The sequence below is a fragment of the Zosterops lateralis genome (genome assembly GCF_965231275.1).
Source record: "Zosterops lateralis genome assembly, chromosome: 2".
Classification (NCBI taxonomy): Eukaryota; Metazoa; Chordata; class Aves; order Passeriformes; family Zosteropidae; genus Zosterops; species Zosterops lateralis.
This window is the reverse complement of record NC_139763.1, coordinates 33,774,710-33,881,970: the sequence shown is the minus strand read 5'-3', so window position 1 is coordinate 33,881,970 and position 107,261 is coordinate 33,774,710. Positions and strand designations below refer to the sequence as shown.

Here is a 107,261-nt window from a genome sequence, read left to right as displayed (position 1 = left end):
TCTGCCAGGTAAGACAAGAGTAAAGTATTTCCCATCTTGGTGCACTAACATTGTAGGCATTTGGGAGGGTTTTTCAAAGGAAACTACTTTTGATTTGGAAAGATCATATTTTAAAATTTCTATAAGTAACTTGAGGCAATTGAGTATTTCTATATTTTTATATAATTTTTGAGGTATTTCAGAAATTTTGTAGAGTATTTTATTTCAAGTGCCTACTTTATCTTGATCCAAGAGAGGTATACAATAAATGACAGGCTAACTAGTTAGGTCACAGTTGCATTTTTATTTTGAAAATGAAGCCCGGAGAATCAAATTCCCTGCTTTATTACAATGCTTCTTACATAATAACAACTAAATGTTGTGTACCTTTGCCTGAATGCCAGCAAATAGTCTCAGTTCTGTTCACATTTCATTGACATTTAGTCTGTGGCTTCATGTTGGCCAAAGCCAACAATAGTCCCATCTGCCAAGTCCTGCTCTACATTCCTAATCCCTTAGCTGCCAGGGAACAGGGGTCTAAGTATTGTGAGAAACTTGACTTTTGGTTAATTTGAATTTCAAACTACTAATATACATCCCCAACAAACTTATGCTGAAGGATGATCATTTGCCCCAGAGCAGTTTCTCCCTTGAGGGGTCAGTCAACCTTTGCCTCCAGACTCCTGTCATTGCATTAGCAATTTCACATGTAATTCCCCAGCATCTTTATTCCTTCCTGTGTAGTGGCATCACTTTACTGTTCCCAGCCTCTGTTTCTTCCCTGGTTACTGAAGATGCAGAGGAGGCAGAGTTACTGATGTCTTTGCATTGGTCTTTACTCACAAGACCAGCAATGGCCAGAAACTGATGCACAGGAAGGTTTGCCTGAATATGACTGTCTTTACTGTGTGGATGACATTGCACTGAACAGACTGTGTTGTGCAGTCCCCCTCATTGGAGACAGCCAGGAAGCATCAGGACACAGTATCAGAGGCACGGTATTATTGGGGCTGGCAAAGACTTTGGAGGTCATCCAGGCCAACACCTCTGCCACGGCAGGGGCCCCTGGAGCAGGTTACACAGGCTGATGCAGCAGGGTGGGCTCTGAATGTCCCCAGAGAGAGGCAATCCTGAGCCCCGTGCTCTAGGACGACCCGGCCCGAGCAGGGAGAGGGAGCCTGGACCAGATACCCCAGTGCGGTCCCGTCCAACCTCACCCACCCCGAGGTTCTGTTCGCCTCCGAGCTACACGTTACAATCCTTTCTCGTCTCAAACATTTAAAAGCTACTTTTTTTTAGAAATCAACAGTACAGCTGCAGACGGCCCCTCAATGGCTTAAACAACCCTTTTTTTTTTTTTTTTCTCTCTCCGCCTGCCGGCCGTGAGGATGCTCTGGGGCCCCGCCCGCCCCGCCCGCCCCGCTGCGGACAGGATGTCCCGCCTCCCGCCGCCTCCCGATTGGCAGAGCGCGCCCATGGCGTGCGGGGGGCCGAGCTCTGCCCGTCGCCAGTAGCGGAGGAGCGGGGGAGGGATCGGCCAGCGGCTCCGCCGGCGGAGGGGTGGGGGGTGGGCGGGCGAGGGAAGGAGGGGCGAGGATTACCCGGGGCCGAGCGGGCGGCGGTGGAGCGGGAGCAGAGAGCAGGAGCCGCCGCCGTCGCTCCGCGGCCGCCCGGTGAGTGTGAGAGCCCCGGCAGCCCCGCCGGGTCGGGGGAGCGGGAGGCAGGGGCGGGAGCGCCGCGGGGCGGGGGCGGCCTCCGCATCCCGGGAGCCCCGCGGGAGGGGGAGGAGGGCAGGGTTGGGCTGGGCAGGGCAGGGGCGGCCCCCCCGGGTGCGGCGACCCCTGTCCGGGCGGGGCTCCGCCCGCTCCCCGCGCCCCCCGCCTGTCCCCGGGCGGGCGGGAGCCGCGGCTGGCGGCCTCAGGGCGGGGACAGCGGGGGTGGGATGGGGTGGGATGCTCCCGGGGAGGGGGAGCCCCGGGCCCGGCCGCCGGGAGGAGGGGGTGCGGGTGACCCTGATAATCGCTTTATGTTGGCCTGCGGCTTGCGTAATCTGCGATCAATTATTTATTTCATGCACCACTTACGGGGCTGAGGGGCAGCGTCCAGGCCTTTGGTGTGGTCGGTGCAGCAGAAGGAGGGCTGCCTGCCCACGGGCCTGGTAGGGAAGGGATGTGGAGGCTTTTTTCTGGGTCCAGGTAGTATTCCCAATGCCTGTTCCTCTCCCCGGGCGTATTCAGGGGATGTGAACGAGGGAGCTCCTTCTTCATGATATATTTTTAAACATCAAGTGTAAGCCGTCCTAGCCTGAACAAAAATAACCTTGTGTGGTTTACTTCACGTGCTAGATTGTCTTTTTTAATTTATTTTTTTTTTTTCTCCGCTGATTCCATAGCAGGTTGGGCTGCTCAGCCAGCCTGGAGAGAAGGCTGAAGAAGGAAACATGTCTTCTGATTCTTTTTGTCTGTCTGCTCAAGCAAGGTTTGACTCCAAATGGTTGAAGACAGACTTGCAGGTAAGGAGTTTGATGGTCATGTTGCATTGTGACCTTTCAGGTGCAGATCGAGGATGTTTTCAGTCCAAAAAACTGACAAGTAGAGGACTGCAGCTCTTGAGGTAGTGTATAGGTTTTCCCAAGTATGCTGATTTATAAGTGGTTTTGAAGAAGCACAAAGTTATTTTGAGCTGCAAATAGATCTGCATTTTCAGTCTAGTCCTTTCTGCTTTGAAAAAAGCAGGGCTACATATGTATGTTATCCTTGCTGAGTGCCAAAGCCCGTGGCTGAGTATGTGGCATTTCTGCTAGAACTATAAATTCTTATTTAGGCTGTTGCTAAATGTCTTGCCTGCATATGAGCTAGCAGTTTCATTGCACAGGAGAACTGAAGCAAAAGGCAATGGAAATGTAATTTATAGTTTGAAGAATTCAAATTAGATTTTGCTGTAGTTGTTTGCATTATGGGTAGAGGGCTCCTTTAAATTTTGTCCTTTTTGAAGGGAGTTAATTTTTTGTCAAAGGTACAAGGTTGAAATGGAAGTGGTCTTCATTGACATATGCCAGTGTTTGGTGAAAGTTTTCTTTTGTCTTAGAAAATTTCATTTAGCCAAGTTGTGTGATAGGAGGAGGATACTAACATGTTTTCTCAATTCAGGTTGTAGGGTTAAGTGGAAAAAGTAGAGAAATAGAGTAGTTTGGGTCAGTGACATTTGTTTTAAATGAAATGAGTAACTAGATTAAGTCCTTGTCTCCTTGCCTTCCTTTACCCAGATGCAGCATATAGATCCCTTACTTTGAATAACCTTTCCAAGTTTCAACTCAGAACTGTGAAACTCTTTTTGGGATGGGGCAGCCAGTGTAATTCTTTTGTTACTGTTAATAATAGTGCTGCTGAAAAACTCTTAAAAATTCCATTGTTGTGACTTTATCCCAGATTACCTGCTGATAGTCTACATGCTTGAGTTGAGTTGTTTTTATGGTTAGACAAGGATTTTCCCCCATGCAGTTGTGGTTTGAAAGCAGCCTTTCTCCAGTATTTTACATCAAACAAGATAAATTGGAATCAGGAGTGACAGATGTAGCCTAAGAGGTTCCATTATTCAGTAGATCTTGAATGTAAATGCTATGAAATGACAAGACTTGCTCTTGATTTGGCCAGATTAATTCTATTTTCATCTTTTGTTCCTACCAAAGTAAAAGTTTCAATGTAAAGCCAGACGTTTTCTCTAATGTAGTAAATAAAGATGCTATGCAATATTTTGGAGATAAGCATATTAAGAAATATAGAAATATTTTTTTGTTTCCAGGAGGGTGGCTTTTAGATTGTAAGTATGTTGCTTCAATGATTGTTGAATACAGGAAAATTTATCTGAAAAAGTGACAACTTCTGTTTGTAACACCTGCTGACTATGCATTGCCTTTTTTTTTCTTCTGTATTATCTGGAATGAAAAATGTGACTGTTAATGTGATTTATCAAATTTTTCCTTTTTTGTAGTGCCTTTTTTCTACATCCTTTTTTCCCCTATTTATTTAAACTTTTGATAGGAGGGTTTCAGTTGTCATTCAAAGTTTTAAGGGTTACATTCAGTTGTGTGTATAAATGCAATGAAATATTTGAGATGTATGAGACTGTAGTTTAGTTAATGAAGAATTCCTTTTAATAATAAAAATCTTCATTTGCAGTATGTTTCTATGAATAAATGCTTACTTATACAAGTTTTTCATGAGTAATAACAAGTTAGACTCTAATTGCAGAGTACTCCTTTTGTTTTTTTTTCCTCTTCCAATCAAGCTGTAGTCAAAATAATGAAATAAGAGAACAGTAATGATTTGTGATTTCTGGACACAAACATCACTTCTCTGGAATCTGAAGACAAGCCAGGTCTCCTGGGTATAATATAATTTTCTTATTAGGTTACCTGTTTTTGGTATTACACAGGTCCTCATCACAGGACTCTTAATTGGATGCGTGTGTTCAGTATTTTGAAAAATTGAGCACGTGAATCTTGAGTAGCATCTTTTAGTGTATTAAATGGCAGATGTCTGCTCTAAAGGAAAGGAGTTTTCAGCTCTGGAGAATTTTTCTATTACTATTACTATTTCTATTATTAATGGTTATTTTAGCTACTGGTTGACAAGCATGACCTAGCTGTGTGTGGTTATTTTTTTTAATAGGTATTAATCCTGTGCCTTAATCCTTTAAGTTCTATGTGTACTGAATGTGTAGATTTCTTACTGTGCATGTTTCTACTGGCTCAGCTGTAGAAGAGCCCTATTGATGTTCAAGAGACTGTCAGCAGGAATTGAAAAGGTGAACACAGGGGGTTGAAGAAGACGCACTAAATTTATGTAAAGGGATTAGGATGGCTACAAATTTTTTGGAATTGGACCCTGGAACTCTTCACTTTGCAGCTACATTTTTAACTTCTCAGTGTACAATAGTTTAAGAAATGAGTAGGTGACAGTCCTTGGAGAAACAGAATTATTCTGGGGAATTACCTTAGGAGACATACAGAGACTGATTATTTTTTAAAATAAATTCTGCTGCTGCAAAATTTGGGGTGTATAGCTAGGATTAGAATTAAAATGGCTTCATTTGATGGCCTAGTTTTCTCTGAAGTACTCTTTTTTTTTTTTACTTTTTTCCTTTTGTCAGAGATTTTGTTCTTAAGACTTGATAACTGGCAGTTATTGTAGATTAGGCCAATGAAATCTCTCTGAAAATTATCATGTTTTTTTTTGTTTTAGCTCAGGAGGATGTTGCATGAATAATGTAATACACAGTATTCTAGTACTATTTGCATTAATAAGTATTATATCATGGTATTAATACAGTTAGAAAAGAATGACACGTGGATTGTAGCATGGCTTGTGTTTAATCACCTGTGTGCATCACTGTTGCAGCTGGTGTCCAGGCCAAATGTAAATGTTTTTACTCAGTTTTGGGATGTTACTGCTGTGAGACAAAAGCAGTGTGATGTGCTGTGTTATTACTGTTCCTAAGTGAATATCAAAGGCACAAGTCCTTTTGTAGTAGCAGTGAGCCTCTGGCCTGTGAGATTACCTGACGTGGTGTGAAATGTTAATGGAACTGTAGCTTCACAATGTTTTTTGCTTACATTAATTTCTCTGAAACTGATCTCACGGAAAAGTTCTACAATGAACAATACTGTTTTAGGAAGCTGAAGTGCTCTACAAAGATCCGAATACAACCTCTAACTGTTCCATGTCTTTTTACAAACTTTGTAATTATTTGTATGATTTATGGCTGCTACTTTAATTTTTAAATGCTTAGAAACATTTATTTTACTTTAAAAAAATCTAAATTTCCTGGTGGAGCAAAATAAGATGGTATGTGTTATCTGAAAATAACAAACTGTTACAGCAGCTGAAAATTCAGGGTAGTTCAGCTGAATATGAGAACATCAGTATACAATATGTAGTATGTTCTCATCACATATGTCAATAGGATGTGCATGACATAACCATTAATAAAGTAGTCCTCTGAAGTTATAGAATAGGTGGATTTTAGTGCAGGCCACTTTTTCATAAGTCATTCTTAATACAGTCACTTAAAAAGTTAGTGAATTATTTCAATTTCTAAGATATTTATTTAGGTTTGAATTAATACATTGAAAACACCTACCTATTGATGACTATTACTTGTAGAAACCATCACATTTATAGCAAACACTGTGTGTAATGGGAAATTGTGTTTCAATGACAGTTCCTAAGGAAGACATCTTTTTTTATAAAAAGGGAAGATTAAAATTGTTTACTTAAACCTAGGTACCCAGTTTGTGGAATCAAACTGTGATTAAAATAATTCTGATTAAATAGATGTACTGTACAACTAAATTAGAATCTTATGCAGAGACCTTTAATTAGTGATGGATGAATAACTAAAAACTAGAATTGCTGTGAGCTAATGGGATGCATGCGTGTGTTCAAATGGAGTTTAATTAGGCTGCTTATTCTGGATCCTGTGGAGAGCTGTTGTGCTTAATAGCAGGAGTTAGAAGGAAAAACTTTCATTTTCCTTCAGTGTGAAGAAAAACTTTAGGCAACAGTCAAGGTGCAAGAGCTGTCTGCAAGAGGAGTATGAGGCATTTTCATCAGTTCTCATTGAGTTCATGGTTGGCAGACTATTTCTGTCATTATCTTTTGTCACAGAGATGAAAATTAGTTTTTAAAATGCAATAGCGACCTTTAAGAGTTACATTGGTTGGAAATCTTTGCCCTTACTTCAAAGTTACATTTGTCATTTTGATTTTCTTGAAAATCGCACTCTTCCAACATTTAGATCAGTGTCTTTACTTGTGAGAAGATGATGTGAAGAAATGATATCTTGGCTATTAAAAGCAAGAAATCCGTGAAAGTTGCCTTCTCTATTTTGTTGCTTTCATGTTAATCTTTGTTTTGGTTTTCTGATCAAAAAAATGAAGGGCTTTTTTTGGTAGTTCTTGCAGCAAACTGCAAATGAGGACTCCTTTGTATTTAAAGGATACAAACTTTGCAATAGCAATTTTCAAAAAGTTATTTTAAAAATGAAATAATGCTGTCTCTCTGAAATAAGTGATTTCCAGATGGAGGGACACACACTATATGTGGTGTGATAGGTTAGAGAAATTAGATTTAACACCTTGGTTCAACTATTTGGGCTCAGACAGACCTATTCTTCAGATACATAGTTTCTAGGTTTGAGGGAATTTGCATTTTTTCTTTGTGTGTGACTATTAACTGGTAACTTTTCCAGCAAGTGGAAGACCAGCACCCTGGTATTATGGGGACACTTCCAGTTTAACCCCAAATCTGTTGAAGTAATGTGGGGCTGCTGAATTTTTTTGACTTTGCTCTCTGAGCTTTTGAGCCCTGTGTTCAGGTCTGGTGATGTTGCACTGTGCTCTGCATAGGTGTGATAAGCAGCTGTGGTTTCAGGGCATGCTTCATTCAGCAGGGAAGGAAGGAAGCTAGGACAAAATACTAACACAACAATGAAAAAAGGAAACACAAATTGAATGGATTCAAAAAAGCAAAAACAAAAGAGAGACTTAGGAAAGGACTTATTGTTCTGTGATTTTTTTCATTACTACTAGGCTGAAAGTGTTTTTCGCTTAAATACTGTTCTAACAAGAAAAGTTTTTTGTAGTGTTTAAATGTAGTCTTTAAATTATGGCCAGTGGCTAATACATAAATAATTTAATAGAAGAACAGATTCTTCACTACCCTTGGCAATTCTGAGGTGAAGATTATTTAAGTAGCTTATATTTTAAATCCATCTTGATGTTCTGTGGTTATGAAGTCAGTTTCTTAAGTTTCCAGTGCAATTATATAATCAAGAATCCCACCTGAGTCAATCCTCGTCCTTTTATGTCATTTTGTTTTCCTGGCTTCATTTTTCTTGAGTTCAAGTTAACTTTTATGAAGGCTTCTATGCTTTCTGCAGGGAAGTTTATGAAACAGCATTGAGAACACAACCTAATATACTACATAGAGTTTGTCTAATTAAAATAGTTGACTTCAAAACAAAATCAGAGCTGCTGATTATTCTTAAAATAACTTACTGAAAGCAAAATCTTAGCAGGGCTTTGAGAATTCTCAGGAGCTTACCCAGTTATGGTTGCAAGATTTAATTTTCTTGAAATGGAAGGAAATGTTAACGCCAGTGTGTTATTGCCTAGAGTTGATGGGGATGGATGGGAATTTCACGGCCAGCCCTGTTGGAGGTTGGCAGCAGCATATGTCAGTAACCAAACTAGATACCCCTTGAACTTAATCAGATGTTGTACCAGACAAAATAAATTACAGTTCTACTGCAGGGATAAGATTAGCAAAAGATTAGAGTGGAGGCAGCCCAGTTTACAGTAGAAGTTCACTTTAAAGTCTCCTTAGGCCCTTGTGTTTTTAGTTTAGGCTAAGTGAGCAAGGCTGAGCCTTAGATCTGCATGGGAAATATGGATTTGTTGAGACACATGGCTTTCAAGTGCAGCGATCAAGACATGGTCTGGGGATGAGAAAGTGTGACAAATCATGGAAGAGGCTTGCGGTTTCTGAAGGTGAGATGTGTAGGAGATGGGTTGAGAAGAGGGCAGTAGATGTCATAGATGTCATGGGAAAGGACAGGGGAGATTTTTAGCATAGGGAGTGAGTAGGAGGATTAAGAACATGGGCCAGAGTTGCAAGGCAGTGGATAGTAGTGATGGAATATAGAGCTGCTGTTGTCCTGGTCTTTGGAAGGAAGCATGTAAGTGGTGAGGCAAAGCAAGGCCTTGAGGGGGAGATTTACAGAGAGTACATCACTGGTACTCCTGTCAGTTGCAAAAGTTCAGTGAAAGCTTCATTATTCTTAATTTGTTTACTGAGTTTAAGTTCATCCCTTTAAACATCTGCAAATGAAGTTACTAAGTTATTAGAGGGAAAGATGTTCATATGAATCAAGCAATCTGGTGAGAGAGACTTTACAAAACACAAGTAGCTGCTCTTGTGTTTGGATCTCTAGTATGTCAGGAGCAATGAAGACACCAAGTGTGTTTTTCTGCTCTTGCACTGTACCACCAATTGCCTTGTGAACATTCTTCAAATAACTTAGTGGGAGAAGTACCTTTTTTCTTGTCTTTTTTTTTTTTCTTTTTTTTTTTTGAGAACAGAAACCAGAGAAATCTTTTCAGATTTGTTCTGAACAAAGTTTTAGTTCTCTAGTTTGAACACTGAGATGTGTTGATAGATTCTTTATGAATGACTGAATGTGAGAGGTATTGGTGGGAGCAAAGAAAGAAAGTGATAAAATACTGTAGGAAGAAAAAAATGCAGGACTGGGCAGTTAAAGCAGAGACTTGACTTTTCTGCTACGCAGATGAATGTTATCTTCAGCTGCAAGTTTCACAAGGTCACAAATGTTTGAGATCGGAAGGGACCTCTGGAGGTCATTTGGTCCAATTCCCCTGTTCAAGCAGGGCCACCTTGAGACCAGTGCCTTGGTTTATGTTTGGATGTCTTCTGATTATCTCCAAGAATTGGTAATCTACAACCTCTCTGGGCACCTTGTGCCAGTGCTTGGTCACTCTCTCACAGAGGAAATGTATTTCCTGGTGGTCAGAGGGAAGCTCCTGTGTTTCAGTTTACACTCACTTCCTCTGATCCTGTCACTGGGTACCACTGAGGAAAGCGTGGTTCCATGTTCTTTATACCTTCCCTTCAGATTTTTATATATATATATATATATGTGTGTGTGTGTGTGTGTAGATGAGCTTTCCTCCCAAGCCCTTTTTCTCTGCCTTTCCTCATAAAAAAGGTGTTCCAGTCCCTTAATCATTTTCATGCTCTTTGCGGGGCTCTCTCCTTTTTGTCTGTGTCTCTTACACTGAGCCTGGCACTGGACCTGTACTGATGCCTGAGGCTGTTCCTCCTCAGCTGTAGGACTTTGCACTTCTTGTTTAGCTTCATGAGGTTTCTGTCAACCCATTTCTCCAGCTTGTCAACATGACCCTCTTTTGTATTAACCACTCCTCCTCATTTCTGTTGGCTAAAAGAAATATTTCTCTTAAGGGAGCTGTAAATTCTCTATTATGATTATGTAATTTTGAGATCATGAAAACAAAATTCCTTAAATAATTTATCACTTAAAAACTGAGACTTTTCTTTCACTTTTGGCTAATATATGTAGCAAATACTCGATACCTGCTGAATGTTGAGTAGATTAATAGTAATTTTGTTACAGCTGAAGTTGCCCTCTGTTACGACAGATGAATTGGTTGTAAATACTATTTCTTAATTATCCATTCAGTTGGTTTCTTTAATTATTGCTGTAAAGTCAGTCCACTGTTTCTTTACTTCCAAACTTGTTTCCTTTTTCCCTTCCCCCAACACAGCTACTGCTGACAAAATGTTAACTACAACTTGAGTAGTAGGCAAAATTGTTTATCTGAAGGCTGCTTGCGGTATTTGGAGAAGGAGGTGGAACTCTGTGACCTCTAGTCTTGGTGGTTCCTCTATCTTTTTGCAACATACCAAGAAAATTACTTTGATAAGACTTTGAACCAAACCCAAGGCCGAAGAAATTTTGTTTACTTTTTCAGTTTTTAGTTGCATGAAAAAGTTGAGTGAACTTTGTGCCATGTAAAAGGATTAGAGGTTGAAGTGGAGAATACAGTTCCTGATTCTGCTTTATATGAGTGCTTTCAAAAGTAATAAGTAAGTTTTCTGAAAAAGAGCAGTGCTACATTATGAAGAATCTGGCATTTAAAGCCTGGAGACATTTAGATTCTGTGGGCTGTAAGAATAATTTTCTATACCAAGGTGTTCTGAGAATGTAAAGTAAAATGTGTGAATGTAAAGAAATGTGTGAAAAGACAGTTTATTAGAGAAAGATCTTTAGTTTATGAAAACTGAAATTTATTATGAAACCCATCTGGAGGGTTGCCCCACTTGCAATTTTTCAAGCTTGTATTTTATCATAGGTTAGCATTTAACAGGTGAGAGTTAAAAAAAAAATCTATCACCACTAAATGAACCATAATCAGTGAAACAGCTGTTTGGCTATTTTACACAAGAAAAAAACTATGAAAAGTAAATCTCCTAGGTGCCCACTAAAGTATATGACCACATCTAAAGAAGGAAAAAGTGAACAGCACTTATTATTGAAATATTCATACACTGGGAACAACCAAGAAAAACAGTTAATGGCAAATGATTTTTTCATTGTTGAAATGCAACTTCAGATTATTCAAATTTTTAAAAAATGAAGCCAAATGTAAAGCTCTTAGCGAAACACAAATACATCCAAAAGATCTTTGTGCTGTTTAACACTGAAGAGCAGGGACTGTACCTTTCAGTATAGCATGGTCAGAGTTTGATTCTGGTGCTGTGCAATTGATAAATCACAGATAAGATGAATAATGTCTAGTTCACACTGCATGATTCGGCCCTTGATCAGGCAATAGTAAGTGACAGACGTACAATGTGTCAACTCATATTTTATGCTGCAAGAAGAATTACTGATATCATTAATACGTGTTGGAATGTATTTCTGAAGTATGCCATATGAAATCAAGGAATTACTATGGTCATTTAGTGTGTTACAGTGGTGTGAAAGCATGCAACTTGTATTTTAATTCATGTTAACTGAGATGAGCTGGATCAACAAATGTCTTCCCTGCTGCTGGGTGTGTCTCTTAAAACCTGTAATCCTTAATCATTACAATGTATTTTATTTGGAGCTATTTCCTTGGACAAGTGGACTTCTGTATAGTGGTAAATATTTATGGCACTTGTTGTGAGCCACATCTTTGTATTACTTCTCAGCTAAAACACTTTGAATTTGAATGCTAGTTACATAACACAAAAGATGCTTCTGAATATGCCTTGAGGAGGTGGTGGGTTTTTAAATTTTTTTAAATTTGTTTTTGTGGTGTTTTTTGTGTGTGGTTTTTTTTTGTGTTTTTTTTTGGTGTTTTTTTAGTGGGGTCCACTCCACCACTTTGGTGTGCAGAAAGTATTCTGTTTTTCAATTTCATGTTCTTCCCTCCTCCCTTACACTTTACAGTTGTGAGTTACAGCCTGGTTATTACGGAATTCACTTGGGATGTAGCTACCTGTTTTGTGGCGTTTTATAGAGCAAAAAAACAGCATCTGTAGGAGAGGAGTTATCCTGGTCATTAGGATTCTCCAAGGGAGATCAAAATTCCTAAATCATTAGGAGACTTGTGTTACAGCCAGTGCTTTTGTGAGTGGTTCCAGCTAGCAGAGTCTGTGTTCTGTTGCCAGTATTTGTCCTCTTGAACACAGAGTGTATTGGGAACTGACCTGGGCTGAGGCAGCCCTTTGCCCTTCCTCTGGGTGTCGTTGGTTTTAGGCTTTATCCTTTCCATGGTTCATCATGGGAGAGGAGGCATTGTAGCAGTTGGAAAGACGAGGGAGGGTTGTTAGAGATGCTTTTGCACAGCAGGACCAGATTGAACTGGCTGAATTCATTTACAAATCTGTGCCTTGATGTCATCATTCTGGTAAAGATGCCCAGCTCTTCAGTTGCTGGTTGGCGAGAGGACTGTGTGCTTCTGTCTTGAGATTTTATGCAGCTTGACTTTGTTTGAATAGTTTTTCCTGAAGAGAAAAAGGACACCTCACACCCTCTCCCTGCCCCCCAGCCCCCAGCTGATGTCATCTTGAATGAATGGATAGTTCTGAGGTGACCAAACCCATGCTTTTGATGAGAATTTGTCTCCAAAAAAAAGTTCAGTTTGCTGGACTTGAACCTCTCTAAAATTTACCATTTTGCACTTTTAACCTGAAAGTAGCACAGCTAGACAATCAAAGATTCTGAATATTATTAAGTCCTTGTCACACACACACGCGCACAGTCTCATTTCTGATGAGATGGTACATGTGCTTTCTTTCTTCTGGGGTGATGTATAAAATTAATGTATTTTAAGTGTTAGCTTGAGTTGCCTTGAGAGAAAAGTGTATGTAACTATATATATTTTATTATTTTTAACAGCTTGCTTTTACACGAGATGGACTATGTGGCTTGTGGAATGAAATGGTAAAAGATGGAGAGATTGTATATCCTGGAACAGAATTAATACAGAGTGGTGAACTACCTCCAAGAAAAGGTATGAATTCTAAATTTATTTTAATTTGTTCATTTTTTTTCTTTCATTGTGGAAAATGGACTTCAGCTTCCATACTGTCACAAAACTTTCGTTTATCATCTATACAATTTGCAGGTATTAATGTTTTGAATTAAGAAATCACTTTCAATTGTATTTAAAAGTGTACGGAAAGGTAATGTCCAAGCCTCCAAATGAAGGCTTAAGTCTGTTCCAGCCTTGTGAAATTTAACTTCATAACTAGGCATGTTATTATGAGAGAGGCTTGGCAGTGTCTTTTTGTTTGGTATGCTTGCTGTGTTTACAGCTGAAGCCTTTGTTTAAAGGAAGTGGACTGAGGAATGGGGTAAATCTGATGCTGCTATTTCTAATTTTATTTACGATCTTCAGAAAGTAACTGAAAGGTCAGCTTAAAAACTGTCCACAATCTGCCTGAAAATGTTGTGCATGGTTTTTTTTTTTTTTGTTTTTTGGTTTTTTTTAAAGTTTTCCAGTGTACTTGAGAGCAGTTCTAATACTGCAAATGGCTAAGTAATATGTTTACTTAGAGAGATTACTTTGGTGGGGGTAGATTTTGTTTTGTGATGGGCAATGCTGGAATGGGGTGATTCTGCTCTTGCCTTTTTTTCGTCTTCACCACAGAAGTGGTGCTCTTTTGACTCCTTACTGAACAGAAAATGAAACTGGTCAAAAAGGAAAGTACTTGTTTCCTGATATGGCTGAAATGGACTTACCAAATGGTCAGATAAGTTTTGTCAGTGAGATTCCCAGAGAAATGCAGAGATGGGTAGAAATACTGCCTTTGGTAACAGTGAGCTATTATTTTAGCATTTTAGCCTCTCTTCTTCCTGAACTGTACTGTGTGATAGATGAGATATTTCAAACCAATAATGCTCAATTACTCATGTAGACAATTTTTTCATACCTGTAGTATGCCTCCTTTAAAAACAGGAGGAATGGATGTGTTTTTGACTAGAGGAGGTAATTTCTACAAGAAGTAAGATACAATAAAAATTTTATGAAAGAAGAATGAATTATACATTTACTTATCAAGAGTATAAGCTTTGTAGGTTATTAGTGGCTGCATGCTGTAGCAAAAATCAGGTTATGCTGCTAACTGTTTCAGAGTTAGAAAACTTTTGTCATCTCTATGCTTCTGGCCCTTTGGAATATTATTGTTGACACTGGGTGAAAATACAGCTGATCTTACCAGAAAGGCTGCTACAAAGCTCATGAAATGAGTGGGGGTAGTGTAATATTTGGATTGGCTAGTTCCATGTATATTAATAAAAGGCATTATAAACGTGATGCAATAAAGGGAAGGATTGCCTCCTCAAGGAATTGTAGGAAATGCTTTCCCATTCACTGACAGCTCATGATAGAGGTGGTGTGGTGGTTGTGATATGAGCATTCAAGACACTGTGCTTTCATGTTGAAGAAGGATAACAAACATCTGTAATACTGTAGGGTATAATGAAGTAAATACCTGCTTTGCAAATGAAATTGATGAATTGATCTTTTTGTGCTGGATACTTACACATTGTTTTTAGAGTTGTATTTGTACTAGCCTTTGACAGAAAAATGTTCTTCCAATATCTTAATAGCTAAGTAGCTACAGAGAGTTGAGATTTTTAGTTAGTTATGGTGCTGTAGTGCTTTTAGTAATTCTGAGAGTGGTTATAGAAAGATGTCATAGTATAATTCTTTTTAGTTTTCAGGGTAATCCTTGAAATATCAGCTAGGAAAATGCAATCTGTCACTTCTGATGCAAAATATAGACAGCAGTATAAAGTAAAAATCCAGAAGTATTTGGTCAATCGTCTGTGACTTCATGTTTGTCTACACTTATGATATTCATTCTGAACAATGATGAGAATTTTTTTTATGCCAGGTGTATGTATGTACATGTCTTAGAAGGTTCAAAAAGTGAAGGTTTAAAATATAAAGTGTTAAAGACTGTAGAACACTGTTTTTTCAAAATACAGAGTTTCTGACACTTTACTGTATAAATAAGGCTTTTATGTTACTCTAAAATGTCCAAGCTGTGATGAGGCTTTTGAAAGTTTTCTCATATGCATAGTGTGGTGGTGGTGAATGCAGACTGCCACTTGTTGTTTCCAGTACTGTATTGTGGTGGGTTGACCTTAGTCAGATGCTCACCCTTCCAGCTCCTCCAGCTCCTTGCTTGCTGCCCCTCCACTGTAGGACAGAGGGACAAAATAAAATGGAAAAGCTTGGGATAGTTGAGATAAAGCCAGGGAGATCGCTTACCAGTTACTGTCATGAGCAAAATAGTCTTGGGGAAAAATAATTTGGTTTATTTTAGTGCCAATTAAGATAGAATTGAATGGTGAGTAACAAAGGTAGAAACTAAAATGCCAACGTCCACTTGTCTTTGCTTCTGGAGGAGTTAAGTGTAGGTGTTGCATAGCACAGATCATACCTGTTCCTTTCCATAGCTGGAGAGTGTATGTTCTTCTGTGTATTTCTTGAAACACTGCAGTAGTTTTGAAATTTAAGGAACAGCTTTTTCAGGCTCTTAGCTCTTAGGATTAATGTATGAACTGTGTTTCAGTGAAGTTAGCTTTCATATATGATACTGTGTTGGCCTACAGGATTCTAAAATGCAGATATCTGGCTTACCAGGCTTGAGTTTTGAGGAAAAAAAAGGCTAATCAAGGGTATTTTTGGTCACTGTCAAATCATGTTGTATGTTTGCTTCTGTTAGGCGGTGGTGAATCATGGAACCAGAAAAATTGGTGGTCAGTTTGCACCTCTGAACTTGGATCAAATTGAGTTTCATGAAATTAAAATCTAAAGTATTTACATCTGTTTAGTTGGTACTTACTTTTTTGCATAAATCATCTGCAAATATAATTCAAGAGAAGAGGTAAAAGTACATACAAGTAATGAGATTTATATAAATCCCAACGGTTTCATATGGAAAGCAATATAGGTTGATATCAATATTCAGAGTTTGCTGCTAAATTGACTAGTTGGAGATAAACAAGAGAGGTTGCTCCATGTAGTCCCTTTTATTCAGTCTTTTTAAAGAGATTTTAATTTAAGACCATCCACTATAAGTCTATTTCTTCCCTACTGCTATAGCTGTCGATGCTGACTGGACTGTTCAGAAGAGGCACTTCATCCTGTCAGTGGATATTAGCAGTGGCAATAGACTGGAAGAACATGCTATTGGTAGCAAAAAACATTCCTTTTCTCTCTAGGAAGAATATAGAACTAGTGCATTATTTCTCTCCTGTTAGCAAGGAGGTTTGGTTAGGAATAAGGTCTTTGTTTTGAATTCATGGCACTTTAAGAAAAACATGTTTGATAAATGTGTTCAACAGAATGTGTTTGTATGTTTCCAAGTATCATCTGAGGACACAGCTGTGACAGTAGTGATGTCCAAATACAGGTGCACTTGTAGCATTGCATGTATTTCAAAGACAATCAGGCTGCCCTCAGGAAATTTGGATTAGATTAATACCCTGTATATGGGAAGCTGTGTTCTGAAAATAATAAAAAGTATTAAATAATAGTATTCTTACTAAATTTTCAAGTTAGAGAACTGTTACTGTTAAATTTTAGCACATATCAGTCTCTTTAAGACACACAGGTCTCATTTGTGGGTTGCTATTTCTTATTTATTTTTGATTCCCCAAACTTCATAGGTGGAAAATTCTGTTTCATTTAGCTATTTTAAGTTCCAGGATAAAAATATGAAATCATCAGCTTCATACCTCTGTCCTGCCTTTGGTAAACACTGTGGGCTTTCTCTTCTGTTCTCCCTTTCCTGAAAGTTGGACCTTTCTCAGCCTGGTGCCTCTGAATACACAAACCTCATTTAGCGTTGCACCTGCAAGCAGGTTAATTGAAGCCCAAATGACACCAGTAATTCCAGAGAGGCTGGCAGAAACAAAATATTTATGACAAGAATAACAGTATGTGGGAATTAGTTATGGTGGCTGCTGTTCAGACCACATTATAAATCAAACTGTAGTAGTGTGTAGGCATGTAGGCTGGTCCTCCTTTGAGCCTCCTTTTTTGTGTAAGGGAGAACTTGTTAAAAGTAAGAAGTGCAACTTTTGTCTTCTGCTTTCCCTAACCCAGCTGTGGTCTGTACCCAGTGGCTCAAGAGTTCGGTGCTCAGCTGTGGATCATCATACTCTCTCTGCAGGATGGGGAAGTCTGTAGTCACTCTGTTGGACAGTTTGATTTCATAAGTTTATAATGCTCTATTGTAAATTCAAAATATAATTTAATGCATTTTAAAAAGCCAGTATACCAGGGAAGAAAATAAACTTTATTTCTGATTAGGGTTAGGAGATCAGTGTCTTATCATCTAACCTAGAAGGTTGCATAAATACGGTTTGCAAATGGTAAGGCGTGTATCTTTCTCTCACAAATAACTATCAATTTTGTGTATGTAGGTGTATATATATATGTGTGTGTGTATGTGTGTGTGTAAAAAATGAAGAATTTTTGACAGAAAACATATTGTAGTTGAAATATTTCCTGGATCTGGGACTACCAAATACTGGTTTAGGATGGTTATAAGATACAGCCCTTGTATAAGCACACTGTGTGACTTTTTGCCCTGTCAGTGGCAACATCTGTAGGGAAACTGTTGCAGGCTTTCTCTCTGTGGAGGGATTCCCAACTACGTGAGTTCATTGGCATTTCAGAGCAGCACAAGACCATACTAGAACAGGTGGTGGAGGCGACTATGCAGTGTCAGGGTTTTTCTTCATTGATTATGAAATCTAAGTTCCATTTTTAGTGCTTCCTTTTTGTCCTCTGTTCATACCAGATTAGGCTGTGGCTGTGCAAGATAGTGTACACATGGTGAGCTGCTGTTCTTTGATTTAGGAGTTAATTTCTAGTTGAGAATGGCTACTTCAGTTGCTCAGTTTTGACTGTTGGCTGTGTATACCTGTCTCAGTGTAGAGATCTAAGGCTATAAGAAACATAATAAAGAGAAAGGTCTTTCAGGGGGATGTTATGCATTTGTTTCCTCCACCACAATACTCACAAAATTAAGTTGAATCATGCTGACACACTGCATTGTATTTTTGCATACATTGTTTTGAAAACTATCTTACTACTTGTTACTTTGTTCAGTTCTGGCTTTGCTCAAGGTAGTTCTCCTCCCTGACCCTCTTTCTGGAAAATCTTTGGGTCTTCCAGTTTAAAAATCTTTCATGAAGCATAACAGAACTTCTGATGACTGTGTTGCTGCTTTCAATCTAGACTGGTACCAGCTTTGTCTGTTATGTGGCAAGTGGTATTTTGCAAGTTTAGTGAACTGTCTTTATGGAACAATTTGACATGGTCTTTTGACGTGATTTTTAGCTCATTTCCTTCCCACTTTTTCTTTCATTGCTTCTCTTCTTGGTTCATACAGACAATTAAAAAAAAATCCTCTGGTGGATTTATATGCCAGAATTGTTTTTATTCCATACAAAGCTCAAGTTCCCACCTGGATTGGGATCTTCTCTATTTGCAGTGAAGAGCTTGATAAAATGACTAACTTTGTAGCCCATGGTTGTCATCCTTTGCCAAGGATCTGTTAAAAAGCGTAACAAGTTCTCCCACAGCTGCCTGCAAAACGGTGTCTTGGCACAGCACCCTTCTACCCACTAACTAATGCTCCAGACCCTGCAAAGTGTGTCTCTAGACGTGTGGGTGTGTGGAGAAACAGTGAGATTATGGTGTTACTGTGGAAGTATTCTGGACCACTGGGGCTGAACAGGGTCTATAATGGGTTCTTTACTTTTAATGTTATTTGCTTGTGCCTTTGAAAAGCAACAGCTGGATTGAATTGCATTTTGGAATTGTTATCAAACTGGTGACTCACAGGCTGTTCCTCAGTGTTTGAGGGACATAGTCTGCTTCCCTGTTTGCCGCTTGCAAGAGGCATAGCCAAATGGCATTTTCCTGTTCTTGAATGACTTTGCTCCCTCTTCCTTGTCCCACAATCTCAGCTCCATCATGGATACTGTAATTATGCCTCCTTTCCTTTTTTTCGTGCCCTTCAGTCTTTACTTCCTGAGCACTAGTGTCAGTTATGGGTTAGGAAACAGTGATTAAATTTAAAATTTGTGTAATTAAAGCTCCCCAAAAAAGCTTTATTTTGAGAGGTGTTACCAGTTAAAAAAACTTAAAGAGAGAATCACAGATCCAGTCTCAACAAGATTAAACATTAATTTTCTGTTAGGCCAGATGGAAAGAATAGTTGAATGTTTTTGTATATTGTGATAGGTGTGTTTTGTACATTCTGAGGTCATGAGAGCCTTTGATCTCACTCTGAGTGAGCCAGGCTGCAGTCAGGTGTTCTATGTCTGGCTACTGATGTAAACCTCTTGCTTATTATTTTCTTCTGATTTATGCTGGTACAAATGCTGTCTTTTTTGTTTTGTTTTTTTGTTTTTTGTTTTTTGGTGGGGTATGTGCGGTGAGAGAGGAAAAAAGAGAAAATAATGGTGCTTATCTGTCATGTTGTGACTGGGACATTTAGGGAGGGGAGTCTCTGGACTAGATCGGCAGGTGGGAATGTAGGATTGTTCAGTTGTAGGAGCCAGCTAAAAAAGGCTGGAACTGAACTCTTCATGGATAAATTTCAAATGCTGGTCTTGAGGAATTTTGAGTGGTATGGTTTGAAAAGAAGGTGAGGGTGAGGAAAGTAGTTGACCATGCGTCCCTCAATTCCAAGGGAATTTTATCCATTCAGCTGACTGGAGATATGGGTATGGAAATCCATAGTCCCAATATAAATAAAGAGCAACTTCCAGCTGTCTAGTTTTCCTGTATTTAGAAAATTGAGACTTTCAGGCAGCCTTTAATTACAGAGGTAAGTGACTGATGTCTGTGTTCTGACTTTGAAAGTAGTCTCAAATGGATTGTATGTGCTGCTTTGTTGCTTGGGCAGAAAATGGTGGCATTATATTTTCGTTACTTGCTAGTAATTGCTAAGATGCTAGATGTTTTATAGATGTTGACATAATGTTGCATCAAATTAGTGTAAATGACAATATATAGCACTACTTGATTTTGCAATTAAGGCTATTGCTGTCCTTTTTTTTTTTTTTTTTTTGTTCTGTTGGAAATGGAATGTGAAACCAAGTAAATGCTACAGCAATATGGATAATTGGGAGCACAACTTGACTTCGAGTGCTTCCTTTGCAGTACTGTGTATTGCAAATCTTTTGCAGTTCTTACATGATGGTATCTATATTAAATGTTCATCCTCCTGAGGAGGTTACATAGGTGATTTCTGGATTGTAAGGTCACTGTCTTACGAAATGTAACATGAGACCCAGCACCTGTGACAGCTAATGTGGTAAAATACTACTTCCCCCACACTGTGTTCTCTTAATGATTGACAATATTTTTGTAAGCTTGTGGACTGGGGATTTCACCCTTACATCTCTAATCTAGACTTGAATTCAGCCTGAATTGAAGGTGGCTTAACTGGTCTCTTTTTTTCCCCTCCCTTTTGTTTTCTTTAGATGAAAGCACTGATTGCCAAACTACATCAAAGAAAGAAGAGCAAAACGACAAAGAAAAGAAAGATGAAGAAGAGACTCCACTGCCCACCTACAGGGCCAAATCCATTGTTGAGAGTTGGGTGTGGGGTAAACAACCAGGTATTACAGCTGTTTTGGTCATTGTCACTGACATTACGAATTCTATAGTGATCCCTACTTTTGTAGCATCAGGAAGTATTTGTACCAAATGTACTTGCTGACCTATGCATCTGTTAGGTTAATGAAATTGGTTGCATAAGTGGTGAACTGTGATTGAAATCAAACATTTGCTGTAATTAATTTGAGGTTTAATTAGACTCTTGACTTGAAGAGTCAATTTGCCCCTTTCAGGCTGCTTAAAGGAATGATAGACTGATTTGGAAGAAGTGAAGTTACCCAGTGAAAAATTCCAGTGTCTTCAGAATATTTCTTTTCAATTGCTGACATTATAAAGAAATTGCTTAGTTTCTGAAGCCTGAATTTTCTGCAGGCAATAATGGTTTAATAGGTGATTTTTCTCTTTAGTTTCATGGTCTGGTAGATAGGTTTGTGTGGGTCATGGGAGTAAGGCTGAAATAGTTAGTTCAGTTAACTGTTTTTCCTGACCTTTGCTGACAGTAATTGCACCTGTAGTGGCAGTGGAAAAGCAGTTTGTGTGTTCACATCTTTGTGTAGGGGGTCTATAAAATACTTCTTTTGATACTGAAGCCAGTTGAAGTTCCTGGCTGGTTGTTACTGTAGAGCAGCAGTTCATTGTCTAAAATTGCCCATGTTTAAAAATAGCAGATCAGAAGAAGCCTCAGTTCAGTAATTTATTTTACAGTTCCTGGTACATGATGTTGCCTGATTCAGATGTTGGCATGTACAACCTTCAGGGACATCTGTTGTGCCACTTGTCCTTTCCCCTCACCCAGAAGCACTTGAAGATCCCTGGGAAAAGTATTATCTATTCAGTGCCAGAATCTGCATCTGTGTAGCTGTGTTTGCTAGGGGAGATTCTTGTTTCTGTTGAGCCACAGGTCAGCTGCCAGCCTGCTGTCCTCTGCTCTGTGCCAGCCTGCTTGCTCCCTTTCCTTAAGGACAGGAGGACAGATGGATTTGCTGTCACTCTGGTAGTGGGACAGAATCTTGCAGTATATTGGGAATGATAAGAATTGCCACTACAGTGGAAGAGGGAGCGAGAATTGAATGTGTTGGAGAGATGTGATCTGAAAGTCACATTATTTATGTCTTTTATGTTCTTATTTAATGTTCATTGCTGAAAAGTAAAATAAAACTATTTCACAGAATGGTAATCTGAATGTCAAAAATCTTACCAAATTTATTCCAGCTGACCAAAGTGTTTGGGGAAAAACTTGGTCTTTTAAACTCACCCTTCAATTATTTTTTAAAAAATTGAAAAGAGTAGTTTTTCAGAATAAAAAGGATATATGTGTTTTTTGAGTTTTCAGAAAGAAATAGCTTTCTATCTTGTAGTTGCTTTTAGTGCTTATATATATATTACGGTTATTGCCACGTGTATGGATTCTTATTTTAGAAATCATCTGTGAAGACTTTATAATTTGTCAGAAATAAATGTTTATTCCTTGGTCCCTGTTACCATTTGTGCTTGAAGTTTGTATCACCTAGCTGTGACAAAAATCCTTCAACAGTACTATGAACACATTTGTGGTTTATTTATACAGTAAATACATTTATTGTATAAATAAACTGCAAGTGTGGCTTTTGTTCATGATTGTAGGTTACCTTGTTTTGCATTTGCCAGAAATGTAGCTTAACAGCTGCCTTTTAGATCATCCTAGTTTTTGTGTCTTGATAGTTAATTTTGAAAACACTATATAGCATCACTTCCATTTTGATACTTTCTGTTAATGTTTCATAAAATGAGAACTGTTTTAGGTGTTTCTTCTGTTATCCTTCAAAAAGTAAACTTTTAAACATTTCCTTGTCAAAACCAGGAAGGAACTTTTAAAAAGGAGAATTGTTTTTTAAATATAGCATTGCTGATCAAGTAAGAATTAAACACTTACTACTATGTCTTCATTTATGGTTTATATTCCCTTACAAGTAAGCTATAATTTGGAGATGGAGATTTGAAGTTATGTTACAAAAAGAACTGAAGAGGCATTTAAAGGCAGTGTTTCAGGTCAATACACTGAAGTATTTCTACTGAGTTTAATGATTTACAGCCTTACATTATGAAAATAGTAACTGGATATTGGACACTGTATGTTTTAGAAGTGCTGTAATACAATCTTATTTTGCCAAGTGTTGAGGATCTTGGTGTTGAACTTCAAGTAATCTAGGTCAGTGGGCCTTGTGACACCCCTCCCCCATGAGAGCTAAGAGATTGTGAGAGCACAGAGAAAAACCTGCTCATTAAATGTGTTGAGAAACAGTACTTCATGTGCCCCTCAACTCCGTGCTTGTTCTGTCATCCTGGCACAAGTTCAGAGAAACAAAATGCTTTCTGCAGATCTCATTTATGCTGATATCACTGTGCTGTCAGAACAGGGCAAAGACATCACAGGGTTTTTTTCCTTTTTTTTTCTTGTTTTGTAATGGTCTTACTGTTCCAAGTACTGTAAGAATACGTAAGATAATAAATAGATGTGTGTAAGTCATTATTTGACTTAAAGATTTTTTTTTCTTTCTCTTTTGCATCTTAGTGGTCTTCCATTTCATGCTCAGCTCTTTTGTGATACCACTGTTAAACTATTCATGTTTTACATGAATGCTCCCTTAAAATATCTTCTGCCTATTGTATTCATACCAGATTGGGTATAAAGCTGTTCCTCTGATTCTTTCTAAAAATTCTGGTTTACTACCTTCATCAGTTTTCTTTTCTGAAGATATCTAGGTATTAACATCTTACCTGATCTAGGTGTTCAGCCCTAGGTATGGGGGAAAAAAAGAGGAAACTCTTGAAGTGGTTGTTCAAAGCCTACAGAAAATAGAGCTTCTTTTTCTTAGTCATAATATGCTTAAGATTGGCTGTATTGAATCAAACTTTTTACAAATAGTGGTGCATCTTATTTTTCAGATATTCTTAGTACAATATCACCAAGATTGCACCAAAGAAATGCTTTATAGGCAGTACTGAAGAGGCGAGGTTAAAATTAACCATGTGACTTCAGTGATCTTGCTGAGATCCTTGTTATTACCCAAGTGCACTTGTATTCCTGCATTCGTGTTGTGAGAGGAGGAGATAGGCAGAACTTCCATCCTGTAAGGGACTTTCAGTTACATGTTGAAATCTAAATTTACTCTGTGTACAGAAGTAACTAAAAAGTAGTCATGGCACTGAAATGCTCTTCTTTTAGCCTTCTCTATTGAGATATTTTTGACTTTTATCAAATTTCTTGATTCATACTTTCAAGTTTGGATTTAGAATGCTGAGTCAAAGGATGAAATTTGACCCTCCCTGTTTTAGATTTCTCAGAGCTCCTTCATCCCTGTATTTTCTTTTACATTTTGCCTTTGCATCATCATCCCATCCTGTTCCCTCTACCTCAGTTTGAAACCACTTGTCCAGCTCCAAATATCTGTTTTGTTGCTGTTGATGCCCTTAAGGAGTGTATGTGTTAGTGTGTGGTTTTACACACAGACAAGAATTTAAATTCTTGCTATTTTTTTCTGTGCGTGAATATTAGAATGTCAGGTTAAACAAGTTGAGATGTTGATGATCTAAAACCTTTCAAAATTATAGAATCTTAGAATATGCTGAGTTGGAAGAGACCCATGAGGATCATGGAATCCAGCTCTGCTCAGGACAGCCCCAAGGGTCACACCATGTACCTGAGAGCATTGTCCAAATGCTTCTTGAACTCTGTCAGGCTGGTGCTGTGACCACTGCCCTGGGGAGCCTGTTCAGTGCCCAAACACCCTCTGGGTGAAAAAACATTTTCCTGACATCCAACCTAAACCTGCCCTCTCTCAGCATTATGCCATATCCTTGAGTCCTGTCACTGGTCACAAGAGTGAAGGGCAGGTACTTGCCCCTCCACTTCCCCTCACAAAGATGTTGAAGAGATGTCCCCTCAGTCTCCTGCAGGCTGAACAAACCAAATGTTCTCAGCTGCTTCTCATAAGGCTTCCCCTCCAGACCCTTCACTGTCCTGCACCAGCCACAAAATGAGAGGCATTTGGAATGCACATGCAGCTGATCAATATTTCTCCTGCTGAATACTAATAAAGTGAAGTCTGATGTTGTTCATTTTTCGAACAGGGGAGCAGAAAGCTAAAAACTAAATGCCCTTTAGGCATTATATTCTTTCTTGGTATAAAATATCATTGAAAGCTGATTTTGGTTTTGTTTCTGAAGGAAATTATGTATATGTGATGGTATTTTTGTCCTTCCCTCTAACTTTTCAATTTGCTCATTCTAGAGGATTTGAAGGGTCATTAAAAGCCTGTTATGACAAGCCAGCTGCATCCTTTATCTCTTCTTTGTCCCCTGAAAATAGTGTATAGTGGAAGAGGAAAGAGAAGACAAAATATGAAATTCTCTAGGAAATTAGAGCACATTAGTTCTGCTGGTGACAGGAATGTGTACTCATTATAACAGTAGATTCATGCCAGATTCTGCTTGAAACGTGTTTCCAAGTCTGAAATCTCCACCCTGTAACATCTATCTTAGTGGTTACTAAAGTTTAAGTCAACCTTGTTTCTGTGTTTGCTGTTACTAAAGTTTGAGTCAACCTTCTTTCGGTCTGATATTGGCATTTTTAAGGTGCCCAGTTAAATTTACCTGTCAGAAGTATGTAGTGTTCCCTAAAAGAGCTAATGAAAAGAGCATTAAGGAACCACAAATCATGTTAATTTATTTCTTTGTGCTGCTAAAACAGGAGTAAATTGCTTTTGGACATGATACCGATCTTAGGTTTGTGTAGGGTTAGTGTTCTGGCTGTGGCTGAGACGATTTAAGAAGCTGCTGTCTTCACCTGTTTGTTTTGAAATACCTGAATAATGCCATTTCTTAACGCTGTTCTATCAAATAGGCGGGGTTAAACAATTCCAGTGGAATTAAGAAGTGAAGATGTGTAGTTGTGCTCTTTGCTAAGAGGAGGGAGAGATGTGATAAATTTTAACAGAAGAGGTTAAAACCCTTACCTGTCTCTACTGCAGCCGGCAACATACCTGACTGTTGCTGCCAGTTAACAAGTATTCTGCTAATGGTGGTTTGAGAATTTAAACTGGTGTGATGTGGCTCCAACTCTTACAGTGCAGGTGCAGATTAGGAAAATGAAGTGTCTCCACCCTTCACAAAATAACTGGCAAAGCGTAGCATTGCAAAAGATGGTTAGCATCAAGGCTGGTGTAGTGACATATGAACAGTTTTGTTTAAAGAGTTCCCTGTAACCTTCTCAGATGAAATTTGAATCGTTACTATTAATAAGCTATTCTCTCATTAGACTGTTCAGTTCATCAGTAACAAGTGTTGCTCAGATTTGAGGGTTTATTGAAATGAATTTCACTGCATTGATTCCCAGATGTATTTAAATCTTTTGAAAGATTAACTAAATTTTTTGTAAAGATAAATTTACTTGTGGAATAAGAGAAGATTTAAAGTGAGGAAGTATATAGATATAATTCATTTAAAAATAGTGTTACTTTTAATAAAACAAGACAGTTCTTGGTTCAGTTTTCAGATGTCTGAGTTATAGAGATACTGGTACCTGTTGCAGCCTTTACTACACTTTGTAGATGAACTTTGTTTTGCATTCTTGAAATACTAAGGAAGCCTATATGAAATATTTATGAGCAGAATATTTTAGTTTTGCTAGAAAGCCTTCTTAAAATTGCAGCCATTTTTACTTGTGGAGGCACATCCTTCTCCCCCAGCTTTCTTAACCTCCCTCTAGGTCTGAGATCATTGAAACATGTCAAACCCTAAACCTTAACAAGGCAATTCTGCTGACAAGAAATGCATCTCTCAATTTATGTAACACCTGGATGTCATTGTGGCTGGTTGAAAGTGGTTTGAAAGGTATGCAGTTGCAGACTTTGAGGGAAAGTTCCTTCTGAAGTAATAGCTAGAGGATTGGTGAGTAGGTGGTATCTGCTTGTCCCAAGTGTTTCTTTTTAGTAGTCCCCACAATGGATTTTCTGTAAGTATGTTGTTTTGGAACAAAGGGCTTTTTCACCTAAGTCTTCAAGTCTCAAGAAACGATTTTTAAGGGTTTTCACGATTAGGTAACTTGCCAGGCAGGAATGAAGGATGGATGCTGTAGCTCTGTATTACTTGACAGACTCTGCTGAATCTATCACCCAGTCCTTGTTTTCTGTAGCACCAAACACGGAGTCTCTTCCCCAAACATTAAAACTTTGAAATTCCCCAAACATGTTAAAGTGCCTTCTTTTTTCATCACTATTTCTTTACTTTTCCTACAGATATGAGACCATAGTTTGGGAAATGAATCTGCTGGAGAAAATTATTTGTCAAAACAAAGGGTGATAAGCAAAGTCTCTTTGTGAAGAAGAGAGCATGGTCATTTTGTACTTCTGTGTTGTAGCCTGGTGGTTATTTAGAGGTTGATAGGACTTGAGTTTTTAGGAAGGGGGGAAAAATGTGATTTTTATGTCTTTAAATGGTTTTCTTAAAGGGATCATGGAACTGGGATGTCAGTATTGACTATGTTCTGTTGTGGTACTCTGAAGTATGCACTGCGAGATGGAGGGGGTTTTTGTGTTTTTGCTTTGTGCTACAGAGTTCTTTGGGAAATTTTGTAGAGCTAAAATTAGAGATGGCGTGGCTTTTTGTCAAATTTCTTGTTGGTTTTGCCATATTTCTTGTTGTTTGAGTCAGCCTGTATAAGTGCTGCCATTGCTTTCTTCTGAGAGGTCTAGATGGCAAGGAATATTTTCTAATCTATTCTCTCTTGTTGAAAAAATAAGTCCCTCATAGTGAGGTGGAAAGATGTGAATTGCGTAGGGAAAGGAGTCTAACACATTATGAAAGGGTGAAATGTGAGTAGCAATATTGAAAACAGGCTGGGGTGATGGCTGACAGCAAACCATAAATGACTGTGCAATGTGATCCAGTGGCAGAGAGGGCTGCTTGAATTCTTTCCTGGGTACACGAAGATGGGGGACAAAACTCTGCTGCAGTTGCAAAGGAAGTTCTATGCCTCCTTAGATAAAACCTTTAACCATAGAGACTACCATAAATCTGTTTAAATTTCTACAGTTTGGAGGCACTTGTTTCCAAAAAATATGTTGGCTTTGTATGGTTATGGGCTTGGCTTTTTATAATTACTTTGAAGTGTGTCCATCTTCTCACAAGCTGTTGTTACATATATGCAGACATATGGTTTTTTTCATACCCCTTAGTCAGGTGTCATTTAAAACAAAGATACTTCTGTGTAGCTGCCAGGCAACAAACAGGGCTGGCTTAGGGACGAGTATAGTAATGCAGTGTAAAGAGGAGTGGGGTGACTCAGTGATCAGACTGTTAATGAAGGGACAGAAAAGAAGCCCGTTAGGAATGTACTTTGTTGATACTTGTCCTAGGAATTAAAGCTACAGAGTATATAAAAATACGGTTTCCAAGTTTTTGTTTTAGAATGGCTTTTTGTTGTTGTTTTTGACAATGTGCTTGCTACCAGCTGTTATTAAATTATTAGGACTTTGGGTTGTTGCTCTGGTGTTGTTACTCTGGTGAAGAGAAAAGAGAATTAATATTCTGGTGTTGGTACAGAAGTCTGATCTTTTATTTATTAATAGTGCTTGAAAGCATCTTAAATTTTGGACATTATTTGTTTCAGAAGCATAGCAGCTCTTGGCAGTGATCCTAGAGCTTCTGAGAATAGTTTTATAACTTCTGAGAAACTTAAGATAATGTGTATCAGGTGCAAAATGAAAGTATATTCTTGTGGGGACTTGCAAGGGACTTGCCTGCAGTTAAGACATGTCTGACTCTAAGGTTGGATGATGATACAAGTTCGTTGTCTAACTTGTTTTTTTGGAAGGCATAAATATTTCCTGTGATGTTTTAATTTCAGACATAAAATGCAAAGGTTTAGATATGTTTAGACAAAACCAGTTTTGATGATAAACTTGGTCTAAAGACCTGTTAAATATGATTGTATTGATGTCATACCATGTGCATTAAATATGGAAGCAGGGAGTTTCACTGGGTTCAGACTTCTGGTCAATTTACAGTTTTCAATTTGTCATCTCGATACAAAGATGAATATCCATAAAATGATATCTCTCTCTGATTCTCAGACGTGAATGAATTGAAGGAGTGCCTTCATGTACTAGTGAAGGAACAGCAGACTCTGGCCACACAAACTGCAACGACAGCTCTCTCAGCTATGAGGCTAAAGCAGAGGCTGGTTATCCTGGAACGATATTTCATTGCTTTGAACAGAGCAGTTCTTCAGGAGAATGTCAAAGTGAAGTGGAAAAGCAGTAGTGTTCCTCTGCCTGCTGTGGATAAGAAAAGGTAATAACACATGCATGAACAAATTAATCCATTAGAAAAGTTAAAGAAAGGTTATCAGCCTTTCTGTGGGAGATTAATCTGATTTATTCCTCCTTGCGAAACATTAATTATAAAGAAATTTCTTATTTCTTAAGATGGCTTTACCATATTAAGTGGTGTTACCTGCCATCAGTTCTCCTTCTTGCATGGTGATTTCTTATAGTATCTCTGTTTGTACTAGGAGGTTTTTATTTAATATGTTGTTGTAGGTATTAAACTTTGAGCTATAAGTATACATTTATTGAAGTATTTCTTTTGTTCTGCTCAGTTAGAAAGTATGGAAAAATCTGAATCAGAAATGGTGTTAATGGAAATTCCATTGTTTGAGTGACAATATATTTTTGTCAATAGTTGCCCAGTTAAATAGTTCCTCAGCTCACATAAAATAAAAAATGCAAATACATGAAAGCAGAACATAGAACCTTGGCTTGGGTGAGAAGTGATGTAATTGTGCATTTTATATGAAACTATTTAATACAAATACAAAAAAAGCTGAATATACTTTTCCTTAGTTTGAGTGAGAAATGATGTAATTATGCACTTTATATGCAATTATTTCAAGAGAAGTAACTGAGTAAGAACTCATCTGATAACTTTTCATGTCTGGATAACTATCTAGACCTAAAAATAGAAAAATCTATCAGATAAGGCATTAAATGAAGTGTTCAGTAGCTGTCTGACAGAACAAGCTATTTGGCTAGGGAAATTTTTGTTAGATTGTCTCTAGCTTCAGATATGAAAGGAGAATGTAAGTAGATGTCGCAACTAGTTATTATGGAATTGGAGTTCTGACAAGGATATCTTTCTCTGAATAGACTGTTCTCTTGAAATTTTTTTTTCAGCTCTGATTAAATAGAGCACTGATATGTTTAAGCTACCAGTTTGATAAAAAGTTTGCAAGTGTAATTTCTTGAAAAAGTCCTAAGCTATTCACTTTCTTTGTAGTCTCACAACAAAACAAAATAGTCTTGGTGATTCAGTGTTGGAAGTGGTAGGAAATCTCTTGATGCTGTCTACAAATGGGAGTTTACTTAAATTAATTTGATTGTCTGTATGAGAAGAGAAATTAACAGAAATGATTGTGAGTCCAGGGGATATTACCAAAAGTTGAAGCTATCTCTCTTCCTTACAAACAAAAGTACAGAAACTGCAAAGAGAGATGTTTTTAGCATTGACACTTGAATAGAAAGATAAGTAATGACAAAATGGGCAGAATTAATTATCAATAATTAAAGGTGATTTTTAAAAAGTCTGGAAGCTTAACTTATGCTGTCCAAACTAACTAAAAGTACAGACTTCCCAAGTAAATAATTAGTACATGAAGTACCTTATGTTTGTGTATTTTGAGTAAAGTGTCATAATTTCACTAGGAGTAAATGTGGGCATTTTTTTTGTCCATTATGGTGGTCTGGTTTCTATTTTTCTATGTGAAGCTTTTTGCTATTGGACATTGAATTGTTTCTTTGAAGTGTTTGAGGTTGAATTTTGGTTGCCGACGTTTTGATGTTGTTCGCTTTGTTTGTCAAGGCACAGCTATGATTCTTTACAAATAAAAATTGTGTATGCATGCATATGGCTGAATTATAAAATCATCAAATATATGTTATACAAAATAGTCATAACATAAATATATATTATTGTAATACAAATTTATTGAAAATTTTCATGCATAATTTGATTTAGCTCAAGACCTGTTGGCAAAGGTGTGGAAGGACTTGCACGTGTTGGATCCCGAGCAGCACTTTCATTTGCGTTTGCTTTCCTTCGTAGAGCCTGGAGATCAGGTATGTCTACTGTTGAGCATATTGCATATGTATTTCATTTGAAGCCAGGTGACTCATTAAAGTGTCCGTGTTTTAAATATTGGCATAGAACTATAAATTTATGAATGATAGATTTGCATAATTGCACTTACGTGATACTATGCCAAACTGTGTTGTTGCTGATCAAAGCCACCCAAGCCAGTACCAATAGTGGGTTTTTCTGGGATATTTTAGGCTGAGGAAGGTAAGCTGGGATTTCACAAAAAGCATGTATTTTTAATGCTAGATTTCAGAAAAGTTAGATTTATTCTTCAGACAAGGTCAAGCCACTATGTTATTACATGGTAGTAGCAGCTTAGAAAAGGTTTGAGTGTGAAGCTTGTGTTTAGTTTGCGTACTTGTCAGCTATTGTCAAATTGCAGAGGTTGGCAGAATTGTCACCTGTGCCCTAAACCTGCCTGTCTCAGTCTGCACCATTTGGTCAGTTGGCAGGTGTGTTACTGGAAGGTGACTTACTCCAGCCAGTCCTAGCTCTCCTCTTTTGTCAGAGTGTGCCTAGTGAAGTGAGCTGGTTTGGGTTTTCAGCTTTCTGATTTTTCTCTTTTTGGTGAAGATTTCTTCATAATCTTGCAGTCATATGTTCATGTGGAAATTGAGAACTTTGTCTGTAGGAAGTAACTTGTATCGTGTGTTGGATAAAAGCTCCACATGATAAAATATTGTGTACAACAATTTCTCTAACTTCTATAAAGGTGGGAATGTAACTGCTGTTGCTGTGTTCCTTAGGTGAAGATGCAGACTTGTGCAGTGAATTGTTACAGGAATCACTTGATGCACTGCGAGCTCTACCAGAGGCATCCCTTTTTGATGAAGGGACTGTATCTTCTGTGTGGCTGGAAGTGGTAGAAAGAGCTACTAAATTCCTAAGGTCTGTTGTGACTGGGTAAGTTTCTTTTTTTGAGCTGTTAAATGGCAAGCTTGGATCTCTCAGAAGGTGGTGGTATAAACATAGTGATTTATAGAAAATTTGTAAGATTTCCTTCCTTTTCTGATGTTATACAAGCAAGCAAAAAATCAATGAACTATTGAAATGCTGCTCTTTAAATATGATTTAATGATTTTAGCTGCTTAAGAAAAATCTGAATTGGAATATTCTGAATGACTGCATGAAGACCTAGCAAAGGAATTGTGTTTTACTAATGTAAACATATCCACAGAAGAATGCTTTGGTAGTGCTATATATGTGCACTCTTAATTGTGCCCTTCAAATGTAGTAAAATAATACAGGTTTTTGTGCATGAGGGAAAATATACTCATGTTGGACTTGGAACAGTCTCCTGCTTTCCCCTGTTAGGTAGGCTTCAAGTTGTTACCTTTTTACAGTAGTTACTAGAAATGTCTTTTCAATACTGGAACTACATCCTTAAGGTGAATATCATAAAACATACTTGAATTGCACCTGTGAAAAATGTTTTTCATGTTCTTAGCATGTTCAGTAGAACTGTAGATAGATAGTGAAGCTTGTGGTGTTTTTAAAGCTTAGCTGTTCCTCTAAAACTTGATCTAGCTTGGAATGTGTGGGCTTTTCTTATCAGAAGGGTGATGAAAGCAACTGAGATTTTTCTGTAAGTTTAGTGGTTCTTGGGGTGCTATAGATGCTTTTGGTAAGCTATTGTGTGTTATTTCTCCTTAGTTAATGTATATTGTTTGACTTTTAAATAGAGATGTGCATGGAGCTCCCAGTACCAAAGGGCCAGGAAACATTCCTTTGCAAGACCAGCACTTGGCACTTGCCATATTGCTCGAACTGGCAGTGCAGAGGGGTACACTAAGGTGAGAAGCACAAGCACCATGATTTTTAAAAATCACTGTTGGAACGGGCTGGCAGTCTTCAGTTTTCGTGGATTTGGGTTTAATGTAGTAATTGTGGTTCAAAGCATATGCACCTTTTCACTCGGGCAGTGATTGAGACCTAATACTATCTAGATTGCAAAATACATATCATTTTGAAAATCTGTTTAAAACAGAAAGCCCTGACATCCAGTTTTGCTAAACTTCAAAATGCACAGATTGTATGGATAACCTAACCCAATGATTTTAGGAATACTTATTAATAGAAGATGTTCATTTCCTCTTTCAGCCAAATGTTGTCTGCAGTTATGTTGCTGCTTCAACTTTGGGATAATGGAACCAGGGAAACGGATAATGAGCGATCTGCACAGGGAACAAGTGCACCCCTTCTACCTTTGCTGCAAAGATTTCAGAGTATAATATGTAATAAAGACATGCCCAATACTGAGGAAGAGATTCAGGTACTTATTCTTGGATTATTTGAAAGGGGCATTGTGTTGGAATCAAATTTCATTTGCCTAGCTAAAAAAAAATCATAAAATTATTAAAACAAAATTGGTGGTGGAGTTTTCCATGTAAGATGTTTGGTTTTTATGTGAACATTTGAGTTTCTTTGAGGTAGGGGAAAGAGTGTCACAGCATGATTAAGGGTAAGCGTCGTGTTTTATAGTTAATGCTGATGTGTTAATGAACTTAGACAAACTTTTCTGTATATTTGGATTGGTTTTGTGTTTAAAATTAATTGAACTATGACTTTTAGTCAATATTACTGAGGTTAATAAAACATAATAAATCAATTTTATTATGCCTGTAACTTTGTTATATACACAATCTCTCTGTTTTTTCAACATTCATGTTTAAAATTTTTCTCTAATGCAAAAAAAGGGATGTGCAAAGTTAATTAATTTTCTCTTACTCTTGTGCAGGTAGTCATCTTGTCTAAACTTTATTTTGTATCTATGTGTGCAGTCTCATAGATGTACCTCAGATGTTTTCCTGACTGCTCTTTTCCAGCTCCTGACTTACCCTCTAAGTCCAAATGAAAGTTTTCTGAGGTATCTGACTTTGCCACAGGACAATGAGCTGGCGATTGATTTGAGACAAACAGCTGTGGTGATCATGGCCCATTTAGACCGCCTTGCCACCCCATGTATGCCTCCACAGTGTAGCTCTCCTACATCTCATAAGGTAATTGTTTGCAGTATCAAATACAGTAGGATGTTTTCCCTAAAAGTATAACTGAATTTCAGAATGCAAAGAAAACAGCTTCTAAGAATCTTCAAATCCCTTTCTGATTTTCACAACATAACCCTGAGTTCCAAAATTTGTCTTACTTGTGTAACATTACATCAGCCCTTTTTCAATGAAGCTTGGGGTGTAATTTTATGGTTTATGAACCATTCTTTCTTACCACACTATGGCTAATTCTGCCATATTTTGAGCTGTTCCTTGTGTTTCTCAGAGTAAACTCCCAACACCAGAGGTTATAAAAGTTGGGAGTGTGAGGTACTAAAACAATAAAAGAAAGAAAAAAGTAAATGCCAAACTTTCCAATCTGAAAAATCTCTGAATCTCTTACATACTTACTGCTCATTTAGCACCAGACTGAACTGAATATGATGCATGCAAGTCTTTATTTTTGGTATCTTCTAATTAGATAGGTTTTTTTGGCTATTGGAAAGAAGGACGGTCTCAGATTTGAATATTTTTGGCGTAGAAAGGTTTTAAAAATAATTTGGTCTGTGGATTTTCTTAAGCTGTGTGTTTCAAAATTTAGTACTTAAAGAATTTCTTATTTCCTAGGGATCATTGCAAGAAGTCATTGCTTGGGGATTAATAGGTTGGAAGTATTACGCTAATGTGAGTGGTCCAATTCAGTGTGAAGGACTGGCCACCCTCGGTGTTGTACAGGTTGCTTGTGCAGAGAAACGTTTTCTGATATTATCTAGAAATGGAAGAGTTTATACTCAAGCATATAACAGCGATACTCTGGTGAGAGTTTTTTATGTGTCTTTAAAAGTTTGCTCTGTATTACTTTGTAAGTTTCCTCTTGTAAACATTTACAATTTCTTAGGAGAGTAGATGAGTGAGCTTTCTGTACTGTTGTATTTTTGTGAGCTTTCTGTACTGTTGTATTTGAACTTGCAGCAATAGTTGGGTTTGTCTCTTGGGTTGATTTGATGAAAAGCATATGGATTTTGTAATTTCTATCAGGCTAGAGGTTATGGATACCATGATAATTGCTTTTATTGATATGCTGGCCTTGGTGACTTCAGAAGTTGGCAGATATTAAATGGATTTTACTTTAACTGTGTCCAAGCTGTGTAGCTTCTCAAACAAAAAGATACTGTAAGTAGAAGCCTTTGTCACTAAGGTAGCCTGTAATGTTAAGATAAACACCATTTTCATATGTACTGAAGACCTAGAATAATGGGAAAAATAACTTCAAAGCATTGCTTTTGTCATATTTGACCATATTTTTCTTCATACCTTCACCTCGTTAATTTGAGAGCAAAGTTTTGATAGAAATGGAAATAGGAAAACTGTGCTTAGCTATGTGATGGAAAACGTCAGCAGATTTTGTAAGCATTTTGCTTTTGTTTGGTTTACAGGGACCACAGCTGGTGCAGAGTCTAGCTTCCAGAAATATTGTGAAGATAGCAGCACATTCAGATGGGCATCACTATCTGGCTTTGTCAGCAAATGGTGAAGTTTTCTCTTGGGGCTGTGGAGATGGTGGAAGACTAGGTCATGGGGATACAGTGTATGTATTGAAAATAATCATAACATTTACTTGCAAGTGTTCTGAATTCATAGCAAAAAATATTTTGTTGTGTATGTAAGCAATGTTCAGCATTTGACATTTGGCTCTATTACTGAATAGAACTTGCATTCTCCCTGTGTATTTTCTCTGTCTAGAATATTCTCAGATCTCTATTATTGATACTTTCTGAAACACTTATCGGTGAAGGGTGTATTAGTGAGCAGTGTTATTAGGCCTTTTTATTAATGGTTTTATGAATCTAGAGCACATTTTCTCTGAAATGTTGACTCACATGTTGGAGCAGGCTCATTACCTTTTATGCAGTTGTGTTGTACATTATTCCATTTTTACTGGACATAACCCTCCTGCTTTTGTGTAGAAGCAGTCTCCTACAACATTATTATACAGGGTGTGTACATCAATACATTTTAGAGATAAAGTGCGTTCCTCCAGTGCAGAATTCCCTCTAAAGCAAGAGAGGGACTACACAAGGGTTATCAGTGTCATGAAATTATTGGTGAGATACAGTAATTAAAGGTAATAATTTTAACAATAGACAAATTAAAGGTAGTGTTTTTAACAGTAGACAAACATTTCTAAAAAATGTTGCACAAACTCGGTTGAAAACAAGTTGCAGTTGTTAGACATTCCTTCAGTGGTTTGTATGTTGAACAATTTGGATTTAATTTTGGCTTCTAGTTATATTTTGCTGCTTCAGACTAATAATAAGCTTTGCAGGTAGAATTGTAGCAATTCTAGTAAGTATGTCACACCTTTTATCAACTACTCATCAAATCACCTTTTGTGAAATATGTCACCTTCTCTTTAAATAGGCCTCTGGAGGAACCTAAGATGATATCTGCTTTATCTGGGAAGCAAGCTGGGAAACATGTTGTTCATATTGCATGTGGAAGCACCTACAGTGCAGCCATTACTGCTGAGGGAGAGCTCTATACATGGGGACGAGGAAACTATGGCAGGCTTGGTCATGGTGAGTTAGTTGTTATCTTCAAAGAAGTTGTTGAAGAATTTAGTGCCTGTTGCAAGTTATCTTTCATCCCACCTAAAGCTGATTTGAGAACCTTATGTGGGTTCATGTGAACTGAAATAATTATGGGAAGGATTGTTTCAAACCCATTAAATTGCCTTTGTGATCTGGAAATGAGCAATTGAATGGAGAAGAAAATTTTGTGGTATTCTCTGTTCCTTTCCTTGTGAAGCTAAGAATATTTCATGGGTTAAATCTTTGTTGGATGTCACAGAAATCATAAGGGAGCTTAGTCCTCATACACAAATCTAAAAACAAAACTAAACAACAACATCCTACACCCACAAAATGAAACACCTAAAAGCAAACAAGCAAAAAAAGCCAAGCAAGAGAACCTGTATGGGTTTTGCTTCTCACAGAACTACTTTGTTTTAAAGGTTCCAGTGAAGATCAGACCATCCCAATGCTGGTCACGGGGCTGAAAGGACTCAAAGTTATTGATGTGTCGTGTGGGAGTGGAGATGCTCAGACTCTTGCAGTTACTGAGAATGGTTAGTAGTAAAACAAAACTCAAAATTTTAAATAAGGTTACCTGTCCTTCCTTTTACCCTGAAGATATTTATACTGCAGATATGCTTATTTCTAGCAGCTTGACTTCTGTAAGAATTTGAAGCTGAAATTCCTTCTGGGGAAATAAGTATGTACATTTATACATTTGCAGAGATATGCAGTATATTCCTTAAGAATATGCAAATATATTGAGTTGTGATATATATATTTCATGTGAATGTATAATGGAAGCACAAAATAAGACATATGTGTGCATGTGTCTAAATTTTATTACTATATAAGTGCAACTATCTCATGTTGTCGTAAGAGCCAGAATTCAGAGTAGGAGACCTGTCTCTGTTAGCCCCTTGGAAGTGTCAAAGAGACGCTGCATGGAAGTTCATCTTTCCAACGTCCCTGACCAAGGTGCCTAGATTTGAAACCTGTATTTCATTATTGCGTAAGGTTAAGCCCCAAAGTCATCTCTTAAAAAGCAGATAGTTCTAAAAAAGCTAGTTTTTGCTTTGAAATATGATGCGCATTATTTAAAAACTGAAATGTTTACTCATACAGGAAATGGAAACCCAGATTTTATCAAATTTTTTTTTTCTCTCTAGTCTCTGCCTTGCATGCTTCCATTGTTTATCAGACAGAATACCATGGGGATTCTGCTTATGCAAGTAGAGAACACAAAAACATCAGAATTTAAAATGAGACTTTCGTTTTGGACATGCATGGGTTTACCCTTCTTGAACCAAAATTTTATTTACTGCAGATGCAGAATGACTTGACTGTTTCTAAGTTCCTACATCAAGACTAAGAGTTAGTAGTGTATTTCAAAAGAACATGATAAATGTGGCGATCTCATTTCATTTTGAGAAATGCTTGAATGATATAAACTGAAAATAGAAATGGGTTTAACAGACAATTTGGCCATTTGATATGGAAAACATTCTATAGGTTCTTATAAATAATAAAAGAAAGCAGTTCTAAACTTGCTTGATTTATTAAAGTAAATCCTATGCTTCGTATATTTTTAAGAAGGACTTTCTGTACACTGATAGATTTTCAGTGCAGGTTATATGTTGCACTTCATATGTTTAGGTTTTTTTCAGCATGAACACTTTTCAAATATTATTCTTTCTTATTGTCACAATCAATTAGAAATTAATTTCTAACTGCTTTTCTTAAAATACAGTTTAAAATTTGTGCTTGTTACAGAATCTTGGATTTTTAAGTACTTAATTGTTAAAACAGATGACTTGATTACGTGAAAAAGGAGTACAATTTTTTTGTTTTCTTTCTCCTGATTTAAAGGCCAGGTGTGGTCTTGGGGTGATGGAGACTATGGAAAACTGGGAAGAGGAGGTAGTGATGGTTGCAAAACTCCAAAGTTGATAGAAAAGCTTCAAGATCTGGACATTGTGAAAGTACGCTGTGGGAGTCAGTTCTCTATTGCTTTAACCAAAGATGGCCAGGTCTACACCTGGGGGAAAGGGGACAATCAGAGACTTGGGCATGGGACAGAAGAGCATGTTCGATATCCCAAACTGCTGGAAGGCTTGAAAGGTAATTATCAGAGTTGGAAATATTCCAGAGCTCTTTCTGTTGTTGGAGCTTTTTACCTGACACAAATGAACTCTACTTTGATGATACCATGTATGTACTCTTGCATATTTTATGCTGGTAGCATTGATAAAGCTAATAACGTGCATTTCCCATCACTTCCGCATTTACACCTACAAGATTTTAGCAGCTTTCAAGACACTATGTTATGACTACTTTAAATGCTGCATGCCTTGTGTTCTCTTTATTCTTATTGCTTTTCTTTTATTAGGTTCACAGAAATGCTTATTTAAAGCAAGTATATTTGCATTGTCAGGCAAATATATATATTATATGCTTAGATTAAGGCAGGTGAATGGAGTAAATGAAAATAACAGACAACAAATAATGTCATTAAGGTTTTGTTTGACTTTTGACTAGTTTGTAATGGAGTGAAAATTACTTCCTTCATTTGTGAGAAACCTGAGGTTCTGGAGGAGGAGATGAGGAAGAAACCTTTTTTATTGCTCTGTCTTTCCTTTAAATTGTTATTCATATATGTTGAATGATCAAAGTGAGAATAACTTTACAGTCTCTCATCATAGATGAGGAGATCTTTAAATAACTCTTTTCCAAAAAAGTTTCTAAGTAGAAGAGTCACAATGTAGAAGATTTTTTTTTAACTTGTAAACTTCTGTACTTGTACTTCTGTCTCTTGATTTGTGCTTTGCTGTACTCTTCAAATCCACTACTGAGGCAGAAATGAGACTCATGACATCCATACGATATGTTCCTAGTTAAACATGGTTGTAATTAGCATAGTTTTCCTTACCTCTGCTATTTTTCTGTCAATGATTGTAATACCTAAATTGTATTTTCAATATCTTAACTTTCCTATCAGGAAAGAAAGTGATAGATGTGGCAGCTGGATCTACCCATTGTTTAGCACTGACTGAAGACAGTGAAGTGCACAGCTGGGGAAGCAATGATCAGTGTCAGCATTTCGATACTTTGCGTGTCACTAAACCAGAGCCTGCAGCTCTCCCGGGATTAGACACAAAGCATATTGTTGGAATTGCTTGTGGACCTGCTCAGGTAGGTTTTATTTCTGAACTATTTGGTTTTACTTCCCACTGAGGTTAGTTCTGTATTCTAATCCAGATCCTTCGCTATGCCATTGCATAACTTTCTGTGTTTTTATTTCTCATTCTGAATAAATGAAGTCTTTGGGGGGAAAAAAAATCTTTTGCAGTTGTTCTGCCAGAAAGAGGTGATTAGCTTTCCCTCTTGGGTGTTCTCAGAAGTAGCTATTACCTGTTTTCTTTTGTCTAGTACAGCAATTGAGGAGATGTCACAGAATGTTTTCTGTGGCAAATTATTGAGGTATCTGGACTGGGTATGACAGCATTGGAAAATGTATTAAAAGAGTTCTGGATCAGTAGGATTTTATTTATGTTTACAACAATGCAAGTAGAGCATTCTTTTCAACAGTTGTGCTGCTATTATTTCCACATCATCTATTACTGGTTGAAGGCAGATTTAGCTTTACACTCTTATCTGTGTCATAGTTAGAAATTAGCTAACTGTGGAACTTTGTATATTGTTTCCATTTATAGAGTTTTGCTTGGTCATCATGTTCAGAGTGGTCAATAGGCTTGCGGGTACCTTTTGTGGTGGATATTTGCCCTATGACATTTGAGCAGCTGGATCTGTTACTGAGACAAGTGACCGAGGGAATGGATGGATCCTCTGACTGGCCCCCTCCTCAGGAAAAGGAGTGTATGGCTGTGGCAACGTTAAATCTTCTAAGACTTCAGGTGCCTTCAATTTCTTACACTTTGAGCAGTCGTTGAGCTGAATGTTTTCACTAAATTGCTTGGATGGAAACTATGATCTGTAATGTTCCTTAAAACACTTTTATTGATTTTTAAAAAGTGAAATAACTACGCTATCATTTTATACTCGTTGAAATTTGACATCTAGTGGTTATTTTTTGTTTTCGACAGCTTCTGGGTTTCATTAAGAATGATCTATAAAAGTGGTATCTTAATGGATTAAGCTTTGTATACTCAGAAATTTTGAGCATTTTAATGAATTTTAAATAGCATTTTTAAAAGTGAATGACCTTTTTAATTGTTATTTGACAGTCACTGAAAATGCGCTATTTTTTCTAGCATAATGTAATGATGCAGAAACAGTTTAGATTTTTCTTTAGGTTTACTTCAGAACTTTGGGGCTTATAGCTACCATTTATAATCTTTGATTATTGGTTTAAATTCAGGATGTAGGCAAGCCAGCATTTCCCTTTAATTTTACAGATTTGCTGGTGAAAGTTTGTATCTTGGTCACTGTGCTTATTCACTTGTTCCGGAAATTACTTTTCCCCATCTCCACCGTGTTGATATCACGTCTTAATTATAATTTGCCTTTTTTTCCCTCTACCTCTTTTTTTTTTTTTTTTTTTTTTTTTTTTCCAGCTTCATGCTGCCATTAGTCATCAGGTGGATCCAGAATGCCTTGGCTTGGGTTTGGGCAGTATCCTGCTCAACAGCCTGAAGCAGACAGTGGTGACACTGGCCAGCAATGCTGGGGTTCTCAACACGGTGCAGTCGGCGGCGCAGGCGGTGCTGCAGAGCGGCTGGTCTGTGCTGCTGCCCACGGCTGAGGAGCGTGCCAGGGCGCTCTCCGCGCTCCTGCCCAGTGCAGGTCGGTCCTCACACTGAACCCTCTTGGTTTGGCCCTTGTGTTTTGACTTCATTCATAGCTTCTTCCATTCTTAGTTTCAGGAAATGAAATGAATGTAAGCCCAGGACGTAGATTTATGATTGACCTCTTGGTGGGCAGCTTGATGGCTGATGGAGGCTTAGAGTCTGCACTGAATGCTGCTATTACTGCAGAAATTCAGGTATGGTTCATCAGCTTTGCACTTCAGGTTCTTCTGCAGGGCACTGGATTTCTTACTTTTATAAATGTAAGAGTAAATGTGCCTTCAGTTGTGAACTGTGTAGGAGCTTCTGGCATGTGTCCACCATGGTTTTGTGGAGTTTCTCTACTCTTTTTTACCTTCACCACCCTCATCCCTCCCTTTGTGTTTCTTTTTACATTATAATTGTTTATAAAAACTGTGCCCATGTGGTTGTTACAGAATATACAATAGACCTTTTTTTTCTTTGGTAGGAATTGCTTCAGTTTTGGTGTAAGTAAAAATAACTTGATCTTATTACCATAAATACTTGTTAGCAAAATATATCATAATCGTAGTTGAAGTTTGTGTGTTTTTTCAACTTGGTTTACTCTTTTAGGATATTGAAGCAAAAAAAGAAGCACAGAAAGAAAAAGAAATTGATGAACAAGAAGCAAATGCATCAACACTTCATAGGAGCAGAACTCCATTGGACAAAGACCTTATTAACACTGGAATCTATGAATCTGCAGGAAAACAAAGTTTACCATTAGTTCAGTTAATTCAGCAGTTACTAAGGTAATCACTTTGAATTTGCCTTTTACTTTTGTACAGAATATGTATTTAGACATTTTATGAACTAGTCAGCTAAACAATGGTTAATTTTGGTTAGCAAATAAAGTCTCTTGCTGGCATTATTAGCTCCTCAGAATTCAAAATATTGAACATTCTTGTAGCTTATCTGTAGTTCTGCTCTGTTATGTTTGCTAAGGAACAATGTTCTATACTAAATGACCCAATTTTTTAAAGACTGCCTTCCTTTTATCGATTCTGATACCTCTCTGAAAGAAGTATCTGAAAGATTTTGTACCAAATATAGGACAAGTGTTTAAAAGATTGTCCTTACAAAGTGTAAAAATAACTGCAAATTTGTTTAGAACTGAGTACTTTGTCCTATTTATTTGGAACTGCCTCAAGGAGACTGCAAGTGTGGAAGAAACCTCAGTTTTATATTCTTGACTGAGAGTTGTGAATGCATGACCAATTAGGGTGCTGAGAACAAAGCTGCTTTATATCAGCCAGAGGAGCTACAGGAGTGCTTAGCATATAGGATGTATAGCAGGAAATAATTATGAGTTTATCAAAAGATTTATTATACTTTTTCACTTAATTGTGATGCCAACCATGTAATTTAATCAATACTGAGACTCTTTTGAGCTATGTAGTGTCATGGCTTTCACTGCGGCCTCTCAGTGAAGATTGTCAGTTTGTGTTTTGTAGTGAGTGATGACAAAAAGCACAAACCTGAGGTATTCTACAAATCCTGTCAACTAAAATGTATCCACAAAACCATTAACTTTTTGAGCACTACAATGCAAAGGAGTGAAGGAAACAGTTTTCTGCATAGAAACATTGCAGACATTTCTTAAATACTTATGCAAAATTGTAGCAAAAGCTTAACCCATGGACTGTGGACTGTCTTCACTCTGAGCTCCCCTTAAGTGATACTTTTAAACCACTCAGGAACATCGCTTCACAGACCATAGCCAAACTGAAAGATGTTGCTCGTCGCATTTCTTCCTGCATGGAGCAAGAACTTTATAGCAAGGAAAGATCTGCTTCACTGGACCTGTTGCTCCGTTTTCAGCGTCTGCTTGTTAGCAAACTTTACCCAGCAGATTGTGTCGGCCAGGTCCCTAATGCATACAGTAAGTTGTGATTTAAAAAATAAAAACAAACAACCTCTGACCCCCTCTCCAATGGCTTTTACAGGATAGCAGTTTCTTTCTTTAGTTTATCTTGTCTCATTTACTGATCTAGTTGGTGTCTCAACAGTGTTTGAAAGTAGTTTATTTATGTTGTTTTCTGTAAGTAAAATTTTTTTGGGGGGTAGGTAATAGGACCTAGAAATAAACTTTAAAAAAATTTTAGAAACGTGTGGTTTCTTAGTGCTAATATCGAGTGGCATAATTTCAGAAGAGCTTGTCAGCTTTTGGAGTTTGTTTCTTAAATATGACTATGTGATGGTTTTCTGTGCTCTTCCTTTATTTTTATACAGGTCCTGATCTCTTAGGTGTTGGTTCTTTACTGAAGAAATACACTGCTCTCTTGTGCACACACATTAGTGATATACTTCCTGTGGCAACCAGCATTGCTTGTACTAGTCATAGGCACTTTGCAGAAGTATCTTGTGTCGTGGATGGAGATTTAACAGGTAGGTTTTTACTTGTTGTCCTCTTTTCTTCCCCTTCCATGGCATTTTAAGACTTTCTTGAAAGTTTTAAATGACTAAGGAGTCAGTTTAATTTTTTGGTTAATGGGAGAGAAGGAGGGAAAATTCAATGAGGAAAGCAAGAACTTTGTACCTGAACCCTAGTTAAAGGCAGAACATATTAATGGTGATTTACTTCTGCAATGCAATGAATGTAGAACCTGAACTAAATGTGAGTATCTTCTGTGGTTGTTTTTTGTTTTAGGCATTCTTCTTCCAGAACTGGTGGTTTCTATAGTGCTACTCCTCAGTAAAAATGCTGGATTAATGCAGGAAGCTGGTGCTATCCCTCTGTTGGCTGGCTTGCTGGAACATCTAGACAGATTTAACCACTTAGCCCCTGGAAAGGAAAGGGATGACAATGAGGATTTAGCATGGCCAGGAATAATGGGTATGAACTTAGCAGCATCTGGGCTCTTTCATAAAGTAACTGTATAAAAATGGTGGCTGTTCATGAACAACTCTCAGGAAGGAAATCCTACTTCACAGTACAAAGTTTCATTAACCAATTTATATGCAAGTCATAAGGCAGTATTTATTTCTGTCAGTATTTTCTTAGGGAAGTTACCTATGGAGGTAGCATTAAGCAGAGTACAGATGCAGGTTTTTTCAAGAAGTAGTTCACATCATTTTGCATTTTGAGTGAGCAAAAGCTGTAGCGAAAACCTGAGCAGTCCATCTAGGCATTTTGTTACTAAATTCTGTCTGTAATACAAGGATGAATAATGTGAAAGCTTTGAAATCAGGAATTTTTATTTTCTCAGGGCACTTCGTAATAGGAGCTGTGTCTGTGGTCAAAAGGGAGCCTTCTTTTATATTAAAATAATCTGAATTTAAGCTGAAATGAAATACACAGCAAATTCCTTGCAGGCAAGTGAGTAATAAAACCAAAGTAATTTGGAGGAGGAAGCGATTAGAGCAGTGGTTTGCCAGAAATCTGATTGTTCTGCTCCACCTCCACACAAAACAGCCATATAGCTGGGCAGTGCTAGGTGACATTAAAGATTAGTGCATAGAAGAACACAGTATTCGGGCAATTTAATTGCACAATGTGTAGACAGGAACATATTAATAGCCACTTTTGCTTCTAAGCGTATAAAATAAGAAGCACCTTTTGAACAGATGTGAAGAATTGGATTAGGCAACCACTAAAAGAATGTTCAGGAAAAAACCCCTTACTTTCTGATTTTCTGTCGATAAGTTCTCTTTTCTATTTTATATGGATAGGTTCATTTTTTACTGGCCAGAGTTGCAGAAATAATGAGGAGGTGACACTTATACGTAAGGCTGATCTGGAGAATCACAACAAAGATGGAGGATTTTGGACAGTGATTGATGGGAAAGTGTATGATATAAAGGACTTCCAAACCCAGTCTTTAACTGGCAGTAGCATACTCGGTGAGAATTTTCATCTGACTTAAAGACACAAATTGCTTTTGTTTCAAAACCAGGTGGAATTAACAGATTTTTAGATACTATATTGACTGCTTCATTCTTTCATTAGCTCAGTTTGCTGGTGAGGACCCAGTGGTTGCTTTGGAAGCTGCTTTGCAATTTGAGGACACACGGGAGTCAATGCACGCCTTCTGTGTTGGCCAATACATAGAGGTAAAAACGTTATTAATGGGTAAATGCTTGCTAAAGTCAAGCACTGCTTTGCTGTCAGATTTCTTGCTGGAGCTCAGTTCTAGCTTAAAATGGCTATTTCTTTTGTGCAGCCTGACCAGGAAGTGATTACAACGCCAGATCTCAGCACTTTGTCATCGCCTCTGATAGACACAGAACGGAATTTGGGTCTTCTCCTCGGGCTGCACGCTTCCTACCTGGCAATGAGCACACCACTTTCACCTATGGAAATTGAATGTGCCAGTAAGCAGGATGTTCTTTTCAGCTTTAATAAGTGATAAATACTTGTCAAAGCATACAAGGAAAAGACAAAGGACAAATAAGTTAACTGAAAATTTAGCACTTCTTTAGTCTTGATATCTTCTGTAAGAGTTCTTTATTCTTAATGTTAACTACCACGCTTACCAAGATCCCAGTAATTTAGGAAGATTTAAATAAGGATTAGGTAATTTTGAGAAATTGAATTTGACATTTCATAGTATGCAACATAAAATAGAAAACGATGCTACACAGTTTCCTATCTCACCAATTAGTTATCAGTTAAGAGTGCCTGGATCATGTGGTGTTGGATGTTTTCTTATTGGGTGTCTTGGTTTGGTGAATAGAAGGTGTAATTCAATATAAATAGCAGGAAAATTGCTAAGGCCCTATATCCCTAAACATATGATGGCTGCCCTGTTAGTTAATTGTTTCTTGGTTACAGAACCCTTTCTTTTCCTGTGAAAAAAGTTTCAGCAAATGAGAAACTTCGTAAATGTTGTTGAAGCCTGTGAATGCATTTTATTAGAGGAAATTGAGTCTTGGTAGCTTAGTCTTTGATCAGAATATTCACTCATGTTTTCTTTATTTTAGAATGGTTGAAGTCATCGATCTTTTCTGGAGGCTTGCAGACTAGTCAGATTCATTACAGTTACAATGAGGAAAAAGATGAAGACCATTGCAGTTCACCTGGTAACACTACCCCAAATAAATCAAAGCTATACACACATCGATTAACTTTGAGTGACCATTCACAGCCCTTTCTCCAAGCTATTGCGGATAATAATATTCAGGATCACACTGTGAAGGTAAGCCCTCAAGTAATTCTGTGCACAGACACTGTTTCTGAAAGGTGGTGGTGGTGGTGTTGAAAATTCTCCAAAGGTTATAACAAAACAATTGAAAAAGCTATTTCAGAATTACTTCTTGTGAAAGGAATGTTTGAGTACTACTAATGGATAAAATGTGTGTATTTTACTTAATAGCACAACAGTATGTTATTTCTTCAGAATTTTTGAGTGGGAGAACTAAAAAATTTGAATATTCTTACAAAAAAAATTAGTAATGCATTACTTCTCCTGTCAGGTTTCAGTAGCATTGGGAGATCCTGCTCACCTCTAGTTGAACTAAGATGGAGTTTTTTTTCAAGATGCAAATGTATTTTATGTTTCAGATTCACGTATGCCTTTATCTTAAAATCCCTTTGGGCCTTGAGGTTCAGGTTGCAGTTGTGGATATTATGAAAAAACCCTGTGATTTACACTGATCACTATCTTCTGTAAAACATTCAGATTTTCTAACCCTCTAAGTTCAGCTCCTTTATGAAAAAAACCCCAAATAGGTCTTTGGGAATTTTGATAATGATGAATGATGATTTATCAGAAGACAATTTAAAATTGTGTTAGGTGACCTGACTATCTCATGAAGTGATCAAAACAGTAGCAGCTTTATTCCTTGAGTCATGTTGCTCTTCATACAGGAGGAAGGATTTAGGGTATTTATAGTATTGGGTTCTAGTTGCTGTGTGTTAAATTGCACATACTGTGTATTGTATCACAGGAACGTTAGTTCAGATTGTGGAGATGATTCAGTGTTATTTAAGTGCTGCCTGTGGTATTTTGAATCCTTGCATTGTATTTTAAAACCGAAGTTAAACAGAGGCTGTTGTGTGTTTTCTTAGGACTTCTTGTGTCAAATAGAGAGATACTGTAAACAGTGTCACTTAACAACACCGATCACATTCCCTCCTGAGCATCCTGTGGAAGAAGTAGGACGTCTGTTATTGTGTTGTCTTCTAAAGCATGAAGATTTGGGTAGGTAGGCTTGTGGTGTGTTTGTTTTGACCAGTTTAAACTCTGCTACGGATGGTTTTGGAAATGCATATTCAAACATTGTCTTTTCCCATTAAGGTCATGTAGCACTGTCTCTTGTTCATCCTGGTACCCTTGGAGTTGACCAGGTAAAGCACAAAACCTTACCAAAATCTGTAGTGGATGTGTGTCGTGTTGTCTACCAAGCAAAATGCTCACTGATTAAGGTAAGCCTCTTAGCTGCTGATGTTAAGATTAATTTTCATTTGAAGTGTTTTATTGAGAAGTTATATATTGTTCATTTTATCGTGTATTATACAATAATTTGATCTTTTAATGTCTTTTGTAGACACATCAGGAACAGGGGCGTTCTTACAAGGAAGTTTGTGCTCCTGTCATTGAGCGTTTGAGATTCTTATTCAATGAGCTACGTCCTGCAGTTTGCAATGATCTCTCTATAATGTCCAAGTTCAAACTCCTTAGTTCCTTGCCCCGATGGCGAAGGGTAGCTCAGAAAATCATTAGAGAAAAAAGGAAAAAAAGAGGTAAGGCAGAATTAATGTTGTATTCTCTTTCAAACAGAGAAAATCTGTCTTATTTCAAGGTTTGCTGCTATATGAGACTCTCCTTAGATAAAGCATCAAAGCAATTTGCTTTCTGCTGCTTTTTCATAAGATTTCCTAAACCAGTGGTTGCATGTTAGATCTTACAGCAAGAACTGGCAAACAAAAGCGTCAAGTTTAGTTGAGGAGTGTTTCTTCATGTTCCAGTGTATTAAAAATGATCCTTCAATATCAGACCCTCTGAACTGGTTTTAGTAACATTCCGCTGGAAGTGACATCTTTTTAGAAATCATATTTTATGCAAGTGTAGTCAAACAGTGATTTAACTGGAACTAAATTAATGTTGTGAACAGACACCAAAGGACTTTTCCAGTTTGTCCTTAAAGATAAAAGCATATTGCAGGTAATACCAGAGTTAATTTGGTAATAGTTGGACATAAAGTCCACCAAGAATACATTTCCATTTTATTATAGACAGATCTTAAGTATTCTGTGTGCTTAGGTTATCATGCAAACCTTTTTAAAAATGCTGTAAAACCTAATCAGACTGCATGAAAAAATAATACTTTTTTTTATAGTGCCAAAAAAATCTGAATCTGCTGATGTAGAAGAATCCAAAATAGGAAATGAAGAGAGTGATTTAGAAGAATCTTGTGTGGTACCTCACAGTCCTGTACCTATAGATAAGAAGCCCATACCAATCAAATCACCCAAGGTAGGATATCAGATTTTGAATCAACCTTGTCAATAAAAATAACAAGAGAAAAAAGAGTAAGCTAAAGCATGATTGCTGAACTTAACATTTAATATTCTGATAATGGTGTTTAGGATGTATAATTAAGTGTGACATGTTGTTTCAGTGAAGCCTGGAATGATTTTTAAAAATAAGGTTATACTATGTATTTAGCATATGTAAAGATACCGTCTCTAATATTTAAATTATTGATGATCTTGGGTAATGCTTAATTTTAAAATAAAATGTTGTGATGGCTTACTTCCACCTTTTTTGAACATTAACTCATTTGAAATTTTATGTAGCAATAATAAAAAAGATAATGGGTTAAAATAATACTGAGCTCTTGCCTGACTTTGAATAAGTTTTCATTTCCCCCCCAACACCCCCAGTATTTTAAATTTGGAATTTTTTTTTGCATGAAATAACTTTTCAATAATTTAAAAATTGTTTTAAAAAGTTTTAACATGCTACCTACTTGTTCTGCAGGATAAGTGGCAGCCAATTTTGAGTACAGTTACAGGTGTCCACAAATATAAATGGCTGAAGCAAAATGTTCAAGGCTTGTATCCACAGTCTGCCCTCCTTAACACCATTGTTGAATTTGCACTTAAAGAAGAGCCAGTAGATGTAGAAAAAATGAGAAAATGTTTATTAAAACAGGTAACATGAACGAAAATGTGCCACTTACATAATTATGACAGTTATTAGCAGTTTACATAAGTATGACAATTTGTTTTTTCTCTTTGACAGTTGGAAAGAGCAGAAGTTCGTCTGGAGGGAATAGACACTATTCTGAAATTATCAGCTAAAAATTTTTTGCTCCCATCTGTGCAGTATGCTGTGTTCTGTGGATGGCAGAGGCTTATTCCAGAAGGAGCCAATATAGGGTAAAACTTCTTGTTCCTTTTGCTTCCACAATTCCTTAATGAGTAAACAATACTTACTTTTGTTGTTGCTGTTTTTCTTTGAAGAGAGCCTCTTACAGACTGCTTGAAGGATGTCGACCTGATCCCACCATTTAACAGAATGCTGCTGGAAGTAACTTTTGGAAAGTTGTATGCTTGGGCTATTCAGAATGTCCGGAACATCTTGCTAGATGCTAATGCAAAGTTTAAAGAACTAGGTGAATCTCATCTTGTTGCTGTTTTCTGTGGAGAAAACTGTTTTACATCAATATTATTGCTTTTTTCTTTTTTTTTTAAGTTCCCTATAATTAGGATGTTGGAATCTGTTCCCTTGATTTGTGTTGAGAATTACTTTGTTTCTGTGTGTTGTTCTAATCTTCCCACCTTGACCCCCCATTAATTTACTTTTCAATATTAGAGTGTATTGCTGATTTCTCAGCAACAGATGATTGATTACTTATTAGTAACATTTTAGCATTAAAATACAAACTATAATCAGTTTCTTGGAACTTCTCCTTGTAAGTTCTCAAAGCCAAGCAGGGAATAAAAATGTTTTAAACCATCATTCAAACAAATGTATCACCTATTCTATTGAAGCTCCTAAATGTCAGCTGACTTTGTTATTTATTTTATGTTTGAACTAGGTCTGCAGCCTGTTCCTCTTCAAACAATTACTAATGAGAATCCGGCAGGACCGAGTCTTGGAACTATTCCACAGGCACGTTTTCTGCTGGTCATGCTGAACATGTTGACGCTGCAGCATGGTGCGAATACCTTGAGCCTCCTCCTCAATTCTGGCATGCTGGCCTTGACACAAACCACACTGCGGCTGATAGGTACAGTTCTTCTTTCTCACTTGGAAGAAAGCACTTGTTTTACAAATCTCCTGTGTTTTTTACCTGTTGCTGTACCCAAATTACAGAATCACTTTGCTGCTTGAAGATACAGTGCTTAATGCTATTTATCTTCACCCTGATACAAAAAAACAGATCTGCAAGGATGATTGAGAAGGAGGTTAATTTAATTGCAGTCTTTATTCAGTTATTTTTTATTATTATTAAATGTTTGCTTTGGCCATCCTTTGCTAAAATTTCAGTTAATGTGTAGTTTTGGTGGAACTGTTGCAAATAAAATAAAAATGGACAATTTAAAATTAAAGTAGTAAAAACTGCCTACCCTCTACTCTCCATTTAATTTGTTCTACATATGAAAAATTTTCCCAGCCTGCATATTTAAGCTCAAAGCTTTCTTTGTCATGTTATAGAAGTTCTCTAATGTGTTTTGCTATGATTCAAATTGCCATGGTTTTTCTCTGTTTTCTCAGATAATAGCAAACATTTGTTCCTGTAATTTAACTGGAGCATGCACTGAAAGTTTTAAAAAAAAATTGTTTGTAGAACCACTAAGCCAATTGAGTCATCATTATTAATATCTCTTTATTTGTCACTTGTTTTTTCATTCAAAATTAAGTATTTCAAATCTTGTGCATTCAAAACCATTACACCCCAGCTTTCCAAAAGGTCATTTGACTTACCACCTGCTAGTCAGCTTCCCTGTTTGTTACTGCTTTTATATTACGAAGTTTGTATGCCTGTAAGTTTGCATGTAACAAAGGTACGTATATACATGTGTAGCTGGATTTAATCTGTTTCATGTTTTTTCCTTGTTAGGACCCAGTTCTGATAACATTGAAGAAGATATGATTGCCTCTTCTCATGGGGCTTCTGCAACAGTCCTAGAAGAGTCAAGAAAGGAAACTACACCTGTTCAGCTCCCTGTTTCTGGACCAGAGCTGGCAGCCATGATGAAAATTGGTACCAGAGTGGTGAGAGGGGTAGACTGGAAATGGGGTGATCAGGTACAACTTCTTTTATACACGTTTTGAGTGTGTTATTATCTAAAGTGTCTGTTCAGTAGACTGACTGCGAAGTTTCTGGTCAATCAAACTTAAGGGCATTTTACATTACAGAAAAGTTGAGTTAAGGATATGGGAATTTAACAGAAAATAAACCTTGTATTCCAGCTGATCCTCAGAGATCAGAGGGACTGGTTGCAGGGGCTTAATTTCTGATTGTAGCCCAGTTTAGTTTAGTAAGTATGTCTGAGTTTGGAAGAGAACTTCCATGAGCACGGAAGTACAAATAATGCAGTTTACCAGTGTAGTTCTGTAGGTCTGCCCCTGAAGCCACTCTTTTATGCTGTAAATTTTAGCCTGTCCCAGTGCGGTGGAACAATCATGTTATAGGTGGGGTTTGGTGACTTCGGCCACGCATGTGTTATTACACGTCCTATGTTTTCCTTCATCTGCATCCTGAGGAGTGCCTAAGTTAATAATAGAGCTTATATGGGGGTCTCAGTTACCTTTTGTCAGAATTTATAGTTGACAAAAGAGGTAGAATAAACACTTTGGTCCTCCTCCATGTACTGAGGCAGCAGGAGGGGCTCTCTGACATTGATCAGAAGGTCTTTGTGTGCATCCTTATCTCCTGAATGAACTGGATTTATAACAAAGCTTGTTTCTCAGGGTGAAGGGAGTGTGGCAGTTGGTTGGGCCCAGGTGCCCTTCTGTGCCTCACTGAAACATGAGAGCTCTGTGTCAGTCCAGATGTCACTCAGTTGTTGGGCCTTGCTGGAGCCAGGTGCAAGATTAGCAAGAGGCCCAGCTCGTGTTTTTCACAATCAGCTTTATCAATCCTTCTTACAGCAACGCTGTGCAATTCTGACCATTTGCCACAAAAGCCTTGGACAATTAACATAAAATATGTTAATTATTTGTTCAGCTTCATTTTTGGAGATGTTTAAAATTCTCTTTTAGTGAGGCTCTGCTAGTTTACCATTTAACAGCAAACTGAATAACTTATTTGCTATACTAGTAATCATTTCCAACTATGTAGGACATAACTTCTACTTCTGTAAGACATAGAAAAAAAAGATATAATCGTGAGTGTCCAAATATGCAGCGTACTGGGGTGATTCTTTTGAAAGTTGTGAAATGTTTTTTAACTTCATGCTTGGCTTTTGAAACCCCATTGAATGTTTACTGCCTAATCATTAGATTGGCAGCAAAAAGGAGCAATTACATTATTATTTTATGAGCTTTGGGTATGAATTAGTGTTGTTGATTGAGTAATTTGAATCTCTCTCTTGTCAGGATGGACCCACACCAGGTTTGGGTCGTGTGATTGGAGAACTGGGAGAAGATGGCTGGATCAGAGTGCAGTGGGACACTGGAAGTACAAATTCTTACAGAATGGGAAAGGAGGGAAAATATGATCTCAAACTAGCTGAGCCACCACCTGCAACGCAGCCCACAACAGAGGATTCAGACACTGAGGATGATTCTGGTAAAAAAAAAAAAAAAAATAAATGGAGGCAGTTTTAGCTGAATTTTAAAATTGTTATCTTGTAATATAAAATAGTTTTTTTACAGGAGCGAGTGCTTCATCAAAGAAGAGTCATTTAATAGGTGGACACTTCTGACCAGAATCTATCTTAATATAACTTTACTGTGAGAAAGGAAGATAGACAAGATGGTGTCACATTTGTTGCATATTCATGGGTCAGAGAAAATGGTATTACTCAGTTGAAATAGTTTCGGTTACAGATAACTGGAGGTATACATTTTAACATATGTTAATAACATTCTGAAGTGGGATTTTTATATGGCCCAATTATGCATCTAGTCAGTGTTTCCCTGTTCTTGGCAATACTTTGGAATTCCTTTCAGCTGGGTACTGCTAGAGGAAAAACTTGAAAATACATGTGCAAAGTACCTGGCATATATTCTGCTCTTGGAGCTGGCAATAAAGAATCTTCATGTCGTATAATCTCAGAGAAAGTATTTATGACAAATCATTTACATAATGTTTGTTTGAGAACCTTTGTGAAATAAAATAACTCAGTATTAATGTATTCCTTTGCCTTTTGTATCTCCCTTCAGAAGGAGAACAAGTTGAGAGGAATCTCCACCCTACCTCCATGATGCTGACAAGTACTGTGAACCTGCTGCAGACGCTGTGTCTCTCTGCTGGTGTCCATGCTGAAGTCATGCAAAGCGATGCTACTCGGACCTTGTGTGGTCTGCTCCGTATGCTTGTGGAGAGTGGAACAATAGATAAATCAGGTATATTGCGCAGCAGCAGTCTGGTTGAGCCGTATGCTTCTGTTTTGTGCTTTGTTGTCTTGTAAGTTTGTAGATCTTTTCTTACTAGTTTTTAATCCTTTCAAGGCTAAAGGCTGGAAAATGTGTTTTCAGAGCTGTTAAAATCTTAATTTTTAAAGTAATGTAAGTGATCCTGTGCATTCTTAGAATATAAACAGTAAAAGCAGAAGAAATGCCTAAGATGTGAATTGTTGACTTAGACAATTAATTTATTAGCAGCCTTTTTCTGTTTGGCAACAACAGTATGACTGGGTGTCATACTTCTTTTTGTAGATTTTTTGTAATTTCAGAAGTAGTGCTGTTAACTACTTTGAAATGAGGGAACAGTGTAATGATGAGAATTGTTTTAAAGGCACGTTTAATAAAATTAATTACAGGCTCTAAAATTGAAATTATAAGTTCATGTAAAGACAGTGAAATAGCTTGGTGTTCTGATTTGTCCAGAAAAGCCCCATGTAGCATATAGAGAATTACATAGCTGGTGAAAAAGTTAACTGTTACATGTATGTATCTTTTTGTTTTTAGCTTCCTTGCCAAATAAATTAGTTTATAAAGAACAGCATAGGAGTTGGTGTACCTTGGGATTCATTCGAAGCATAGCACTCATGCCTCAGATGTGCAGCACTCTTAGTACATCTCAGTGGATAACTTTGCTAATGAAAATTGTTGAGGGGCATGAATCTTTCACTGCTGCTTCACTACAGAGACAGGTAATGTGTGTATTTCCAAATTACTTCAATAGGCAATAAAATTAGTAGACTTTAGTTGTCTTAAAAACAAAGGTGTATTTTACAAAACAGGTGGGAGATGTCCATAAATCAGTTTTTAGTTAGTTGGGAAAAAGATAACATTTTCTTTATATTAGGAATTACTGTTTTAAATTTACATCTCTTGAATTTTGAGCCTTCAGGATACTATGACCTCCCTTGTTCTATTGAAAGAAAGGTCAAAATAGCGTTCCAAAATTGTGCTTCAGAGACTCCCATATACTATTTCCTATAAGTTGAATAAACAAAAGAATAACAAATATGTGGTTAGGAAGAAGTTAAATTTTATTTAAAGTTACCAGATGATGTATTGTCTACTGTCCCTCTTTCCATAGGAAACTGTTAATATTATTTTAATTACAGTCTCTCTTAAGAAGCAACATATTTGCATCCTATTTTGGTATTGTATTTCCCTTTATGTTATCTTTCCCCTTTTCTCCTTTCTTCCTTTCTTTTTAATTTTTTCTCTTTTTTTTTTTTTCTTTCTCTTTTGCTGTTCTTTAGCATCTTGTTAGTGCCTTTTACATGATTGAAAAGAAAATATATTATGGAATAACTGCCAAATTTTAAGGCTTGGGGGAAAATATCATCTTATTCTTTTCCTTAATAAGCCATCTGCATTTGTTATCTAAAAGCCTTCATTTTTGTGTGATCATCCATTAAATTCTTGCCAGTATTTTTAATATGCTGAGACTTCTATTATCATCCAGGACTTAGTGCAGTAGAGTCGTCTGTGCTGTTCAGTGAATACTCAAGAGAAATGATCATTCCTCATGTATCAGCACCTAACTTAAAGACAATGAAAAGATGAGACCTTGAAATTCTATAAAGACATGTTATTGGTAGAAGTTTGCAAGAGGAGAGTTCTCTTTGCTGTTAGTCACTTTTATTGGTCTGCTGGGTAGAAGATAAGGAAGCTCAAAACCTGGAAGAAAATGCTCCTACTCAAAATATGCAACTCCTTCTGCTCTTTGATACTGCAGTGCTGCACCTTCCCCTGTTCCTTGTCAGTCCTGCACTGAGTGTTTGGGTTCAGAGATGCCAGCCTGTTCCTTCTGTACTGTGTTGGAGGCCCTGGTTTCACTGTGGCTACTTTTGAGTGTCACTGCGGCTGCTGGCGGCTGCTGTTGCCTGCCATTCAGCCTGTTGCCTCCACCATTCAGCTCTCTGTCTCATGAATTTTAACTATTATGGCTTCTTTGCAGAGCACTTGGAAGTTTTCATTCTGAAATGTATCTTAATATTAATTTCTGAGTCTGCAATCTGAACAGACCTTCCCATTCTGTGTTCCTGTTTTTCCTATTTGTTTTTGTTTCTCATTGTGCATGTGTGTCTCACGTCCTAAGTATTGAAGAGATTGGTTCACTAATGTAATGTGCCAGTAGAATCGTTACTGACTCTGAACTGTGTCCACTTCTTTTAAAATATCCCTTAGCAAACTCAAGATCAGTAGCTCTGTAATTTCCACAGCCGGAAAGAAATCAGCATTGTAGAAAGAGCTATGAAAGAAAGCAAACTTTAAAAATATCCTTCTTCTGTACTTTATGTGTTTGAGAGTTTCTTTAGTATTTGGTGACATAGACTAGAATAACACTAATTTTGTTCTCTTTTTAGATCCTAGCTGTACATTTATTGAAAGCAGTACTTCCATCCTGGGATAAAAATGAAAGGTCAAGAGACATGAAATTTCTTGTTGAAAAGCTGTTTGGATTTTTAGGGAGCCTGCTTAGTACTTGTTCTTCAGATATCCCACTACTCAGAGGTAGAGGAATTTTTCCCTCAGTGGCTTGTTTTTATGTATGGGAAATGTATACATTAAAATCATAACCGTTGTGCCACTGTTTTGTCTTTTAGAATCTACTCTGAGGAGGAGAAAGGCCAGGCCCCAAGCATCTCTAACTGCCACTCATAGTAGTACTTTAGCAGAAGAGATAGTGGCACTGCTGAGGACGCTGCATTCGCTCAGCCAGTGGAATGGACTCATAAACAAGTACATCAACTCTCAGCTAACCTCCATCACCCACATCTTTGCAGGAAAACAGTCAGAAGGGGTAGTTTCCACGTTTTAAAATAAGCTCATTTTTATAGCAATATTTATTTTGAAATTATAAATACTAAATCTTTGTAAACAATATTAAGCTTAATATTGAAACCATTTTTCTATTTTTATATATGTTTGTGTTGTAATTTTTAAGTTGCAATTTGTTTGATTAACTTTGTATTTTAAAGCAGATAGAAGGGTGTGTTTTCTCCCTACAGTTAAATTTTATTGTTCTTTGTTAGGCTGTGTTGGATGACTACTTCCCTGACACTGAGAATCCAGAGGTGGGAGCTCTCATGGCAGTCTTGGCTGTGATTGGTGGCATAGACAGTCGCTTGAGACTGGGTGGACAAGTAGTTCATGATGAATTTGGAGAGGGCACGGTGACACGCATCACCCCGAAAGGGAAAATCACTGTGCAGTTCTACGACATGAGGACATGCAGAGTGTGCCCTCTGAACCAACTGAAACCAGTAAGTTTGTTTTATTAAGGCTTTAGTACTGGAAAGGTTTAAAACTCTAATATAGACCAAAGAAAACATTTGCTCCTCATTGGCTAAATACACTGACATTCAACACACAATGCTCTGAATGCACATCTAAGGTGGTCCTCAAGCAAACCTCTTTAGAACATTTAAATCCCATCCTCATTTGCTGGGGAGGTGAAAGGAAGAGGGATTTAAGCCAGAGTTGTTTGACTTGAGGTAAAATCCCCAGTTACTGTAATGTCATGTATAGCTCTTAGATGAGAGGAGCTTTCTGTTTAACTTGATTTGCTAATTAATGTAGAAAGTCTTGGGTATTTCAGCTGAATATTGATTTAGTTGATACAACTTCAGTGAAAGCATAGGCCGAGTGTTTGGTCTGCTTCAGAGTCTGGAGTTCTTTCTTGTTCTGACTCAGTTCTGCTTTTTCACCAAGAAGAGCTGCAATTGTGTGGTACAAATACAGGCTTAAGAGCTATGTAGGGAATTGAAACCTTCTCTAGCTGTTCCTGTTGAGCAGAAAGACAAATACGACTTTTCTTCTTCTGCAGTTAATAACCATTGAAACTTTTTAATGACTTCATGAGATTTTAGGAAAATGCTTACATGGATTTTTTGTTAGTTTTTTTTGTCTGATTCTTCCCCCACTGTCTAGCTTCCAGTTGTGGCTTTTAATGTGAACAACTTGCCTTTCACTGAACCTATGCTATCCATTTGGGCTCAACTAGTAAATCTGGCTGGAAGTAAAATAGAAAAACAAAGAATGAAGTCTCCCAATCAAGGTCTTTCAGGTACAGTTGGGGACGTTTTGCTGTTTGTTTTCTTTGGAAGTAGATGAATATGCTCTGAGAAAAATAGCAGTATCAGCAAACATAGATAAGGAAAAGGGTCTGCTTGAACCTTACCTGTTTTTTTATTCAAAACTGGATAATAGGCACTTAAGAGACAAGTTTAGCTAGATGGTGAATTGCTCTGCACTGTAAATGAAGTATCTTTGATGGGAAAACGTAAATGTTTGGGGCGGATCTTACTCTACTGAGTTGTTTAGAATACTGGATCCAAGTAACATCTCAGCTGCACTTACTGTGTTATAAATCAGCTGTATGACAGTCCAAGGTGTAAAAAGTAGGAAGGCAGTATTTTTAATACTATGAGTCATACAGTGTGTGCAGACTTTTGATCCGTGTGCTGTTTAAACTGACTCATGTGAGCAGTACACAGCAAGTTAAGATGTAAACTGATGTTTGGGCTGAGGTTGTATGAATGATAATCTTTCTTCTCTAATACAACAGATTCCTAGCACTAATGGCTGCTTAATATTTCTAATAGGTCAAGTTGATCTGGATCTGCTGCGGTGCCAGCAGTTAAAGCTGTACATACTAAAAGCAGGACGGGCTCTTCTTTCTCACCAGGATACGCTAAGGCAGATCTTATCTCAGCCGGCTGTTCAGGAGTCTGCATTAAATCCTGCAGGTATTCTGAAGTGCTACCTGACTCTGCTGGTCTTTGTTTGAATGGTAGATAGAGTATGGGAACATAACCCTTGCTAGTGGCAGTTGGACAGTAGAAATTCAGTTTGCTCTCTAGAAGATTAAAAATTAAAATTCATGCATGTTTTAACCCTCTATGTTAAAAAGGTTTTGACTTTTTAACTTAAGTTTTATAAACTAAGAACGTCAAATGTTTGAAGCTTGAAATACTGGAGCTAGTTAAATTTGTAGGTCTTCTATAGTTAGTAAGCTTTGTAAGTAATTTTAAAGTACGTAATACTTTTTGCAGTTATTTAATTTTTCTGCTTCAAAAGTTAAAATTTGCTATTGATTTTACTTCAAATGTCTTGCAGTTTCCAGTCAAACAAGCATAGAAATACAATTTCTTAAGCATAATATTAAAGGAGCTGAAGGAGTTGTAGTTCTAATAATATGAATTGTTTCTTCTGCCTGCATTCTGCATATAAAAGTAAATACAATAACTGTCAGCTTTCAGGATGGCTATCAATGCCTTTTGGAGTATGTATTAATTCCTTGGGTATTCGTGAAGCATGCAATATCTTTAAATATAGTAATATATTTGTCCTATATGAATATTTCTGTGGGACTTCTTGTCAATTTCCAGATTTTAAGTCAACAGGGTTTTTTAGGAGTGGTGCATGGTTTCACTCTGACCATCATTTTTAAAAGGGGGAAAAAAAAGTACCAATTTTTTTTTTACCATAACAACATCTGTTAAGGACTATTAACTGTTTTATTATTGTTTTATGAGGAGAGAACATTTTCATGCTATAGTCACGGTAAAGATTTAGGGAACCCAAATATTTATGGCAACAGGAATACAAAATTAAATATGAAAGGTGCAGAATTGTGAGCAAGTTCGTTCAATAGAAGTATGCTGTTTTGAAGGGACAGTGAATACCTAAAGGGAGCTCTTCCCAAGAGGTACATTATAGGGAAAATAACTCCTATAATTATTGCCTTATATTTTGAAGGAAATACTGAAAGCATGCACCATGGTTTTGGGATCACTAAAATTCTTGGTTGTCTATATCAGGTGGTTTATCCTGGAAGTAACCTCAGACTAATAGTCTTATTGCAAAAAAGATGGACTCAAAAGACACAAGATGCAAATTCACTGTCTACTGAGTAGTTTCAGTTAGACATGTCTTAGGTGTATATTAATAAATATATTGTTTATCTACAAATTTTATGCTTGCTTTTTTGAATGGAGATTGTGGTACATATGGCTTAATCTTAAATGCATTGTATCTCTGGAGAAGAAACGTGAAAAATAAAAGGACCTAGAATAAGTCTCTTGATTGGCTGTGTTGTTACATGGTTTTGGTTAAAAGTTTGTTTTTCTTTAAGAGGATGGAGCAGTTGCCTCTCCTGACATAGGAGATATGTCTCCTGAAGGACCTCAGCCTCCCATGATCCTTTTGCAGCAACTTTTGTCAGCTGCTACACAACCATCACCTGTGAAAGCCATATTTGACAAACAGGAGCTTGAGGTAGAGTCTGTGTTTTCTGCTAAGTACCCTAAGGAATAACTTTATAATTCCCATTTCAGTTGAAGTCTGTTAAACTATAGGTTTAAAAAAGAAGTGACACAGGACCCTTTTGGACATTTAATGTTTAATTTAAGGCATGCATGTTCACACACACAAATGTACTAAAGATTCTTGTTTTGCTTGTACTGATTTATTTGTTCTCCTCTAGGCTGCTGCTTTGGCAGTGTGCCAGTATCTGGCTGTAGAGTCTACACATCCTTCAACTCCACTGTTTGAAGACTGCAGCTCTAGTGAAGCTACAACACCCATCACAGTGCAACATATCCGACCCACAAAAGTGAAGAAACGCAAGCAGTCTCCAATTCCACCCCTCCCCATTGTAGTTCAACTTATGGAAATGGGATTTCCTAGGAAAAACATAGAATTTGCACTAAAATCTCTGTCGGGAACATCTGGAAGTGCTTCTGGATTACCAGGTATTTTGTTTAGTAAAATTAATAATATTCAAAGGAGAAGAAGAGTTATAAGCTGATTAAAACAGTACTTAGGAGGGAGCAGTTGTTATCCTCTTTTTGGATACAAGCTTAAGAATGTTAGAGAATCCCTTGGAGACAAACTGAGTTTGTTTTCTGTGTCAGGAGTGGAAGCCTTAGTTGGCTGGTTGTTGGATCACCCTGATGTTCAAATTACGGATCTTTCTGATGCTGATACTATCTCTGATGAATATTCAGATGAGGAAATAGCAGAAGAAGTGGAAGAAGCTGAAGCTGCTTGTCCTGTTGTGAGTATTAACTTAGTAAGCTTAAGTTATGCTAGCTAGCTGCAAATTTTGTAATTCTTCCCTTTTTGGGAAAATGATGAGAGTACAAGGACAACCTGCTGTCCCAAGCTTTCAAAACAGTAACAAGGCTCATGTTTGCCCTGCATTTCTAGGACAGTACATAAAACAACTGAGAATAATTCATAAATATTTTGTGAGTTGGCACAGGGGAGAGTAGAATGCTGGTAGATGTTTCACAGATGGTAGCTCCAGGTAGGTATCCTTGATAGATGCTCTTAGTTTCTTCAAAAATAGTTGATGTTATAGTGTAATACGGTAAAAAAGTTCTCCCTTCTCCTTTTCTTTGGTCTGAAAAACAAACATGTTACCTACAAGGAAGGACTTAAGAACTAGTGAATAAATAGCAAAAAAGTCTATTAAATAACTTAGCCTTTTCCATATAAAAGCTTTTTCCACTTACTGATGATAAAATTACGTTACAGTGCCTATTGAGTGTGATAGCTTTAATGTGAATTTATATTAGTCTTTTGTTGACTTTCAAGAACTGTTTCAAAAAAGGACTTGTCAAAAAAATTAAATGGGTTTTATATTTCTATTTATCCTTGAAGGACTTAGGTTTTCTTGCACATGTGGGATTTTCTAATTTAAATTAATGCTTTATATTTTGAAGGAAATTAACTTGACAGCTTTTGGTATGTTTATCAGTATTGCAGTGAAAAACTGCTATATAGTTCCTTTAATGAAAAAAAATTAATACTTAGAACAGAACGAAGTTTTCTGAAAATTCTCCTTACAGTTGGAATGCAGTTCTCTTAAAAAAAATTCAATCTAATAAAATGTTAAAAGGAATAATTTTTAATAACTAGAGTTTTATTTTTTTAGTTTTTTTTTTAAAGGAGTACTTTAAATCTCACTGTACTATCTAAAGACAAGTTAGTAAGCTTTAGGTTAGAGATTATCATTCACCAATTCTTTTTTTTTCCCTCTCCCAACAAATGTCCTAAGAAATGGAATGTATATCTTCAAGGCTAATTAGAGTAGTGATAAATCCCCTCTCTTCTGATTTTCCTTGGCAATCAGGTTTCATAGAAGCAACTTGCAACTTCTTTCAAACATTTTGAAAATTGGCATCTATGCTCATTGATCAGTAATTTTGGAAAGTAAATTTTAATTTAAAATCAAGTAGATCATAAATGTTATCCTTATAATGAGTTGAACCTGTTGAAGTTTTTTTCCTGTTTTGGCATGCAGCTGGGATATTGTATAGATTTATTTTTGTTGGGTTTTTTTCATACTATGCCAACAGTCTTATTTAGCTGACTTCAAAATGAATTTTGTAATTGTTTCACATTTATTTTGGTCTTTTTTTCCAGTCAAGTGGTGCTGTTGTAACAGAGAGCCAGACCTATAAGAAACGAGCTGATTTCTTAAGCAATGATGACTATGCTGTCTATGTTAGGGAGAATATTCAGGTATGTATGATGATCAAAAGCAACATAGACACTGCTTTCCTTTTGGTACTAAAGCCTTTACAGAGCTATTTCATTCTATTGTCCTTTTTTCCCTAGGTGGGGATGATGGTTAGGTGCTGCAGAACCTATGAGGAGGTTTGTGAAGGAGATGTAGGCAAAGTTATTAAATTGGATCGAGATGGATTGCATGACCTGAACGTGCAGTGTGATTGGCAACAAAAGGGTGGTACTTACTGGGTCAGATATATCCATGTCGAGCTTTTAGGTGAGTTCTATTTTGACTGCTTTTTAACTAAAAAAGTGAATGGTAGACTAAGGGAGATGCATTTTTGGGAGGGAAACCCCACTCACTATACATTTATTGTTGCACCTGCTAGGATTCCCACCGCAGAGTTCTGCCTCTCATATCAAGATCGGTGACAAAGTGCGTGTGAAGAGCTCTGTCACCACACCCAAATACAAATGGGGATCAGTCACTCACCGGAGCGTGGGCATCGTCAAAGGTAATGTGTGTTCAGAATGGGGCACAGGCAGGAAATAAACTCAAAATCATGCAGACTTTCTTCTAGACACTCAAAAATCACACTTTTTTGTGGAGTATTGTATGATGGTAGAGAATGCATTTGAATTCATAGACGTGTACTCTGTGGCAGCCTATTTTGTTAGTGTGTCCTTTTGAGGACACAAAGACTTTGACACAAAATCTGCTTTTGAGACACTTCATTTGCACACAGTAAAAGTCTTTAAGCATCTGTGTAGCTTCCTGTTGTAGTTCTCTTTTACACTTTGAACCATAAATGGTTTTCCTTTAAGAAGCAATTGTAACTTGAAGAGTTCATAAGGAAGTGAGGAGAAGTGCATTGGTGTCAGGCTGTAAGGGATATTATTGAGGCAATCTTTGGCACACAAGCTCTTTGAAGGGGTACAGATTTTGGTCATACTGTATTTGTGCTTAGAAGTTGTGCTTGCTTGGGAACTGCTTCTAAATAAAATTAAGAAAAAATCAGAGGAGAGGAATTAAAATGAAATCCTACTCTAAGGGCTTTCAGCTTCATTTTATAGAGATTTGCAACACTTCGTATTTTCTCCATGTTTTTGTCACAGCATTTAGCGCCAATGGAAAAGATGTTATTGTAGACTTTCCTCAACAGTCACATTGGACTGGCTTGTTGTCAGAAATGGAATTGGTCCCCAGCATTCATCCTGGAGTCACGTAAGTGATGATTTGTTACTTTGTCTCATGTTAATGATTGACTTCTACTGTGTATATATTGACTTGTTCTTTTCTTGTCAAATCAGGTGTGATGGCTGTCAGATGTTTCCTATCAATGGGCCTAGATTCAAATGCAGAAACTGTGATGATTTTGACTTCTGTGAAACGTGCTTTAAAACCAGGAAACATAACACCCGACATACTTTTGGCAGAATAAATGAACCAGGTAAGTTTTGCAGTCTTAAGTGTTTCTTAGATTAATTTAAAATGCATTCAGGTGGTTTTAAAGAAAACAATTTTAAATTTCATCTCCTTAATTATGATGAAATTAGTGTTCAGATTGACCTCCTAGACAATAAAACATTTATAGCACTGCTACAATTGCATGTGATAGACTACAGCGAAACATTAACCCCTAAGCCCTTTTTGTTGTGTTAAAAAGTTTAAAAAATACCTGTGACAGTAACTCTGCACATCAGAATGGCATTTTTACCTACACCAAGAGTAAAATGTGTAATTTTCTAATCCTCCTGCCTTTTGCGGTCAGCCTGATATACATCATATGTAGATGAATGAAATCCTCATGATGCCAGGGGCAGCTGGAAATACCCAAGATGCCTTCTTATGCCTCAGTTGCTCTTCAGCTGTTTCGCTTGTCAGTGTGTGATGGCTGTTGCCTCATTTCCTCTGTGATGTGGAAGCTCCAGAGGATTGTGTTGGGAAAGGGAAGCCTTTTAAAAGACTCATAATCAGACTTTTTTTTTCCTAGGGCAAGAACAGGTACAGCCATTTTAGCTCTCAGAATTTTGGGTTTTGCATTGTTATGCAAAACTTACCTGACATTTCCTTTTGTTTCTTTTACATTCACCTGTCTAACAACTAATCTCATCCTTAGTATTTGCAGGATGATGCTGACTTCTGGACTAAATTTCTTTGTATTTACACATTACCAGTGTTATTGTTTTGGAAAATGAATAAACCTGATTCCCCCCTAGAGACTGAACATGGACTGCTTGTGCAGTTTGATGGTTTGTCTAACGGGCAAGAAAGACATTCATTTAATAAGTCAGTTGACATGGCTGTGCAGCTAGAATGGTGTGAATCTGTAATCCTTCCCCTTGCCCTGTGTAGGGCAGAGGAGTTACAATATTCTTTTTGTCAAGATTTCTAGATGCTACAAAATCAGTGAAGGGAAGTGGAAATAAGGTTTTTGCAAGGGGGAAATCTACATCTCACTAAACCACCTTCTTCTGGAACGAGATTTGAATTTTTCAGTGTTCCAACTTTTCTATTTCTTTTCTTCGGTAGGGGATTTTTGTTGAGGTTTAGTTGTGTGTTTTTCATATGCTGTATGGTGTAAAAAATTCATGTGCTGTGGGCCTGTATCTTTAATTACGTATCATCATAAGTTTTGACCTGAATTTTAAAGGGAAGGACCTTTTAAAGTAGGTGTCTAGTCAAGAACTTGTAAAGTTGAAACTCCTTTAGAAAAAGGAGCTTCAAACTTGAGTGTTGTATACTATGTACTATCACCATGCCAATGTGACATGCGCCTGTGTTATAAATGCAGCCGGCATATCCTAAATGTTGGATTCGTTAATTTCCTTTCACCCTGCCTGTGGGTTTCAAAGAAGCAGTTTTCTTTGAGAGATGCATGCTTAATGTGTCACTTAACCACGCAGGTCAGTCCCCCGTGTTCAGTGGGCGTTCTGGCAAGCAGCTGAAGAGACGGCACAGCAGCCAGCGGGGAATGTTACTGGATGATTGGTCAAGGATAGTCAAGAATTTGAATGTCTCGTCCTCTGTGAATCAGGCTTCCCGTCTTATCGATGGTAGTGAGCAGTGCTGGCAGTCTTCTGGTTCACAAGGAAAGGTAACTTTAAGCCCTAAATGCTTTATTCTGGCATACTGCATGCTTAAAAGGATCTCTCCAGAGCCTTGCCTTCTCCAGGCTGAACAACCCCAGCTGTCTCAGCCTGTCTTTGTAGGAGAGGTGATCCATCTCTCTGATTGCTTTGGTGGCCCTCTTCTGACCCACTCTGCCAGGTCCATGAGGGTTTTTTGTGCTGAGGACCCCAAAGCAGCACTCCAGGTGGATCTCACAGGAACAGAGTAGAGAGGGAGAATCCCCTCCCTTGACCTGGATGCAGTTAGCTTTCTGTGCTGTGAGTGAACTGGTGACCCATGTTCAGCTGTTCACCCACTAGAACCCTCAGCTCTCTCTCTGTGGGGCTGCTCTCCAGCCTCTCATCCCCCAGTTTGTAAGTACAAGCAGGATTACCCCATCCCAGATGGAAAATGCCACACTTGCCCTGCTTAAATTTCACAGTTGATAATTACTCAGCCCTCTAGTCTTTCAAGGCTTCTCTGCCTTGGATGGTCAACAGCTTCTCCTGGTTTAGTGTCATTGCGAAAGTTGCTTAATGTTGCTTCCTGCAGCCAGATAATTTATAAAATACATTAAAAAGATGTTGTTCCTTAGTTTATGGTTTACCAGTTTCATTGGCCTGCAGCAGTGCTTTGTGACCAGCCTTGGCACCAGGACTTGCCGCTGGGTGTTTGTCCAGTGCGTTTTGATGATCTGTTGATGGCCATGCTGAGAATATCCCCAGGTACCCTTACTCCAGGTTTCCTACAGGCTGTAACCTAATGGGACATTATGTCCCATTACTTAGCCTCCAGTGATACTGTGCTTTCTGTGTTCTCAGTAGTGTAGTCTTGGCTGAAATAAATTGTTTCCTACAACTGTTTCTCTCGTAATTGGAGATAGGACAAGCAAGAAGTTCACAGGGTCGCTTCCCTTTGGCCAGTTGCCTTATATTGCAGCTGTTCTGTACCATTTAGAGATGTTTTCCATTCTTTCTTTGAAAACATCCCTTATATATTCTTGTTAATCATATGGTGGTTATAACAATACTATCTAAAAATGAAATTCTCTGTTTCCACTAGCACTGGATTCGCTTGGAGATTTTTCCAGATGTTCTTGTTCACAGACTAAAGATGATAGTGGACCCTGCAGACAGCAGCTACATGCCCTCCTTAGTTGTAGTTTCAGGTATGTGTATGTTCTCCAAAATGTCAAAAAAGAAAATTTTTTTGCATCCAACAGCAGGTATTTATCTGGTTTTTGTTAACATAGTCATCTGTTTAATATGGCCAGTGCATGTTTGTGAAACAAACACCATATCCTAAAATGTTTTTTATTCTGTGTTTTGTTTTCTAGGCGGTAATTCCTTAAATAACCTTATAGAGCTAAAGACAATCAATATAAATCCTACAGACACCACAGTGCCTCTACTCAGTGATTGTACTGAAGTAAGTGAAGTTTGTGTGAGAATTACTCTTGTGTGCAACAGAAAAATATTGTGCTGCAAGAAGTGAATGAAAAGCGTTGTTGTGATCATTAAAGCCTGGTATTTTATTTTTCCTCTTAACTTACCAGTATTTTTGGCAAGTTAGTAAAGTTAATTACCAGTATTTCTGGCAAGTTAGTAAAGTTAATAACTTACCATAATCACACGGTAACACTATAATGGACTTAGATATTTTCAGAGTTTTATGTAAATCAATATACCTGTGAACCAGTAAGACATTCCAATAAACTTGAATTTTGGGCATAATTTTGGATAGCAGTTCTGATTTTTTCTAGCAACAGCAAGGAGAAATTCATAATGATTTCTTTGGGATTGGGAATGAAATTTCATATGAATGAGGCCATATGCTAATGATAAAGCATGATTTATTTAGAGCTGATATGACAGGCATTTGAAGTGACAAATTCATTTTTTTAAAGTGACAAAGTCAAGCAAAAGTTCTAATTCTTTCCTATGCTTTATGTAGTTATATAGAACCCAAAAGATGTCAATAGAGTATTTTTCTTCCTAGTACCACAGATATATTGAGATTGCAATCAAGCAGTGCAGAAGCTCTGGCATTGATTGCAAAATACATGGCCTCAGCATACTGGGACGTATACGTGCTGAGGATGAAGATTTGGCTGCAGTCCCTTTCCTGGCTTCTGATAATGAGGAAGAGGATGATGATAAAGCTAACACTGGGAGGTAGGTAACTGCAGTGGTGAAGGAAGAGGGAAATGGTAAAGAACCTTAGTGTCTGTATATTCCTATAACTCTGGAGATAATTGGAGGAAGAACACATCAATTAGGTTGAATGGTAGTAAAGAGAGATCAATATCTTAGTTTATTGGAATTGTAAGTAGATCCTTCGTCAATAAATACATACTCTGAGATGATCACACTGGTGAGGTGTAACATTTTGTATGACTTGTGCCCTTTTGCAGTATACTTGAGTTTGAAAACTGAGCTAAAAACTTCATGTGCTTATATTTGATATGTGACATGTGGTTTGGTTTTCTTTCTCTTTTTTTTTTTCCAACTGTGGTAGTGTAGTTTGAGTCCTGAAACTGTTCCAAATTGTAAAAATCAATAAATACAGTAAAAAGGTGCCTATGCTACAGCATACTGTTTGCTAAACTGATCATGTTTTCTTTTCTCAATATGTTCAGTCTTGTTAGAAAAAAGGCAGCTGGGCTTGAATCAGCAGCTACAATAAGAACCAAAGTTTTTGTTTGGGGACTGAATGACAAAGACCAATTGGGAGGGCTAAAAGGTTCCAAGGTATGTTGTTTTCACACTTAAGTACAAAAGAGAAAGAATGAAAAATAAAATGTATGAGTTACACAACTTAAAATCAATTCAGACTTCATCAGAATTTTACTGTTTATTGCTGAAAGCTACAAAGACTATGTTTTGGAGGCTTTTTAGTGTTAAGACATGTAGATGTCTGCTGGGTGGGAAATTGGAGAAAATTTGCATTTTTGGTTGTTACTCTGAAATCTGGCTTGATTTTTAGCAGCCACTCAATAATTTCTTTTAGATGATAATGAACTAATTGCTTAAAAAATGTGTAACACACTACATATTCTGTTGCTGTTGAGTTTGCATGCATAAAATAAAACTTCCAGTGAACTTACTTATGTATTGTACCTGGCAATTGTACTATAGGAATTTCAGCCCAGTGTGCAGCCATTTACATGTAATTTTAATATAAGATGAGATACATTGCAAATGCATAATCAATTTAAGACATCATTCATTAATCTGAAATTATGTTGAGACCATTTCTTAAACTGATGTTGTGAAAGTATAGTATTGTGTCCATAGAGTATCTTGGAAGAATCAAAAAGTTAACCTTTCCTGTATTCTTCAGTTTTCTCAAGAAAACTTTACTAACAGAAAGTCCTTGTTTTTATCACCTTTCATTTTTTCTCTGGTTTTATATTTATCATAATTTCAGGGTTTTTTTTAATTGGTTTTTGTCTTTTGCCTGGTGTAATATTAATTGGCTCGTGTGAAGCATCTGAAAGTACCTGTTAGATAATTGATTTATCACTTAAGAGCTCTTCTTTTTAAAGTGTAGAGCATTAAAGTAAATTGTAATGATTTTTATTTCCTGTCTGTTCTAGATAAAAGTCCCTTCCTTTTCTGAAACCCTGTCTGCCTTGAATGTTGTGCAAGTAGCTGGAGGATCCAAAAGCCTTTTTGCAGGTAACATAAGTTAAAAATAAATACAATTATTTAAGAGCAGAAACAGATTTTAAATTGTGAAACACTAATTGTGGTCCAAACTTTTTTCTTAATTTTAGTGACTGTAGAGGGTAAAGTGTATGCCTGTGGAGAAGCCACAAATGGAAGGCTGGGTTTAGGAATATCTAGTGGAACTGTGCCTATTCCCCGCCAGATTACAGCTCTCAGCAACTATGTGGTAAAGAAGGTGGCTGTTCACTCAGGTACTGACTATTGGTCTCTTAATATACATAAACATAACATACTAAGCCTGAAAATAGTTGCTTTGCAGTTTTCTTGGGTGCTGTGATGCCCTAGCATATCAGATTATTATTTTTTAAATAAATACAGGTTATTGAATTCTGTCTGTTTTATACAATATCAAATTAAATGTAATGGTTCTCTTATTAAAATCAGTAAATTTTGACCATGCAAGTTTTCTTATCTGCTGGAAGGTAACTTTGGTGTTTCCATTTGATTGAAAGGAAGTGTTTTCATTTTTAATATTCCCAAATGGTGGGTTTGTTTTTCTCATTTTTTCTTGCAGCTCTGAAAATGGAAAATTGAGTGATTATTGGTTTGGTGGCTTGTTTTTTTTTTTTTTTTTTTTTTTTTTTTGTCCTTAATGTGCCAGGAGACCTACTATCACAAAAGTTTTTTATTTTAAATTAAATCACATAAAAGCTCCAAAGAAAATAAATAATGTCTATGGAGCTGAAAAGCTCATCCAGTTGCATTGTAGAAGAACAGCAGTGTCAAATTGTTGCTAAGACCTGCTGCCTGCTTGAAAGCTCAAAAATGTAAATTTATGTTTACAATTTTAGGTGGTCGGCATGCTATGGCATTAACTGTTGATGGAAAGGTGTTTTCATGGGGTGAAGGAGATGATGGAAAGCTTGGTCACTTCAGTCGAATGTAAGGACACCAAATTTGTCTATATTTCAGTAAAAGATTCATGTTGAATGTTACAGCACAGCTGACCCACCACTATTGACAACAACAGTATTTTTAATACAGTAGAAATAAAATAATGTGTTGTAAGAAGACTTTTTTCCACAGTATATGCCAATTTATGGTGCAGCATTTGTAGCAGGCTTCAGCTATTTAGAAAGGAGGCATTCAATTAAATATAATACTTAGAAAGATCGATAAAGTCTTGACTGGTATTTTCAAATTTCACTGATGAAATCCCATACTTTTTGACATGCAGTTTTTGGTTACTTTTATCAGGTATGGTTTTCAGAGGTGCCTTGAGAAGTAAGAGCAATTTTATATTCCTGAGCTGTAATAGCTGTAACAGTTCATAATTTAAGCTGTCATTTTATTGCCTTTTTCTTTAGACTTGAATTTACAGATATGTTAACCAGAAATAAACTTCTTCCACTTTTTATTAATACTTAGTTTAATCTTCCACAGGGCAGCTTTGAGAAAAATCTGAATTTTCTCAGATTTTACTTTATATGTATCCACAGAACAGTATTTCAAAGAAAAAAAAAAACCCTGATAAACAAAGCCCATGGGTAAATATTCGTGTCATTCTGATAGATTATGAGGACCTGCCCATAATGCATACAAAATTAAATCAGATGGTTAATATGTTACAGCAAATAAATGTTTGTAAGGCTAGGGTCGGACTAATGAAAAGGGAAATCCAGATGAGAGCAGTATTACAATTTATTGCTCAACTGCCTCCTGTTTTATGTTATTTTACTGAAAGTGAGATTTGGAACTCCTGGGCATTTCATAGTAGCGATATTTCCAGAGGCCATTTCCATAATTTTACGGAATCTTCCTAGTGGTTCTGGTACAGCCAATATTAGAAAATCTTGAGTTGAATCTTCTTTTGGAATTAAGAGAACACTGTAGCCACATGAAGAATAAATGTTAGCAGTACTCACATAGAAGTCTAACAGTAAATTCTAGTTTTGATTTCTCTTATTGTGAAGAGCAAAGTTGGGATGGGAGTGTCATCTCTTCATCTTACTGTGCGTCCACTGCCAATAAATCCCTCAGCTTTGGGCAGTGACAGGAAATTGGTTTTCACTTTCTATTATGCACTGTTTAATTGAGTCATTGCATTGACATTTTGAATTGCTTACCTAAGTTTGGCAGCATATACATAAAATATTCTTCAAATAAACTTTGAAGTACATTGCAATAGTGTAAACTTTGGCTTTATGGTGCTGTTAAAGAGTATGTCTTGGAATCAGAGTATTGCATATTAGTTTATGTTGAGATTACTTCCAGTTATTGCAGCAGTTTGTATTGCAGCAGTTGGAGTATGTTGTGTGGCTCTTTTATGATTAACACAGTGGATTTGTTGTTCATTTTCTCCAGGAACTGTGATAAACCCAGGCTGATAGAAGCGTTGAAAACCAAACGCATCCGTGATATTGCTTGTGGCAGTTCCCACAGTGCTGCTATTACCTCTAGTGGTGAACTGTATACCTGGGGTCTTGGAGAATATGGAAGACTAGGACATGGAGATAATACCACACAGCTGAAGCCCAAGATGGTAAAATCAATGTTTTTTGTTTCTGATGAAATGCAAACATGTTTAACAAGTGACAGCTGCATGAAGCTAAAGTAACAAAAAACATGGAGGCAGTATGAAGATATTGTTCTGGAGTGATCTAAATTAGGTTTTGGCGCCCATACCTCTAATGAAAGGGAAGCTATTTCAGAAAGGCTGAAAATCAGATCCAGTCTCTTTCTTGGGAAGTGATGTAAAATGGCACGTGCTGCTTTCAGCATTCATGTCCTGCATCTGCTTTGATACATTGCTGGAAGTTACCATGTAGTAATGTTGGATTCTGAGCAGGGGCTGGATAGGTCTTTGTTCAGGCTGGGCACAATGACCAAGATGAGTCATAAGACCTTGGAAATGTTTGTAAGGTTTTTAAACATAATTTCTTTGAAAACTTCTTTCTTACTCCTGTTTTGTAGGTTAAAGTACTCCTTGGCCACCGAGTTATTCAGGTTGCATGTGGAAGCAGAGATGCTCAGACTCTTGCTTTGACAGATGAAGGTAGGAGTATCCTGTTTTAGAAGCTTTCTAGCACATGGGAGTATTGTGATCATTGTTTGACCTGCAATTTGATGTTTGTTAGGTTTGGTGTTTTCTTGGGGTGATGGTGATTTTGGAAAACTGGGCCGAGGAGGAAGTGAAGGATGCAACATTCCTCAGAACATTGAAAGACTGAACGGCCAAGGCGTTTGTCAGATTGAGTGTGGTGCACAGTTCTCCTTGGCACTGACCAAGTCAGGAGTGGTATGGACATGGTATGTTACGTTTGCCACAAAGTATTAACAAAGCACTTGCTAACTGTGTGCTGTATTTAATGCTATTTGACTCAATTTGTGCCTTATCTGTGTGCTTTGTCTTTTAAAGTGCCAGCTCTTCCAGGGGAGCTCCATCCATTCAGTCACTCCAACAATGTGTCTCCTAGCATGCTTTCTTGTTTGCTGTACTCTGTTAGAATGCCTGGCTCCTATTGAATTAGTGTCAGGGAAGTGAAAGGGAAGATCATTTCTTTTCTTGGTCACCTTGAGACATGTAAAGGAATATTAAGAGTGGAGAGGAAAAAAGAAAACTTGAGAGCCATAGCTTGGACTATGAAGCCCACAGCTAAAGCAGAGACTTGAGAGAGTAAGGATGCAGGAGAGTAAGGAAGTAAGCTGAAATTCAGAGCAGATGGGAAGAACTTTCTTGGGAACACAGGAACACAACAACAGCTTATTGCTGCTCAGAAGCCACTAAGTTGTCAGTAATGATGCCTTGGAGCAAGAATTGGTATGAGATGATCACTGAGCACTACTCAGATATGGTTTTATGTTTCTCCTATTTGCTTGCTTCTGCTTTGTTTTGAACACAAATCTGGCTTTTTGAATTTATAAACCTTTTGGTAAAATCTGAGAGCTTACTGCATGGCAGGTCAGCTTCAGAGCACTAATCAGATCAAGGTCTTACCCCATCCTTGTGTAATAATTCTGTGACGTATTTGTATATCAAAATTAAGTAGACTTAAATCAATCATTTTTGTTATGTTGGCAGCAGTTGCTGCATAACACGAAGAGAAATCCTTGACATTTTCATTTTAATAAGTTACTGTTGTTAAAGGGGAGAGAAGTTTTTAACAGAGGTGATGTTTTTCAGAATGGCCATTGGAAACTGTATTTCTTTCTTGCTCTCCCTCTGTGGTTTTTTTTTTTTTTTTTTTTGTTTTGTTTTTTTTGTAGTGACGAGGAACAAGAGGAAAGATAATTTGGCAGTCTTTTTTTTTTTTTAAGAACTCATGCCAAAATTCTTGTTCGTTCCTTCCTTGCCCTAGTTTTTCTTAGCATTGTTATGTCTAGTCAAAAATCTACAGCTATCTTATGACATTACAGGTCTACAAGGAGGTTTTTGTGTCTGTTTCAGCTGGAGATGGCTGAATTGCTTTAAAACTTTTATTCTTCTTGAATTTGTAATAGTTTGAGTAAAAAATCATCTCTTCTGGTTTATAACTTTAGGTAGATAACAGTGCTCTCTATATGATGTTTCTCTCCAGCGTAATATAACCTTTCTTCAGAAAAATTGGTGGTGAGCAAAAGAACTGAGTGAATGGTTACTAAAAACACAGTGGAAGAAATATCAGGGGGTTTTTCTTCTTGACTGACATTCTTGGTAGAGGCAACTTTTTGTAAGCAAAAAGTTTACATTATTTTTTCTGTATGCTATTTTTTTTTGTGCAGTTTTTATATAACAATTTTGGAAGAATTTAAATTATGGAGACTTGAGGCGTCCAACAATGTGAAAAAACGCAATTCTGAAAACGTTTTTAGTTCCCTGTATATTTTTTCCAATGGAAGCAGATGTAGATTAAAGGTTCTGTTGTAAGGTTCATCCTCAGTAGTTAAATATGCCCTAGTCTTAACAAACCACATGAATTTTGTAAGTATTTATAATTGCAGTGTTTCTGCAGCAGAAGAAATGAAATGTAATCCTCGTTGCTTTGCATATAAAAAATAGTCATAATCAGGCTCTTCTGTATTGAGGTGGGAAGCTGCAGTTATCCTCATTCTTAGGTCTTTGGGATTCAGTTTTAAAGCGTTTGTTAGTTCATGTGTGTGTTTGAGGCAGTGATAAATGAAGTCTATTCAGTTGGGAAGCTGCATTGAAGACGAATGTGTAAACAGGATGTTGCTCTGAATGTTACATTTACTGTCTGTTGCAGGGGTAAGGGTGACTACTTCAGGCTAGGCCATGGCACGGACGTGCATGTACGAAAGCCACAGGTCGTGGAAGGGCTGAGGGGTAAAAAGATTGTGCACGTGGCTGTGGGAGCACTCCACTGTCTGGCAGTGACTGACACTGGACAGGTATGTTGTGCATCACCCTCCTTTCTCCTCTTTCCTTGATGCAGAAAGGAATAAACTGTTTTGGAGGGAAAGTATAACAGTGTTGGTGCTGATTAAGTGAAATAAAAATTTCTAATTGTATTTATTTGCTTTTAAAAGTCCTGCATAAATATAAACATGATTGTCATTTAAAATGTATTAGTATTTAAATTATTAGTATTGGAGTTGAAATACTTTCATCATAGTAGCTTTTGTAGTGTTTTCCTTCTATTATCTCAAGATCAGTTTTCTGCTTCTTATTCTGCAAATGCAGCAGCAGTCATAGTATTCTGGACAGATTTTTCAGCTTTATCATGATATTGTTTCAGATCTTCAGTATAATTACAAAGCAATTAATTCTTCCAACTTACTGTGAACATCGAGTGATTTATGAATCAGCTGATCAGTTATGATTCGGCAATAATTTATGAATCATCTGATAAATCAAAACTTTGATTTTTTTTTTCTTTTAATGTATTATAATGCCTGCATTATTTAATGGAGGGGGGGAAATGCCACAACAATAGATATGTAAAGTGTCCCAGCACAAATCACAAACATTCTTCTCAGGAATTTTTAAGAAAACATTTAAATGAGATAAGCAGTGAAGCTAAGTAATACGTGGAAATTTTTCCTGGCAGGTTTATGCTTGGGGTGACAATGACCATGGGCAACAAGGCAATGGAACTACTACAGTCAACAGAAAACCCACTCTTGTCCAGGGCTTGGAAGGCCAGAAAATCACTCGGGTTGCTTGTGGGTCTTCCCACAGTGTAGCATGGACAACGGTGGACGTAGCTACACCATCTGTTCATGAACCAGTCCTTTTCCAGACAGCGAGGGACCCTTTAGGTGCTTCCTATCTTGGTTGGTATTTGTTGCCTTACATTGTTTTTCCTTTACTGCCACTGGAGTGTTTGTTTTGTGTATGGTTTAATAGGTGATAGAAGAGTGCAAAAGAAAATGGTTTTTAAAAAAAATCACAAAACAACAAAATACACCTCTGGTAAAAAAACGCCACCAAAACTATTCATGAAGGTGCAGCTTTTGAATAAAATGCAACATGCTTTCTCAAACACCCAAAGGAATTTCTTTTTATGGATGTACTGATAGATGAATGCTACACTAGTATTAATCTTCTTACACATTACCTCTTGTTTCTAAGGTAAGTGACTTAAGAATTAGGGAATCAAAACGGCAGTGTTTTGTGTTAAATATAATAGCATCCAAATATCTTGCTAATTAAGCTTTTTCATGACCAAGGCAATTTGTACATAATAAATGTTCTTGTTATTTCATAATGTTTGTGTAAGTAAAACTTCTTTTAGGTGCTGATCACTAAAATATTTCTGTCTGTATTACCTTAATCCTCATAAGTGAGTAGTAATATCAAATACTATTTTTTGAAAGCCCTTGTTGGAAAGCCTCAGTATTAACTTTATATTGTAACTGTAGACACTGCAGTTTAAGAATCTCCTGTAGAATTAGTTTCAGTCATCTCTTCTGATTTAACAAGTAAGTAGATAAACCATTTCCTTTTATGTATCATGCCATTAAAAATGCTTACCTGCTCTTTCCCCCTGCCTCTTTTTAGGTGTTCCTTCAGATGCAGATTCTTCTGCTGCCAGTAACAAAATCAGTGGGGCGAACAGTTCCAAGCCGAATCGCCCTTCCCTTGCTAAGATTCTCCTGTCACTTGATGGGAATGTTGCCAAACAGCAGGCATTGTCTCACATACTGATTGCGTTACAAATCATGTATGCCAGGTAGGCACGGAAACATTCTTTCTGTTGCAGAGCAAAAGTTGACATAGCTTACCATCTATTAGGAACTCTTGAGTGAAGTATAAATTGTTGTAACAAGTTTGAACTCCTCAGGATGGGCCTAAGCTTTGTTGAAATTTTCTTTTGATGTTGATACTAGCTTTATGTTGTTATATTTATGGAAGTTTCCATTGCCTGGGGAAAAAAATCACTCATTCTGAAATGCTCAAATAAATAATGTAGAAGCTGTGTAAGTAAATCATGATGGATGATATGGAGGAAACGGTAGAGGGCAGAGTGGAAATAACAATAAAACTTTGCAGTGCTGTCATTGTTACTAGAGAACAGAGTATTTGTTCTAAAATTTATAAAGAGAAACTCAAATATTGAAGTGTTGGGCCCAAAGGAGAATAACAATGAAATACCCTTTAAATTCTAGAGCTTGGAAACCTTACCTTGTTTTATTAAGACATATAATATATGTCTTAATGTATTTTTATATAATATAATTTTTCACGTTCAACAAGAGAGTGTAATTAGGTTTATGTTAATGCATCTTAAATGATTTCAGGGATGCTGTTGTTGGAGCATTGATGCCTGCAAGTATGATTGCACCAGTAGAATGTCCCTCTTCATCACCAGCTCCCCCATCAGATGCTACTTCTGCAGGAAGCCCTGCAAATGGAGATGAGTGTGTGCTTGTAGGAGATATAGAGGAGAGGCTGAGCCCAAACCCGTGGCAGGACAGGAGAGGGGAGGTAAAATGTCACGTTTTTTTTTTTCATTAGTTTTTAATTGTAAAGCTGACAAATATCTGAATTAGTCTGACAGTAGCAGAGAATAAAAAATTCGTTCATGATCTAATTTCAGGACTAGGTTCTCTGCACATGTCAGATTTGAAAAAAACAAAAATCTTAGTGTATGATCAGTTTTGAACATTCAGAAATCATTGTCATTTATATGCAATTGTGATGATTTCTAGCGATATTTTAGAGATACTCAATTCATTTTACTCAATTCATTCAATATCACTCATCGGGAGTGATATTAAAACAGTGTCAAGAGTAGCAGAATATTTGACCATTATTTAATTATATTTAGTTGTAAGTATTTAGTTGTAAACTTCAATCAACTGATACAGGCATGAGGCCCTGAATGAAATTCTACTAGTTTGATTCCCGACTGCTAACAAAAGCAGAAGAAAGAAAAGGCTTGCTACTGAAGAGGTCTTTTGCATTTATAAACTGTGAACTTGATATGTATTGTCAGGGCTTGCCTTCCAAGGCTTTGTAGACTTTTCTGCAGATGTTTTATTGTAAATATTTGTAGCAACTGGCATTGAGGGGCATGTTTGCTGTTTTACCCACACTAGCACCATAAAATAGAAGCTAAAAATAACAGGCAGTGAATCTGTTGCTTTTGGACTTATGGCTCTTTTTAAATTGCTGCTGTCTTTGACACTAGCTCTTTTAATAAATAGTTAAATTCTTCAAGGTTTTACAGTGTTTTGTTGAAGATTTCATTAGTTATTTGTTCTGACTAGGTTGTTCCCTCAGAAGATGCTGTGACACCATCTGCTGTAACTCCCTCAGCTGCTGCTGCCTCTTCCCGTCCTTTCATTCCAGTCACAGATGATCCTGGAGCTGCCAGTATTATTGCAGAAACCATGACAAAAACCAAAGAAGTAATGTCAATACTCTTCTCAAAACTTAAGTTCTTACTGTGCTTTTATCAACCAGTTTTTCTGGTTTTTATGCTTTAAATCTATTCTGTAAATGACTGCATTTTTAAAAATCTATCCAAAGACAGAGGGATGTTTATTGTTTGTTTTGTAGGATGTAGAAAGCCAGAGTAAGGTATCTGGCCCAGAACCACAGTACTTGGATGAGTTTACAAGTCTCCTGGTACCGGATGACACACGGGTCATGGTTGACCTGCTGAAGCTCGCAGTGTCCAACCGAGCGGGCGAGAAGGGAAGAGATGTTCTCTCAGCTGTGCTGTCTGGCATGGGCACAGCTTACCCACAGGTCAGGTTTTGTTCCTGTTGCATTTTAACTGGGTCCTTTTTATTACTAGCTTGCTGGAATACTTCCTTGTGTTGCAACTGCAGTTCAGCATCGTGAGGAACTTCTTACACAGGAAAATTTGAGTTGAACCTAAATGCACATGAGCTTTAACCATTTTAATGGAAATACTACTTGAATACATGCATGTGCTGCAGATGTTGGTAACAGACTAATTTCTCCATTTTTCATGCTGCAATTAGACATTAAGATAGAATATATTTGTGTATTGGCCAAGTGTTGGTGGATATTGGAATGAAGCTGAATTAACCAAGCTCTATTTATCTGATCTGTAGAATGTTAGTTTAAAAACTTGCATGATGGCTTTTTTTGCATCTGAGTTTATTTTTCAAATCGATGCAGTCATTATTGCTAGCTAAAAATGCTGTTAGTATATTGTATCGTTAACAATACAATGATTCTTCTGAACTGTTAAGACTTACATTTCATGCACTGAAGCTTTTAACTTTTTACAGTTTTTTACAAACCCCACCCCATGGGTGTGGGGTTTTTTTGGCATAGCTGGCAGAATGTTAAAAATTATTTGTCATAAATTATTATAGAATAAATTATTTATAGAACATGTGTGTACACTAATGAACTGAAAGCTGTTTAATGTTTTTGTAGCTTCACTTTTCAACTTGTAATTTTCCTAATGAGTAATAATACTTTTTTTAAAGATTTTTAAAACTGTTACTCCCCCTGCCGAATTTGTGGTGATTAGCTGTGTATATTTGTGTTGGACCTGAGTTTTCCCAGCCAAATTACAAACACCCTATATGTGCATTTATACATTAATTCTGGGTTTTTTATCATTAATAGTGAGTAACTGAACAGCTTTGGGTTTGTATGGCATTTTTTGTGTTTTAGAGCCAGAATTTTTATTAGAAAGTCTTTTAAAATTAGTAAATTTTGGCATCTCCTTCCTAAACAGCATTTTGCAATATTACATACTAGTTAAATACTTACACCTTTCTATGCAGGTGTATACTCTATAGCTTAGATTTAATAGTTTGCTTTTTCTGTAAGGGAAAACAATTATTTGCGTTGTCATTTACTTACTGAAAAGTGAAGTTTTTTGGCTTTTAGTTATAGGAGTTTTTCTAGCTCTAACACTATCAAAAAGAGTATTTTTGAGGTAATATTATTATTTATGAATCAGATTTCCAAAACCAAATTACTTATTCTAAAATTGAAAAGAATGGTAATTTACTTAGATTTCTTGGGTTAATCAAACATACAGTTTTTAAAGTGTGTATTTTTCTTTTCTCAGGTTGCTGATATGTTGTTGGAGCTTTGTGTTACAGAACTAGAAGATGTAGCAACTGATTCACAAAGTGGTCGCCTCTCTTCACAACCAGTTGTGGTAGAGAGCAGCCATCCATATACTGATGATACATCTTCTAGTGGCACCGTTAAAATACCTGGTACAGAATTCTTAGAGTTATGTTGCTAAGATCCAATTATTTTTAAGCCTGCCTGTGTTAAATTGTTCCTTAGCTTACAAAAATACGTATTGAACTTTTAAAGTCATGTTGTATGTCCTGTTGCTATAAAAAAGTATTTCTTGAAGCTGATTTCTTACATGTTGATGAAAATCTCAATTCTATACAATGTGCATTTCTGGGTTCACTGGGTGTGATTCCAGTTGCATATCATTGGCGTTCTCCATTCAGTTATGAAGCTGAGGAGGACTGAGTCTTTTTCGGGTTTAGTAATTGAAAACTCATGTTCTAGTCTTGAGCAAGGCACATACTTCTTTGTTTTAATGCTTTCCATTTAGTGCTTTGTTCAGTAATTTACCTAGTACTTACCAAAAGTTACAGACAACAAAGAACTATCTGCTTTAAGTGTAAATAAGCATTTTTTGTCTTTTGCAACTTCAGTTTTGAATGTTCCAGTATGGTCTTTGTCTGCTAGCCTGTACTCACATGAACTTGCTGTGATTTAAGCCTTGCAATGAGAAGAAATTACAGGCAAATAATGTCATTAAATCAAAAGAAGTTATTTTTATTAATGGGCGCTATGGCTTCCCAACAACTGTGTTTGATTTCATGTGGATTTCTAACACACTGCATTTGTCTGTGGTATTGATTGCTCTGTGGAAGTGTGTGAACTTTCTGTTGCTGTTTAGGTGCTGAGGGGCTGAGGGTGGAGTTTGACCGTCAGTGTTCCACCGAGCGGCGTCACGATCCCCTCACCATAATGGACGGCGTCAACAGGATCGTGTCCGTCCGATCAGGTGCGGAGAACGAGGGAGGAAAACCTGTGTAAATTGATGCTGTCTTTTCAACTAAAAAGATTCTAGGATCTGGACACAAAGATTGATCTTGTCTTTGGATATAAAGAATCTCTGGGAAGTGCATTTTAGGTTGTCCAGTTCTTCCAAAGAGCAGATAGAGTGTAAAACTCAGTGTTAAGCACCCCTGCCAACATGTGTGAATTTCTAAATAATCAAAGTGTATTTTAAAAAATTGGAAAAGGATACTTACTTTGCTAGCTCTTTCCTTTTTCAGCTAGGACTTAGAGAAATTTCAGCCTCTATATGGTCAAGACAAAGGCTCTTCTGCTGTCAAATGTCCAAAATAATAGCTTGGTGCTCTTTCTTTCTGTTTCCTGCTCTGGCTTTTGCACGTGACACTACATGAATTCTTCACATCTTTAATCTTGATATCTCTGATTTAATTTTTAAGCACTATTAATTTGTAGTAGGTTTTGGAGGAATATTTTTAATCTCATCAAATTTTATGTTGAACCTATCCATAGACTACATTATGTGCAAGGGTCTCAGTAGTTACTGCCTGTGCAGTCATAATGTGGGCTTTTCATGTTGACCCATTTTTCCCCAAAGGTGTTTCATTACTGAGATATTTCTGCTTGGTCCCTGGTTGGAAGCTGTAAAGCTTAATTTAATGTATAGATTATTATCTATTTTTGTAACATGAAAGATAATTTGAAAATAGAACAGGGGATTTTAGTCAGCTCTTGTAGTTGCCTCTAGATTGTAGTACTAGGCCATCTGCTTAGCAGTGCTAATTGAACTTCTTAAGAGTTTGTTTTCAACCTCTTAAGACTTAATATAACATCTTTACATTTATGTTCATGTACTTTACATAGGTTTTTTTCTTGAATGCCTTTGTGTGATGTTTATAATATTTAACCAATTGCTATTGATGAGTGGCCAGTGTATTGGCTCGGACAGCATAGCTGAGTGTGTTTGTCTTGCCTACTGTAACAGGTCGTGAATGGTCAGATTGGTCCAGTGAATTGCGAATTCCAGGGGATGAGTTAAAATGGAAGTTCATCAGTGATGGCTCTGTGAATGGTTGGGGATGGCGATTCACAGTTTATCCTATCATGCCAGCTGCAGGTAAGGTATCACATACAACATTTACAGGAGGGTAAGAGTAGATTTTATTATTTGCTTTTTACACTGCACTTATTGCATGATATTTACCTGCCAAAGTTCAGTAGTGCATTTACATTTATACTAAGAACACTTTTTCATTCATACTTAAGAAGCATTTTCAATTAAGTCCTGAGAGGTGAACTTGTACATAGAGAAGAGATAAAAATATTTTAGTCACTCTAGTTTGCCTCTTCATCAGAGAAAAGAGGATACTTCTGGGACACAAGTAATCTGAAATGCCCTTAGTTTATAAAATCCATCTGTTTTAAAATTATGTAAATTAAGTCATGAAAGTGCCTCTTTCTTCCTCTCTCTTCAAAGGCAAGTAGAATAGATAACTCATGCAGACTAGCACTCTAGAGTGCTGTGTTTGGTCAACTAAATCCTGCCTATGTTCTGTTCTACTTCAATCTGAGGACAAACCTTCCCCAGCTTTGTTTTGTTGTTGTTCGTTTTTGTTTCCTGCAGGCCCTAAAGACCTTCTCTCAGATCGTTGCATTCTTTCATGTCCCTCAATGGATTTGGTTACATGTTTGTTGGATTTTCGCTTAAATTTTGCTTCCAACAGGAGCATAGTTCCTCGCTTGGCAGCTTCTCTTGCAGCTTGTGCTCAACTGAGTGCCTTAGGTGAGTACAGTCTTAAAATTAGGTCTTTTTTTTTGAAGTTAGGATGATTGTTTTAAATAATTACCTTCCTTGTGTGCTTATTTGTCCTTAGCTGCTGGCCACAGAATGTGGGCCTTGCAGAGACTACGGAAGCTGCTCACCACAGAGTTTGGCCAGTCCATTAACATCAACCGGATCCTAGGGGATAATGAGGGAGAGACACGAGCTTTGGTAAGAAGGCAGTGGCGCTCTTGTCTTCACATCTTTCACATTAAGATTAAAGTGTCAGCCATGATGTACATCGTTTTTTCTGTCCATGGCAAAATAGAAAATGGACAAATGAATAGTGTTCTTGCACAGGTCTGCAAGTCTGTAAAGGTAGCCCAGTTCATAAAAGAAAAAACGGCCAATTCCAGGACTTAACAGGTGTGCTTTTTGAATTGCCAAAAAGAGGTGGAAATAATTTTATTTGAACAAGTGGATGGAAATGGTATTTCCCACAGCTAGCTGTAGTTTGGGAAGTTGTGTTTTGTCACAGTCATCTAAATAATCTACTTCCTGTAATGCATGCACTATGACTAACTTTCTAGTTGTGTGGTGTCTCTAGAGTTTCACAGGGAGTGCTTTAGCTGCCTTGGTTAAAGGTCTTCCAGAGGCTTTGCAACGACAATTTGACTATGAAGACCCCATTGTGAGAGGTGGCAAACAGTTGCTCCACAGCCCTTTCTTTAAGGTAATGCAGTACAATCAGTAAAAATACACTAAAATAGTTCTGGGGTTTTTTGGAGATGTGTTAATAAGCTCACTTAGTCTTTTATCAGTAACGTTTAGTGACAAAACCAGACTCCTGTTTTTAAAAGGAGAATCAAATACACAGATGAAAAATAAAGAGTGCCTAGCTAGGCAGAGAAGCTCAGGAAAACACATTGTAAGAACACTTTTTGATAAGTGATTTTGAGTTTTCCTAATTAGGAGTGTTATATATTTCTATTTAGTTAGTTTAGTACTCTGAAGGTTTTATTTACATCCAGTTGGAAAAAATGACAATGTCTAAAATGGACCCTGTACTTCAAAGTAAAAAATACACAAACTGAGGAAGTCTAGAGAAGAGCAAGAAGAATAAAAGGTGAAAAAGTCTCCTTTGTAGTATAAAAGTGAAATTAAGAGGATATACCTATTTTAACATAAAGAAAATCTTTGAGGTTGATAGGAGGAAGTAATATATTATTCACAACATTGATCTGAAATGTTGATTTGAAATTGAATCAAACTTTGAAAATCAATAGAAAATTCATTGAATTGTAGAAAGGAGATAGTTTAGAAATGGAAGGTAAAATGTTAAGCACATGCAATTCGATGTGGAAAAGGTAATTGATCTGGGAATGTTTTTCACAGGGAGGTTGTGGAAATTTCTAGATTGAAAGAGGAAATTAGATACTAACCATGTGAGATAGTGAGGCTACACTTGATGTTACCCCACCCATGAGAATAATGAAGATGGCTCTTAGTAACTTTACATGTCTTTTAGACTGTTCAAGCCCTACTGGCCTATGTGCTGATTTTTATTGCATATTTTTGATACCTCTCTAAAATGGTTTTTTGATTGTCTGAAGGTGCTTGTGGCTCTTGCTTGTGATCTGGAGTTGGACACTCTCCCTTGCTGTGCAGAGACACACAAATGGGCCTGGTTCAGGAGATACTGCATGGCATCCAGGGTTGCTGTGGCTCTCGATAAAAGGACACCCCTACCTCGCCTTTTTCTTGATGAGGTACTGTAGGAGTACTTCAAATGGTTAATGGAATATGTGAAAGTGTCTCATGTAAAAAGATACACCAAGTTTGAATTATTTTATGCTAACTGTGATGGAGTAATCAATAATTTGAATTATGTTATTTAATGCAAAATATTTCACAGGTGGCAAAGAAAATCCGAGAATTAATGGCAGATAATGAAAATATGGATGTTCTTCATGAGTGCCATGATGTCTTTAAGAGAGAACAGGATGAGCAGCTTGTCCAGTGGATGAATAGGTAATCTCTTTCAACTGTTACTGGTTTGGACTTGTGATGCTTTGTTGTTGAACAATGATAAACTGCATTTTTTGTGACTTTTAAAAAGCTTTTTTAAGATTTTGTTTGTTTTACATTTCCTGCAGACGACCTGATGATTGGACACTTTCAGCTGGAGGCAGTGGAACTATTTATGGTTGGGGTCATAATCACAGAGGGCAGCTTGGTGGCATTGAAGGAGCAAAGGTCAAAGTCCCAACTCCGTGTGAAGCTCTTGCCACCCTCAGACCAGTGCAGTTAATTGGTGGTGAACAGACTCTGTTTGCAGTGACTGCTGATGGGAAAGTAAGGATACAACAAATGATTGCTTGTTTGGCTCTCTTGAAATATTTCACCTTCAGTCCAAATGGGTTTGGCTAAATGAAAAATAGTGTGCATAGGACAGGTTCATTATTATTGTAGTAGTAATTTAGTTTTATTTTTTTTTAAAGAATCTGAACTGTACAAACTCCACCAGTACTTTCTAGGACTGCAGTTACTAATGCGTTAAGTGGCTGAAACAAGAAACATATTTGAACTCTCAGTTAAAAAATGTGATCAGATTTTGTCAAACTAAGTTGGCTACAAGTGGCATGCTAATGGAGATCCCTAAAACAGGGGTGATTATTTCTCTCTAACAGGGGAGAGATGTAATGTGAGATTGTTCACAGTTGGCTAAATGTAAGTTATATATTGCAGGATCTAATTTCCAGGTGCTGAAATCCCAAGTGAAAAGGAATTTCAGAAGTTTAGTGTAAGGTATAGGAGAAAAAAATCAGTTAATGAACTTGAAAAGTTTTTCTTTTTATACAGATGGCAGCTGTTAAGTAAATAATGGAGAATTTTAGCTAGAGTTCTGTATCACAGTTACATTCATCTAGTGAGGTACTGTAATGGTTCCTTGGGGTCAGTATCATCCTTCTTAACAATTCACCAAAGGGTAAAAGGCAGATTAGTGGCATTTCTTGACATCATTCTGTTGAAAGAAATTATTTTCAAAGAGACAAAAAAAAAAAAGGCAGTAATTAAAACTATTTGTGGGATGGAAGGGAAAGAAGCAACTGTGGTTAGGTGTGTATATTTTACAGAAGAAAGAAAGTGCTTCTTGGAAGGAGAGCTACAGGTGATAGATGATTTTGTAATGCTATCAAGCAAAACTATGTTCTCTTCATAGTTTTACAAAATAAGCTTTAGTATTTCACACTAAATCCATTAAGTCAGTGAGAGTTCTTATTGACTTGATTGTAGCCACATTTTCCCAAAGTTTTTTTGTGAAATATTTCAAAATACTTCCTTATTTTCTAAAAGAGAGAAAATAAGAAGCCTGAAAGGGGATTTTTTAGACTTCCCTTGAACTGCATTCTGACATATACATAGAGAATTCTACTCTAGAATTCATTTCTAGGGAATGTTCTGCTTGAGATCTAAATTTTATTCTTTACTTTAAAGCTGTATGCCACTGGATATGGAGCAGGTGGTAGGCTTGGAATTGGAGGAACAGAATCAGTTTCTACTCCAACTTTACTGGAATCCATTCAACATGTGTTCATAAAGAAAGTTGCAGTGAACTCAGGAGGAAAGCACTGTTTGGCATTGTCATTTGAGGGAGAAGTTTATTCTTGGGGTGAAGCAGAAGATGGCAAACTTGGTCATGGAAACCGAAGGCAAGTAACACTTGAAAATGTTATTGAAAAAAAAAACCTGTTAACGGATACTTATCAGAGTTGCTGTTTATTAATGAATTTTTCTAGTAAAAAATAAATCCTTAGGATATTAAACTGGAGCAAAACAAATACTCAGTGATTTTAGATGTCTGCATTCTCATTTTAAAAGAGGACTCTCCATACACTGGTGAATGTGAGTGGTCTATCCCAGAAGTTTTGTCTAGATAGATGTTTTCTTTTCAGCCCGTGTGACCGCCCTCGTGTGATCGAGTCTCTGAGAGGTATAGAAGTGGTTGACATTGCTGCTGGGGGAGCACACAGCGCTTGTATCACAGCTGCAGGAGACCTCTTCACATGGGGAAAGGGACGGTATGGACGCCTTGGCCATGGAGATAGTGAGGACCAACTAAAACCTAAACTAGTAAGAAACCTTTTGAGTACTCAACAGTTTTCATCCAGTTAATACCTTCTGGTTTATAGCTTTTTGCATTTCTGCTTACAAAGAATGGAAGGGCAAAACAGTGGCATGTATTTGTAAGAAATAAATAAGCTGCCATGATTGAAAGGATAAAATGAAACAGGAATTGCAAAACTTTGCTAGTGGTCACCACACAGCTTACAAGGAATTTATTTTAGAGATTTAAGGAAAAATTAAAGAAATAAGTGAAGTTTCATGCTGCTTTGAATGATGGGTTTTTCCACCTGGAATCTATTTCAAGTAGTGGCAAGGATAGGAAGGATGTGATGTATGTGGGTCACCAACCTTTTTACTTTGTCATTCCAAATCCCATACTTCATCACTAGGTGGCATCATTTCAAAAGATGTCGACTAAATTCCGATTATGATGCAAGTGTTCAAAACTTGTAAACTAGTAAAAGACCATTTGAAGATAAGACTTTTTTTTCCCCCCTTAATGTATTCAGCACATGCCCAGAGTGCCTGAAATTATTTCAACAGAATAGTCTTTGATAACCTTAGATGTTTTATATTGTTTTCTCTGACATTGAGGTAAAAAAATTCAACTAGTTCAGCAATTAAAAAAAAAATCCTGTATTTAAAATACATAGTTGGTTTTCATTTTGCTGTTTGAAAAGAGCAAAGCTTTTTAGGCTTGTCTTTATTTCCTTGTTCCTGTGCTGTTTCAGACTTGTAGTTCCAGTCATCACCTCTCCAAGCTGAGTTTGTCATCTTTTGTGAAACTAAATAACTGGGTCTTTTACAGTGAACAAAAATGGGTGATCTCATTGCAGGTGGAAGCTCTCCAGGGTTACCGTGTGATTGATATAGCCTGTGGCAGTGGAGATGCACAGACACTGTGCCTCACTGATGATGATACAGTCTGGTCCTGGGGTGATGGAGATTATGGAAAACTTGGGAGAGGAGGCAGCGATGGCTGTAAAGTACCAATGAAGGTATTTCTGTGTAATTTTTTCATCTCTCTAATCTCTCTAGAAACTATGATGTTGGTGGAGAATGCTGGAGACAGATTTGTCAATATGTGTGAACTTTCATCCATCCTGGAACATCAGGATTCTTCTGGTGGTTAAGAATAAATTTTGTGGGCTACAATAATAAGACTTTAAACTTTGTGCTGACTGTTAAAGTTGCACTTGAATGTTTTTCTTTGAAAAATATTGCTGGTTTAAATAATATTTCTCATTTTAATTTTGGTTTCCATCAAAACATTAGGTTTTGCCAAGAAATCTTCTTGTTTCATTGTGTTAATAAATTTACAATAGTTATAAGGTCAGTCCAGAAAGGGATATCAGTTAATTGAAAAGTAATCTTACTCTATATTAAACCCTTTCTGTGAATGCATGGTTGACTTGGAATTTCTTCACGTTATGGATGAAATCCACATATCCATTAAATTTGAATTTCAGCATTTGTTATGAATGTGAATGTTGCTTGTGTTTGAGAGATGTCTGTCACTGTGTATACCTGTGCACAGTGGATTTTAGATCCTAAATCCAGATTCACACTTAATTACTTGGATGCAGATAACCCCATTCTGTTTCCAAATGTTTCTGGCATGATGTAACATAATGCAAAAGTAGCTTGTTTATGTTTTGTAATCAGTCCCATCCCATAGGACTGATGGTAAAGCAGCATAAGGTCCTACACAGAATAAATAGGAAAGGTATGCTGGAGATAGAAATATTTTTATTGTGTCGCATCCATGTCATACAAGCTAAGGATGATTATGAGTGTTAGTAGATAAAGCCTTATCATTTCTACTCCGGGCAATTGCAGAGTAACTATGGGCAAAACATACTAGAGTTGATCTTCAACAGTTTGTGAAATTTGAGCTTCTTTTTAGTACTTAAGCAGTAAATGGTAAACAGATGAAAGGAGTGGCATTCTTCTAAATCATCTACAAAACATTTGAATTTGTAAATATACCTACAGACATACAGTAGTGTGTTATATTTTACTTAAGACAGTTCAGTCTACAGGCTCCTTAATTAACTAATTTCATTTTTATTTGATATTATTTTTCTAGATTGATTCCCTCACAGGTCTTGGAGTGGTTAAAGTAGAATGTGGATCACAATTTTCTGTGGCCCTTACCAAATCTGGAGCTGTGTATACATGGTGAGTATTCTGTATTTGTTATTTCTGCAGTGTTAGATGTCACCTTGTCTGTAACAGATATCAGTGTTACACTTCCTTCACTGTTTTGATCTTCTCTTTGGAAAATTTTTTGAGTTCCTGCGTCCTGATTAGTAATAAAATCCCCCACTTTGGGGAACATTTTCTAGTGGCATGAATGAAAAATGCAAGTATTTTGTCTTGGAAACCTAAACATAGAGTTGTCATTCCAGACACTGCCCACTGCAAGATGCAGAAATTAGGATGTCAGTAGCATTATAAGCATGGGGTGCCATGCAGGGCAGAAGACAATAGCATAAATAACATTCTCATGCATTATAAAAATTGTGTCTAGCTTGTGCCTGTTGTCTGAGAATTTGATTTTAGAAATCACTGTTTTAATCTTCCTTACACCATTCCAAATTTGGTAGTTTAAACTGCTAGACTGAAATGTTTAAAAAGAATTAGCAAAATACCTTCCCAGTTTCCCTGAGCTACCTTGTTTGTATGACATCCAGGTATCCGTAAGCTGTATGAAGTTCCAGTCTCTGAGATAAGTTAATACACTGTTTTTGCAGACAAATGTTTTTAATACTTGACTTGAAAATACTTTAAGAGTTAAAAATAAAGACCACTCTCTGGAAAAGTGATAAAAGGAACTACCCAGAATAAGCAGGAATATTGTATTGGATGTGTAAGAATCTGTACTGTGTGAGGAGAATTACATCTGTACAAATAGTGATGGTTCATGTTGAATGTTTGGAGAATATTTTGGTGTTGGACTTTATAAGTACATCGACGGGTCAAATGTGAGACATAGTCTGTCATTACATTTTTTTCCACAGTTAAAACAGTTTTTAAATGTTGATTTCTCTGTGCAGGGGAAAGGGAGATTATCATCGCTTAGGCCATGGATCTGATGACCATGTTAGAAGACCACGACAAGTGCAGGGACTGCAAGGAAAGAAAGTTATTGCAATTGCCACGGGATCTTTGCACTGTGTTTGCTGCACTGAAGATGGTATAAAAATAAAATAATTTACCTAGTTCTTAGTACTGAATTTGAAAATATTGAAACTTTATCTTTCAGTCAACTGTTGGCAGGTTGTCCTTGCTAAAAATGCTGGTTCTCTGTGTGCATGGACGTATTTTGTATTTGCAGTGCTGCATATTACTTGAGCAGCAAGTGTGCCATTGATTTTAAGTGATCACATAAAACTAAAATAATGAAAATTAATGAATTCAAGTTGCATAAGCACTGATGATCAAAGAAAAATATGGAGCTCCAAAGGTGATTACAGAATGATCAAGCAGTAGCATTGGACTTGGCTTTTTTTTTTTTCAGGGTCCTATGAGTTTCTTGAGGTATATAACTTGCTAAATGAAGCACTGCACAAGCAATATTGCTTCTTACATAGCAGCCTGGGATAGTGAGTGTTCCTTGTAGCAGATTCACTCTCACAATTAACAAGTCTGCACAAATGAGAGTTTTATAGGTGCTAGTGAAATATAGATGCCAAAAATGGATGTGAATAATGAATATAGTTGCAGAAAAACAATGCTCAGGATTGAGGTTGTTACTTTAAAAGTATTCCCCAATTATTTTGCAAGGACCTATTTTATTATCTTGTTTAGTAATACAGTTTATTATAGCATTTTTGTCTTACACAAAAATTAAGCCTTTTAAATATTTTTTTTCATATTGGCTTTTGTTATGAAACTATCAAATACAGGCTTTCCTGGAGTTCTGTTACAGAGTATGGTGCTCTACCATCTCCTGTTCTGGAGTAGAACCTTTCAGTTATACAAACTATGAGGAAAGAAATACATCTTATGCTAGCTGCTCTGTAGAGACTGTGGACCTGACTGTGTCAATCAAGATTTATCTGCACTGAATAGTGGATTTCAGGATGACCATCAGTCACAGAAATCTTGTCTACAGCCCAAGGCCTTATCTGGTTAAATAATTGATAATTTTATAAAAAGGTTGTATATTAGCCTGAGGATAATAAATTATTTTTATTGGTTTAGGGGAAGTGTATACATGGGGAGATAATGATGAGGGGCAGCTTGGAGATGGAACAACTAATGCCATCCAAAGACCACGCCTGGTTGCAGCGCTTCAGGGTAAAAAGATCAACAGAGTAGCCTGTGGCTCAGCACATACTTTAGCTTGGTCAACCAGTAAACCTGCTAATGCTGGCAAGCTGCCTACACAGGTAATGTTTTTGGCTTATTGAATTCAGATTTTAAACATACTCAGTGTGCTTATTGCTGACCTTGTAGTAGATGTATTTCCTTTCCAAATCCCTGCATAAGCTCAGTGTGCTTTGGTTTGACTTCAAGTTTGAGCCAGTTACTTTGTTTTACTTCAGTATTTCTGAAGAATTCCATTTTTCTGAGCTGAAAAAGCCTCTTCATTCAGTTTTTAATCCAAATGTGAAACAGTAACTCAGTTTGAAAATTGGCAGGAATTTAATTCTGCCTTGCAGCTATGAAAATGTTATGCCTTCCAAGGGAGTTCTTAGTTGCTTCCTTTATATTGAGAAGGCATGTTTTTTGAATATTCTGTATTTCAGCTATGCCTGGAAGTAGTGATGACAGGATGTAAAATGTATTTGTTTATGGATAAATTGTAAAATATGGAACAGCATTTGTATTCTAGGCATCACATAATACTTGGTTCAGTTTTGATGGATGCTGTTAGTATCTTTTATAAACAACTGAACTGCATGTATGAAGTTTTGACAGTGTGAATAAGCAAATACTTGAATTTCTAAGACAAGTTTACCTGCAAATCTAAAGATTGTTGTTCTGTTGAATACAATAAAGTATATAATAATTCTAATTTACATTTGGATATCATTGCCTTATTATAGGTTCCTATGGAGTACAATCATCTACAGGAAATTCCCATAATTTCATTAAGAAACAGACTTCTGCTCCTGCATCACATTTCAGAACTCTTCTGTCCTTGCATTCCAATGTTTGATCTTGAAGGAAGACTTGATGAAACTGGCCAAGGACCCTCAGTCGGGTTTGACACATTACGGGGAATACTGATATCACAGGGAAAGGTGATTAAAATGTTTATATTAAAATGTTTCTAAGAGAGAGATTTGTAGCCATAACAGAGAGAAATGCTGTTTAAGTTGTTTCTGAAGAAAAAAGAACTGTGTATCTCCATTTCTTCTGTATGTTGTGTATGAGATATTTGCAGTCTGATGCAGGCTTCTTTCTTGGTGTTCTTTCTACAGTTATTTTCTCAATTCTTCATCATAATGCTTTTGTGTGTTGATCTTGAAAAAAGGTTTACACTGTAAATCTTCAGTTTGTAGTATAGCTGAATTCTTCTAGAGTATTAAATGGGTGATATCCTGGAAAAAATGCAGGATACCAGACAATGACCAACTCATACCTGTTTGTATTTCAGTTATCAAGGTCAGATGATAATACTAGTTAATGCAAAGCTCTGTGCAGGTACAAACTTGTTTTAGACTGAGCTCAAAGTGAAAACAGAGTACCTAGGAATTCAATCTCAAGTGGTAGTAAAAAGGGTTTTTTGTAGTTAAGTCAGTCATGAGAAAATGTAAATAACTGTAATGCTTCAAAGCTGCAACACTTAGTCAAAACTTCAGATCCGATAAGCCATAAAAACAGGATTTGCCTTCAGTATAATCATCCATTTTGGGTCTGAATTTTTCTCACTGTCACAGTAATTTGTCTAACTGAAAAAGAAAACATTATACAAACAGACAGAATCTGCTGGGAGATAACCAGTTCTCTTTTCAAAGATAAGTTTCCCCCTGCAGTGCTGTTCTATGTCCTTAAATAAGACACATGGCCTGTAACTAGGCTTCTTAGCATCTATTGTCTCAGGGTCTCTTTCTCTAGACTCCAGTAAAATTGTGTAGTAGAACAACCAAGCTGTGTACATACTTCACAGACCAAGGGAAGTCATCAAAAACCTAAACTAGAAAGGAAATCCTTGCTGTTCCATTCATGAGACTTTTATTTGTTAATGCTGTTAATTCTGAGTCCTTACATATGTAATGTTACGTGTAAGAATGTGTGTGCAGGAGGCACATTCAACCTAATCTACTTGAGTCTGCAGAATAGTTACAGAAAGGCTTCAGACATAAGACAAAATGGGATATCAGGCATAAATACATCAGAAGCATTCATGAGACATCAGAGATTGTGATGCCATATTCATATCTAAGCATTAAGTCAAGACTTGAAAATCTTCCTAATCTTGATTGAAATTGACTGTAAAATTATATCCAAATATTTAGTGAGGGAACCTCAGATACTTTATTTATTGCTTTCCATAGCAAGATAATCTCATCTTTAGCTTTTTTGATTGTCATTCTCTGATGTTAATTATTCTCTATATAATTAGTTTCTGGTATAAACTAATTTATACTTGTACTCAGCAATACATTGGTTGGTTAATAATTGTATCTGGGTGCAGTGCAACCTTTCAAGCTATGGTTTTAAGTGACACAGATGGGACTTTCTTATTTACTTTTTTAGTATCCCCACTGTTTCAGACATGAAACTTTAGCACAAATAACTTGATCACTGACTTACGTCTAGCACCTTCATATTCAGGTGCGCTTTTATTTCTTGGGTTGAACTATGTGTTTATCTACAAAATGTGTGCAGGGTTCTTACTTGATTTCAGTTTTGCCATTATCTGTTTGGTTTTTTGTTTTTTTTTAGGAGGCAGCTTTCAGAAAAGTTGTGCAAGCTACTATGGTGAGAGATCGTCAGCACGGGCCAGTGGTGGAGCTCAACAGGATACAGGTATCTTCAACTGAAGTTCTGATTCACTCTCTCCATGATTAGACCACAGTCCTGCTTTGGTCAAAGCTCTTTCTTTGTTTCAGCTGTTTGGTATCTGAATGCTAAAGAATTGAATTTTTATCAGACAATCAAACAATAAAGAAGAATAACTGCAGTTTTAGGGCTGCTTATATTCTTTTCAGTATGTTTTTATCCATACTGCAGTTGTTTGGGGAGAGAGTGACACTTGTTGAAATGTTAAGTGAATGATTTAGACTCTTAAGGAGCAAAGTATGTCCTTGATAAAGGACTACCTTTTCAAAACTCACTACGTTACATAGTTTAAGAGGGTAGTGATTCTGATGCTTTTCTTACCTTTCCAAATGCTCAGCAAATGAATGAAGGGTAAAAAAAGAAAAAGAAATGAAGGGTAAGAATAAAAAAAGCAAAGAAAGAAAGCTCTTGAATGTAATTAAAATTCAGGATGATAAACTTGTCCTTTGTTGGTCATCACATGTAGTCATATTGATTGCAGTAATCTTTGATACAAAAAGGCTTTTTTCTTTATCATTGATGTTAGAAACTGTAATGTTGTGCCTTAGGCTAGATATGCCTTTTTTCCGTAGATACTTCTGTAACACAGAATAGTAAAACACTGTTTTCAGTTAAATGAATTGCAGCCTGATCTTAGATTCCTCATGCGTTTCTTTCCTGTTGTGGTGGAGTTTTTTTCCCCCCTTAATATTGCAAAACCATTACCATTTGTGAGATTAGAGTGGAGAAATTGTGAAAATTTAAACTTGTTATTTTCTGTTAGTGAACAGAAATGCATCCTGTTTTGATGGGACCGTGTTTCTACTTCTTTGCAATTTTCCATGGGCATTTAAAATTTTTTGTACCAATATTCTGTGACTGTGTTGTTCTAGTTTATTAGAATCATATAATCACTAAGTTTTACTCATTGAGTCCAACTGTATTTGGGAAGCTGAAAAGAGTACCAGAGATTTTTTAAATTACTTTTTAAATGTGTGAATTCAAAAAAGTCCAATAAATATTGCTGGTAATTTAAGCAGGAAACTAGTGATGAGTAGGTTTTGGGATAGTTTCCTAGTGTCCTCCTTCATTAATTGAGATACGCTTTTTCTTGTATTTCTCTGCTATCTGTTACTTAAATCTGTCTTGAACCTTAGGAAAGAATTGGCAGCTTCCCTTCATAGCTTCTGGGGAAAATAAAATATTGCTGTAACTAACTCTGTCAATTTAGCCAAATGAATACTAAAAAAGGTCATGTTCATAATGTGGCCTGATTACACAGTACAGATATGGCTTACAATATCATGAGTTAGCTTTTACTCACAATGAAAATGTGGATTCTGAAACTGTTGATCCTTTGTAATATTTAATTGAAGATTCAAGGCTGCTTTACATAGTCTCAAAAAAGCTAAATGTTAGTGTTAATAAATTTCATCTTATTTGCAGTTGTAAGTTAAAGTGCAGCTGGACTTTAAGACCTCTTGGCTTTCAGAAGACTCTTCTTGCAGTTGATAGATTATATGGTGCAGCCAGTTCACTTCATCTTCCTTGATATAAAAAACCATATGAGTTTTTAAACTTGTTTTCCAGGTATTGACTTGTCTTTTACAACACTTCTCAGCCAGCCTTGCTGTTTGGTTAGTGGTTTCTTTGGAAGCACCTGAACCGAACATAATAGCCGTGTAAACCCAAGCAAAGCAGCACTCCCTTATCCTGGGGTCTGGTGTTACAGGGACCAGATTCCTTTAGAGTAGATCACATTCACTTTACATACTTCTGGCCCTGGGTCTTTTCTGTTGGGAGCCTTGTAATAGTGGGACATGGTAGTTTTCTGTAGTTTATCTGCTCAGAGTATGTGAAAAACAGTGTGAAGGCTCTTCTGTGACTCAACTAAGTGCCAGCCTAGTGTTTCTATAGCATAAAATGGACTGTAGGTATTTTATGCTTTGAGCTGTAGCATGGAGGCAAGCTTGGATGCACAGAAGCAGTATGAGATGCTGTTGGAGGACTGCATAGGGCAGAAGAAACCAAATTTCATGCAGATTTATCCATACTACTTTTCTGGAATAGGCATTAAGTAAAATGTTCCAAAACAGCACCTGAGCTCAGTTCTGGAAAGGTGTAATATAAACAGTCAAAAACTAAGCCAGAAGTGAGCTAACAGTTAAATGACTAGACAGGGTTCCAGTGCTCAGGTTTACTTACTGACCCTGTTACTTGCAGATCAGATTTTCCTAGTGTTTAAGTTGTGGTGTAGTTCATGCAATGTCAAATGGACAGTGTGTTTTGACCTGTAAGCAGATACTTACATAATGCTGTTAAAACACATCTTTGCACAGCAGTTGAAAGGAATTTCTTCCTTTTCAAAAGGAAATGAATTTCAGTTATTAAGGAGAATGTCTACTTTCATGAGTGTAATATGGCAAAGAATCTCCTGGTTTAATGTTCTTTACTCTCAAGGGAGGAATGTGATATGTTGAATATATGAAGTACCACTTTAAGACTAGTTTCTTCCTCTGTACAAAGACACCTTATGAAATGTGGGTTATAGGAGTCTCACTAACATGATGAGTAAAAATGATCTGATTTTCAAGGAGGCACTACATATTAATGAATTAATGGTTTGTTCTTTTTGGGTGTCATTTCAAATTAAATAACATCCCTCCTTCTTGGTTATTGTCTTTCTCCTCTATCAGATGTGCTTTTAAAGAATACTCATTTCATGATAGCCTTCATTTTCCTACACTGATCAGGCTAAAGTTTTTTTGTCTGCTTGTGTAGAATAGTCTTTTCTCTACACTTCATCTTTTTATACTCTTGTTTATTCTGTAACATTTAAGTTTGAGCATAGAAAGCTGAAACTCAAGGTACAAGTGAGAACTGTGTCTGTGCTTTTAGAATTATTACAGTGATAGTTCGCTACCTCTTCTGGTTATTTTGTGACCTATCTTGAAATTGTGTTTGTTTTCTTCATAGATCTGTCTTAACTGTATATATTTCTCCTCTTAGCTGATTCCAACTTAGAAGCTGTCATCTTTTTGTAAACCCTTTTTGTTAGTGTTTGAGTGCATGGCTTTATGTACTAGACTTCTCCCAGCTTCTGGGAGAGAATTCTTCTGGGTTGAAGAGAGTCTCATAGGATGGCCAATATTTTTCAAGTGCTTAAGACTAATACAAAGTTTCTCAATTTAAAACTTCTTGGGCATACAAATTCTCAGAAATCCACTGAATTAAAACCAGCTTGTATTGATAGAGAGCATCTTATACATGAGGAGGATTTGAGTGTCTCAGCCTTTCACAAAAACCAAAAAGAAATCTGGTGGTTGTTTTACCCAAACCCATCAGAAATACACAGCATGAGAACCACTGGATTTTGAGATCCAGTAGCTGTGTGCCTAAATATAATGGGTAAGTTTCCGCTATTTCTGAATGAACAGTCTCATGGATATTGGTGATCTGTGTGCATGTAGGAGTCCATTCAGACTCAGGACAGATTGAAAAGATAAATTGCAGAACACCAAGCAGGAAAAAAAGGCCTTGTGTTTCTTCAGCTCTCGGTTCGCTTTTCATTTCTTTCCTCTCTATACTGGTGAAATACTTTTTGTGTGCTTACCCTCTTTGTGTGTATCTCTTGCAGCAAAATCCATGGGAATTTACTTGCATGCCAGTCTTAGGGATCTCCATCAAATCTTAAAATGCACTTTTTTTGTAGGTGCCTAAGAACACATTACCTGTGTATCTATATATATGTATTTTGGTAGTATTTACTCATTTTAGAGGCTCCTAGTAAGTATCATAGATGCATATTTTGTCATTACTATTAATGAATAGAAGAATAACACATAGTCAGTTTTCTGGCCAACAGGACAGTCTCTAACCTGTCTCATGTGAGAAAAAATTACCCAGATTTGTCAGTTGAATCTATGAGTAAAGATAGGATGAATTAACTAAATGGACTGAAATCAGAAAAACTGAATTAGCCAAGTCATCAGCTGCTTCTTTAGAAACAAAAGAAGTCTTTATCGTCAGACTTGGTCTTTGCTATCCCTCTGTCTTTACATTTTCCTTTAAAGGTGAACAGATGATTAGTGCTGATTGGTGACAGATGACCAAAGAATGCTTGGAAATTAAAGATAAGGTTTTGGTGGTCAGGAGACTGAAAATTCCTTATTTATCTGCACAGTGATGCCAGTTGAAATATGTTCTTACAGTGACTTTTATAATGTGCTCAATAGGTAAAACGCTCCAGGAGTAAAGGAGGACTGGCTGGACCTGATGGTACAAAGTCAGTATTTGGACAGATGTGTGCTAAAATGAGTTCCTTTAGCCCTGATAGCCTTCTGCTTCCTCATCGTGTTTGGAAAGTCAAGTTTGTTGGTAAGAAAATTCTCAACACTCCACCCCTTCTTACTTTGCACTTTGCAGTTTTCTTGGGATTTACTCTTTTGGAGAACCTGAAGGACAGACAAAAGGGATCCAGAAGAACAGTGTATGTGTTGGCAGAGGAAGGTGCTTAAAATGTTGGGAAGTAAAAAACCTTACAAAATGATTTTATGAAACCCCTCAAGATTAATGGAAGGGTGTCTGTAATTTTCTTCAGGTTCTGGGGCAATTCTTCTTCTTACAACAAACATTCTCAAAACCTAAGCCTAATTTTTCAGCTCTCTGAATTTGAAAATAATCCTGGCTAGCTAGTTTTGCTGGTAGGGTTGTTTTTACAATTCACCTATGACTCTGAGATTTTTAATATTTTAGATTGAAGAGCCATTCTAGCTATTGTATATGGACTAAATAAAACGTACCTACTATAAAATGCCACTCATGAAAAAGCAACACTATTCCTTTTCTATTTCTGTTGTATTTTATTGTGATTAGCATACAGCAGAAAATATTTTAAAATAGTATTTTTGGCACTGTGATATGTCATGTAGTCCAAATAATATGTTTTACAATGAACTGGAATCATCCGAATATGGAGCCAGACTTCTAGGGTTTTGATATGAAGGGATACAACACTGCAGCTTTTAGTAAACTTTTGTTTACTTAATTATCCCCAGAGAGGAAATATAGTTTGTTTCAATGGTTCAGTTATTTGTGAAAGAATATTTAATTTTGAGCCTTTTTTCTTCTCCAAGGTGAATCTGTGGATGATTGTGGTGGAGGTTATAGTGAATCAATAGCAGAAATGTGTGAAGAACTGCAGAATGGGCTGACCCCTCTGTTAATTGTGACACCAAATGGAAGAGATGAGTCTGGAGCAAACAGAGATTGTTTCCTACTAAATCCTGCTGCTAAGTCACTCCTGCATATGAACATGTTTCGCTTTCTTGGTAATTTCTTGGCAACTTTGTGACATTCTGTGTGCTTTATGTATAGCCAGAATACTGAGAATCTGACAAAACCAATAAAAAATGTTTAAACTTACAGGTGTACTTTTGGGCATTGCTATCCGGACTGGCAGCCCTCTGAGCCTCAACCTGGCTGAGCCAGTGTGGAAACAGCTTGCAGGAATGAACCTAACAATTGCTGATCTCAGTGAGGTGAGAAGGAAGTTCCCGGGTAGGATATAGCTTACAGAAGACAAGCAGACTCTACCATAAAATTCTCAAGTGATTGGTCTCCCTGGTTTTTATGTGCTTGTTTGACTGGCCTTTTTTATTTTGAACCATTATACAGGGATCATTTGTACTGACTGTTAAAACTGTAAATTTAAGTTGTTCAAGAGTAGTTAAGTACTCTATTTGAATTCTAGAGCATTCTCAAATCTTCTCACGGGTTTGACTAGGGAATCTTTGTGGTTCAATTCCTACATCCCAGTAGACCTTTCTGTAGCTGTTACTGTCCGTTGTACCAAGATGTGATAACTGATTTGGGGACAGATGCCTGCACTGTTTTGAAGTAGAGGAAAGTAAGTTTTAACTGTTACTAGTTTGTGCTCACATACTGAATGTCACAAGCTTTCAGTTTCTGTTTACTGAGCTCAGTAAATGTGGAGCAATACTTAGGTCTTCATTATGAAGAAAAGTTCCTTCTCAAATACTGTCATGTAGAAATGTACTTCCTATAAAAGCATTGGGTCATACACTTGTCTCAGTGAGGGGATTCCTTTTGTACCAAACTTAGTGCTGGAAGGGATGATGATGCTTTTAAGCTTTTAAATCCATTTTCTTATATGATACATTTTCTTGGGAAATGCCCTTCAAAAAGATTGAAATCTAGAATACATGCACTCTCCCACATCCAACATAAGGAAATTTTGTAAAGTACTAAGCCATTTTATTGCTTTGAATTCGAGTAGGATGTATTGTGGTCAGACATTAGTCAAAGCTTTTGGTGAGTGACACATTATGAATGCACTGCTTTTGGTATGAAGGAGATGCTGTTGTATAGTGCTAGTAAACTGACTTTAACTCGGGTTTCCTACTTTCAAAGGTTGATAAAGATTTTATTCCTGGACTTATGTACATTCGAGACAATGAAGCTACTTCAGAAGAATTTGAAGCTATGAGCCTCCCATTCACTGTGCCTAATGCAAGTGGTCAAGATATTCAGTTGAGTTCCAAGTACACCCATATTACACTGGATAACAGAGCAGAATATGTGAGACTGGCAATAAACTACAGGTTTGTTGAATAAATCATTAAAATTACTGGTATGAACATGCATTTTGTTTTCAAAAATATAAGTCAGCTTTTAAACAATATGCTACTTTGGCCTGTCATATACACATATTTTAATATTTTCATATGATTGCAGTGTTGATTTTCTGAATTCACTTACTGTATCCAAGGAGAAAAATCTTAAACTTAATTTTTAGGAAGCAAAATAAATGAGCAGGTGTGCCTCTAGATTTGTCCTGACTAAGCAGTTTTGGCAGCCCGTTTTACAGGTGGAGAAATATCCCATGCATCTAATTCTTCCTGTGGGCTAAAGTAATAAGGTTGATCAATAAGCTCTTTGTGAAGAGAGCTTAAATCTAGTACTGCTGCACTCATACCTTTTCCTATCATCAGCTGCAGTCAAGGGCAGCAGCGGCTGAATACTTACTCCAAGTTGGAATGTACAAACCAAAATGTTCATTCCTTGGGTAGGCACTGATGCGCACCCATGGGTGCCACAAGCTGAGGACTGTACAGAAGTCAGTGGGGAAATAACTCCTTGGTGTTTGAGAAGACTGGCCTTTGGTTGCTTATGTGGCCAGGTAGCTAATCTAGATGAGTGCATCTCAGAAACAATCATAAAGATCTTGTATCTGAAGCAGTGGGACTAGTGCCTACTGAAATATGTAAATTTAGATAATTTGGATAAGAAACTGGTTCAGGCTTGTTTGATTCAACCATATTCCTCTTCTTTAGAGAGTGCTTGAGCAAGACTGTATCATCACAATCTTACATACTTGCTTATTAGTTCATAGTTAAAGCACCTGCTAATAATTACGAATTACAGCCTTAGTTTTTTTTTTTTTTTTTTTTTTTTTTTTTTTTTTTTTTTTTTTTTTTTCCCCACTGTAAGTGGTTATGAACCACTGCTTAGACCTATTTCTGACAGTAAGGAGAGAGGTCTCATTTGAAGCTGATAGTCCTTTGAAGAAATGTCTTTGCTCTCTTGCCAGTTTTGGCTGTCCTCAGAGAACATGAACATTTCTAAAGCATTTTACAGTTAAAAGGCTTTGTGGAGAAACACTTAAAGGTTAAGTATCAAGTTTTTTAACTATAAGAAATCCTTGAGAGGGAGAACTAGCACCTGAATAGAATCCATGTGGAAAAGTAGTTGCAAAAGATCAAACTTGTCCCAACATCTTTGTTTATTTGGTCATGACTAGCCTGAAGACAGCCCTTGTAAGAGATGTGTGTCTGCTCTGGAGGGCTCTGTAAAACATCTCAGAAATTAGTTGACAGGGAAAAAAATAAGCCAAACAGACATCATGTGTGGCATCAAAAGCAGCAAAATGTAACTTACCTGAGCCTGTCTTGAAATAAAAAAAACTTACTGTCCTCTCAGACATCCTATTTTAGTACAGATCCTTTTTTTTTTTTTTGTTAAGACTTTCAAGATACAGCCACTCTTTTTCCAAGAGAGTATTTTTCCAATGGGATATTGGTTTGTTTTTGCTAGGCATGGCACATGAATAATACTGAAAATAAAATACCTAAAACACTGGGAGATATCTCCTCCATATTGAGCTTGCTGTGCAATAGGAATTAGTGTAGAAAGTCAAGTATCTTATAATAAATGTTTGTTAATGTTCTTTAGTACATGACTAGACATTTGAGAAGAATGGTTAAGGTTGCTTTGATAACACAGAAATTGCTATAAGTAATTGCTGGAAATTGCATTCACAGAAACTCTGAAAATGTTTCTTTACAGGCTTCACGAATTTGATGAACAGGTTGCAGCAGTTCGTGAGGGGATGGCCCGTGTTGTTCCAGTTCCTCTACTTTCACTCTTTACAGGATATGAACTGGAAACGATGGTATCAATTTCTGCTTTGTTACTTCTGTCAGACTAACTTGGAGTGAGATTATTCACTCTTTTTTTTTTAATATAAACCCCACATTAAATGCTATTTACAATGATTACTGTGTGGTTGAAAACATCAGTTCAAGGAAAGACCAGAAAAAATTATTTAAATGTTTTATTGCCCTCTTGGTGTTAATAAAATTATTTTGACATAGCTGACCAATGTTGTAACGAATGATTTCAGGAAGAAACAAACAAGCAAAACCAAGACCACATGCCAGTGATCTCATGCCAGTGTTCTATAAAGGAAATTGGAGATACTTGTTCTAAATTCAGGAGTATGAAAGAAGTTCATTACTGTCACCTGATGGGAAGATGTATATATAGTATTATTGTACTAGGAGACTGCATGGCATTTCAAAGATCTGAATGCTCAGTTTGTCAGAGTAAAAGCTGATTAGATGTTTTAAAAGAAGGGAGGGGAAAAAATCACACGTAATTGACTTGATTTGACTTGTGTAGCCTATCACTGTCTTTTATTTTTCAGGTATGTGGAAGCCCAGATATTCCACTTCATCTCCTGAAATCTGTAGCGACTTACAAAGGCATTGAACCAACTGCTTCCTTGATACAGTGGTTCTGGGAAGTGATGGAGTCCTTCTCCAACACAGAACGATCTCTCTTCCTGCGTTTTGTGTGGGGCAGAACAAGGCTGCCCAGGACTATTGCAGACTTTAGGGGGAGGGACTTTGTTATTCAGGTAAGGTGTGTGGGATGGGGAAAGTTGGGGGCATCTTAAAAAGCTGGTAGTGGAAAAGTAGCAGCATGACATAACAAAAGCCTGGTTTCATTAAACTGTTCTGCAGCTTTACATTGTAGATTCAGCAGTGCAACAGTTGAATAATGTCTGTGACAGTTATATAACGTGTAGAGCTATTCTTCCTTCTTGACTTGGACAAGTGGATGTTAATTTAATTTCCCAGCCATTTGTTCCTGTGAATTTTGATAGTTTTCCATTGTCAGGTAACTGTTCTTGCTGACATTTATTTAGCATTTCATTCAGTTTAGTTAATAATTTCAGCTAAATTAAAACCATACCAGCTTCAAATTGTTTTTTGATATCTTCTGAAATAATGACATCTTTTTTGCTCATCTGCTCCCAGCCACATATTCATAAACCAGCTCATACATGTCTGGTTTTATTTATTGATTTAGTGGAGGGAAAATGTATTTGGCCTCTTCCCGTGTTCTTTTAAGAAACTTCAGCATCAGAATCAAAAATATAACAAACTGCTGAAATTATTTTGATACTTGTGTTTTGGACAGTGAATCAAAAATCAAAAAATACAATGCTTTTTTTTCTTTATTTGTTAACAGGTGTTGGATAAATACAATCCTCCAGACCACTTCCTTCCTGAGTCATACACATGCTTCTTTCTGCTGAAGCTGCCCAGGTATTCCTGTAAGCAGGTGCTAGAGGAAAAACTGAAATATGCCATTCACTTCTGCAAGTCCATAGACACGGATGACTACGCCCGCATAGCGCTGACGGGGGAGCCAGCGGCTGATGACAGCAGTGACGAGACTGATAATGAAGATGCAGATTCTTTTGCTTCAGATTCTACACAGGACTACTTAACAGGCCACTGAAAATACAAGGAACAGTTGTTAAAAGCACTGAGGCAAAATGCCAAAATGACAATGAAGCCAAGGACAGTTGAGGTTTCAGAATAGAGACTATATAGCCAGAGGGATGGTAATCTTGTGAACATGGGGCAAGTGTGTTTGCTACTCACAGTAGGACTTAAGGATTACTGCTTAATCCATCAGCTTAAAATAAATGGCACAGTATATGGGCATTTAACATTTATTTTAAGAGCTGAAAATGGCCCCCCATAATGCTGCACTACATTTAGAACCTTTGTGTTTACTGAAGTGTTGTAAATGTTTATATAAATATGGTAGTGCAGCATCCAAAAGGCAGTGAAACCTTTAAATTGTGGGTGCAATAGTTTTTTTCATATTAAGTGTTGTGTTCTGTGCATCTTCTTGATTGTATATTGGAAATACTGTGCAACAACGGAATAGTATTATAAATATTTCAATTAACTTTACTAGAAGTTTGTTAAAAGTTTTTGAACATTGAATAAACATTATTCCTTGAAATTCTTCTATAGATAATTAAAAATGGCCAATAGTTTCACCTCCACCCCTGGTTTGTATATTTTAGCTTATGCATTATTTATCTCAAATTTGATACCTTTCTGTGAACAGCATCATAATTCTTATCATGGAAAGTGTACTGTATATAATTGGTGCCATGTAAATGCAAAAGTTATAATTTCCCTCTAAATAAAAGTTCTGCCACATTAAGAACCAGGATGTGATTTTTCATGGTAATGACATTGAAACAGCTAAGAAATGTTTCTGCAATTTACAGCTTTTGACCAAACTGCTCCACCAATAGTACGTGCATTACCAGAGAGATTTTGTGAGCTACAGTAAACTTGAGCAAGTCCAGATAACATGTAAATTGTAGCGATTAGGTAAATCTTGTTTATGCACTTGTACCTAAGTCCACTGCTGTCAGTAATGGTGAATTTATTCTTGGACCCTTGGGAAAAAAATTTGAGGAAGTGTAAGGGAGAGGTGTCATGAGTACCTGAACAGGAGGTGAAGAGTCTGGTGACACTTGTGTAACATTGTATCACTGAGAAAATTTAGTCACCTTACAAGGCCTGGTCATGACACAGGACACTTTGATCGTGACCCGCTCCTGACCACACAGTTTATGCACTAGTTTTTCAAAATAGGAGAATAAGATTGTGCCAAAGCACTAATATTTTACCTTAAAACCTATTAGTAGGTGGTGCCATACCGTTGCTTCTGTAATTATTAGGATAGGTATATGTGGGTATTCAACATTTTGCAATTTTACATTTTACAGTTATGAGTGGATTGATTCATTTTTAGTGTGTGCATTTGACCTCTGTTCCAACTAGATTAAATACTAACTATGATCATGAACTAAGTTTTCCTGAGACAAACTTGATATTTCAGTGTAATGGTGAAACCACTGGTAGTTAGATGTCAGTGGTTTGAAATGTTACCTTTAGAGTTCTCTCTTTAGTGCTAAAGATCTCTTGCAATAAATGCCCCTTTCCCAATCTTCTATCTCATTGGAGGTTCCAGAAGTCAGGCCCGTGCTCAATCCTCCAAATTTTCTCTCTGCTGGTGAAAAATCCTGTGTCTTTTTGAGTCTTCAAGATGCAAAACTCAAAAACTTTTAAGAAACCTCTTATTTTTGCTGCTGGATTGAATTTCTCCTGAGGGTAAGGATTGAAGAAGTAGTACAGAAGTGCTCATGTGGTCGTCTGCTGCCCTTTGTCATGCTAACACCGGAGCCCTGTAGGCATCCGACTCTATCAAAGAGATTCTGTAGTCAGCTTTTCAGGAGAGGGGATGAGTGAGTCATGCCCAAATCTCAGTACAAGGTCTTGGACGAGGTTCAATTGCCATTCTTGAATTTCAAGCCCCATTTTAGAAGCATATGGACTACTGTAACATGGAGTTTATAACTTGCTTATCAGAAAGAAAAACAATGACACAGTTGTCTATCCAAGAAAAGCAAAAAGGAATTATGCTTAATGTAAGGAATCTGTCTGCATTGTTGCATTGAACATTGCATTGTTGCATAGAGTTGCATTGAACTGTAAAAGTTTATTAGGCCTCCTTCTTTGCTTTCCCATCCTAACAGAAGAGTGACAGGCACCTTTTTACAGTGTGATACTTGTCACCTGTGGCCTGACTTACAGCATTTCATAAATTATCAAGTTGGAAGGGGCCTCAAGGGGCATCTTTTCCAACCTTTATTGGCAAAAGCACAATTTAGATGAGACGGTTCAGCATTCTGTCCAACTGAATCTTAAAAGTGTCCATGTTGGGGAATCTGCCACCTCCCTGCTGAGATTATTCTGTGAAAATACTTTCTGTCTAATAGTAATCTCCTCAAGAATAATACCATTACCCCTTTTCCATGTGACTCCTTGTAAAAAAGGAGTGTCTATCTGCTTTGTAAGCACCCTTTACATACTAAAACGCATTGATAAGGTTTCCCATAAAACTTCTTTCCTCAAGGCTGAACAAACCCAGTTGTTACAGCCTTTCCTCACATGGCAGGCCTCCCAATCCTCTGTTCCTCTTTGTGGTCCTTCTCTGGATCCTCTGCAGCCTGTCCACATTTTTTTTCACAGTAGGGACCAAACAGCACAGTATTCCCGGTGTGGCCTCACAAGTGCCAAGTGGAATAAAGACTACTTCTATCAGTGCTGGTGATTCCATCTTGATGTAACCCAGTATCTCGTTGGGTTTCTTTTCTGCAGCAGCACACTGTTGATTTGTATTGACTAGACAATGTCCACCACTCGCCACACATCAATCAAGGCAGTGAATGTGTTATAAAAGGTGAGCAGGTTTGGCAAATGCCATTTGCCCTGCATGAATCCCTGCTTGCTTTTCCCAGTCATGGGCTTCATCTGACTTGTAATAGCCTCCCAGGAGGATTTGCTCCATAATTTTCCCAGGGACTGAAGTAAGACTGATGAGCCTGTAACTTCCTGGATCATCCTTTAAGACCTTCTTTTAGATGGTCACATTAGCCTCCTTGCTACCTTCTGGGATATCCCTTGATCTCCATAGTTCTCCAAGGTTGTGGAAAGTGCATCCATAATGATGTCAGCCAGGTCTCTTAAACACTCTCAGGTGGATAATGTCAGAGCCCATCAATTTGTAGGGGTTGAGTTCCTGTAACAGTTCACACCCCAACTCTTTATTCACTGATAGTGAGTCTGTGTTTGCATCAACTTGGATTTTTGTTCCAAAGGGCAGAGGCCCAACAGTGCTGGTAAAGACCAAGGTGAAAAAAGTGTTGAGAACTTCTGCCTTTGAAGCATTGCTGGTGACTAACTAATTCATCTTTCCTGTTGCATGGCAAGTCTATGTTTTCCTTTTGTTTTTACTTTTTACATACCTGAAGAAACTCTTTTGTGGGTTTTTGTGCATCTCTGGCCAATTTCAGTTCAAGGTGAGCTTTTGTTTTTCTAACTGCATCTCTACAAACCCTGGCAATACCCATGTCATTCTCAGTGGATGTTCACCCACTTTTCCTCTAGCCTGTACCCATCCACTGTGAACCTACAGCCTTGTGAATTGTTGTACCATGTTTTGGTTATTCCTGTGACATCATTAATTCCTGACTGGGTGTAGAGCCCCAGTTCCCTGTGTTTGTTCCCCAGGCTGCATGCATTGATACACATA

At 37.1% G+C, this 107,261-nt stretch overlaps 1 protein-coding gene across 6 annotated transcripts; it reads left to right on the top strand.

Moving 5' to 3' along the window:
• The first annotated feature begins 1,343 nt into the window (after positions 1-1,343).
• On the top strand, positions 1,344-104,330 carry HERC2 (HECT and RLD domain containing E3 ubiquitin protein ligase 2). 6 transcript variants are annotated; one of them, XM_083855537.1, is made up of 93 exons: positions 1,344-1,652; positions 2,375-2,491; positions 12,967-13,081; positions 20,590-20,727; positions 28,837-29,056; positions 30,779-30,879; positions 31,645-31,801; positions 32,581-32,691; positions 32,999-33,170; positions 33,724-33,897; positions 34,513-34,701; positions 35,322-35,473; positions 36,307-36,464; positions 36,899-37,012; positions 38,328-38,579; positions 39,457-39,650; positions 40,172-40,372; positions 41,033-41,261; positions 41,336-41,460; positions 41,858-42,036; positions 42,982-43,166; positions 43,517-43,672; positions 43,935-44,120; positions 44,957-45,127; positions 45,234-45,337; positions 45,448-45,598; positions 46,208-46,422; positions 47,295-47,427; positions 47,524-47,651; positions 47,774-47,969; positions 48,566-48,702; positions 49,210-49,383; positions 49,474-49,610; positions 49,695-49,846; positions 50,273-50,464; positions 51,299-51,486; positions 52,780-52,972; positions 53,569-53,751; positions 54,316-54,500; positions 56,172-56,319; positions 56,412-56,608; positions 56,841-57,071; positions 57,739-57,874; positions 58,413-58,556; positions 59,945-60,087; positions 60,296-60,563; positions 60,726-60,868; positions 62,242-62,340; positions 62,437-62,605; positions 62,718-62,843; positions 63,445-63,553; positions 63,640-63,779; positions 65,236-65,426; positions 66,503-66,608; positions 66,777-66,868; positions 67,439-67,614; positions 68,079-68,190; positions 69,039-69,120; positions 69,219-69,362; positions 69,963-70,053; positions 71,476-71,653; positions 72,085-72,166; positions 72,249-72,420; positions 74,355-74,499; positions 75,159-75,384; positions 76,112-76,283; positions 76,852-77,038; positions 77,824-77,964; positions 78,116-78,307; positions 79,617-79,770; positions 80,478-80,585; positions 81,582-81,713; positions 82,221-82,379; positions 82,471-82,589; positions 82,966-83,091; positions 83,972-84,127; positions 84,274-84,389; positions 84,515-84,713; positions 85,857-86,071; positions 86,315-86,492; positions 87,323-87,484; positions 88,576-88,667; positions 89,546-89,685; positions 90,696-90,883; positions 91,544-91,741; positions 93,390-93,473; positions 97,721-97,862; positions 98,621-98,815; positions 98,913-99,025; positions 99,918-100,108; positions 101,853-101,958; positions 102,493-102,705; positions 103,323-104,330. In XM_083855537.1, exons 2-93 carry the CDS (start codon positions 2,420-2,422, stop codon positions 103,593-103,595), a joined length of 14,520 nt encoding a protein of 4,839 aa, XP_083711663.1. In that variant the 5' UTR covers positions 1,344-1,652; positions 2,375-2,419; the 3' UTR covers positions 103,596-104,330. The 6 variants fall into 6 exon arrangements, with proteins under 6 accessions (XP_083711663.1, XP_083711661.1, XP_083711664.1 ...); XM_083855535.1 differs by having other exon boundaries at positions 2,372-2,491; XM_083855538.1 differs by lacking the exon at positions 1,344-1,652 and adding an exon at positions 2,026-2,268.
• Positions 104,331-107,261: the final 2,931 nt, after the last annotated feature.

Excerpts from the sequence above, each read along its gene's own strand:
- HERC2 (XM_083855537.1), top strand. The coding sequence starts at position 2,420 with ATGTCTTCTGATTCTTTTTGTCTGTCTGCTCAAGCAAGGTTTGACTCC. Across the intron at positions 60,869-62,241 it reads CTGAAGCTGCTTGTCCTGTT|TCAAGTGGTGCTGTTGTAAC; the intron begins GTGAGTATTAAC and ends CTTTTTTTCCAG. Across the intron at positions 81,714-82,220 it reads TCCTATCATGCCAGCTGCAG|GCCCTAAAGACCTTCTCTCA; the intron begins GTAAGGTATCAC and ends TGTTTCCTGCAG.